Below are 144,179 nucleotides of genomic sequence, written 5' to 3'. Positions count from 1 at the left end.
TACCTCCAGCTGACTTGTACAACAAAATTATTTGACCGCATTACCAAAACTGACCATATGTGCACTTTAATTTGTAAATCTATATACACCATGACATACCCGCATAGACGCGTTTTTGGCGTATTGAATTTTAAACCTGATGCTTTTTGTTATCTATTGATCATGCTTTTCTTTGTCTAATATGTTCTGCTTTTTATTTGTATTGTAGTCCTGTAATTTTTTGTTTTCATTTTAATGTTATATTTAACTGTGCCATTAAAGTGCGAGGTTTGGCATGCCTTAAAACCAGGTTTAACCCACCACTTTTATTTCCCTTTAAAAGTGTCCTGTACCAAGTCAGGAAGATGGCCATTGTTATAATATTGTTCGTTTCTGTGTGTGTGTTGCATTTTAACGTTGAGTCGTTTCTGTTTTCTCTTATTTTTGAGATAAGACGTGGCACGGTACTTGTCTATCCCATATTCATGTATTTGGTTTTGATGTTATATTTGTTATTCTCGTGGTGTATTGTCTGTTGCTTGGTCCGTTTCTGTGTGCTGTTGCGTTTCGGTGTTGTGTCGTTGTTCTCCTCTTATATTTAATGCGTTTCCCTCGGTTTTGGTTTGTTGCCCCGATTTTGTTTTTTGTCCATGGATATATGAGTTTTGAACAGCGGTATACTACTGTTGCCTTTATTGATACGTAACAAAATTTCAGTAGTTTTAATACCTCCAGCTGACTTGTACAACAAAATTATTTGACCGCATTACCAAAACTGACCATATGTGAACTTTAAATTGTAAATCTATATACCAGCATAGTAAATCAGCCTTATTTTTAATGTCAGGATTAAATGTATAATACAATCATGACAATGGACAGCAATTTTGCAATATATTATTACAACAAATTTTTGTTCGCCTAAATTAAGGTTGCCAGCATGTCTTCTTTTTACTTAAAATACTGATATGTAACAAAATTTCAGTAGTTTTGAAGCCTCCAGTTGACTTGTACAACAAAATTATTTGACCGCATCCACCAAAACTGACCATATATGCACTTTAATTTGTAAATCTATATACCCGAATAGTAAATTAGCTATATTTTTTATGCCAGAATCAATGTATAATACAATTATGACAATGGACAGCAAAATTGCAATATAATAACAACAAATTTTTGTTCACATAAATTTAGGATACCAGCATGTCCTCATTTTATTCAAAATATTGATATGTAACAACATTTCAGTAGTTTTGATACCTCCAGCTGACTTGTACAACAAAATTATTTGACCGCATTCACCAAAACTGACCATATGTGAACTTTAAATTGTAAATCTATATACCAGCATAGTAAATCAGCCATATTTTTTATGCCAGAATCAATGTATAATACAATCATGACAATGGACAGCAATATTGCAATATAATAACAAATAATTTTGGTTCGCATTAATTAAGGATACCAGCATGTCCTCATTTTATTCAAAATATTGATACGTAACAAAATTTCAGTAGTTTTGATACCTCCAACTGACTTGTACAACAAAATTATTTGACCGCATCCACCAAAACTGACCATATGTGCACTTTAATTTGAAAATCTATATACCCGGACAGTAAATCAGTCATTTTTTTTTATGTCAGGATTTAATGTATAATACAATCATGACAATGGACAGCAATATTGCAATATAATAACAAATAATTTTGGTTCACATAAATTAAGGATACCAGCATGTCCTCATTTTATTCAAAATATTGATACGTAACAAAATTTCAGTAGTTTTGATACCTCCAACTGACTTGTACAACAAAATTATTTGACCGCATCCACCAAAACTGACCATATGTGCACTTTAATTTGAAAATCTATATACCCGTACAGTAAATCAGTCATTTTTTTATGTCAGGATTTAATGTATAATACAATCATGACAATGGACAGCAATATTGCAATATAATAACAACAAATTTTTGTTCGCATAAATTTAGGATACCAGCGTGTCCTCCTTTTATTCAAAATAATGATACGTAACAAAATTTCAGTAGTTTTGATGCCTCCAGTTGACTTGTACAACAAAATTATTTGACTGCATCCACCATAACTGACCATATATGCACTTTAATTTGTAAATCTATATACCCGAATAGTAAATTAGCTATATTTTTTATGCCAGAATCAATGTATAATACAATTATGACAATGGACAGCAAAATTGCAATATAATAACAACAAATTTTTGTTCACATAAATTTAGGATACCAGCATGTCCTCATTTTATTCAAAATATTGATATGTAACAAAATTTCAGTAGTTTTGATACCTCCAGCTGACTTGTACAACAAAATTATTTGACCGCATTACCAAAACTGACCATATGTGAACTTTAAATTGTAAATCTATATACCAGCATAGTAAATCAGCCATATTTTTTATGCCAGAATCAATGTATAATACAATCATGACAATGGACAGCAATATTGCAATATAATAACAAATAATTTTGGTTCGCATAAATTAAGGATACCAGCATGTCCTCATTTTATTCAAAATATTGATACGTAACAAAATTTCAGTAGTTTTGATACCTCCAACTGACTTGTACAACAAAATTATTTGACCGCATCCACCAAAACTGACCATATGTGCACTTTAATTTGAAAATCTATATACCCGGACAGTAAATCAGTCATTTTTTTATGTCAGGATTTAATGTATAATACAATCATAACAATGGACAGCAATATTGCAATATAATAACAACAAATTTTTGTTCGCATAAATTTAGGATACCAGCATGTCCTCATTTTATTCAAAATATTGATACGTAACAAAATTTCAGTAGTTTTGATACCTCCAGCTGACTTGTACAACAAAATTATTTGACCGCATTACCAAAACTGACCATATGTGCACTTTAATTTGTAAATCTATATACACCATGACATACCCGCATAGTATTAATCAGCCATATTTTTATGTCAGGAATCACTGTATAATATAATCATGACAATGGACAGCAATATTGCAATTAAATAACAACAAATTGATGTTCGCATAAATTTAGGATACCAGCGTGTCCTCCTTTTATTCAAAATAATGATACGTAACAAAATTTCAGTAGTTTTGATGCCTCCAGTTGACTTGTACAACAAAATTATTTGACCGCATCCACCAAAACTGACCATATATGCACTTTAATTTGTAAATCTATATACCAGCATAGTAAATCAGCCATATTTTTTATGTCAGGATTCAATGTATAATACAATCATGACAATGGACAGCAATATTGCAATATAATAACAACAAATTTTTGTTCCCATAAATTTAGGATACCAGCATGTCCTCATTTTATTCAAAATATTGATACGTAACAAAATTTCAGTAGTTTTTAATTTGATACCTCCAGCTGACTTGTACAACAAAATTATTTGACCGCATTACCAAAACTGACCATATGTGCACTTTAATTTGTAAATCTATATACACCATGACATACCCGCATAGTAGTAATCAGCCATATTTTTATGTCAGGAATCACTGTATAATATAATCATGACAATGGACAGCAATATTGCAATTAAATAACAACAAATTTTTGTTCGCATAAATTTAGGATACCAGCGTGTCCTCCTTTTATTCAAAATAATGATACGTAACAAAATTTCAGTAGTTTTGATGCCTCCAGTCATGCCAGTTGACTTGTACAACAAAATTATTTGACCGCATCCACCAAAACTGACCATATACATTGTATGCACTTTAATTTGTAAATCTATATACCAGCATAGTAAATCAGCCATATTTTTTATGTCAGGATTCAATGTATAATACAATCATGACAATGGACAGCAATATTGCAATATAATAACAACAAATTTTTGTTCGCATAAATTTAGGATACCAGCATGTCCTCATTTTATTCAAAATATTGATACGTAACAAAATTTCAGTAGTTTTGATACCTCCAGCTGACTTGTACAACAAAATTATTTGACCGCATTACCAAAACTGAACATATGTGCACTTTAATTTGTAAATCTATATACCCGCATACCGTTGTACCGAGCGCCTTAATGTTTTCCCCTGGCGCTCAGCTCCTGTTCACATTTTAGTAGGACCGAAAATGTACACGTAATCAATAATAATTGAAAACTATTAATGCAAAAAATATTCTGAATAAATTGAGAATGTCAGAATTTCATCTCTTTATTCATAGTAACAGTCACATCATATATGGGAGTTCATGATGGTGTACGTGTAAAACAAAACTATTATGCCACATCATCAAAGTACCAACACTGACATGTCTGAATTCATTTGTACTATTTAAAAAATAAAATGATTTAATAAAAAAAAGTATACGAGGTTCTCTTCTGGGAATCTATTATGTCGGTTGATTGATGTTGTTTATAGTTAAACGTCAAGTGGCAACTATTTCATTAAAGTGCGCATTGAGTATAATTTTAGGACGTCCCGGACCCATATGAATATCGGCAATGACAAATCTCTCGATAAATCTGACGAATTTGACGAGATTGTTGATAGTTTTACCACACCGCATGCTTACGGACACTGTACAATTCCTGTTAGAATATTCTGCGGGAAATAGAATAGTAAATCCAATGCAAACAAGTTGAATATCAATGAAATATCCATGCAAGTATAAATTTATGCATAAAGTAAAATTTAGGAAGGGACAGGTAAACAACGGGGAACGAAGTAACGTAGACAATGTTGCCGATATCCCGTGATATAAGAATATTGTTCCGATGCATTGGATAACCTTTCTATCCGCCTTCTAATAAAAAAACTGTGTTTGATCGTATAGCCATTTTTTTATTTATATAAGAATACATGTATATCAAATAAAAGAGAGCATTTGTATAATATCTAGTAGAGTCTAGCGAGTAAATAATAAATGATATCTGTGGAAAAACAATGCGAATGTTGTTTACATATTTTTATTGAAAGGTCAAGTCTGATATGAAAACTCTTATAACGATAATCTGTCATAAGCAGACCTGTCCTCAGGTCTGGTCAATAGCAGACTTGTCCACAGGTCTGGTCAAAAGCAGACCTGTCCTCAGGTCTGGTCAGGAGCAGACCTGTCCACAGGTCTGGTCTGAGGCAGACCTGTCCTCAGGACTGGTCAAAAGCAGACTTGTCCACAGGTCTGGTCTGGAGCAGACTTGTCGATAGGTCTGCAACAGTCCTAAAAAAGCAGACCGTAGGTCTGGTCCAACAACGACGAAGTTAACTTGCTTGACTGCTTAAAAATTCTCAAGTTAACTTAGAAAGCAGTCAACAAGTTAACTCTAAGTTAACTTTTGTCAAGGTTAGGACCGCACCCATCTGTACTTTGTAATGTTTTTCACTGAAAACGTAGCATTGAGGTGTATTTTCCGGAATTTGCCGAGTATCACCGGAATGCCATGTGATAACGTTACGGAAAGGCATGTGATAACAATCGAAGCATGTGATAAACCTTTCATATCAGCCCGCTAAGCACCTATTCGAAAATATGGAAAATACTTTAATTTAATGCTATTATCGTACGGTAAAAATCATATGTTATTTAGTCTAAGTACATTGTATATGCTAATAGATACTATACAACGTAATTGTTCTTTTTATTTTGAGTATGTTACATTTGAAACAGTTCATACGCATAAGTATCTCGGTATCATATTTTGTAATGATTTTAAATGGGGTAATCATGATGATAAACTGAGGAAAAAAACAAATTCAAAGTAGCTTAATATTTTACAAAAAAAAAAATTTCACTAGACATTGTAAGAAGGTAGGTTTTGGAGAATAATTACATCCCTTGTATTTGTCCAATTCTGGTGTATTCATCACAAGTTAGGGATAACAATTAGCAAGTAAATTCTGATCGATTGGAGAGTATCCATATCGAGGCTGTTCGAATAGTTACGGGATCAACAAATAACGATAGTGGGAACAGTATCTCTAATGAGGCGTGATTGGAAAAAAAAATAACGGAAGATGGGAGGTTAAAACACTAGCTTTTTTATAAGATTAAATAACCAAGCTCCAGATTATTTGGTTCCGAATTTTGTATCAAATAGTAATTATAATAATTTGAGTAACAATCGGAATACCACAATTCCCGTAAACCATCATCAACTACTCCAGTCTTTTTCATAATCCATTACATTGTGGAATTCTTTGGACAGAAGTGTTAGACATATTGCTTAATTGTTTTGTTTAAACGAAAGTTGAATAAATTATATTATAGAAACAAACAAATCTCCGAGATTTTTTTTTCGTGGAAGAACATTTGCGTTTTTTACAACAGATGAAGCGTTCTGCATTCTGACTTAATCAAATCAAATTTGAAACAAAATATTAATTGTTCTTGTGATTTAATCAATGAAAATATCGACCACTTTTTAATTTATTGCATTATTTTTTCATCATCTAGAAATCTATTGTCAAATACCATTACAAGTGATTTTAATGCCGATATTACAATCGATTTACTATTTTGTCGGGGTGATGCGTTGAGTACTGAAGAAAATTATGTTAAGTGTCTGTCTTTTCAAAAGTATATAAAAATACCGAACGTTTATTTGTGCGTTAACAACGGAAATTCCCTGTAAAAAATACATGCGATTAAAATATTTCTATATAAGGGCTATAACCGAATGATATTGAATAAAATTACTGTAATATTATGTTACCAATAACAATTCATTGAATGTAAATGGAAGAATGCGAATTAACTAATAATTACCGCTGTTTCGTGTATATTCTTTCCAAAAAAAACGTGTATATTACATGAAGAATTATGAGTTTAAACAAGCTATATTTCCACAAGATTAGATTGAGCATCGAAAAATTACACACTGGATAGTCGGCGGGCTTATTTTTATTTATATTGTAAATAAAATGCACTTGATAAAAATCCATTGATTAGTTTGAACAGTCTCATGCAAGGTTCATGTCGTTATGTTTTGTTATTTTCTTCGTGTAGAATATGTAATGCGTTCATTTATAAAGGTGTATTTTTCTTATTGCTTCGGAAAAGACGTTACTTAGTTGTAAAAACGGCTGATCACTTTGTCAATTTGAACCACACCTATATGTTTCATCAATGAAATATTATTATAGATTATATTATAAAGACAATATTCGCTATTTAGTCTTTTTTTTGTTGGTTTTTCCTTCAATTTGAGAAAAAAGAAATATAATCCATTAATAAGGTTTCTTGATAATATTTACAGTCTGTACATGGAAAACGATCATGTCCGTTTTGTAATGTTAAATGCTGACTAACAGGATGACAAAGTAGAAAAGTGTTTTCTTTTCTCGACAACGACATCGTGTCATACAGTGCAAAACTAAAAAGCGCAAAGGGAGTCTGCATACTGTCATTATGTCATTCAAACGTATCATGTTACACAGGTAATACTGGTCGTTATTGAAGTAAAACAATGTAGACCTCAGCTACCCAGCTCTATTTGCACCTAGTGCGGAGAAAAGTATTGCCGTAGAATATATGTTTATTAACTTTTCTGAAAGGGTGAGATAGGGTGTCCCACCTCAACTTTGGACCTACCTTAAAAAAACATTTTTATTAACTTTTTTGAAAGTTTTGGGTACGGTCTCCAACCCAATTTTAGACCTACAAATGTATTAAAAAAAAACTGTGTAGAACAACACCCTGGATCTTTTCTCAAGGAGACCTCAGCTACCCAGCTTCCCTTTGCACCTACTGCGGACAATAGTATTGCCGTAGAACATTTTTTTATTAACTTTTCTGTAGGGGTGGAGATGGGTGTCCGACCCCAACTTTGAGCCTACTTTGAATAACACTTTTTTTATGAACTTTTCTGAAAAGGTAGGGTAGGGTGTGCGACCCCAACTTTGGACCTACTTTACATAAAAATAAGCCAAACAAAACCCTTGATTTTTCTCAAGTTTCCCACAGCTGTCCAGCTTCCCTTTCCTACTTCTGCTGACCCCCTGGATTTTTTTTGTAAGTTAGACCTCAGTTACCCAGCATCCCTTTGCACCTATTGCGGACAAAAGTATAACGGTAGAACATTTTTTATTAACTTTTCTGTAAGGGTTGGGTAAGGTGTCCGACCCTAACTTTGGACCTACTTAAAAAACAAAAAAATAAGCTGAAGAACACCCTGGATTTTTTGTCAAGTAGACATCAGCTATCCAGCTTTCCGTTGCACCTAGTACGGACAAAAATAATGCCGTAGAACATTTTTGTAAAAACTTTTCTGTAAGGTGGGATAGAATGTCCAACCCCAACTTTGGACCTTCTTTAAACAAACTAAAGCCGCACAACACCCTGGATGTTTTTCTCAAGTAGACCTCAGCTACCCAGCTTCCCTATGCATCTTCTGCGGACAACAGTATTACTGTAGAACATTTTTTTATTAACTTTTCGGTAGGGTCGGAGTTGGATGTCCGACCCCAACTTTTAGCCTACTTTGAATAACACTCAGCCGAACAACACCTGGATTTTTTTCAAATAGACATCAGCTACCCAGCTTACCTTTGCACCTAGTGCGGACAAAAGAATTGCCGCAGAACATTTTTTATTAACTTTTCTTTAAGGGTTGGGTAAGGTGTCCGACTCCAACTTTGGATCTACTTTAATAACAAAAAAAATAAGCCGAAGAACACCCTGGATACGATCTCCAACCCCAATTTTAGACCTACAAATGTATTAAAAAAACTGTGTAGAACAACACCCTGGATCTTTTCTCAAGGAGATTTCTTTTGCACCTAGTGCAGACAAAAGTGTTGGCGGAGAACATTTTTTTTATTAAATTTTCTCTAAGGTTGGAATGGGGTGTCCGACCGCAACTGTGGACCTACTTAAAAACAAAACTAAGCTGAAAAGCACCATGGATTTTTTTTCAAGTAAACCTCAGCTACCCAGCTTCCCCTTGCACCTAGTGTAGATACTAGTTTTTCCGTACAACAATATTAATAAATTTTTAGTAAGGGTTGGGTAGGGTGTCCGACCCCAACTCTAGACCTAGTTAAAAAAAATTAAGCCAAACAACACCCTGGAATTTTTATCAAGTAGACATCAGCAACCCGGACCAACATTTTTTATTAAATTTTCTGTAATTCTGCGGTAGGGTTTCCGACCCCAACTTTGGACCTACTATAAACAAAGAAAAAACTAAGCAAAAAAGAAACTGGATCTTTTCTCAAGTAGACCTCATATACCTAGATTCGCTTCGCACTTAGTGCGGACAAAAGTATTGACGTATAACATTTTTTTATTTACTTTTCTGTAAGTAGAGTTTCCGACCCCGACTTTGGACATACTTTAAATAAAACTAAGCCGAACAACTCCATGGATTTTGTATTCAAGTAGAAATCAGCTACCCAGCTTGCCTTTGCAACTAGTGCGGACAAAAGTATTGCCGTAGAACATTTTTTATTAACTTTTCTGTAAGGGTGGGGTGGGGTATTCGACCCCAACTTTGAACCTACTTTAAAAGAAAAACTTATCCAAAGAACACCCTGGATTTTTTCTCAAGTAGATCCCAGCTACCAAGCTTCCCTTTGCAACTAGTGCTAACAAAAGTATTGCAGTAGACCATTTTCATTCATTAACTTTTCTGTAAGGCTGGGGTAGGGTGTCCGACCCCAGCGATGGACCCACTTAAAAACAAAAAATTCCCTGGATTTTTTATCAAGTATATCTCAGCTACCCAGCTTGTCCTTGCACCTATTGCAGACACTGGTTTTTCCGTTCAATATTATTAATAAACTTTTAAGGAAGGGTTGGGTAGGGTGTCCGACCCCAACTCTCGACCTAGTTAAAAAATATTAAGCCGAACAACACCCTTGATTTTTTATCAAGTAGACACCAGCAACCTGGCTTCCCTTTGCACCTAGTGCGAAAAAAAGTTTTCTTGTAGAACATTTTTTATTAACTTTAATGTAAGTCTGCGGTAGGCTTTCCGACCCCAACTTTGGACCAACTATAAAAGAAGAAAACAAACTAAGCCAAACAAAACCCTGGATCTACTCTAAAGTAGACTTCTCGTACCCAGCTTCTTTTTGCACTTAGTGCGGACAAAAGTATTGCCCTCTAACATTTTTCTATATACTTTTCTGTAAATAGGGTGTCCGACCCCGACTTTGGACCGTCTTTGAATAAAACTAAGCCGAACAACACCATGAATTTTTTTATCAAGTAGACATAAACTTCCAAGCTCCATGTCCACCTAGTGCGGACCAAAGTTTTGTCGGACATCATATTTCTATTAATTTTCTTAAAGAGTGGGGTAGAGTGTACGACCCCATCTTTGGACCTACCTTAAAGAATAAACTAAGCCCGAAAAACGCACTGGATTTTTACTCAAGTAGATCTTAGCTACCAAGCTTCCCTTTGCACCTAGTGCAGACAAAAGTATTGCAGTAGAACGTTTTCGTCTATTAACTTTTCTGTAAGGTTGGGGTAGGGTGTTCGAACCCAGCGGTGGACCTAGTTAAAAACAAAACTAAGCAGAAGAACACCCTGGATTTTTTCTCAAGTAGACCTCAGCTAAGAAGCTTTTCTTTGCACCTAGTGCGGACAAATGTATTGCCGTAGAACTTTTTGTTATGTTAACTTTTCTGTAAGTTTTAAGTGGGGAGTACGACCGCAACTAAAGACCTACTTAAAAACAAAACTAATCTGAAAAAACACCCTGGATGTTTTATTAAGTATATCTATACTACCCGGTTTCCCTTTACACCTAGTGCAGACACAAGTTTTTCCGTACAACATTATTAATAAACTTTTAGTAAGGGTTGGGTAGGGTGTCCGACCCCTGCTGTGGAACTACTTAAAAACAAAACTAGGCCAAAAAACACCCTGGATTTTTTATCAAGTAAACATCAGCAACCCGGCTTCCCGTTGAACCTAGTGCGGACACAAGTTTTGCCGTAAAACATTTTTTATTTACTTTTATGTAAGAGTGGGGTGGGGTGTCCGACCCCAACTTTTGAACTACTTTAAAAGAATAAAACTAAGCCGAACAACACCCTATATTTTTTCTCATGTTGATCTCATCTACCCAGCTCCATTTCCAACTAGTGCGGACAATCGTTTTGTCGTACAACATATTTTTATTAACTTTTCTTAAAGGGTCAGGTAGGGTGTCCGACCCCATCTTTGGACCTACTTAAAATCAAAACTAAGCTGAAAAACACCTTGGATGTTTTATCAAGTAGACCTCAGCTACCCAGGTTCCCTTTGCACCTAGTGCAGACACACGTTTTTCCGTACAACATTATAAATAAACCTTTTATTAAGGGTCGGGTAGGTTGTCCGACCCCATCTTTGGACCTACTTAAAAAGAACAAAGCCAAACAATACCCTGGATTTTTTGTCAGGTAAACATCAGCAACCCAGCTTCCCTTTGTACCTAGTGCGGACAAAAGAATATATTGCTGTAGAACATTTTATATGAACTTTTCTGAAAGGGCGGGGTAGGGTCTACAATCCTAATTTCATACCTACTTAAAAAAAAATAAGCCAAAGAACACTCTGGATTTTTTCTCAAGTAGATCTCAGCTACCCAGCTTCCATTGGCACTAAGTGCGGACAAACGTATTGCCGTAAAACGTTATTTTATTAACTTTTCTGAAAGGTTGGGGTACTTTGGACCTACTTTCAATAAAACTAAACCAAACAACACTCTGGATTTTTAAACAAGTAAACCTCAGCTACCCTGCTTCCCTTTGGACCTAGTGCGTACACCAGTATTGTCGTAGAACATTTTCTTTTGACTGTTCACTAAGGGTGGGGTAGGATGTCTGACCCCAACTTTGGCTCTACTTTAACAAAAAACTGAGTAGAAAAACACCCTAGATTTTTTCTCAAGTAGACATAAGCTACACATCTTCCCTTAGCAACTAGTGCGGACAAGGATATTGCCGTAGAACATTTTGTATTGACTTTTCTGTAAGGGTAGTGAAAGGGTGTATAACCTCAAACTTGGACATAGTTAAAAAAAAAGCAAAGCCAAACAACACCCTGAATTTTTTATCAATTAGACATTAGCTTCCCTTTGCGCATATTGCGGACAAAAGTAAGCCGTGCGATCAATAGAGAGTACTAAATAATAATGCCAATACCACATTTCAACGTTAACTTCAGGCCTAATCTGAACATTCCATGCAATATATTGATAAACTAGATTTAACAAAGGACGCTTCACATTTTGTTTCAGTAAAGGAAAGTATGTGATTCTTACAGTACAAAAACAAGTCTGCTAGTAAAGGGGCGCAATTATAGCCCATAAGGATACCTACAGCCTGTCGATAAACTTTGTTGCCGAAACGTATATAATTATTATCAAGGAGAAAATTAACAGCCTCAATCATCTCACCACACTTCCAGTAAATATATCCAGCATATTTACCTTTCTTTTTTTTTCTATATATTTGCATTCAGATTCACCAAACGACCATTTTTTTTTAAATCGGAAAATTTGTGTTTGAAAAGGTAGAGTGAAAGTGTAGAAGAAAGAGTCGTAAAACCAAAACTGTACACCGTATTAAATTAAAAGGACCAGCACGTTATTTATCTAAAACATCAGAAGAATTTTTTACACTCCAAAAAATTATCATTGCAATTTGTTCATATATTTTATTACAACATATTATGACAAGCTCCTTGATAGTAGTTTAGGAACTTGTTAAAAACAGTGAAAGATTTGTTGTAGATTTTCTAGAGGCCGAGATGAAATGATATTTAAATGCTTTTGTGTAGTTAATGTATTAGGTAACCAATACATAGTAGGGACTTTCAAATGATCAGAAGAAACCTTAAGTTTTGATGTGGTTACGGTATGTTTGTTTTCTCTATGACTCTCTGTGGAGCGCAGGGACCTGAATGTAGATGAATTTTAAATTGTATTCTCAAAGAAGGTCCATGTAGTATTTACAGCATACCACCACGACATTGTTGACTGCTTTATCGGCCGGTACAAACACAAACCGCCTGGGGAGTTCTTGAAGTTTATTTTTTATTCTGAAAATAGGCGTATTGTGTACTCTATTATTTACTCCTTAATTATTTTCAAAATGTGATATTCCATTGTCTACAACATTCAAACATTTATTTAAGGAGGTTCGCTACTCAGTTTCAAAATAACAAGCTTTTTATAAAACCAATATGTATTTAAGGAATTATTAAAGGAACCAAAAGAGCAAAACACATATATAGGTCAACGTGCTTGTTTTCGAGATAGAAGCCATTGCAATTTTGGCGGGAAAATGTTCTCTCTTGATTTTTCATAGCATTATTATTATCATGTTTAAGTGCTAAAAAAATATTTAAAAAATAACAAGGATTTAATAAGACTTTTACAAATGGTTTATATTTATATATTTAAAAGATTTATTAAACGAAAAATGGAGGTCAATGGGCAAATTATTTGTGACATTCAATTAGATAAAACCAGAGGATTCCGAAAATCTGACAAATATTCCAAAACATGACAAGCGAACCTCCTTAAACAAGAATCAAGAGATTTGGTATCAGATTTTTCCAGTTCACATCATTTTCTACAAAACGATAAAAGAGCATCTTTCGTGACTTGACGACACTCTTTGCCATATTTAGATGGAGGACGATAGTTTGGTCCTTTTTTCAAAAAGTTTGTTTACTCCTGATAATATTGCTAGAGGGAACATATCTAAACTTCGACGATGTTTAGTTTCAAGTTAAGGTAGTATTTTTTTCTATATTCACGTCGGATGTTACCGATGTATAATTAAAAATTGGATGTTTTTTGTAAATGTATGAAATAAAAGGTGGTACTATGTTTTTAACATAGGGAGGTATAACGTTTTGAACGTCAGAGTCATCAAATATAGAAGAGCAATTGATAAAATCAGTACCTCTGCTGATATATTTAATTTTCAGAAAATTACGTTTATTATCTTCAGGTTTGTCGATACGCGGGAACAGCGTATGGTGGTAACAAGCTGTAATTATACGAAAATATTCATACAGCGGGATGAAGAAGGAGACCGTGTGACACTCCTTAAAAATACCGTGTGATTAGTAATGGGTAAATGACCCAGTCTACATACTAATTAATGCCAACCATTGTTTTTAAATATAGATTTAGACAATGGGGATAGGCTGTTTAATCCAAGACAGTTCGATAATTTTATGGGAATTTTCAAATTGTTTATGCGATGATTTAAACAGAACATCAATAGTCTGTATGTAAAAAGTAAAATCATAAAAATACCGAACTTCGAGAAAAGTGCAAAATGAAAAACCCTTATCAAATGACAAAATCAAAAGCACAAACATATCAAACGAATGAATTACAACTGTCATATTCATGACTCGGTATAGCATTTTCTCATCTAGACCTGTAAATGATTATAAGGCTGATGATGCATTAAAAGAAAGACATATAGAATTAAAAAGTCAATTGTTCATGAACAATTGAAAGGTCTTTCCATTTTTCTTTTATTGACAGCCTTCTTAGTTCAAAAATATATGGTTGCTAAGGACTTTTATGTTCATAACAAATGGCTGTTATGGACAACAATCATTCCTAAGGATAAAAATATTACTCCCAGTATAAAAAAAATGTCATATGTACTGTTCATAGTTTTTCAAGTTAAGAAATAAGTGGTTGCTTAGGACTTATATGTCGTTGTTAGGGACAAAAGTGTCATTTTCAGTATGAAAAAATTCATATTTATATTATTCATAGCCTTCTTAGTTCAAAAATATATGGTTGCTAAGGTGTTTTATGTCGTTGCTAGGGACCTTGACCTCTGACCTTGGCCTGATTCTATAGATCTTTTTGAAATTCAAAGTTTTTTTCTATCTCTAACCTCATTTTCAATTATAAGCAAAAAATCATCATTTCGGACCAGAAAAACAGTTTTCGTGCCCGAGGTCCATAATAGTTAGTCCAATAAGTTTGAACTCAACCTAACAAATGTAGATCTGGACAAGACACACATTTTCTCCGTTATATTCTAACGGTAATTGAGTAAATCCGATAAATAAGCTAAGGTCTAAATCTTGGTCATGACCTTGACCTTTGACCTTAGATCAGTGTTCTCTGTCACGTAAATTGATGATCATTGGTGAAGATTCTAGGTGGCTACAGCTTACGGTTTCTGAGATTTAGTGGCCAACCGACATCGGTAAATTTTCGAAGGGGCATAACCCTACCAACGAGTCGTTGAATCTGTTCAATCCATATGTAACGAAGAACCAGAGTTTGTTCCTGAACAAATTCCACACTTTGCTTTTTTTCTACCTATTATGGTTACGGAGTTAGAATGATAACAAGGTTTTCTATGTTAGGGGAGATAACCGCTATAAAGGAAATATAACGGGGTCGTGCCCTCATCACAAGATAGCTTTCGGTCAACCGGTACTAGATTTTCGGAAATGTCGTTAAAGTTTGGCAGAAAGAATGATAATAATAATCAGAAGAAATACAGCAAGGCCTTTCCTTATAGAAAAAAAGAAAGACCTTAATGACAGAAACAAAACGTATTTGCGAAGTATAATCTGTGACACAGGTAATTCAGGTCTTTATCAAAGTCAAAAATACATTTTCGGAGAAGGTAAATATTGTCATACTGAATTTTAACATTAGCGTTTAGGTAAGTCTTGTTTATCATCATTATACACGTTTAATTAATCTGAAAAACATCAGATCATTTACAATCTAGAATTTCTTTGATAAAAACTTTGATACATTTGAATTATATGTGTGAGTTTACCTTTTTGTATAAATCTGTATAAATGTTGTTTGGTCGTGTATAAATTATTACGTTTTTAAGATTGAATACGTTGTATTAACTTTGCCCCTTTTGAAGTGTTTCTATATACCCGAAATGTATATAATTGGAAGATGGAACATTTTCGTTTTTCTGTGTTGATTTGAAAAGACAATAATCAGATCTTTTCTCTTATTTTTGTCAAATATTTAGAATAATTTGACATAAGGTCATGCTTACTATTTATTTTTTGTAAAACAATTATGTCTTTTACATATTATTTTAAAAAAAAGATGACTTTTCTTGGACGTTGCATGGATAACTTTTTCCATTGGTTACAGCTGCAATTAGTGTGTATTAGGTGCAATTTGTTAACTGTAACGTTGCTTACTGGGGAGTAATTTATATGTCAAGACATTACAATTTATTACAACTTATTCTTTTGTTTGGTGCTACACGAGAATACCAGTTATATATTAACAATTACATATATGATTATACATTCACAGACAAGACACACAATAAATTAATTATTTATATCATGCAATAGAAATGAAATATACCATATTTAGTTATTTTGATTCTTCATTGTATAAATGTCTTAGAAACAATTTACAATACGATAGCATTGTTTGTACATACTGAATTTCATTTTGTAAACAGCATTCGAATTCAGAAATTGATACCACATTTATTTATAACCGAAATGGATTTGCGTTATTTTTAAATCATTATTTAGTTAACAAAATACTCAGTTTTATGTAAAGACAACTCGATTTTTTACAAAGTAGTGCATTTGACAATATGAATAAAGATCTCGAATCAGTTAATCATGTTAATCAAGAATTCGTACAAATGATTAAAAAAAATATTTGTAAAACACAATCTAGATGATAATACATGGATACCTTGGTCAAACAGTCGGCTTTGTTACCATGAATTGTTTCAAGAGTTTAGTAGTGACCGTGTAAAATTCTAAACGATTCAAAAGATATGTCAGTTCAAACTTATCATCAAGTGTATATGAAGACTGATCATCAAATTAAATTAACTTAAATGAAGTCATCTTCACTGTGTATGAACTTTTTAGCGATTCTTTTACAGTCTAAGGTATTCAGAATAGTCGTCTGGACTGTAACTTCCAATTCCCGATTATTGATCACTTGATTGATTGTTTGTGTTTACACGTGTCCTTCAAACCTATTACCTGCAACTCAGTGGTAGTTTTTATTTTTGGAGGATGCTTGAGTGCTCAAAGATACCATAGTCCTTTTGTAAACAAATGTTTTGAACTAAACATCGTGTAATGTATATTATATAAAATGGAAACAAAAATGTAACTCGTTCTACAATTATCGATTTATAATGAACACACGATTTTTGTAACCAGTAATAATCCATCATAATTACATATACCCCATTGACTTACAAATACAGAAGTAAATATACCTTCGAATAATAATAAAACGAAATATTTTGAAGATACCACCGTTGTCAACTATATTTTAACCGTCAATGACGGTTAAAATATAGTTGACACTCAACCCTTTGAGCCTAAAATACATTTTCTTCTTTCTTTTTTTTTAAATTGCATAATAATACCATTTGAACTGATCAACCTTGCCTCACTACTACTGATATCAATGGTAAATTTGATACTTATTTGTATATAAGACTTTGTTATTACAAGTTTGTCAGTTTAAACCATCTGTTATGAAAACAATGCAATCACCTTATCTGCCCTCTGTTTATTTTCATAAAAGGTTTAAAAATTACTCTTTGAAGACAATTCATTGTCACCAATAACACACGCATAATGATAGGATTATCCTGTCCCAAAGTGAACTATCATTTAACAAATCATATAAATTGTCCGCAACTTGTAATTTAAGATATTTTTACAGTACATTTGCGCTTCGTTACACCCTTTTTATAATTCGAAATGGAGAACCTCCTTCGTGATCTAACAGCCTGATTAACCAAATTGATAAATGTACCAAATAACTTTAAATAAATATTTACATCTTAGTTTTTCAGTTTTAAAAGGGTTGTTTTCGAGACAATTACACAGTAGTAAGACTCATTTGAACTATAATTCTATTTCTTACTTCTATTTCCACTCAAATACTTAACATATTTAAGTCAACATTGTAAACAGTAATTTGAAATACAAGAATATATCTTATTTTTAGTTAAATATATCCATTAGCGAGGCACAATCGAGCTTACTTCATGTCTTTTCGTGTTAAACAAATTAACATATTTTTCGGTAATTTGAGCATTTTTTCTTTGATGTTAACTCTCTGATAATGTTAGTATCAGTGGACTGGTTGCGATATAAACAATTTTGTGTCAGTAAGCAATTGACATGATCAAGTGCACCGCATAAGGATCTACTCTCCCTTTTCAGTTACTAAATGTCGCGAGATATTTTTCCCCGAAACGCACGTTTTTTTTAAGGGAAAATGATACACCTGTCATTATTTGAACGTTTCAGTACAGTGGAATAAGCAAAGCCTTTATGACCGTTTGGTGTAAAAAGTTGAACAGAAAATAAATGAAAACTCGAAAAAGCTTTTAAAAAATTTGCGTTATCTGCACTATTATTGATAGTTGTCATTGTAATGCACAAGGACTTATAACTTACATATCGTCCATGCTTTTCCAATCTGAGTTTTCATTCATACATAGCCTGGTGCCAAGTAGTTTATTTTTTTCTGTTTCTTGAGTAGTATTTCTTTTTCTGTTTCTTGAGAAGTATTTCTTTTTTTGTTTCTTGAAAAGTATTTCTTTGATCTGTTCAGTCACTATAAAGTGTTACAATTCCTATTTTGACGCAACACATAGATAGTGATAAAAATAGTACACCAATCAAGTGAGCGAATCTAGAAAAAATCAGATGTACCAATTTTCGACATTTCTGGGACCATCATGTACAATTCTGATAAAAAGATGTGGTTTCGTTGTCAATCTACATGTCTAGACAAATGCTCTTAGAATAACGAACAAATAAGAAATCAAATTAAAATGCAGATCTAGGATAATTTTTGAAAGAAAATCAAGACAACGTTTGATGTGGAACAGGTAAACAGTCCTCATTAACCACAAATGTAGCCTAAATAAGAGATGTCCCGGTTTGTCCTCCCTTAAATCCGCCTTTGAAATTAAAGATAACTACAGGGCCTTTTAAAGATTAATATTTCTGGTCCAGATTGAGAAATAGATAAACATGACTTTGAAAAAAGCAAGAATTTTTAAGCTGAAAGTAACAAATTGTTTGATGTCATAATGAATTCGAAATGCAACGAACAAGTTCAGAAAATTAACAGTTAGTTGTAATTTTTAGATAATCATACCTATGCTGATTCACATTGTCTCATGCTGATACGTAGTGAAAAATTACGAAATTTGACTTCCCGGTATGCTCCCATTATGTTCGGCATTGTTAAAGTCATGGCCAAAGCAGAATAAGTAAAACACATGCAATAATCTATTTCAATACTTTGTGCAAGAGAACGTCATGATTGCACTGTGACAAAATTTCAAATGCCGTTTAGCAGTCTGTGATGTCAAGTGTGATTCACCGTAATTCGATTCCATATATGAAACCCCAGAATGACCACTTTTCTAATATATTAAATTAATAATTAATATGCATATTTTGGGCTCACTAGTTCGCGTTAGATCTCGGTCTAAAGTTTCTCCATGTTGTGATTTGCGCTCTTTTTTTTTTCTATTTTAGCTATGGTGTTGTCATTTTATAAAGTCATATACTAGTTACTAGTTTGCTCAAATTTGCAATTGCCAGTCGTTTTTCATTGTTTGATGTGTTTTAACTGTCGGTTTTTACCAACTGAAATTGTGATTGAAGACAATCATGATGAGGAGTTGTCCTTCAAACATTGAAAGAATATTCTTTATATTTCTGCTGATTGTGTATTTTGCAGCAATCAGTCTGGCATATCAGTTTTCCACATTTTTTCTTCATTCTTTAACATGTTGATTCGACATATGGCGTGTAGTTTTATTATGACAAGTTAAAGATAAAGTTATTTTTTTTCCGGTCTGATGATTGCATGCAGGGTTATGGTCCATTCACTTAGAAAAATCCCGAAAACAATTTGTTTTTCCGCATTTTGTTTTGTCATTCTTGACGATCTTAATTGGATAATTGGTATAGAGTTTTATCATGACAAGATACAGTTCAAGTTTTAATTCTGTTAATGTCTGATGATGAGGTCTGTGTTTCTCTGTCCTGAATGTTCTTGTACTTTTTTTTGTACTATAGTCCTGCCAAGTAATGTTTTTATTTAACATTGTCATAAAAATGCGAGGTTTGGCAAGCCACACCAGGTTAGAACCATCATTTGCTTTTAATTTTTTTTGTACCAAATCAAGAAAATGGCAGGTGTTATCTTTTAATTCGTTTCAGTGTGTGTTATATTGTCGTTTTGTTATTGCACTTCAGTGTTTCTGTTGTTTCTTTGTTTTCCTCTAATAGTTGATGTGTTTCTTTCGGTTTTAGTTTTTAACCAGGATTTGTTTCCTCTCCACCGATTTATGACTTTTGAACAGCATTATACTACTGTTTATTCCTATGCTTATGTATGATCTAGACATAAGTATCCAATATGTCCTTATTTTGTAAAGGTATTCTTATTCACTCTAAAGTTACACCAGTTTAGTTGAATCCAACTAAAATCATAAAAAAGAAGTGTGCATCGACCTCAAAACGCTTATGCATTTAAATCGATTTAAATTCGAAAGTTGCATTATCTATGTTCTTTTTAAAAAATATTACAAATAATAAAATATATTCCCCATAAGAAAAAGCCTGTACCAAGTCAGGAATATGACAGTTGTTATTCATTCGGTTGATGTGTTTGAGCTTTTGATTTTGCCATTTTATTAGGGACTATGTTCAGTATTTTTGTGATTTTGCTTTTATTTATAACAAATTATAAATACTAGTATATGATTCAAAAGTCAATTGGGTACGAAAAAGGAGATGAAATTGTCTAATAAGTTACGAACTAGTAGATGTATTTGGTCTAGTGGGTATGAAATGAAGAGGTACGAAATTATTCAGTTCCGAAATGTGTTCTACCCTGTTATGTTATATACTAGAGTGATTCATGTGGTAGACTTGGTTGAACACGCCTAATCTCTTTTAAAAAACATCCCTATTTTGTAAAATATATACCACAATTATATATATCCAAAACTGATTTCTTTTATTTCTCCTATTTCTTAAATCACTATTTAGTTAACAAAAAATGTAATAACAACTGGATTTCTTATTAAAATCAAAGTTATCAGTTTGACAATATGAATACAGATCTCGTAATTGATATGTCGTACAAAGAAAAAGTACAAACACAAAACTACTAATCTCCGAGGAAAATTCAAAAAGGAAAATCAAAAATCAAAAGGCAAAATCAAAAGTCCAAACACATCAAACGAATGGATAACAACTGTCATATTCCTGACTTGGTACAGGCATTTTCTAATGTAGAAAATGGTGGATTGAACCTGGTTTTATACCTAGCTTAACCTCTCACTTTTATGACAGTCGCACCAAATTCCATTACATTGTCAACGATGAATGAACAAAACAAACAAACTCAAAAATTTAATGTTTTGATTCGTAAATATGTTGTATATCTAAAGTTGAGAATGGAAATGGGGAATATATAAAAGAGACAACACCCGACCAAAATGCAGATCACAGCTGAAGGCCACTAATGGGTCTTCAGCTGACTTCTGTGTATTTTGTCAGTGAAAACAGACGTCATACTTAACTCTCAAACATACAAATGAACTACAAATTTATAAAAAAAAAGATTAAATATGGCCAGATGCTCATGACCGTGGACAGGCGCAAAATGCAGCGGGTTTAAAATGTTTTGTGAGATTTCAATCCTCCCCTTTACCTCTAGTCTATGTAGAATAAAGAAACACTCATCCGTACGCGCAGTGTATGGGTTCAAATGCTCAACCACAGGATTGCCAGGGATTAGATTTTGTAGACAACTCTGGCGTATTCACTTATAATCCTGGTACCTTTGATAAGTATTTACACCACTGGGTCGATGCCACTGCTGGTGCACGTTTCGATGTTCCAGACCATATGAGGGTCATATCACTATTTGGACCGTACGCGTAAGTTCCTGATCGTATGCGTATAATCGTGCAGTCTAGGACGAACTTGCACCATGTATGTATTTTGACCATAAGGGTAAATTTTTGACAAACATTTAATTGGAATTTACAAATGAATATTTTTACAATTAGATTATAAAGTGAAATATATCATCTGACCTACACAATAATCTGGAAAGATCATATCAAGAACTGGTATTATCAGAGTAACAAACCTACTTTATTCATTTTTTGCATTAGATTTCGACACGTTTTTATCATATCTTCTTATTGTATTTTCGACAGATTTTTAAACCAAAATATTGTTTAGATTTTTTGACTCTTTTAAATTATGTCTTCTTATGATAACTTCAATTTCAGTGAGCATAATTACTGACATTCTAAATACAGAAGCGTAACAGATTTAATAATCGTGCCTTTTTTAAACAGTTAACATATTAAGTTTTTTATATCATTTACAATTAAGATTAATTAGACCATATGCGTACAGTCCGACCGTATACGTATTTTGAAAAAAGTACGCATAGGTCCAAATACTAATATGGTCTGGAACATAAATACTATTATTATTACCAACTTCGCAGGTAATAAATTTATATATAAAAAAATATTTCAGAGGTAAGCACACTACGATTTGATTCTTATTCGGGAACAACGGAAAAGAAGCATGGGGGGATCATATTGAACAACAAAATGTTCTTGTCTGTGGTGGCCTCCAATTTTATAAAGTTGTCTACTTTAAGCCCAATTTGCAACGGTATTGTCCGTGCGTGTTCCATTTTGTTTGAAAACAAGCAGACGATAGATGAAATGTGTTTTTCAGAGGGAGGGGTTTTGAATAGCCAACAAGCACGTTGCTGTATGCAGGTCAAATATGTCAATTTCGAATTGTAACACATTGTTGTCATTGTAAAAGTATTACAAACAAAATGTGCATCGTTTAAGAGTTTGAAAGTGTTTTAAATTGAAATACATTAAATGCATGCCAATTTCATAAAATTCATTTTTTCTGCAGTAGTAAATATACGCATGTGCGAACTAATTTTATAGGATTTAGAGCATGGGTTTGTTTACGAAGCTAAAGAAGCACGTCATATTAAAATAACTGATAACAAACAAGGGAGAGCGAAATCATTTAACCCTGTGATTATTTACCTAACTCAATTGTAATAAAGATCTTCAAAAAAGTAGGATCAAGAATGTGTCCATAGTACAAAGATGCCCCTCTCGCACTATCATGTCATGATTTGACTTCAACTTGATAAAAAAAATACCCTGCCCATAACTTTGACCAAAACCTTCAACCTGAAACTCGCACTATTTCATTTTCTTTGTTTAGTGGACCTTGAAATTGAGGTCAACAATCTAATTTGGCATTTCAGTTATAAAGCACATATCATATGGAACATATGTAATAATTGTCAAGTTAATTGGAGTTAAACTTCATCAATTACTACATTGACCAAACACTTTAACCTGAAGCGTGACAGACGGACGAACGAACACACCGACAAGAAAACACAAGACCCCTATACTATTGCAGGATGGGCATGAAATGAAAAAAATATCAAAATTGATCTGGATATTGATACTGTATGAATACCAAGTATTTTTCTGTTAACGTCATGCATAATTATCAGTTCAAATTGAGCTTTGAATTTAAAAATGTAAGTCGCATAATAATAAGATATGATTCTACCCACTACACATTGACCGAGAATTATGAGTAAAACGAAACAAGACTTCTGCTCAAGTTAAGATTATAGACAACACAATCACACTCACTCACATGTAGAAATAAAAACATGTAAAAGTAGCTCTTTTCTGACAAAACATACGTTATGTATACTATGTGTCTGTATCGCGGACGTTCGGATGGTAGTTATCGTGTATATGTATTTGTATTTATACTAATTTTAATACATTATAAAGATATTTTGCTACGACTTGTCCTATAAAACATGTTTAATGTTATAAATAACCTGCTTGTAAGAACTCGGTGCATAACTTTTTTTTAGCAAAATATATGCACCGAGTAGCCATTGTTCCTTTCCTTTTAGGGTGATTTTTATAGTGCTTCTACCAGTTTTAAGTCATGAATTGATGCTCCATATCCTTGTTTCCATTCTGTTATGGCTTTTTATTTGATGGAAGGTTAAATTTGTCAATTTCAGAATACTAATTACGTCATAGGAACCTAACAACTAATATGCCTTAGTTGAAAAGTTCTGATTATACCATCTTTTTCTTTTTTAGGTATTAATTTGTTCTTGAGGGGCAATGATACAAGATAAATGAGTCCTCAAATTAAAATTAAACGTGCATATGTTATATAGATATCTGTAGAATAGTGATGAGCATTTCATGTTTCTTTCTCTTTCTTTTGAAATGTCCCAGGACATAGATCAACCTTAAATCTGTATTTTATGTATTCTTCCTTTTTTCTATACCTCCATTCATTTTAAACCTTCGTTTTAATTCTTAGTACTGATTGTGTGTCACTGCGAGCAGAGTACCAATGACAGGGCTTCATCTGACAGTATGTGTCTATTTTCGTCTGTAATTTCATCCTCGGCATGTTAAAACTATTACTGGTAGTACATTAATATTTCTCTCCTTTTTTTCAAAGTTTTTAAATTGCTGTTCTTAAAAAAATGGAATTTTTAACCCACTCATAAATATATATTGAAAAGCAAAAATAATCATTGAAGAAAGATGAAATCAGACAAACACAGGTCAGCGATTCGTGCTCTTCAGAGCCTCTTGCCATTGTATAGTCTTATTAGTGTACCACTGGTAGGGCTTTATTTGACAGTTTGTGTCTATTTACGTCTGCTATCTCACCCTCAAAATGTTTAAATAATTTCTGTATTTCAAACACGTCTGGCTGAAAATTTATATTTCTCTCCTTTTTTTATGTTTTTAAATTGCACTCCTTGAAATAATGTTGATCGATAAAATGTAAATTAAAAGTTTAAATACAATGTTATATGAGAACCCGTGCATAATAATTTTTATTTAATGATTTTAACTTGATAATAACAAGCAAAACTATATTAAATGGATATTTTTCAGGTATATTTGTCTTCTTCAAACTTCCTTTAAATTCAGTGTACGTATTTGAAAGGAAGTTCATTTACATAATCTGCAGTATACCTTTCTGGTTATTTAAACTACCTTCAGATGATAGTGAGTTGATGAATGTGTCGTTTAATTATCATACCGTCTATAAAATAGAAATGTCTAAAGTCAAGTTCAAAGATTTCACTCAAATTCTCATATTTAATTCATAATATTCTAATACGTATTTCTTAATAACAAAAGTATAAGAAAATAAGTTTTCTTTCTTGTAAAAAACGAAAGAAATAAAAATAACAAATAACACTCTTTCAAACTGATACATTTTAGGCAAAATGTTTTTCATTCAAACCAAAATGTTTAAATATTTAAAAGGTGCACATTAAATATAAAAAATCTTTCAATTCACCAGCCCTTTATAAAATTATAATTACATTAGATGTCAGTTTCATTATAATACGTTATTCTGATTGGCTAACATGTTATTCCGTAAACAATTGCATCAGACAATAACATCTATCATGCATGATGACACGAGGTCCCACAAAAAAGTGCACAGGTGAATTAAATAAAACTGGATAAAAATCGTGTTTTCATGATTTTAGCTAAAAAAAATGTAATTATAACTATTGAATACTTCTTTTTGAAACTTTATAGGGTTGTAAAAGCGTTGACCGTGCGCACATTTTTAGAATGAAGCGCTTCCGCGCTTCATACAAAATGTACTTCGGTCAACGCTTTTACCACCCAATAAATTTAAAAAAAGAAGCATTCAATTTTTAAAAAGCATTCGTGGTAGTCAAAGATTCAATTTTCTTCCCAACATATATATGTTTCAAACCAGTTGAATTCTGATCCGTTTCTTTTTTTTTGACAACATCATCTTGGCTATGTTTTCATACATATAAATCCTATAATCAGATTGTTGAATACTTTTGTAATTCCTGATGTGGACTGATGTGATCAGTGCAAATATGAAATTTCAAAATCTTGAAATTTTCTTGCCTTTTTATATTTTCCTGTATGACATTTGCAACTGATTTCAAGGTCATGGAATCTGATAAAATATGTTTAAATAATTGATATACCGGTTTTATAATTTGGTACGCTTAACCCGGGGTGTGTCCTCATAAGACTCATCAGTGACACTCAAAGCAAACAAGATTGGAAGTTAAATCCAATCAAAGACCACTTTGACAAACAATTTATGCATGGATATAATAAGTTGCTTGATTTATACAGAACATCAATAGTCTGTATGTTAAAACTAAAATCACAAAAATACCGAACTTCGAGAAAAATTCAAATAAAAAAGCCCTTATCAAATGACAAAATCAAAAGCGCAAACACATCAATCGAATGAATAACAACTGTCATAATAAGGACTTAGTACTTGTCTTTTCTCACGTAGAAAAATGGGGGATTACACGTTTATATAACTGATGATGCATTTAAAGAAAGAGATATAGAATGACAGAAACAAAACGTATTTGCGAAGTAATATCTGTGACACAGGTAAATCAGGTTTTACCAAAATTAAAAATAGATTTTCAAATAAATTCAATATTTTGTCATACTGGATACTAACATTAGCGATAAGGTAAGTCATTTTTATCATCAATATAAACATTTAGTTTATCTGGCAAACATTTGATCATTTACAATCTAGAATTTCTTTGATAATCACTTTGACACAGTTGAATTATTTTTGTTAGTTTATCGTTTTGTATTTCAATGAATGTTGTTTGCTCATGTATTATTGTTGTATTTGGCGTCCGTCGTCTGTCGTCGTCCGTCGTCTGTCGTCGTCCGTCGTTTGTCGTCGTCTGTCGTTGTCCGTCGTTTGTCGTCGTCTGTCGTCGTCTGTCGTTTGTCGTCGTCTGTCGTCGTATACTATTTAAAAAATCTTCTCCTCTGAAACTACTCCGCCAAATACATTTAACCTTTAACTACATGTTCCTTAGGGTATCTAGTTTTTAAATTGTCACCGAAGTGGTGATCAATTGACAAACATGAACGCCATGAATAAACATAGAACATAGGAGTCAAATGCAGTTTTGGGCTTATATCTCAGAAACTAAAGCATTTAGAGCAAATCTAACATGGGGTAAACATGTTCGCAATCTATCAGTCATGAAATTTTCAGACAGACCGAAAAACCCATTGTTATGTTGTTGCCACTAATTTGGTTATTCCTATGACACTGTACAGTTTTTGGATATTACCTTTAATATTATTGAAGAAATAGATACACTGTAAACAGCATATGTGTTCAGCAAAGTAAGATCTGCAATAAAGTTTATATGACGTAAAGTGTCATTAGAGCCCTTAAGGAGTTAATGCCCTTTTAAACAAGTTTTTTTATGATTTTTAACTTTAAAAATCTTCTCAAATAAATATAGTATAAATACTTGTAAAAAATTAAGGGGGAACATTTAAAATAGTATCTAAATCCATGAAGGTGTAATACTAAAATGCGGTTTGTTGTTATAACTGTGTGTATTGTTTCTGTAAAATAACCACGAACATATGATCTGATCTGAATAATATTCAAAGTAGAAGGGAATGCAATCGTATATCTGATATTAGCACGTAGATAAATTAGTGACATATATAGTGTCTGCTTATGTAGGGAAACATTTTTATTGTTGATGTCTTGGGAAAGGAAACAAACCGTATAACTATTACATATTAACTGTGAATTCGTGTTAAAAGAAAATCGTCCATTGAAGAATATCACCAATTTTTCGTAGACTTTTATTTATAGCATCGATCAGTCAAAAATACTGTATAGGTTCTGAATCAGATTTTGTAGCTATAAACCCTAACTTATATTTAATCTGTTCTATCTAATGTAGACTTACTGGTGTTGTCTGATTTTAAGAAAAATAAATAAAAACGGGGTCATATTCAGATTACGTCTGTAAATATAGACAATGTAATTTTCCCATAGGAACTCAGTTTACTGATAAAACTGCCACTTTTACTATGAAGTTTTTTCAATTTAAGCGTTTCTGACGCAATAAATAGTTGACACTTTTATTACAAAATTCTATCCTGAACATAGTGTAAGTGTTTTCTATAATTTCTTTTGCAGGTAGACAGTGGTATTTGACACCATATCTGTTTATTTATAAATTAGTGATTAAAGAAACCGTGATGCACATTAGTCCTTCAATCATTTAATGAATAGATCAAATGTTGAATTAAGTCCTTTTGGTCAGTTTGCAGATTGAAACTAGACTGTTTAAGTATATTCCTTATATTCTGCTGAATGTGTTATTTTGTGATCTTTGTGGAATTGAGATATAAAAGAAGAAAACAACTGAAAATCACAATATATCTGTAAAAAGTGTCATTTCTACAAGCGTGTGTGATAATAAAATAGAATGATTAACAGTAAAAGATTTATACAAAAATCATTACTAAAATTGGAAAGTCAATTTACTTGCTTATTTTTCGAGTAAACTCAACCAAAAACTAAAAACATTGACCACATTCCCCATTTCAATTCTCAAATTTAGTTAAATTAATTTGTATTGAGACATTTGTGTGTATACTATAAGAAAAATAATAATTATATACAGAATACGAAGTATTTAGGAAAATTATTTGACATCTAATTTCAAATAAAAATCCTAATATGTGCCTGTAAAAATCTTGTCTATTGTTATTATCAATTTAACTGTTAACATATTACCTAGTTTTGTTTTAAATACTGTAGATTCAATTTCCTATTTTAGAAGCGTGTTCTACTAGATGTGAACTAGTAAATTAATATCATATTAAATTTTAAGGTAAATAGCAATTTTTTAATTGATCCAATTTGTTTAAAATAGAGATGTTTGTATCAATAAACATCATTCATGTTTTTTTTTCATGTGCTAAAGAAATTTTATGAATAAGTTTATAATCAATGGGCTAATACAATGCGATACATAATAACTTCAAAACATAATAATAATAAAACACCATGTTAATAGGTAACACCCTATTACGAGGAGTACTGTACCAAAAATTGCATCCATGCTTGAATTCATATCCTTGAAAATCGATTACTGATATTTTCTCTTATTTTTTTCCAATATTTAGAACAATTTGACATAAGGTCATGCTTACTATTAATTTTTTAGAAACATTGATGAATTTAATCTATTCAATGTGCTCATTTTTAAAAGATGAACATTTGTAGACGTCGCATGGATACGTTCGGTATGTTTTTTTCAGTGATTACAGCTGATATTTGTGTATCAGGTGCAATTTGGGTACTATAACGTTAAATACTAGCGACTGATTTATATGATAGCATTGTTTGAACACGCTTTATTTCATTTTGTATTCAGCATCCCTATTCAGAAAATTGATACCACAATTACGTATTTGCGCTATTTAGTTTAAAAATAAATCTTAGTTTTATGTAATAAAATTTCCATTTCGTATAAAAATCGAAGTTATCAGTTTAACAATATGAATAAAGATCTCGAATCAGTTAATGAAGAACTCGTACAAATGATTAATTTTTTTGATTCGTTAAAAATAGCAGTTTTATCTAAAAAGTAAAATCACAAAAATACTGAACTTAGAGGAAGATCAATTGGGAAAGTCCATAATCACATGGCAAAATCAAATAACAAAACGCATCAAAAACGAATGGACAAGAACTGTCATATTCCTGACTTGGTACAGGCATTTTAGACCATAATACATAAAAATCTTGGTCAAACAGTCGGCTTTGTTACCATGGTTTGTTTCAATAGTTTATTAGTGACTAAAATTCTGAATGATTCAATAGATATGTCAGTTCAAACTTGTAGTCAAGTATATATTAAGACTGATCCTCAAATTTAATAAACCTAAATGAAGTCATCGTCACTCTGAAAGAACTTTCTAGCGATTATTTTACAGTTTAAGGTATTCAGAATAGTCGTATGGACTGTTGTTTCCAATTCCCGATTATTGATTGATTGATTAATTATTTGTGTGTTATTGGTAGTTAAAAATTATCTTCAGAAGTGTTATATAAAGTCATTTACAAACCTTTTATGAAAATAATCAGAGTGCAGATAAGTGATTATGTTGTTTTTATAAATGATGGTATGATTTTTAAAACTTGTTATAACAAAGTCTAAAGTCTAATGTGTTTTTACGCGTCCTTCATACCTCGTACCTATATCGCAGCGCTAGCTAAGCTTGAATGCCCAAAACTACCACCGTCCTTTGGTAAATTTTGAACAAAACATCATCTAATGTGTATTATATAAAATAGAAACAAAAATGTAACTCGTTTTTATACGACCGCAAAACTTTTAATTTTTCGTCGTATATTGCTATCACGTTGGCGTCGTCGTCGTCGTCCGAATACTTTTAGTTTTCGCACTCTAACTTTAGTAAAAGTGAATAGAAATCAATGAAATTTTAACACAAGGTTTTTGACCACAAAAGGAAGTTGGGATTGATTTTGGGAGTTTTGGTCCCAACATTTTAGGAATTAGGAGCCAAAAAGGGCCCAAATAAGCATTTCCTTGGTTTTCGCACTATAACTTTAGTTTAAGTGAATAGAAATCTATGAAATTTTGACACAAGGTTTATAACCACAAAAGGAAGGTTGGGATAGATTTTGGGAGTTATGGTTCCTACAGTTTAGGAATAAGGGGCCAAAAAAGGGCCTAAATAAGCATTATTCTTGGTTTTCGCACAATAACTTTAGTATAAGTAAATAGAAATCTATGAAATTTAAACACAAGGTTTATGACCATAAAAGGAAGGTTGGGTTTGATTTTGATAGTTTTGGTCCCAACAGTGTAGGAATAAGGGGCCTAAAGGGTCCAAAATTGAACTTTGTTTGCTTTCATCAAAAATTAAATAATTGGGGTTCTTTGATATGCCGAATCTAACTGTGTATGTAGATTCTTAATTTTTGGTCCCGTTTTCAAATTGGTCTACATTAAGGTCCAAAGGGTCCAAAATCAAACTTAATTTGATTTCAACAAAAATTGAATCCTTGGGGTTCTTTGATATCCTGAATCTAAAAATGTACTCAGATTTTTTATTATTGGCCCAGTTTTCAAGTTGGTTCAAATCGGGGTCCAAAATTAAACTTTGTTTGATTTCATTAAAAAAATGAATAATTGGGGTTCTTTGATATGCCAAATCTAACTGTGTAAGTAGATTCTTAATTTTTGGTCCCGTTATCAAAGTGGTCTACATTAAAGTCCAAAGGGTCCAAAATTAAACTTAGTTTGATTTTAACAAAAATTGAATTCTTGGGCTTTTTTGATATGCTGAATCTTAACATGTACTTAGATTTTTGATTATGGGCCCAGTTTTCAAGTTGGTTCAAATCAGGATCCAAAATTATTATATTACGTGTTGTGCAATAGCAAGAAATTTTCAATTGCACAGTATTCAGCAATAGAAAGAAATCTGCAATTGTACATTATTGTGCAATAGCAAGACATATCTAATTGCAATTTCAATTGGATTTATCTTTCTTTGTCCAGAATAGCAGTTGAATCAACTTAAATCGTTGTTTTATACAATATATATAATTAATATTCCAATTGGAGTTATCTTTCTTTGTCCAGAATAGTAGTTGAATCAACTTAAATCATTGTTTTATACAATATACAATGTATATTCACTTTTTCTACCAACTGATAAATTAAAACAATCTTTACCATTCAGTGATAACAAGCACTTTATTTTACATTTTAATATTTTATGATGTATTTAAATGAGTAGTTATTGTTGCAAACTCCATTAGAAATTTGAATTGAGATCAGTTTTGGAAAAAGGGAACAGGGGATGTGAAAACAAATGGGGGTGGGGGGTTACATTTTTCTCATTTCAGATTTCATAAATAAAAAGAAAATTTCTTCAAACATTTTTTTGAGAGGATTAATATTCAACAGCATAGTGAATTGCTCAAAGGCAAAAAAAAATATTTTAAGTTCATTAGACCACATTCATTCTGTGTCAGAAACCTATGCTGTGTCAACTATTTAATCACAATCCAAATCTAGAGCTGAATCCAGCTTGAATGTTGTGTCCATACTTGCCCCAACCGTTCAGGGTTCAACCTCTGCGGTCGTATAAAGCTGCGCCCTGTGGAGCATCTGGTTTAATTTACAATTTATAATAAACATATAAAAAAGGAGATATTGATTATGATTGCCAATGAGACAACACACGGTTTTTGTAACCTTAATAGTAAAAAAAAACATTTTGGAGATACCACCGTTGTCAACTCTATTTTTACCGCTAATTCTTGGAGCCTAAAATCTATTTTTTTTATTATAAATTGCATAAAAATACATTTTGAACTGATCGACCTCAAATCACTATTAATGATATCAATGTTTATTTTGATAGCGATGTCTATATTAGACTTTGTTATAGCAAGTTTTAAAAATCATACCATCATTTATAAAAACAACACAATCACTTTTCTGCACTCTGATTATTTTCATAAAAGGTTTGTAAATGACTTTTTATAACACTTTTGAAGATAATTTATAACTACCAATAACACACAAACAATGATAGGATTATGATGTTCAAAGGTGAACTATCATTTAAAAAATCATATAAAGTGTCCGCAACTTGTAATTTAGGATATTTCTACAGTACATTTGCGTTCCGTTACATTTTTATCACTTGAAAAGAATTCCCGCCTTCGTGATCCAATAGCCTAATTCGTCAAGGTGATGAATGTACCGAATAACTTTAAATAAATGTTTGCATCTGACTTTACCGGGATGAAAGGGTTGTTTTCGAGTCAAATATACAGTATTTAAACCAATTTGAACTATTATTCTATTAAACACAAAACGTTTTTCCGTCTTAAATTTCCACTTAATTACCAGATAGTAATTTGAAAGAAAATATATTTTATTTTTAGCCACTTTTATTGATAGGTATCGTTGCTATGCACAATTACGTATAACTAACATATCATACATGCTATGCTATAATTTGGAGTTTAGTATGACGTCCATTATCACTGATATAGTATAGATATTTTTTTAGGGGCAAGTTAAACGACGCCTCTGGGTGCGGGGGTTTCTCGCTGCATTGAAGACCTATTGGTGACCTTCTGCTGTTGTCTGTTCTATGATCGGGTTGTTGTCTCTTTGACTCATTCCTCATTCTCAATTTTATTCCGATCTAAGTTTTTATTCCTTCATAGCCTGGTGCCAAGACGTGTTTTTGTTTGTTTCTTGAGAAGTGTCTTTTACCTGTTTAGTCACTATAAAGTGTTATAATTCATATTTAGATTCAACACAATTAAAAGTGACCAAACAGGTACTAAAATCGCATGCGAGAAGCTAGAAAAAATGAAATGTACACTTTTTCGACATATTACTTGGACCATCATATACAATTCTTATTAGAAGATGTGGTTTCATTGTCAATGTACATGTATAGACAGATATTCTTAGAACAAAGAACAAATAAGCAAACAGATCAGAATATATACCAACTCCGAAAAAATTTCACTAGACAGAAATATCTTTTTGCCATATTAATTCTGTATACGAATGTGTGACTTTTGTAATCAATCTGTTCTCAAAGTCACCGACGGAGTGAGATCTCAAACCTTCCCGTTACCTCTAGCACATGTAGAATAAAGAAACACATATCAATACGAACAGTGTATGGGTTTGAACTCTCAACCACAGGATTGCCAACCACTCAGATACACTCAGGAACAAAACGTCCATCAGTAACGACATCGATCCAGTGGATAAAAACAGACCACAATGATACCAAACTTACAATTTGGTACATAACACCGAAATTAAAAAAAAATATATTTTAAAAGAAGTTGTATAGTACGTTTTTCCTATGTGTATTAAGTTGTTTTTTAGGCTAACGCCGACAAATAAAATATCTATTGGATATCTTTTAATTATGTTTATTTAGTATATGCTATAAGTAGCGTAAAACAATATCCATCATATGTTTATAGGTTTATATAAATGTCCCAGACCATATGACTATTTGGACCGTATGCGTACGTTCCTGATCGTATACATATAAACGTGCATTCTAGGACGAACTGGAACCATATATGTATTTGGACCGTATGGGTAAATTCTAGACAAACATGTATTGGAATTTACAAATTAATATTATTACAATTAGAGAAATGAAGAGAAATTTATCATCAGCCCTACACAATAATCTGGAAATATCATATCAACAACTGGTATTATAAGGGTAAAAAATCTGCTTTATTCATTCTTTGCATTAGCGTTGGACACGTTTTTATTATATTTTCTCATCGTAGTATCGACGGTTTTAAAAAAAACACCTTATTGTTTAGATTCTTTGACGGTACATAGTGCGCTAGTGACCTAATACGATATATGGGGTCAACAAATTACATATGGGGTGAAAGCGAAGCTCGAATCCCAATATGGAATTTACTGACCCATATATATCGTATTAGGTCACTAGCACACTATGTAACGAATTTATCTTACCGAGTATCTTAACATGTGATATTTAGATTAGTGGTATATAAAAGTGATCAAGTCTTCAATACTGTTAATATTATGAACAAACTTCCAAAGGTCTATTAAAAAACAAATGCCAACAAGAACAACTTGTTAGCTTCATATATGTTGTATGGAATTAATTCCACTACTAACCTAATATGAAATATACACTGTCTCCACGTGATTGCTCTTAATTATATTCTTAGAAATGTATAGGAGGTAAGATAAAATTAAATTTCATGTATTACTAACATGCTGAATACAGAAGCGTAACATATCAATTTACGTGACTTTTTTAAACAGTTAAAGTATTAAGTTTTTATTTCATTTACATTTAAAATTAGTTAGACCTTATGCGTACAGTCCGACCGTATACATATTTGAAAAAAGTACGCATAGGTCCAAATACTCATATGGTCTGGAACATAAATACTATTAAAATATCTTAATACGTACTGTTTTGACCCGTCAGTAGGCATTATTTAATTTGTGTACTTTCTGGGATTGTTGTTTTTATGGTTTACTTTTATCTTTTTATAATTCCATTTTGCAACTCAGAAATAGAATGAAGATTATCGGCCGTTTCGTTTCCTAATCATAATTAATATAATGGTATTTTGTTTTAAGTGTATATATGCTACAGTTCCTAGCTATTTACTAAGTAATCGATTTAAAGTAGCTTCTGTTTGGCTTAGTAAATTCTTACATTCATTTACATACAGCCAGTCATGGTTGCCACAAAGAAAGCACGAACCTTGTAGATGTCTGAAATTTCATATGATTGTATAATTTAACATCTATTACATTTTACATTCAATAGAAAAAATATTTCCCAACTGTCAAGGAGAACACATTTCTCTGGTTGAAATCAATCTCTCGCAAGAGAGACACCATTAAAATTAAAATTAAAACAGAGATTAAAATTATTAATATTTAAATGCATGTTTAATGCAATTATTACCTTGAGTCTTATGTTTTGTTGAGACCAGCTACCAGAGATGAGATTGTTCAATTCAATTACAGACATGGATCATGCATATGATGAATAAACCACTCAAGTGTTTTGACAACTATGATCAATTGCTTTAAAATTGAAATTCTTACCGCAATTATTAATGTTAAATTATAGATTGAATCTCTTCTACTTCAAATAAATAAACCATCAATTCAAATTCTTAAATCGGCAATCCAACCCATATTATTCTTATTAATTTCAATGTTTCTGCATTAATATACAAAAGTATGATGTAATTTGCATAATTTTGTTGTATGATGTTCTGGTCACCTTAGGCTATAATGAAAATAAGGTTTCAATTCAGAAGTCCGGAAAAGCTCTCCCGACGCATGTCATTAATACATGCATAAAAAAACCTTCAAATTGAAAACAGTATGTCTGATCTATTTGTTATTTTTGGACACCAAAGTATGTTTAAATAACAGTAGAGTAAAAGAGTCGTTTAAGGGATCCTTTATTTTGACATGTTTCAATAATAGTCCTAGAACTTCAATAGCATTTCAACCCAATGTTAGCCTATTTAGGACCAGCTCCCTACATGCAACGACACTTATTAAATTAGATTCTTTGTGAGATATAGGATGTCGGGACGTACGAAATGTTATTTTATAGTACCACCAATTGGAAGGAGATAACTCTACAAAATATTCTACATATATATGGCATGGTAGTCAGAAGAAAAAACACCCCTAAAAATTAAAATAAAGTACTCCTTCACCTCGCCCCACCCGGACACTTTTAAAATTACAATGTTGAATTGATTAACATAAGAAAATACCAAAGCAATTAAATGCTGATGCTTGTTTTTAACTTGTAAATCAACGCCTTTTCCTATGTAATATTCATTATCACCCTGTGATGTGTCCATACACCAGAGTAAGGCTCATAATGGAACGGTTATTTTAGCGTATAATTGCGTTTTGGCCCTAAACATTCCAGAAACATTAGCCACTGGGTGTTGAGTGACCAACGAGCATTTAACTTCAGGGGGGGGGGGGGGGGTTGACTTTTCATAAACAAATATTCTGATTCCCAATTTGACAAAAAAGAATTGTTGGCAAGCAGATTAATGCTGTTTTACCGGATCAACCAAAGACTCTTTATTGTTATTGTTTAAATGTAATACATGCTTTCTTTACGTTCGTTCGTACCTTTTGGCAAAATGTAAAAAAGCTCTATGAAAAATGTGTATTGATATTTGGTCTCAAGATTAAATTGAATTGAGTGTTTAATTCTAAAATACTGGGATGCATTTCGATTTTGTGTTTACTGCAAATAAATACGTATATAAGATTAAAACAAATGATAACAATCCAATAGGCAGTTACTTACTAACTACATGGCTCTCTGTCAATTGTGTAATATCTGGACAGATCAACAATTGAAACCTTAAAAATTGTGGTTTCTCATATACACAATATCATAAAAGAGGGACGAACGATACCAGAGAGACATAAGTTTCCATTTAAAGTTCAGTATAATTTCAAAAATGGACGATGAAATACCAAATAATTGTACAAAATTTAATGTTGACATTTTAGATTTGTGGCCGTTTCTCCCTACATTTATCAAAATGTGTGACTCTTTACCTTCCAAATCAATGACGTTTTTCCCTCAACCTTTTTTTTCCGTGAACCTATTTCAACTAGATAAGGTATGTCATAACTGTGAAATAGTTTCGATATTTGAACGAACGAAAATTCGTTTAAGTGCATCATAGAAAAGAGAAATTCATTATCCTGTTCTTTAATTTACGTTTTTAATGAACTCGAGCTTTTTCTTACCAAATATAAATAAAATTATATATATATACTAAATATGGATAGGGGTGAAGTTGAGAGTGATTTTAAAAGGTAATTCAAATAGATTATTCCGAACATGATATATCTTTTATTCCGTATATAATAAGGGAACAAAATTTAAAGTTTTCTTACAACATTTCAAAAGATCGTGTCAGAATTCATGATTTTTTGAAATTTGTATTTCTGTCACAAAACCCAAATCTCGCATATTTTTTGCAACTCTTCAAAATTAGAACGAATGCTGAAGATCCAAACCACAATTTACATATTCGCCCTTTCTGTGTCAAAATTATACAATAAATATACAACTTTCTATGTCTTCAATTAGTAAGTATTGTTTAAATTATGTTCTAAATTGTTCATTTTATTAAATCCGTTGAAATGTCACACTCGCCGTTTTCTGACGTTTTGGCGTATTTGTTAAGTGTCTTATGAAAGGTAATAGGCAGTTGCAGTCTTTTCTACGATATGAGATTTTATTCAAACGTGAAAACTATTTTGTTAAGTGTATGAACAAAATGTTTGTCGAAGTTTTAAGATAAAATATTGAAAAAAAAAATAAACGCGATCTTTTTGTTTTTGCTTAGTCAAAATGTCACAAAGCGCCGTTTTTTTACATTTTTGTTACAAGTATGATAAGTCATATTATACAGTTTTGGAGGGGGGAATTTGAAATTATAATAGCACAAAAAATACTATATAACATTGAAATCTACTGTTCAGGGATTTGTTTGAACCTATTTTCGATCACATGTCGGAAGAATTACCGACACAGTCAGCGACTATTTTTGTCTAGTCATAATGTCACACCATGCTTTTTTACTTGTTTTGACGTTACGTTCTGTAAAACTTGACATGTAGTGTCTAACGTCGCAAATTACGGAAGCCTTTACGTACCATGCTAATTAACTTTTTCCAATTTGATATAACGAATCATGAATTTGAATTAACAAATTATGAATTTGATATAACAAAATATAAATTTAATATAACAAATTATCAATTTGATATAACAGCTAATCAATTTGGTATAACAAATTATCAATTTGATATAACAGATTATATTTGATATAACAAATTATTAATTAGAAATAACAAATTGTGAATTTCTCTACCAATAGTATGATTTAATTACATGTGTAAAAATGAGATTGATTGAATCATTGCGTAACCCAAATTGGCGCATTTTTTTGTGTATTGACTCATTGTTTATCTGACGTCCAGCGACAAATATGTCATTGAATGCTTAATCAAAACTTTCTTAACAGGTTTAATGTTTCTCAAACTCTCGCCTTCCCCTTTTATCTATTATTTGAGGCAGTTTGGGGGACTAGTTTGAACGTTGTCTATTCAGTACATGGGACCTGCAGGGCCCGTATGCATAACGCTACTTAAGTTAAGATTTTCCTTAGTAAACACTTAGGTTAAGGAAACTCCGTCCTTTTTATCTAAGTGGTATGCATAAAAAATATTAAACTAAGTATTTCCTAAGTAAAATCTTAGTTGTTTTAAGTCACGCCCACAAAACTTAAGTGGTATGCATAAAACTCCTTATACTTAGGAAACGACTAAGATAACACTCAAGTTTAAGGTACCCATAGAGCTTCCTTAAATTTCCAAACATAGTTTAAAATCAATCGAAAGTATGCGTTTTTGCAGAACATTGATAGGTTACCTACAGTTAAATTGATTAATAACTATATTAGTAATAAAATACTAATTGTTCGTTTATTTATTGCTAAATATTAAACAATCATCGTAATTTTCTTCAAATCACGTATAATCAACAAATAAAGAGATAACAGTGGGTAGTTATATACTATTTCCCATATCTCGTGTGTATACCGAAAAGTACTCAGTTTTTATACTCATGTTATTCATGGTTCTATTTTTCTTTTGTTTACTCTGTACGTGCACGTTTTTTAGATTTTAAAAATACACCGCGCGTGTATCATTCGTAACTGTAAGTTCAAACAGAATTAAGGAATGAAGAGAGGGCACGCAAAAAAAAACATCTTTTATATCATGTGTGTGTGGGTGTTTTTTTTTTTGGGGGGGGGGGGGGGAGCATTTGATTTTTCAATTTAGTTTTATTTTAAAGAAGTAGGGCATACCCTAAACATTTTTCACTTACAGGGACAAAATCGAAAAGTTTTAAGACCTTCCAAGAAGTGGATTTCTTTCATACAAAGGGGAGAGGTGGACATGGACCTCCATTTTGTTGAAACAATAAGTTGATTGTTTATGGAATCACTGTTACGGAAGTCAAAAGTCCCCACTGCTACACCTCATGGAATTCGAAGTTTATATAAGATCATATAAGATATTTATGATAACTTTCTCGTATCATTTTTTTTTATATTCATTATATATTCAATGAGATATATTGCGGTTTCGAAAATATTGCTAAGTACGTTAAGATGTTGAGAATATACTTACTGTCATAATTTGTGTCAGTAAAGAGTGTAGGACTTTTGAAAAATGGCATTGTTTGTATATGGATTCCTGGAAAAAATGTCTTCCCCCTTTTTTTTTGTTGTAAAAGGGAAGTGATAAAAATGTGAATTTCTCATAGATTTTTTTCAAACCATAAGCAAATGTAAACAAGGGGTCTGGAAAGGGAGATGTCAGCGCATAACAAGCTGAACTATAATTAGTGAACATTTAATAAAAAAAAAATGTTTTGTAAAATGATTTGCTTACAATGTTACCTTTAGTCTTGTGCTACGCCACTAAAACCTTGATCATGTTTTGTTAGAGTTTAAAACATATTGTTGTATCCAAAAAATATAACACCCATTAAAAGATGATTAAAGATTATTCGTTTGGGTTACTGAAATATTTTTCTTTCAATGCTCATCCGTAAAAACATCAACCTTAAAAAGCGTTGTCTTATATGCGCCTATTGTTCATCATTTATACTATGTTTATACGTTCTTTTGAATTGTTTGACATACCAATATCAATTTAACCCCAGCTCTTTAAAATAAAAGCATGCATTGATCAATAAATTTAAATAATCAGAACAAACTTTTACACGGATGAGTACATGTGATGAGCTAGTATCATACGGTAATTAGAGAAAGGTTCCGATTTAAGTATTCCTTAGTTAAGTGAAGACTTAGATAAGTTTATGCATACCGCTTACGAATTTTACTTAACTAAGGAAATTCTTAGTGAAATCTAAGTTTAAGGACTACTTAAGTTAAGATGTTTTATGCATACGGCCCCTGGTGTCTTAGAACGAACGATTATAATAGAAAAAGGATCAATTTATATTGCACATTTTCAAATCAGAAAGAATGGATATTGTGTTTCTATGGATATAAAATGCTTCCCCTTCCTCAAAATCCTGGCATGCTTCTTTATCAATTTCGATAGGCACATACACGGATAAATGAAACATCCTTAAATTTATCCTTGCATTTTTCTTTATGTTTCAATATATTTATATATATATATGTACAACTTGATATTAAGCCAGTATAAATTAATGCTCGTGGTTTAAGTATTATTCAACTAGGAAAGTTTTCGCTAAAATGGGCTATCGAAAATACAGCTGAACGGATTAATCCTGCGCTAAATCGGGTTCTAATGTCTGCGCTAAAATGTCCCCTAGTAGTTTTTCGCTTAAATTATCTGCGCCCATCTGTTTTCTTGTTCATAGGTGAGATTAAATTTCCTTTTGTTTATGAAATTGGCAAATTTGATTAAATTAACTTTATTGTAGTTAATTTTGAATTTGCTTTCAACTGTTGATTCTTTTAATATTTAAAAAAGGCGATGAAACAAACGATTCAACTAATATTTTTTTTATTCGGAAATTATCAAAAGCGGATTAAAGAATAAGCCATCATTTGCGAGTATGATGGTCTTGTAAAACAATGATAGTCTTCCGGAAGGGGGCGATAAGAGAGAGTAGTATCTCTTGCACGTAAAAGTCACCCTTTTAAATTTCGAAAAGAGCAGGCTAAGGTTACAAAGAAGCACTCGCACCCTCAAAGTGGAAACGGATTAATATAAGTTGTAATAACTTTTTTCCCAATCCACTATAATAAATAAATATGTTTAAACTAAAAGAAAAAGCAGCAGAAAAGACAGGGGTTTAAACTTTTTTTTTTAAATATCCTGTTTCAATCCAAAAAAGAGAAAATGTCTTTGCTCCAAGGGGATACTAATTTAAATGAATATTATTTTTCTGTTTTAAATTACCTGTACTTAAAAATAATATGTGCCACTTTTGCATTTCGGTTCTATACGTAGCAAGTCGAGCAAACTGCTCATATAAATTATGCTGTATGATTGAGCTGCACGAAATGAAAAAAGTACGACGTTATTTATACAATGCATGAAAAATAACGTCAAACTAACGTTACCAAAACTAACACCAACACCGTACGTGACGACTATAAATTTGACAGTTTGTGATCGGTGATATCTATACTATTAAACGAGAAGACCTCATTTGGGGTGTCGCTTCTCTTCTTTCCACAATAAATTAATCAACACGGCTCTGTGACCTATAGGTACAGTGCATAGTCGCATTTGTCATCCATCGATATGATTATTCAGATTGAGTTATTTTGGGAGAAAAACGAGAAAAAAGGCATCTGGATATTGTCCCGTCAGTGGACGAAATTTTAAGTCAGATTAGACTTCCGGTTTGCGTTTTTCTGTATACTTTGAACATACATATACTACCACTATACAAATCCTTGATACTACGAATCTATACTATAAATCGAGAAGACTGCTATCATTTTCAAGTTAACTATCCACGGCGGTCACAGAGTTTATTAAATGGAGAGGGTCTGTATACTACATCAATTGACCACCATGGATCGATTAGTTAACTTGGAATTGAAAGTAAATACACTTTATTTATATAGTAATGAATGTTCATAATATACAGATAAGCGCTAAAATTATTCATGTAAACTTTTGGTACCTTTTCTGAAATTCTCCAGGCATTAAATATTTTACAAAATTCATTCAATACAACAACAAAAAAAGAAGTGGTATCATTGCCATGTTGAGACAACTCTCCACAAGAGACCAAAATGACACAGAAATTAACAACTATAGGTCACCGTACGGCCTTCAACAACGAGCAAAGCCCATACCGCATACTTAGCTTTAAAAGGCCCCGAAATGACGATTTAAAACAATTCAAACGAGAAAACTAGCGGCCATAATTTATGTACAAAAAATGAACGAAAAACAAATATGTAACACATAAACAAACGACAACCACTGAATTACAGGTTCCTTACTTAAATGTTCATAACATACTAGATGTATGTTCATATTGAAATTGATATAAAACCAAAAATTGGGAATTTTGGAAATGAAGGAGAAGGGGTTAAAAAAACACATTTTACTGTCCCCAATAACCTATGACTTATGATACATTTGCTGAAATTCTCCAGTCATTCAATATTTTACAAAATTCTTCCAACAACACTTTACATACTTTAAACTACGTTCTGAATGCCCGCGATTTCGCGGGTGTGTTCTAGTAATTTATAAAGCTAACGTGAATGATAATTTTGCTTTAATCATTATGTTTGGCTTACTAAACGTTTAGGTAAAGAAAATCTTTATTGTGTAGCGAAATTTAAATTACCTTTCATTACACTTTTGACGATAATTTGTAGTTAACGAATAATGGTAAGTTTGTTTCATTTATTCTGTTTGGCTAAATAGACGTTCTAATAAAGAAAATCTTTAATTTGTAACGAATTTCAAATAACTTTTTATCACACAATTGAAGATAATTCATGGTTTACGATAATAATAGTAATCTGTCGAAAAGTCAACTGTCATTTAACAAATCATACAGATGTCCGCAACTAGTAATTTAAGACATTTCTAAAGTACATTTGCGTTCCGTTACACTCTTTTTTGGAATCGAAATTGACGCATGCCTTCGTGAGCTTATACCATGACTCGCATGACTCGCCAAGACGATCAATTTTCAAAACAATTTTGATTAAATGTTTTTATTTCACTTGCACTGGGATGAAAGGGTTATTTTCGAGACAATTACACAGTTGTTAGACTTATTTGAACTATTATTCATTTGAACATGAACTATATATTCCATTTAAAGTTAAGCCATATTGTCGTCAACATTGAAGATAGTAATTTTAAATATTTCATTTTAAGTCAAATATGTCAAATAGCGAGAGATTTGTAATAAAGCAAAATCGTACTCACTTCATGTAAAAAGTAAAATCATAAAAAAAATGAACTTAGAGGAAAATCAATTCGGAAAGTCCATAATCACATGGCAAAATCAAATAACAAAACGCATCAAAAACGAATGGACAAGAACTGTCATATTCCGTACTAACTTCGTACTAAACAATTAAACCTACATGGCGTTGTCAGTTTATTTTCGACTTATGAGTTTGAATGTCCCTTGGGTATCATTTGCTTCCTTTTCAAGACGTAAAGGTGATTCTTTGACTTCTTCATAGTTTATTGTTTATCATATACTATGGAAAACCAACGGGGTCAACATTCTTAATTCGTAACTTGTCAATTCGTAACTTGTAACTGTGTAATTTCTAAATTCTTTATGCGTAAATTGTCAGCTTGTAACTTGTATATTTGTAATTTCAAAATTGTTAATTCATAAATTGTCAATTTGTAACTTGTTACTGTGTGATTTCAAAATTCTTTATCGTTAAATTATCAATTTTAAAATTGATGTTTTGTAACTTGTTACTTGTCGATTCGTGAAATGTCGATGTGTGAAATGTCAAAGTGTTAAATGTTGTCAATGTATTATGCTAACGATAATTATGACGACAGATGGGGCTCGGTTTCTTCTTTGAGTGTAAGTCATCTATAAGTAGGAGCACCTTCATATGGAGTATATACCTGGTAATTTAAATCAATTATGTTTAGCAATTGCCGCTAAAAGAAATAAAAAAAAAATGCATTATTACAGGATCCCAATTTTATTTTGTTTACTAAAGACGACAGGCTGCGTTTCGTTCAAGCGGAAACTATGTAAAAACAGGGGCGGATCCAGCCATTTGAAAAAAAAGGGGGGGGGGGGGGGCCTAACCCAGGACAAAGGGTGGGGGGTTCCAACTATATGTCCCCATTAAAATGCATTGATCGTCCAAAAAAAAGTGGGGTTCCAACCCCCGGAACCCCCCTTCTGGATCCGCGCCTGAAAAATACATCCCGAATAGTTCAGTCCCTCTACGTTATAGATCTCTCCTAATATTGCGAGGCTAATGTAACGGCGAAATAAAACGACTGAATGATTCAGGTAAATACAATAAGGAGATGTGTTAATAAACCGTATGATTGCCAATTAGACAATTATCCACCAAAGTTCAAATAAGTCGATGTAAGCAAGTATAGTCAACTTATATGCTACATCATTACTTGAAAACCCATGCAGGTACTAGTAATAAACGATATCTATTACTATCGGACCATTTTATTCTGACAGGAGGCGATAGGGCTGACAGAATATATATTAATATTCATATGATGAAGACATAATCAATTTCAATCAGTTTAATTGAGGTCTGGAGCTGGCATGTCAGTAACTGCTAGTAGTCTGTTGTTATTTATGTATTATTGTCATTTTATTTATTTTCTTTTGTGTCATATTCTGACATCGGACTCGGACTTCTCTTAAACTGAGTTTTACTGTGCGTATTGTTGTGTGTTTGTTTTTCTACATTCGCTAGAGGTATACGGGGAGGGTTGATGTATCAAAAAACATGTTTAACCCTGTCGCAAGTTTGCGCCTGTCTCAAGTCAGGAGCCTCTGGCCTTTCTTATTCTTTTATGATTTTTAATTTAAGTTTTCTTGTGTATAATTCGGAGTTTAGTATGACGTCCATTATCACTGAATTAGTATACATATTTGTTTTGGGGCCAGCTGAAGGACGCCTCCGGTTGCAGGAGTTTCTCGCTACATTGATGACCAATTGGTGGTCTTCGGTTTTGTCTGCTCTATGGTTGGATTGTTCTCGCTTTGACACATTCTCCATTTCCATTCTCAATTTTATAATATACATGCCAACTGAACTATAATTCTTGTCACGTAGCTTAAGAAATGCCGCTACCTGTTTTTTTTTGTTTTATAAAATTTTACAACCAAAAAGACCAAAATGTTCCCCTATCCCTCTCAATTACTGCTTTACGCCCAGTACTCTCGGTGAGAACCTCAACCGCTGTCATCCATTCTTATAGACCGGCAACCGGACCAAATCTAATATTTCGTCGATTGGATCGTTAATTAACCGAGTTGATTCACGATGTTAATCAATAAAGCTAATTTTTTTTAAATGAGCATTTCATATGAAAATAAAAATAATTTCCAAGGTGGTTCCACTTGATTACTAGTACTTATTTTATGAAAAATGAGGAACAAAATGTAGAATATTGTGGTATTTTGCTCTTTGAGATCTCAAAACACTTTGTGTAGTTCTTGACCTGTTTTTTTAACAACATTTCTTGACTGATAATTGTTAACTCCCTTGGCAGCAATAGTTCTTTTTGGACGAACTTTTTTTTTTAAACTGTCTGGTTATATAGCAGAAACCACCCCCTCAACCACATTGTACAGAAATATTAGCTTCTGTCTTAAGCGTCTTGTCTGTATGTCGGGTATTTTCAGTTTGGTGAGACGCAACAATCTTCTCTGGATTTGTAGTCCCCGGTTATAAGTTTTGCAGGTTGTCGCTGTTCAAGCTTGTTGATGTTCGTAGATGTGTAAGGTCCCATACTATTGACCATAACCCATTATTAACCTGACCAGTGAATTATATGCGGTTTCTTGCATTAAGTGGGCAATATCTCAAATTTCTAATCAGGAATCCTAGTGTTGAGTAGGCCTTCTTGGCTTCGTTGGAAATATGAAAGACCATTTTAGGTCCTCGTTTAGATTTCTGGTTCCTTAAGACTTTATTACAAAATATTTTATATTCAATATCTAGTATACATTAACTAAGTGACTTATTTTAAATAATAAATAAATGCTTTTTCGAGGGGTGCCAATCTGCTCTATCACCCTCTCAGCTATGTGATATTCAATTTCCTATCATTATTGTCTTTTACAGATGAATTGTATTTAAAAGTATTACTATGACATTACGGATATTAGAAAAATCATCAGAAGTGAAACAAGATGTTTTATTTTTTTCTATTTTGACAGTCAAATAATAAAATCTACGGAGCCCCGCTAGGGAAATGCAAAGAAAAAATAATATAGTGTGCGCACACAATAATATATTGTGCGCACAAAATAATATAGTGTGCGCACAATTTAAATATATTGTGCGCTCAACTTAAATATATTGTGCGCACAATTAAATATATTGTGCTCACAACATAATATAGTGTGCGTTACATTCTTTGACCTTACACATGGTACGGAGCTTCAATGTCTCCTTTTTAAAGTGACAGAATGGAGAAATGCATAAGGTTTTCTTTTGAAATGGGCTAGATTACATGAAAATACTCTAGCAAAAAATCATCAGTGCATTTGTATCGACTCCTGACATGAATACTGAATAAATTACGTTTATTTTGTCTGAAACCTAGTTTACCAACAGATGCGTCGGAAGCCTCCACAGAGTTTATTGGAACGGCTTAAAACAGACTTGGCAATAGAGCGAGGACACTATCGAACCTATGTAGACTTTCGTGTAACAAATATACAACTACTATTTGCACTTATGCATTATACTTTGTTTTTGAAAATCTCAAGATTTTGTTTTGATTGACACTAGACTGACATGTTCCTCAATTCACGACTTTGATTTTGTTATGCTCCGTCGACGAAGGAGATGGCCATTATGTTTAAAAGTCTTTACGTCCGTTCATCAGTCCGTCTCTGTTTATGGTTAATGATTTGGTTATAATTTATGATGAAGTTTTAGTGTCATCAACATTAATGAATAATGTGGTTTCCCTCAACATATCATTGTAAAAGTGTAGAGTAAGTCAAATCCACTGAAAACTGAATACACGTACACTAGTATTTTTTATCATTAAAGATGACTGTTTGTTCATGATTAAGTACGGTTGCAAGCTATATAAGGGTCCCCAAAATTACTAGTGTAAAACCATTCCAACCGGAAAACCAACGGCCTAATCTATATAAAAAAAAAAAAGAGAAACGAGAAACACTTAAGAAGTTTAGTATGACGTCCATAATCGCTGAACTAGTACATATGTTTGTTTATGGGCCAGCTGAAGCGCGCCTTTGGGTGCGGGATTTTCTTTCTTGCTGTATTGAAGAACCAAATGTATCTGAGAAACAAACCTTATAAAACATGCGCGCCTTATAATTATTTTGTACATTCAATACAGTCAAACTATACCTTTATTATCGTATCTAAAAAATAGACCAATTCTGAGATATTTAAAATTGACCAATAAACCATGAAAATAAAGTCAAGGTCAGACAAATAAATATATATACATTACACTCATTCCATAAAACAAATAAAGTTCACTTATTCCTTATAGTATCTGAAAAACAGACCAAACAAGACTCAAATAACACGAACCATGAATATAAAATCAAGGTCAGATTAATATTACTGCAAGATAGACAATAACACCATACAAACATTCCGTACACCAAATATATCTACCTACTGCTTATTGTATCCGAGAAATACACCAAAAACACCAAAAAAAAACTTTGGTGACATTTAGACATTAAAATCGTTTCATACAACCAAATATAGAAGAACTATTGCACACCATATCATATTGTGCGCACAATATGTTTAAGTTGTGCGCACAATATATTTAAATTGTGCGCACACTATATTTAAATTGTGCGCACAATATATTATTTTGTGTGCACAATATATTATTTTGTGCGCACAATATAATTAAGTTGTGCGCACAATATATTATTTTGTGCGCACACTATATTTTTTTTTCTTTGCATGTCCCTAGCGGGGCTCCGTAGCTGTTGGTTGAAAATTAATTTAAAAGAATTAAAATATTTAGTATGTAGTACATGTATTTCTTTATTATTTATTTTTCTTCACGCTATGTAAAATCGTACAAAAATGTGTAATTTTTTCTCCCTTTCTTTTTCATTACATTTGGAAAAAAATCAGATGTATCATGCATTTATTTGCTTTCTTTATCATGTTTATATTTTATCAAAGTTTACTCAACTATTTTTTTCAACCACAGCCTGTTCATTTATTTCAACAATCTAAACTATTGTACATGTTTTGTTATGTTTTTGACTGGAGTGACGAAATATGGTTTAGATAAAATTGACAAAGGAAATGGGGAATGTGTCAAAGCGACAACAACCCGACCAAAGAGCAGACAACAGCCGAAGGCCACCAATGGGTCTTCAATGTAGCGAGAATTCCCGCACCCGTAAGTGTCCTTCAGCTGGCCCCTAAAAAATATGTATACTAGAACAGTGATAATGGACGTCATACTAAACCCCGAATTATACACAAGAAACTAAAATTAAAAATCAAACAAGACTAACAAAGGCCAGAGGCTCCTGACTGGGGACAGGCGCAAAATTGCGGCGGGGTTAAACATGTTTATGAGACCTCAACCCTCTCCCTATACCTGTTGTTATTGTATTGTTAGACTATCGGATCCTTGTTTAAGTATGTTTGTATTTGACAATTGATATTCAAGCTTATCGCTCGTCGATAGGTCAATTCTACTGTCAACTTAATTCAGTATTCTGTAGGAAAATTATGTATTTAAGAAAAAGACACACTTATTTATTTGAACTGTTCTTGCTTATTATGAAATGCGAATGTTTGACGTCGGTATGCTATTCTCTATATCTTGATTTGTTTATATTAAAACCAATGTTAACATTTGTGACATTATTATTGATTATGCTTAGTAATGAGGGGGGGGGGGGGGCAAGGGGGGGGGGGCAATAACAGCAAAACAGCAAATTGATTTGGCTCATAACAGATAACAAGGAATTAAAATGGACAAAAACAGATAACAGTAAATGAAATATTAAAATAATTCGGTCTTTGACAAATCAGTATTTCTTATTACGGATACAATCCTTTGTAATGCATTCAATTTTTTTATGACTATGTTTTTAGTATTAATTTATGTATCTAGAATGTGTTTAAATAACTACTCAATATATTATAATATTTTGTATACGCTCGTTTACGGAACGTATTATGGTATACTGTTGTCCGTCTGTTGTCAACATGTCGGACATTAACTCAAAAACTATTTAACCATTTGCATTAAACTTTGGGAAATTGTTTATATCTATTGACGTGAGCTCCCTTTTTGGTGGGTTTTTTTTATTATAAATTTTAGATTTTAAGTTTCTGGGTAATGGGTTTTTATTCAATAAAATTGGTAGTTTTTTTCAGTTTTCTGATAATATCTCAAAAATGCTTTCACAAAGCAAGGAATTGTGGTGAATTGTTTATATCTATTAGCATGAGGTAACTTTCAATGTTTATAAATTTTAGATTTAACGTTTCCGAGTTAACGGGTTTTATTAATTATAAAGGGGTGATTTTCCAGTTTTCAGACATTAACACAAAAATGTTTTCAGCAGTTCTCATGAAACGTTGGTGTATTGTTTATATATATTGACTGAAGCTCCCTTTGTTGCTAATAAAAAAGTGACCTAAAAGAGCTTGAATATTCTGACTTTTTCTAAATGACCATTTGATGAGGTGTGTGAATTTTTTTTTATAAAACTATGAGGCAAAGTGGTATATAGGGTAGAAAAATCAAAAGCACCAATTATAAGCATGCAATTTATCAAGTACTTCGATCGAATTTTGACACTCTAAAAGCAATTTATTCCACTATTTTCAAAGGCCTTAATTGAAAAATGTTTTACCAAGTACCAAGTGTACTAGTAAGTAGAATACATAGTTTAGTAGGGAAACAATGGCTTGAAACGAAATAAATCTTTGTTTGTAATGAGTTATGTGCAGCTTCAGACCCAAGTTCATGGTTGGAACTTTCAATGTACAATGCATTTGGTTCTGCTTTGAAAAGAATCACAGAGCTGAGTCTATGTACCATATTATATAAAAGGTTAAGTGGTTGTTAGCACCTAGTCCTTAATTGAGATCCTTGTCAGATATTCCTGGCCATATGTTTTACTTTTTGTCATGTTAAGAATTGTTTTAATTTAATATGTGTGTACGGAAAACAAGGAACATTATTCTCATACAAAAAATTAAGATAATTCAAAATACACATTCATAAAAAAAATGGAATTTATAACAAAGGATATTCATAAGATATACTTGAATTGTCCTAGACCTCACTTCTGTGATGGGTATATGTTAATGGAATCCTTCTCTGAATACGGATCAAACAAATTAGTATAGTGGTAGACCCGAATGGCCAATGATCTTCAATTTATACCGAATATTGACTGTCAAAAAAAAATGCTAAAATTCCAATTTTCAATAACAGTTAACAGCAAATACATTATCACAATAACAGATAACAAAAAAAAACCTAAAAGCCCAAAAACAGCTAACAAAGAATCAGACAATAACAGCTAACAGCAAATATATTTTCAAAATAACAGATAACAAAGAATTAAATTGCCCCATAACAGCATAACAGTTAAACCCCTTGCCCCCCCTTCCCTCAGTAATGATGTAGAAGTTAATCCTGGTCCTTTAGGTGTTTTTTTTTTCTTAATTTTCACCTTAATATTAGAAGTATGCGTAATAAAGTAGACTATGAAAACATTAGTAATGAAGCTGATGTGATTTGTTTAACCGAAACGCATCTTGACGAAAATGTAAACTAGAGGCTCGTAAGAGCCTGTGTCGCTCACCTTGGTGAATATTAAACAATGGACACAGATGGATTCATGACAAAATTGTGTTTTGGTGATGGTGATTTGTTTATAGATCTTACTTTACTAAACATTCTTGCTGCTTACAATTATCTCTAGTTATAATAGTACTTTCTGTGGAAAATGTTATTGAAAATCTTCAAATTTTAAGAAAATTGTTAAAAATTGACTATGAAGGGCAATAACTCCTTAGGGGGTCAATTGACTATTTTGGTCAGACTGACTTATTTTTAGTTCTTACTTTGTTGTACATTATTGCTGTTTACAGTTTATCTCTATCTATAATAATATTCAAGATAAGAACGAAAAAACAGCAAAATTTTCTCAAAATTACCAATTCAGGGGCAGCAACCTTACAACCGATTATCCGATTCATCTGAAAAGTTCAGGGCAGATAGATCGTGACCTGATCAAAAATTTTACTTCCTGTCAGATTTGGTCTTTGCTTTAGTTTTTGAGTTGTAAGCCAAAAACTGCATTTTACACCCATGTTATATTTTTAGCCATGGCGGCCATCTTGGTTTGTTGGCCAAGTTACCGGAAACATTTTTTTAACTAGATACCCAAATGATGATTATGGCTAAGTTTGGTTAATTTTGGCCCAGTAGTTTCAGAGGAGAAGATTTTTCTAAAAGATTACTAAGATTTACGAAAAATGGTTAAAAATTGACTATAAAGGGCAATAACTCCTAAAGTGGTCAACTGACCATGTTGGTAATGTTGACTTATTTGTAGATCTTACTTTGCTGAACATTATTGCTGTTTACAGTTTATCTCTATCTATAATATTATTCAAGATAATAACCAAAAACAGCAAAATTTCCTTAAAATTACCCTTTCATGGGCAGCAACCCAACAACAGAATGTCCGATTCATCTAAACATTTCAGGGCAGATAGATCTTGACCTAATCAACAATTTTACACCTTGGCAAATTTGCTCTAAGTACTTTGGTTTTTAAGTTATAAGCCAAAAACTGCATTTTACCCCTATGTTCTATTTTTAGCCATGGTGGCCATCTTGGTTGGTTGGCCGGGTCAGCGGACACATTTTTTAAACTAGATACCCCAATAATGATTATGGCCAAGTTTAGTTAAATTTGGCCCAGTAGTTTCAGAGGAGAAGATTTTTCTAAAAGATTACTAAGATTTACAAAAAATGATTAAAAATTGACTATAAAGGGCAATAACTTCTAAAGTGGTCAACTGACCATTTTGGTCATGTTGACTTATTTGTAGATCTTACGTTGCTGAACATTATTGCTGTTTACAGTTTATCTCTATCTATAATAATATTTAAGATAATAACCAAAAATAGCAAAATTTCCTTAAAATAACCCTTTCAGGGGCAGCAACCCAACAACAGAATGTCTGATTCATCTGAAAATTTCAGGGCAGATAGATCTTGACCTAATCAACAATTTTACCCCGTCAGAATTGCTCTAAAGGCTTTGTTTTTTGAGTTATGAGCCAAAAACTGCATTTTACCCCTATATTCTATTTTTAGCAATTGCGGCCATCTTGGTTGGTTGGCCGGGTCACCGGACACATTTGTTAAACTAAATACACCAATGATGATTATGGCCAAGTTTGGTTAAATTTGGCCCAGTAGTTTCAGAGAAGAAGATTTTTGTAAAAGTTAACGCAGGACGACGACGGACGCCGGACGCCAAGTGATGAGAAAAGCTCACTTGGCCTTTCGGCCAGGTGAGCTAAAAATGAAATTATTCTTATTATTGGTTATAATAGAGATCATTATAGAAATTCACAAGACCGCAAAAGCTCAGGAGGAGGAATTATAATTTAAACAAGTAAACACCCGTGATATCGCGGGTCCGTGACTGAATTAAAGTATATAAATATGCCTAAACCTTATTTTAGTAATTGGTATTGTCATCTGATAAAGTCATATCGATTATAAGATACACAGTTTTCTCTGCTTTCAAATCTTTCTGTTTGAACCCGTCGACCTGGAACTTATCAATTATTGGTAATGTTAATTATTTGGAAAACAAAAGGTCTTGGCTATCCAGGAATGGAGTATTTTTTTAATCCACATCATTGTCCTATATAAGTTATCTTAGAAAATCATGCTGATTGCTGAATAAAACTACAATAGGGAACAATTTAACAATGATTGAATTTTATAGTAGTGTCAGCCCTTTGATTATGACCCGTGTATATAACAAAATCCTAAATACACCGTTTGGTGGTGCGCCTGTCAAATGCGGAACGTACAGATAAGGTAATAGCTAACAGGTGAATATACTATTGGTATCGGTATCGAATTCGACCCGGTATTTGTTAATTATTGGCAATATCAATTATGTGGAAAACAATTTTTTTAATTTTTAATCTACACCATTGTCCTATAGTAGTTCTATATAGAGTTGAATTCTTTGATTTGTCGTTTTTACCCGATGACGGCTGACAAATTGGACCTCGTAATTTTAGTATTATAGATTAGTAAATTTATTCAAGCCAAACATAGAGCTGATTTTGATTTTGAAAATGAAGCGTTATGGCTTTAAATTACCTTCCCTGCAAACAAATTACTCCTTTGTGTTGTATATCGACAACCTTCAAACAACAATACTTTTTGGGATAAATTTCATGAATCTATCGAAAATGCAATGAGCTATACTCCAAATGTTGTAATAACGGGTGACGTAAATGTAGATTTTCTTACTGACCATTCACATAAAATATTTGACCATATGAGACTAAATGGCATTAAAAATGTTATAAACGAACCAACAAGAGTTTGTGCCGCACACCAGTCCTTGTTAGATCCTATTTTGGTATCAGACTCATGTGATGTCTACGATTCCCATGTAATACAAATAGATCGTAGTACTAGGTAAAGTGATCATGGTGGAACTATTATATTCTTGAAAAATCTCACTAGGTCACAAAATACTACTACTTATAAAAGAATGATTTGGGACTATCGAAAGGCCGACTTCGACAAATGTAACGAGCTCATTGATACTTTTGATTTGGAATTAATTAATTCTGAAAATAGTATGGATCAAAATTGTAAAAAAAATACGAATAAATTTCTTGAATATGTTAATGACTGTATTCCATAAAAAGAAGTAACTATACGACCAAATGACCATTCACGACTACTAAATGACTCCATCACGACTCCACCCCGACAACAAAATGAATACTTATTCGATAATTCCGATCAATTCTCGATATTTACACAATCTTTACTCGACTAGCTAGACCAAATCAAGTATTCGCGATCTCAGCCTGATCTCGACCAGACCAAATCGACCTGGGACCTTATTCACAAAGCATCCGTAAAGCTACCGCACCCGTAAACGTTGCGGAATGGCTGCGGAATTTGAATTTTCGTATTCACAAAAGTTGCGGTGATTTCGCATCCGTAAACGTTGCGGAATATGTCCGGAAATACCTGAGAATATTTACGGGACGTCCTGACTATCCGTAAACGTTGCGGAATCGGGCACTTGTGTTTATTTTAAATCATTTTATATTAATTTAAAAAAAAAATCATTACAATTTTAAACAAGTTTTACTTTACTCCTGTATATTTCTTTGCAATCATTTGTATGGAAGTGGATACTTTGTGAGATTCTCTAGTATGACCGTAAATGAATATGACGAATAAAAATTGTACAATGAAAAAATAAATAGAATTATACTTTAGTACGTTTGCTGATTGTTTATGGGTCGTAGGGATACTCGGGAATTGGTCAGGTTTGCACATTTTTAGTATAAAAACGTCCGAATTTTTTATTCCCTCCGCTTCGGAGTGGGCATTTATTGTTACCCTTGTCCGTCCGTACGCACGTACATCCCAACATGACCCTTTATAATGTTATACATGTATATGCTAGCTGGGGCATTATCAGTGTCCCATGGATACATTCTCTGTTTATTTGGTTATATTCAGTAGAAGGTCCGTGTAAAATCATACATTTAAAATATCTACATTGAAATAAAGCAATTGGATTTGTGGGCAAGGTGCATCTTCGCTAGCCAAGGGTTACGATCAAGGGTTCCGATCCAATTCCTAGGAGGGAAGTGGATCGTAACCCGTGGCTAGCGAAGATGGGGCAATGTGGTAAGATCTCAGAGATACAGGTTAATAGCTGTGACGGAGCTTGTAGAGTGACGAACAAGATGGTGCAGACAGCAACGGGCGCCGAACAATCTAGGTGAGGCAGTGCCTGACACGACGGCCACTGCGTGGGCAGTATGAGAGACTTAGACTAACTCAACAAAGAGGAACCCAATGCTTATAAAAATTCCTCATAGTGGACACTGATATGTCATTGTATTGCTCTTTTTTTGGAAATGACACCACAAAATGAGATTTGTCACTGGATTAGTATTTATTTTAGATAGCAATATACATAACTTTATCATCCCCATTTCAAATAAAATTCTTACAAATAAAGCGTTCTGTTTGTCAAATATATGTGCATTAGTATGTAATCAGTATCTTTTTTTATAGATATCCAGTAGTTGAATGGTTAAATATATTCATTTTCTTTTTTCTGTATGACAACAACCTGTATGTATTTGCCAACAAATATTGCAAAAAGAGGGCAAAGATGTCACATATTTCCCCAAAATTTTACCAAAGTTGAATATCAATCCCCTGGAGTGATACCTTTTCTGAAACAGTTTATGTGTGCATGTCTTTCTAACCAAAGTTTGGTAAACGTTGTGTGCCGTTTTTTATAGTTTGTTAAACGTTACAAAAGTAGAAACAAATGCATCGTTTGGTTAGAGGAGATTGAAATTTTGAGTAATTTTAGACAATGTTTTGATTTATGACAAGCAAGAACACGTTTAGATATTGATTTAATGTTAAAGTTACAAAGAAATGCATCGTTTAAACTAACAAACGAAGAACGACAAGCTGTAGACGCATTGTCAGCGAGTTTATAGTTTGTCAAAGTTTATGCAAACTTGCAAAAGTATGTTAGAAACAAATGATCAAAACGAGTGCTCGCTGAACAGTTCGTTACTGTATGAAAGAAATTCGCACCAAATTAAAAAAAATATTTGTCTTTCGTCTCATTTTTGTGTGAAATAACGTCAAAAAGTTCGAATGAAAAAAAAAATGACTGTAAGGTGACCTTTAGTTGTTATTAATAATTTCTGTGTCATTTGGTGTTCTGTGAAGAGCTGTCTCATTGACAATTGTACCACATCTTTTTTTTATGCCACAAACATTTCTGGACAAACGGAAAATACGGACAGACAAAACAGAAAATAGCCCATAAAACAGGTAACATATAATCTTGATGTTCTTATACACCAACTTTGAAAGATAACTTAGTCAGCAGCAGTCTAACAATGACTATTATTGCACAATTACGTTTAATTAATATTTGAAAAATCTACCGGTGCCGAAATTGCAGGATTTTCTTCCCTTCGGAAACATCTGAGATCATACCAGGTTTTGTTGGGTTACGTGTTGCAAAGTTTTTAGTTTTCTATGTTATGTGGACTGCTGTTTGTCTTCTCGTCGGTTACCGGTTTTCGCTATAGCTGTGTCGGTTTGTTTTCGACCTTTGAGTTTGATTGTTCCTTTGGTGTCTTTTGCCTCTCTTTTAGAATATTACCTCTCCTTGCAAAAGTAAAGACACGTACTGTACATGGAGAAATTTTTGTACAGTTAAAAATAATGTTGCCAATATATTTTTGCCGAAGCAGAGTTATGAGAGTAAATCGGATCTATACACACTTTTAGAGAATCGTGTAGCAGTCATGTGTTATCGTATATGGCCAAGTAGAGATCGAAGAGTGGTCAAATGTGGTCGCGAAGGAATCGGGTATTGGTCGAGTTGGTCTTGGATAAAATAAATAAACATGTCGCAGTGATTTGGAAGCGATCATTGGTCGAGTTAATCTGGAAATGATCTGACATTTGTCGAACAAAGGTCGAAATGATCGAGTACTGATTGGTAAAATTTTTGTAAAAGCAAATCACTGGGTTTGTACTTTCACGAATAACACGACGGGTGCCTAACATCGAGCAGAAGCTCTTAAATTTTTGGAGCACCTGAGATCACCCTGAGATGTATTTATATTACCCAGTCATAGCGGTCTATTGAGTCCGGCCAATTGAAACTGTTTTTTATGCCCCCGCAACTGAGAGTGTGGGGGGATATTGTTTCAACCCCATCCGCCCGTCCGTCGCATTATGGGAATATACAGTTTAAATCTTAGGAAGATTTCTCTTACTGTCTGTTTGAACATATATTGATGGTGTGCATGTGGTCAGGGTTTTTAGTTCTATTAATTTTTGCTCTTTTGGGAGGTAATTGAACTCATAGTCTTGGGTATAAGCAGTTGAATGTTATAGTTATTTTTAAATTACACTTTGCATCTGCAGGGGCAGCAATTGTGTCTCCCAGACACAATAATATCCCAGAGAAAGTCCTACATATATATACGTTGACTTTGTTATAATACAGTTGCTTTAGAGTGAACTGCGGGGAGTATCACTTTGTCTATTTTACATTTTGTTCTCATGTTGTGCTGTTACACTACTACAACAGTCCGATGTTAGTTAATATTTAGCGCTCACATACTAGTTAAACTCCGCCACGTGCACTTTCTTTATAAACTTGCCCCAAGTCAGGAGCATGAAGTTCAACTGTTGTCGTTGAATCATGTGTGTCATATTTTTTTTGTAGATTGACTATACGATGTGTTGAAGGCTGTACGGTTGCCTATACATGATTTCGTACATCCACTGCATTTAAACTCTGGTGGCAATTGGCAATCACACCACATCTAACTTTATTTCAACTTCTATGTTGCGTTTTGTATACTGTAACATTGTTTATCTCAGTTTGTATGCATTCCTCGGAGCCCTCTTTCCGGAAGCCCTAGCAAAAGCTCTTGGTCCGCGATAGAAAATTAAATACGAACTCATATAAGATAGCTCGAATTTCAACTCGAAATCTTAATTAATCTAAATGAGACTTAAATTCGAATCTTACTCAGACTCTACCTCAAAAAGTGACTCAGATTCAAAGTTGTAACTAGAACGCTACCTTTAGATGTGACTCAAACTAAAGTTCAACTCGAAACGCAATGCTTACTAGAACTTTAATTTTATAATGATGGCTTGAATTCGAAATCGAAGACTGACTCATAGTTTTCCTTAACAGTAACCCGAACTTTAATTTGAATTCTAATTCGGTTGATAGCTACACTCATAGTCCGTTTCTGTGTGTGTTTGTGTTACATTTTAATGTTGTGTCGTTGTTCTCCTCTTATATTAAATGCGTTTCCCTCAGTTCTAGTTTGTTACCCCGATTTTGTTTTTTGTCCATGGATTTATGAGTTTTGAACAGCGGTATACTACTGTTGCCTTTATTCATAGTATACAACATTATAATCTATCTAAAAATAAAACAGGGTTTTTCCGAATTGGTCACGTGGTTTTACCTCATCAAGTAATGGCATAACCACATCAAAGAATGACAGGACCACATCAAATAATGAAACAAACACATCATGTAGTGTAAAATCGTCAAATTGTGAAACATCATTACGTAATGTTAAAACCATATAAAGAATAGGCAGATCATCATTACGAAATAACAAAACCACATCGTGTAATGAAACAACTACATAACGTTAAGTCATATTCGCATTAAGTAATGTTTAAACCACATTGAATAATGACGCAACCACATTTAATAATGGTGAAACCACATTGAATAATGACAAAACCGTATTGAGCAATACCAAAACTATATAAAGTCAATACGAAACAATGTCGTGTAAAATCAAAATATCATTAAGTAATGACTATTCCATATTGAGTTATATAAAGCTTCATAGTTTTAATAAATGTCCAAGTAAAAGCCAATAGAGATCATAAAAGTATTTTTATCAAATGATCATGTCACTATTAAAACAGTAAGGAAGGAATTGACTCGTGAGAATGAATCGAGAAGAAAAACAGCAGTGTTTCAAAATAAACTTATGTACCGATCTGATAGTATCCACAGCTGCTGAAAATTTTCTTAAAAACAACTACAACTAATAAAAAGAGAATAATTATCTAGTTTTTAATATTGATTAATTATGTTGTACTGTTACACCACTGTCCTAGTATGGATGTGCCTGTCTCAAGTCAGGAGCCTGTAAATTAGTGCTGATCGTTTTTTGTTGGGTTTTCGTTCATTTGTATGGCCCCGCAACGAAGCTGTTGGTGCCATATAGTTTTAACCTTGTCCAAAATTCCGAAATTCCGTCTTTCCGTAATTCTGTCATTCCGTCATTCAGCAACAAACCATTATACGGAGTTTTTTTCTAAACGCCTTCAGATATTGGGCTGATTTTTGGTATGTGAGTTAACCATGATGAGTTACTGATCAAGTTAAAGTTTCCTTCCGCTCCACTAATTTTTGCCGAAATTACGGGCTTTGGACTTTGAGAAATTGTTGAAAATCACAGGTATACGGACTTTTTTTCTATACGCCTTCAGATATTGGGCTGATTTTTGGTACGTGAGTTAACCATGATGAGTTACAGATAAGTTTATGTTTCGTTCCGCTCCACAAATTTTTGCCGAAATTACGGGCTTTGGACTTTGAGAAATTGTTGAAAAATCGCAGTTATACAGATTTTTTTTCTAAACGCCTTCAGATATTGAGCTGAGACTACCATCATGTTAGTGTCCACATGCGTTTACACTGAAATTGCAGATTTTTCAACTTTTTGGGACGGGGCCATTCGTGCGGCTTTGACACATCTAGTTAAATATTATTTTGGCCGTTAGCATTCTCGGTTTAGTTGTTTTACATTTGCCATTTTGTGGCTACATATAGCTAACTATGCTGTATCGGCTTTGCTCATTATTGAAAGGCGCACAGTGGCTTATAGTTGTTAAAATGTCTGTGTCATTTGGTCTTTTGTGAAGAGTTGCCTCATTGGCTATCATACTAAACCTCTTTTTTGTACATATCACAAATTAAGTATATAAAATCCACAGACAGTCTAAAAAAGCAAGACCTTTTGTAATGTCAAAATTACAGTGTCTGTAGGACCGTACCATTAGTGGTCATAACTGTATAGCAGATTATATGCAGTTTCTAACTTTCTATCAAATGTAATGATACTTTATCTGCAAAAGATACGGACGCCTCCGGGTGCGGGAATTTCTCGCTGCATTGAAGACCTGTTGGTGACCGTCTGCTGCTGTTTTTTATTTGGTCGGGTTGTTGTCTCTTTGACACATTCCCCATTTCCATTCTCAATTTTATGATGATTCGTTTTTTGGAACATACATAAATAAATGTATATATTTGTATTAAAAGAAACAGCAGAAACAAGAATATGTGTCCATTAGATTACACATCAGTATCACATTTCTGTGTTAAGGTAGCTACTAAATCAAGGGTGAAATGCGATTCAGTATGTAGTCTTAAACTTTTATTTCTCATGCAAGATGTCTAGTTCAGACATTGTTACTGTTAAGAAGTATTTATCAAAGTCAAACGACAATCATATAAGTTTTTGTTCGTGCAATACAATTTGTGATTATTGCCGGATCCAAGATATTTGAAAGAGGGTGTAGTTCCCGATAATTGAATTTATACTGATGAGCGGAGCGATGCGAAAATAATTTGGACGACTATAATATAAATATTTGTATAGATAATGTGAAAAGATGAGATTTTCAAAATTATTTAGCAATCGAAAACGGGGGAGTACTCCCTCACCCCTGTATCCACGAATGCACATTTAGGTATACAGTGACAAAAACTTCGTCCCATACATCAGTATAGGTAAAGACGAAAAAGTACTTTTTGATAAATATATCAATGATATGAATGTCTGCCCAAATCAAATTATCTTCAATTAAAATATAGAAAAATATGTTTTCTTAAAATAGTCGAGTGCACCTTTTACATTCGGGTGTGTTGGAATCTACTTTGAACGCGAAAACTCTAAAAACAAAACAAAAAGACAACTTTTTCGCTTCGGAAATCATTATTTTAATATACTCATGCTAAATTTTGTATGGGTAGTTCTTCAAATCATAATTTGAGAAGAACTAAAATATAGGTCAAGTAAAATGACAAGAAATGATGGGTGTATTTGATTACAAGTTGCTAACTTACTTGTTCCATTATAATATGTGTGTCAATAAAATCCTTCAAAATTTAATGACAAATACTCAAAGATCAAAAAATGTAGTTGTGGTTGATTTTAACAGAAAGTTTATTCAAGCAAAAAATGCTTGTTCAAAGAGCAAAACATGCATGCAGTGTATTCTCCCCTCCGTCATGCTTCAATGCAATAGGACGAAATACGTTGAGTTAGGTCGGTTATGTCGAGTAAGGTCATTTTATTGGAAATCTCTAATAGGACAACATAACGTAATATTAGAGTTCTACATAAGACAGTTGTGGCGTTCCATATAATGTAGTTGTTTCATTACCTAATGTGGTTTTGTTATTTCGTAATGATGATTTGTCTATTCTTTATATGGTTGTAACATTACGTAATAAGTTCCAGATAAGACAGCCCAGCACTTCTATGTTGACATGAGTTATCATTGATATGGTCATACTTATAAATTAAAAGTGTAAACAACTTTGAAATATGAAATACTAAGACTTTTACACCTCAGGAATATAGTACATTAGCTGTATTTTACAAAACTTTTAGGAGGTTTGGTCATAAGTGCTCTTCAACTTCGTACTTTATTGGACTCTTTTAACATTTTTGTATTCGAGTGTCGCTGATAAGTCTTTTGTAGACGAAAGGCTCGTCTTGTGCAAATACGAGATATCAATCCTGGTAACTATGATGAGTTTATTTACAACCACTTGGTCGATTCCACTGCTGGAAGAGTTTGTATTGCCCTAGGGTATCACGAGCCCAGTATTCACCAATTATGTGTTGACATAAATTATCATAATTATACATTAATAGTTAGCACAACTTTGAATGTTTGAAATACTTAGGCTTTTCTTCATCAGGTAACGATTACTTGTTTTGTATTTTGCAAAATGTTAGGAATTTTTGGTCCTTAGTGCTCTTCAACTTCGTACATGTTTTTTTGTTTTTTTTAAGCAGTATTGAAAGTCTTAGATGAGTCTTTTGTAGACAAAACATCCTGTAAAAATCCTGTACCTAGGAATATGGCAGTTGTTATCTATTATAATTCGTTTATATGTATGTTGGCATTTGTTTTTGTTGCACGTCAGTGTGTCTGTTGTTTTGTTGTTTTCCTCTTAGATAGTTGATGTGTGTCCCTCGGTTTAAGTCTGTTATCCGGATTTGTGTTCTCTCAATCGATTGATGACTTTTGAACAGAGTATACTTATGTTGACTTTATATAATGTAACAGATAGTAAAATAAGGGTATGAACAAACATATCCGCTATGTCATACCTAATAAGGATAACCTTAACCGTTATCAAAAAAGACATATAAGTCATAGGGTTTTAGTAAACAACGTTTAAGTAAGATTGCAAAATGCAAAGATCATATCTGCTTGTTCATTTAAATTGCATGCTGACAAAATATATCTCGATGAAATATTATTTAATCATCATATCATCATATTATTCCAGTTGATAATGTGCAAAATATACCTTCGTTTTTTTTTTGTGAAAGCATATCGAGGCCCATACTTTTTAATTACGTTCGTTGTACAAATAACCATACAATATTTATAAGTCAATGAGGTGGCATCCATGCACAATAGATAATCAGACATCTGATTCTAGTTCCATAAAAAACGATATTGTGTAAGTTCGTTTTAAGGTCATGATAATGTGGGAAATATAAACCGTGTGTAGCATGGAATGAGTAGTAGTATTATTGGGATATGATTCCCTGTATTTGTTCCAGTAATTTTTTTTGCTGTAGACTATTCATTTACACAGGTTGATAGTACGGATAATTTATTTAGGGCTAGCTGTTTTTTCTCACTTTTTGAACACAACCTTTTTTGCAAATTACTGTAGGACAAAATTTACATTTTCATCATGTCCTTGCTAAGGATATTTTCACAGTAAGTACTAGTCCAGCCCATGCATTTCCCAAATCACCTTACGTGAGACAGATGAATAGAAATATCGTCATTTAGATTTTTATCCGATTGCCCGTGGTTCCCTTGCCAAAGTAGGGTGTCCGTTTTGCTTTGCGGGATGAGCAGGTACTTAGCCACGACCATCTTCGTTTCGGACAGTCTCTAAAACAGGTTGAACATAGTGTATGCATTGTGGATTTGTTCTTGTCCTTAACATGCATGACATGATTGCAACTAGATATTTATCAATCCAAATCAATCAATTAATTATTTTACCAATTCCTGTTTTCGCTTATTATGCGCTGTTTTAGCAAACGTAATCAGGATATCTCTAGAACTGTAAAATGTGCGTAAATTTATCAAAAAAAGAGTGCTTCAAATACAATCATCCTGGTGTTTAAAGTTAGAGTAGAACGGAATACAACCTTTGAGTTATGATATTAATTTTGGTCAAATGTCAAACACGACCAAACAAGCGCCGTCAATTTTTATAACTACACTGTCGACATGGTTGGTTGAAAGTTTGTAAATGCATAGTATATCTTTTAAGTTACTTAATGTATTTGCATATATTACTAAGAAAATTGAGAGTACATTACAATGACATTTTTTTTCAGGTCTTACAAGTAACGGAACAATTCATATTGCAACATGGAACGACAACATTGGTGCTCAACTTGTCTTATTCCTTTTGAGAATAAGTACAGTTTAAGAGGTCATCGTTATATCCATGCAAAACAACCACGCGTTCCTTGTAGTATATGTCCGTTAACATTTGCGCATTATAGTCAATTAGGAAAACATCTCAGATATATGCATTCAGATTATATCATCAACACGTTTGTTGAACATGCTGAGAGTATTTATAGAAAAAATATAACAGGCATCACACCTTGGATAGAATCTGATTCTGAATGGGCAGACAGTTCCGAAGAAGAGACTATAACGAGCAGTGAGGAAGAAGATATTTCGGAGGATACAGATTCTGAAAATGTGGAAGAGACCGTTGAAAACATTTCGAATGAAACACAATACATCTTAGCAACACATGTGAATGATGTTTCTGACAATAAAAATCATGTAGGCGAATTCGATTCGAAAGGAGTCAATACTAAACATATGAATAATTTAGTTGGACATACTAGAAATGTAAAGAGTTGTGGTGTTTCATTTCTTGTCGAATTAGAAAGGAGAAAAGCAGATATACATCATTTGAATATCACAAGAAACATTTCTAATTCAAAAGATAATTCTAAACGACACATATTACAGCAGCATATGGAGTCGGAGTTCCTCAGTACAGATTACAGAGTGTCTTTTCAACGTCCTCGTGATGAAAACACAGACCCTGATTTAAGGTGTGTAGGACACTAAAACATTAAGATACACCTTGATTGTTATTTTTACAACACCACTTCATTGTTTCCCTTAACTATTACGTGAACTTGTACGGTGTATATCATATAAGATAAAATGATCATTGGAGTGCCGCATGAACGGATCTCTACTAAACACGTATATATTATGTTTGTTTTTTATTCTATATCTTTCGTGAAGGATATACGTTAAGCTGTTAACAATAACTCTAAATCATAATATTTTACAAAATCATTTTGACATATCATTTGTCAACATGTGATTGTCAAATAATTTAAGACACAATAATGACTCTCTATGACTTTTAAACTTTAATATATAAAAACTCCTGTTATAGCATATTTGATTTAGGTTATTCAAATATAATATCTAAGTAAATGCACAAAAATGTAGACGAAAATAACAAAAAGGGTTTAATTACAACTGATGAATACATTAGACTTACAGATCGATAGTATAATATTCGCATGGTAAATCAGTATTTAGTTATGTCAGGATGGATCGCATGATACAAAAGTCTGCAATATTGGATCACATGACTACAAGTTTCTGTCTGCATCAATTTTGATTGTCAACATGTCATCTTTTAATACTAAATAGTGGCTCGTAACAAACTTTTATTAGTTTTGATACCTTGGATTACTCGTATATCACAATTATTTGAAGCATCAATTAAAACTGACCATATTTTGAAAATATTCAATTTTTATTTCAAAAATTGGCTCAAAAACACAAATTCAGAAGTATCGATGCTTTAGGAAAGCTTGTATAAGAAAATCACGTGCTTTCATCGACCAACACTGCCCATGCTTCCACTTTATTCTGAAAGTTAACATGGCCCACAAATTAGAGTAATACATCAAAAAGTTGTTTTGTGTCAAGATTGATTGTATAATACAGGTGAGACAGGTTTTGGAACACAATGACTACCAAATAGTGTCTGCATCAATTTCGTGTGCTCTTTTTATTCGAAATATTTACTCCCCTAGTCAGAAGCCTGTAATTCAATAGTTGTTGTTTTTTTATGTGTTACATATTTGTTTTTCGTTCATGTTGTGTAAATGAACAAGGCCGTTAGTGAGTTTAGTGTAAACATATTAATTTAAAGTGGATTGGGAAACAAGTTTTGCAACTTATATTAATCCCTTTCCACTTTGCGGGTGCGAATGCTGCCTTGTAGCGACATTAGCCTGCTCTTTTTCGAAATCTACAAGGGTGTCTTTAACGTGCAAGAGATATGGCTCCCACTTAACACGGATCAGCCATTTATCGTCCCCTTCCGACGGACTATCATCGTTTCTTCGAGACCATATTGGCAACTGGTGTCAAGGGAGAGCCGAAAATGCAGTTCCTGACGGGAATCGAACCAGGAACCTTTGTGTTAGTAGTTCGATGCACTAACCACGGCTCTCTAAGTGGCCGGTAGTTTTCTCGGTTGAAATGTTTTACATTGTCATTTCTGGGCCTTTTATAGCTGACTATGCGGTATGGGCTTTGCTCATGTTGAAGGCCGTACGGTGACCTGTAGTTAATACTTTCTATGTTATATGATATATTGTGGAGAGTTGTCTAATTGGTTATCATACCGCATCTTCTTTTTGATATCATAACCATAGTCATAATAGTCTTAAGACCTCGGACTGGATTGTATAACGAAAAATATTTGCACTTTATTTTGAAAATTTACATGAATGTATCATAAATCAATAATTTTAATTCTTATTATGTCAGGATTGGTCGTTTGATAAAGGTAACTATAATATTGTAACACAATGACTACAAAATGTTGTCTTCATCAATTAAGTGTGCCAAGATGTTCACGTTTTATTAAAAATATTGGCTTGTCAAACAAATTCAGTAGTTTTGATACCTCAGACAAGTGTAAATAACAGAATCATTTAACTGCACCAACCTAAACTGGTCGTATTTGCACTTTAAATTCATATGGACGCATACTCATGATGATAGATTACAATTTATTTTTATGTAAGGATGGATTGTATAGTAAAAATGACAGCAATACTGGTAGAAATAAGTACAAAGTTTTGTCCGCATTAATTTAAAGTGCAAGCAGGATTTCTTTTATTCAAAATGTTGACGCATCACAAAAAAAATCAGCACTTTAAATATATCAGGCTAGCTGACAACATAGTTTGACGGCAACATCGATAAAAGATATGCATATCAAAATAATATGTGGTATTATTGCCAATGATACACAAGAGATCAAATGACACAACATTAACAACTATAGGTCAACATACGGCAGAGCCCATACCGCATAGTCAGCTTTAAAAGGTCCCTAAATAAAAAAATGAAAAACATTTTAAAAAAGAACACAAACAGGCGAATTTATGTACAAAAAAGAACGAAAAAATAAATAAATGCAACACATCAATGACTGAATATTTATGTACTTTACAATGAAAAGTGTGAGAAGGTATCATCTGGGAATAGTGAACTGACTGACTCTGAGTATACAATGACGCTTTATTGTTTTTATTGTTTGCTAAATGTCAAGTGGCAAATATAACAATTCAAACCAGGACGAGTATATCTTATTTTCGAACGTCCGAGATATCGTAACGCGTGATGATTGCACAAAGTTTTGTAATTTTAATTTTTACTACAATCAAGTCGATGTCAAGCTTCTCCATAGAAGACTTTTTACTGCTCTTGGATTATTCAGCGAGGGCATCATTAACTTGGTAGCTTACGGATGTGTTCTAAAGTAAAATTAAATAACTCAAGCATTCAAACTTGATTATTTAAACTGCTAGAATATTAGTTAAGGATCAAAATAAGCTAAAAATGTTGATAGGTCATGGAGCTCCTTTTCGGGAAAGGCTAAATCGGACTTTTACCTTATATTTGCATTGTTATTATTTGGATCTCAAATCAAAAGAAAGAAAATCAAGAATCTGCTTGAATTTTGTCAAATGACCTTTTATGAGTTATTAAGTCTTATGTTGAAAGATAAACAGGTGTTATTGGGCAAAATATTTCACCTTGTATCGTATGTAAAAACACCAAGGAGTCCGAACATTTGACACTTATTCCAAAACCTCACCTAAGTACATTCTTAAAGCATAATGAATATAAATAAATTAGTGATTACTACTAATTTTATTCTATATAAACTATGATCGTATTGTTTATTCGAGTACAATAAATAACTTTACTCGTTAGTGACTCTTTTTGCATTTTATACAGCTTTTATCTTTTTCGTTTTTTATTTTCTTAAAGTATACATATAATAATGGATATCAAATTTCAGCATTTAAGATCCAAATATAAACATTCAGCTATAACAAAATGAAGGACCCTTTTTAATTGAAAGGCGGATAAAAAGGGTATCAACCGCATTGGAAAACTATTTTTATTTGTCTTGATATCAACGTCATTGTTTACGTTGGGTCGTTCCACAATTTTTTGTATAGTCTCTTTCTAGATATGATTTTATGCATTACATGCATTTTTCTTCGTTTTTCAATGGATTCTGTTTCCGGCGAAATGTTCAAAAGATGTCCGTATAGTGTCCGGATATATAACGTGTTGTTTATGAACTATCTCGTCAATTTCAGAAGATTCATAGTTAACGATTAGAAATGATTTCTGAAACGTCCGAAAAAGTGAACTCTCCATTACCATGAATGAAATATCTGTCACTGGACATTAACCTACCAGCAAAACAATCAGTCAACGAACATAATATACTATCATTCATTCAGTATAATCTTTCCAGATGACACCTGCATAATTTTTTTATTATCAAGTACAGATAAAGTCAGTATATATTAGTTAGGAAACTACCTACTTCAGTGACGGTTAAAAATCATGAAAGATGAAATGCTGACTCTCTAAATTGATGTGGACAAACATGTGTAGTCATTATGGTCACCGTGTACAAGTATTGCTGGCATTTGTTTGATACATTCCATCAAGAACTAACAAAATATACTGACTGATATGCGGCTTTAACGTTGTCATAAGAAAGTGACAATGATAATGAATACGGTCAGTCAGTAAACGTTTCATTTTTGATATCAACTCATATAAGTTATACTTTTTATTATAAAGTACAAATATATTTAGTGTTTGTTGATGCGGTCAAATAGTTTTGTTACACGAGCCAGCATATTAAAATTAATTATTTTTTGTGGCGCGTCAATATTTTTAATAAAAAAAAAGGACAGACATAGATGCGGGAAGCATGTTATAGTCATTGCGTTTCAATATTGCTACTATTTGTATTATTATAATATATCATGACATAAAAAAACAAACTACATTCATTTTGCAGCTATATTATTGTCATGATATAGTTCAAGTTTGATCAATTTAGGTGATACTGTCAAATAGTTTTTTTTTACACATTTTACTAAATTCACAAATTTAACAAAACTACTCAGTTTCTTAACGAGTTAATATCTTGATTAAGAATAAGAAGACATGCTGGCACAATAAATTTATGCAGACAAAGTTTTGAAGTAATTGTGTTCCAAGATTGGTGTCATTTGTAATAAATAATCCACCGGCGTTAAATAATTACGGATTTATTATGCAGCTATATACATTGTCATAGCGCTATACTATAATGGTTTAATTTTTGAATTGTTGTTTGGATGGAGAGTTGTCTCATTGGCACTCACACCACTTCTTCCTATATCTATGGTTTATTTGGGTTGATGTGCTCAAATACTCTGGTTAAACAAGCTAGTTTGAAGTATAAAAACTACTGATTTGTTGTCAACCGCTGTTCAATAGTCATTTATCAATGCAACTGAAACCAAACCATAAACTGAGGAAAATACATCAACTATAAGTGTAAATACAACGGTACAAAATAAATCCTCCTTACATAAAACACATAACTGCTTTCATGTTTTGCAGAATGAATATACTCTATAAAGTGCAAATATGGTCAGTTTTGGTAAATGTTGACAAATGCTTTATTTATGCTATCCAGCCTGATATTTCAAAACTAGTAATTTTGTGAATAAATAATTTGAGTAAAAAAGAACATGCAAGCACGATATAATGACGTAGCAATTGTGTTTAATATATTTTTTATATTTAATAAATCGTGAGGTAAAAAATAATGATTTATTATGCGGCAAAATGTTTTTTTTTTATATAGTGCTGTTTTCTATTTTGGTTGATGCGGTCAAATTTTTAGCTCACCTGGCCCAAACGGGCCAAGTGAGCTTTTCTCATCACTAACGTCCGTCGTCCGTCGTCGTCCATCGTAGTCTTTGTCCATCGTCCGTCGTCGTTACCTTTTACAAAAATCTTCTCCTCTGAAACTACTGGGCCAAGTTTAACCAACGTTAGCCACACTCATCACTAGGAAATCTAGTTTATAGACATGTCCGGTGTCTCGACCAACCAACCAAGATGGCCTCAATGGCTAAAAAAGAACATAGGGGTAACATGTAGATTTTGACTCATATCTCTGAAACCAAAGCATTTAGAGAAAAACAAAGGGTAAAATTGTTTATCAGGTCAAGATCTATCGGCCCTCAAATTTTGAGACAAATCAGACAACACGTTGTTGGGTTGCAGCCCCCGAATTAGTAATTTTAATGAAATTTTGCAGTTTTTGGTTATTATCTTGAATACTATTATAGATAGAGATAAACTTTAAACATCAATAATGTACAGCAAAGTAGGATCTACAAATAAGTCAAACCTGGCCAAAATTGTAAAGTGACCCCTTCAGGAGTTATTGCTCTTTATTGTCATTTTTAACCATTTTTCTAAAATTTTAGTAATCTTTTTAAAAAATCTTCTTTTCTAAAACTACTGGGCAAAATTTAACTAAACTCTGCCAAAATCATTAATGGGGTATTTAGTTTTAAAAATGTGTCTGATGACCCCGCCCATGAACCACGACGGCCGACATGGCTACAAATAGTACAAAGGGTAAAATGCAGTTTTTGGTTCATATCTATGAAACCAAAGCATTTAGATCTATCTGCCCTGAAATTTTCAGACCAATCGGACATTTTTTGGTTGGGTTGCTGCCCCTGAATTGGTAATTTTAAGAAAAGTTTGCAGCTTTTGGTTATTATCTTGAATATTATTATATATATAGATAAACTGCAAACAGTAATAATGTACAGCAAAGTAAGAACTACAAATAAGTCCACATGAAAAAAATGGTTATGTTACTCCTTAAGGAGTAATTACCCTTTATAGTCTATTTTTCGGTTGTTTCCTGTTATGAGTTGTTACTTCAGTTTTATCATGTATATCTTTTATATAGTAATTTTATCAAATTTACCGTTTGCAAAAGTATAAATTATTCTTAATAACAGGGATGTTCTGGTACCTAACAGAAAACCCTGACCGTTTTTGGAACAACTTTTTTGAAATTTTGTTCCTCGATGCTGTTCAACTTTGTACTTGTTTCGGCTTTCAAACTTTTGAATCTGAGCGTCACTAGTAAGTCTTGTGTGGACAAAATACACTTCTGGCGTATTAAATCTTAAACCTGTTGCCTTTTGTTAGCTATTATTCGTGTGCTTCTTTGTCTTTTGTGTTCTCCTTTTTATTTGTATTGTAGTCCTGTAATGTTGTGTTGTCATTTTAATGTTATATTTCACATGGCCATAAAAGAGGGAGGTTCGGCATGCCACAAAACCATGTTCAACCCACCATTTTTTATTCTTTTTAAAAAAAATGTCCTGTACCATGTCAGAAATACGCTCATTGTTATATTATAATTCTTTTCTGTGTGTGTTACATTCAAAAGTTGTTCGTAGTAATCGTTTTATTTTTTAAAGTCAAATTGAAAAAATGATGTTTTTTTTTGGACTAAATGGGTAGCTTTTGTATTTCAACTTATTTACATATAATTTGTCCTAAAAAAAACACTACATTTTTTTATAAATTTAGAAGAAATTTACTTTAATTTAATAGTTTGCTTCCAGTAAACAATTCGCGAATATGTTTTCCGTATGCTGTGAACTCAGAGTCACCTTTCTCGTACAAACCCAGTGTTAACATTACGTATGAATCTGTCATCGTAAAAAACTATTATCTTATTGTACATGTTATATACGTGCTCAATATCCATGTTTTTTGTTATTTATTGATTTAAAGGTGACAATCGGTAAATTATGGCTTTAAACACGACAATTAACTATTTGCCATTTTTTCAAACCATATCAAACCGAGAGGAAACACATTACGATTATACCATTTGGATGCGTAAAAAATGATAAAAATCGTGCACAGAAGTTTTTGATATATATGTTGTGTAGAAATTGTAATGTTGTTCTCATTATGATTTGTACAGTTCGTTACCAGTGTTTTATGAACTGCCTAAAACAAATGGATGATGCATGTACGAAGTCTTTCTTTTTGCATTTTTTCTGTTATGTTTTCGTTTCTACAAATTATTACATAAAACATTAAAAGAACACAATTTTTTTTTAAAGATATAATTTGGTATCAGGAGAAAACGAAAATAGATTTTAAACCATTCAGGTGTCCTTGGGTGTAATGTGAGGACACGACGAATAGCACGATTTGTTAGGTTAAAGTATAATAATTTGAAATTTTGCACAAGTTGTAGATTTCCCATCATATAATAGATGGTGAATTGCTGGTGTGCAAAACCTCCGTCACATTGTTGACTATACACATTAATCTTATTGTGAAACATGCACATCCTTCGGTAGTAATATTTCAAAAAAAATGGGAGTATAAGCTGCATATTAATATTGCAAACTGAAAAAGGTTTTTTATGCACTTGAATTAAAAATAGAGGAATTACTCTTATAATATTGAATAGGATATGGCAAAGAAATTAGAAAAGCGTTTTTTCACTTAAAAAACTGTGCACCTCTATGGAAATTATTGATACAATATTCGTTACTCCTATATTTGGGTGGGCAAACATCGTGCAATGTATGAACGGTACATGTTATTACTTATATGAGAGAGAGAGAGAGAGAGAGAGAGAGAGAGAGAGAGAGAGAGAGAGAGAGAGAGAGAAGAGAGAGAGAGAAGAGAGAGAGAGATAGATAGAGAGAGAGAGAGAGTGAGAGAGAATGAGAGAGAGAGATCTTTACAGTTGTATTTGATTTTATAATTTACCAATTCAGTAAAATTGTGCTGAAAGGGGAAGGTACACAACTGACTATTGAAAAAAACAAATTAAAACAAACAGTAATATTAGTTTTATTTCGTTTTCAGAAAGACGGAACATGTAATTAATGACAACTGTTTACCAAAATCAATTAAACACCAAACACTTGTAACAATATTCAAACATTTAGCATTTTAGCATTTTTAATTTCATTTTAATATGTTTAAAAATGTTGTTTTATTCAAAATTCAATCCATATAGGGAACCTACTAGAATAGTACAACTTTATGGAATTAAAAAATACAAATGTCCTTAAGTGTTAAAAAATACACAAATAAATCTTGAAGAACGCAATCATTTATGTCATTAAAAAGTAATTTCGTTGTATTCCTTCGGAATCACTCTATACCCTAGCGTTGTTCTTATTTCTTTTCATTTTCCTCAATAGATATCAAATGCAGCAATGATTATCTTTAATGTTCAAACTTAAGCGTTTGAAATACAAAGGTAAACACATTGTTTATATATGTCAACAGCCAAAGAGAATATCAGTTTTACAAAAGACAACTGAACCTCATATTAACTTCACTGAAAGACATGTTTTGTAAGATATATTAACAATATTCAACGACAGACAAAAATGATGCAGCTATTTATCAAAACGAATTGCGCATCAAACATTTTAGCATAATTATACATTCAAATCATATGATGGATAGCGCAGTGAATATCACTTCTTTTTAATATTAATTAATGTTTATTATAGGATTAAACATTTCAATATTTGACATTATAGGGATGAAGATCCACCTGGAAAGACTGTACTACAAACGGAACAAAATACACAGGTATCATGTTAATTATTGTTTTTATTGAAAGGAGAACACTAGTCTACTTTGCAGTTTCTTAATTCTAAAACGCAAGAATGGTACAATGGTGTTACAAAACGGTTCAACGATTAAAAACATCTATTTTCATTATATCAATTTACACTTGAAACTGAAGTATTTGGATTATTTTAGATACAATACATAAACTCAATCTTATTAAAGCATTTGAACTCTTTAAAACATCCGTAGAAAAAAAAAGAAGAAGCACCAAGGTAGTCTAATGTTGAAACTGCAACATTTATGTGCTGTTGGATAATAATATATATGGAATAATGTGTTTTGTTAAATAATTTTTTGTATTTGGTCAATGTTTTAATTTAGGGAAGATAATTCAGAGCCATACACAAGACTTGCCGTTGTTCGACAACTATCCCATACTTTTGTAATGTTTTTCGCACATGCATTCTTTTATGGAATCAATACAAATCAACATACACAATGGTACTGTTACTTTCCTTATAACAAAACTGAAAAAAAATGTACGTTCATGCAGGGCCACTTTTGTTGGACTGACATTCCCTGTGATTTCTCTCCGCCAAAAAGTCAATTGCATGGTTTCAGTTTCCTATTGAATTAAATTAAATATTTGATTATAAATGCTTTTTCATAATTTGAGATAAGAATTCAAAATTTTAATGCTATACTTTTTTATTGTTCAGGCTAATTAGATTCGGACGTTTTTACTTTACTTGTGTTCCATAACGGTATTTCTGTGATTTTGTTCACATAACCTGATATAGCATGTGCTGTTCGCAAAGGATTTTATCATATACTTAAATAAAAATAAAAGTTCCAGAGTATAATACAACCATTACGAAACGGATGACACTTCACATAACATGATGGTAAGATATGTCGTAATTCTATTTTATTTGTATAAGTTTAATAGGCAAGATACCAGAAATTACAAGTATATTTTATTTAAAGGTTTCGATGAAGTTATTGAATTGTAGAAACTCGTAAAGGTTACTCCAGATTACTTTTATGTGAAATTAAATCATAAATAGCTGTATTCTATTTTTGTTCTAACATAAGATCGTAAAATGTAAAATTTGGAAAGTCTATGAGTGATAAAAAGTTTGAAATTCAACGTGCAGCTATAATCATTAGATGAACAATGTACTTTCTGTTCACAAGTTACACATAAGCAGTTTGATACAGATTTCCATGTGAGACACATTAAATTTATTCGTTAACACTCGTATATTTTGCATTTCACTTAGGATTGTTTTTAATATCCATGGTATTTGTAACTGATAACTCCAAGATTGTCACCATTTTCAAATGGGTGATGCATTTGTCTTTGATAATGTTTCAGGTCGTATAGAATTAGAAAAAAAGTAAATAAATGAAAATATTCTTTAGATTACGTCGCACTGTTACACCTTTTATATGTTTTTAAACATTTTATCCATATTGATGATTGTTGAATTATGTGTTTCTTTAATTTGTAAGCAAACCCCATGGGCTGACTTGGATATAGAAGAGACAGAGCAATTTGATTATAAGGAAATGATACCTATGATAGGCCAAGAAGGGGTTAGCGATGAAGAAGAATTAATAAACATAAATGAAGATCCGGAGGTAAATATAGTTCAGCACTAATTAAGTACTAATGAAATCCATTTAAAAAAAGATCGTTTACAACAAGTATGGTTAAAACAAATATACAAAAATAACTTATATGTGAACAAATTATTACTTGTTTATTTACTGTATTCTATTCTAATTTAACAAACATAGTTTGTTTTTTGTTTGTTTGTTGGTATCAATGAAAATTATTTTCATCAGTTTGCAAAACCGTTAGTTCGTGACTGTTACACAATATAGTGAGGTTGTATCTGCATTCAGTATTTTAGCTGCTTCTTTTTTATATTCATCGCAATTATAATTGTTGCATGCACACATTTTAAAGAAATGCATTTTTATCTTTTATATGATGTGCATTTACCTTTATATAATGTGAAATTGTCTCTTTATGATGTGAGTAAATATCCTTATATGATGTGTAAACATTCTAAATGATATGCAAATATACTTATATATCATGTGCAAATATACTTATATGATGTATATGAATTTTTTTATCATTTTCAAATATCCTTTTATGATGTGAAAATATACTTATATGATGTGTATGATCATTCAAAATCTGCGCGAACACGAAAAATAGTTAAATAAAATTGAATTATCCTCTCGATCTTAGTAGAGGTGTTGCAGAACTGAGTAACTTAAATACGAATACGTATCAAAGTATGCATAAACGTGCAATACAGTTACAAGGGGTATCTTTTTTTTATTACCGGTGACTCTCAATGTATTTATTAAATCAAAATGGGGAATTCTGTCATGTGTGCTTGTTTTTTTCTATGTGCCATAATAATGAAAAAAGCGCATTGAAAAAGTACCGAAGAATGATTTTCAAAGCCATTAATCAGAACAAAATATATCTTCGGGAATCGAGTGTGCAGTCAAGCACAACTGTTGAATTCAAAGCGTATTTAGTTTTTTTTTGTCCTTTAATTGTTAAATACAGAAACTAAAAAAATATCATCTCGCTTCAAATTCCATCATTATTATATTTTAAAACTAGATTTTTATAAATTGACATTCAAATTTTATATTAAATGAAAGCAAACAATATGGGTCAAGCGAAATCGCTTTGTAATGAGTCATCATAACAGGGTAGGCGTGTTTGATTATAGAAATATCATTTGGCTAATTTGTTGAACGTCTTACGTATATATACAAATATTGGCATGCCATTAAAGTAATTCATGTTATTTTAAAAGCTCCCCTTCTATATGTTCTACGTAGACTTCAAACATTTAATCATACATGTACGTGAAAGTATTTGGGAAGTATTCAATTTCACCTCACGTGCTGATAACAAACTTGATTTGATTGGTTAAGGTCAATAGTAAACCTTTTAGATACATCGGATACGTTGGAAGAACATTCCATTTGCGATGATGTATTTCATTGGCTGTTCGATACGCATTGGCAGGTTCCATTTTATCTGTCGTTTTAATCAAGCGGACTTTGATCTTTAACTGATTTATAAGTACAGAGGCGTGTCAGGGGTAACATCTTGTTGGTTATATATGGAATCACTGAAGCATGACTGGAGCGGGCCCATATTTGGCAGTCGGTGCACCCTTTCTGATTTCCACCACCAAATGTATGGCTGTTTACAGAAACCTCTCTGGAATACTCTATTTGAGGTATCCATTGAATGATATTCAATCATTCTTGTTTTATGCTTCTCGTGATAAATTTGTGAATTGTTTTATGTAACAAATCTAAAACAAGGGTCGAAATGTGGAATTCCTATTCAGAGCGGTTCATATAGATTTGTATTAAACTAAACAGCTGCTCACATTTAAGAGATTTGAATATATACGTCAAATACGTTCTAGGAATATTCCAATTTTACTACACTTGCAATGCACACAATTTGATTGGTTGAGGTAAACAGTTAACCTTATTTATACATTGGATACGTCGGAGGAGCATTCCATTTTTGAAGCTGTTATTTCATTGGCTGTTTGCAACGTAAGAAGCTTCACAGGAAGGTTCCATTTTATTAGTCGTGCTTATCAAGCGAACCTTGCTCGGATACGATGTACTCATTATCTATTTATTTAAAACAATTTGTAAAGTTTCTATAGTGGTTTACAGGAATTGTTCTGGAATACTCTATTCGAAGTATCTAACGTCAAATGCGAAATTAAAATGATGTTAAACACGATTATATATTGAATCTCAATAGACAAAATAAAACTCAAACATGCATTCATTTAAGAATTGATTACAGCTTATACATAGGGAACAAAATTGACCCTCTGCTTCAATTTACATTTGAGGTGTCTAGATCTATTATACTCTATTTAGATACCAAAGTGTACAAAGGTGAAAGATTCCATAAAAATAACTTCATTGATGTTGAATCTCATATTAAAAAAAATAAAATGTAACAATATATTCCAATCACATGTGCACATTCGAAAAACCCATTCACAAGTATGACAGTGTGTGAACATAAACGTTATATTAGAAATAAAAGTGAAATCACTGAATTAGAGAGACATTTTACTGACGTTATAGATAAGTTAGTTAAAAGGGGATACTGTAAAAATAAAACAGAGAATGTGATAAGAAACATTAAAATTACCACGAACAGAAAAATAACTATATTGAAGACCAATAGAACAAAGAATGTTCCACTCACTCTCATTACTAAATATAATCCAATGGTAAAAAACCATAGTACAGTTATTAGAAAACATTGAAGCAATCTGCAAAAAGACAAACAATGTGAAATCTTCACACATCTGTCTATCATAGCGTATAAAAGTACCAAAAATATCAAAGACTATCTCGTTAAATCAAGGAAAAGGGACCCATGCTTTAACAGCATAAGCAAAAAATCCCGAAACACTGTTAGTTATCATCTTAATTATAGGCAACAAACGTTCATATAAATGAAATTAAAACAACGGTGTAAAGTCTTGAGATTTATTACTTGATATGTTGGTTGAAGGAACCGCATTGAATTATAAATTGATATCGTATATGTTCCTTATGTCGTAACTACAATAACCTTCCCTTTTCACGAATTTGACTACCGAATTGAACTATTTACCGGATTTGTAGTCACATAAGCAACACGACGGGTGCCACATGTGAAGCAGGATCGGCTACACCTTCGGAGCACCTGAAATCACCCCAAGTTTTTGGTGGGGTTCGTGTTGATTTTTCTTTAGTGTTCTATTTTGTGTCTTCTGTACTATTATTTTTCCGTTTGTCTTTTTATTTTTAGCCATGCCAATGTCAGTATTTTTTTAATCTATGAGTTTAACTGTCACACTGGTGTATGTCGTCCCACTTAAAAAAAATTTAGGCATGGATTTTCGATGATTACATCGAAATATAAATATGATGTCATTATATGCGACTTTGCGACACAAGACTGGCTAGTAAGTTTTGTCGACTTCACGTTTGGGCTTGTTATGAACAGATAAGCACTTTTTTATGATAGAAGTCAGTGTCAACAGTTCATCAAAAACATCCTAATATAGAAGGAGTTTGCTTATATTTTGAGGTAAGTTGTTTAAAAGTATGTTAGCCTAAAGGTTCGTCGCTATTTAACTTATTAATAATTGAGTTTCGAGTGAGTATGCGTGTAGATAAAGCTGCATTGTTTACTTCTAAATGGTGTTAATGTATACACGTTTCGCTGTCAACATGACTTACAAATGTAGCACATCAATGAATCCACCATAATAACGATGAAAAAAGGATATTTGCTACAAAAGATGTGTCATTCATCTGATTCCGATTCCGAACCTTTGCTTCAAATGGGGAAAAGAGGACAGCATACCCTTCTTGGAAATTACGATGCCAAAGTCCAAGGATATATACTGTGGATTCATTTATTTTCGTGGGTATCTATTTTCGTGGATTACGGATAACTTGCATAATCGTGGATATCTAATTTCGTGGTTTTGCCAAAATCTACATATAAGCCTTTAGAAAACATTTTATTCGTTGGACATTTAATTTCGTGGTTCACATGTACCAACGAAAGCCACGAAAATTGGTGTCCAACGAATAATAATGAATTCACAGTATAAGGAACTAACAACTTGCTGGTGGGATAGTGGACCGTCCTTTTTTGTTTCCTGCTGCAAGACGGACAATAATGGCTGAAGATCGGTAGTTATTAAGTAAATTTGGAGGTTCCATTAAACTTTGTAATTCTTGTGCCCAATCCTTTCTACGCCGCATTGGATATGTTCAACGGAAATGAACTAAAGCAGCGCGTGAAATTCCAGAAGATTTCGAAAAACAGAAAGAGGAATTTCTGACTGCTATTCAAACTCAAGAAAAATTAGATACCAAGTGACTTCATAATTTTTTATCAGACACACGTGTACAGTGGAGATCACTTCTAACCTCTCATTAAATCAGTCAGTATCTGCCAGGAGAACTGTTCTAGAACAGTATGTAGAACTGTCAGCCTGACACCCTTTAGATAGTTCCAGCTAGAACAGTTCGAACCTAGAACTGATTTGTACAGTTCTACCTAAACAGATCCTGACAGTTCTACCCTGGAACAATTTTAGACAGTTCTACCTAGAACTGACCAAATATTTGGTCAAGAACAGTTCCACGACTTCAACAGTTATACGGTTAGAATTGATTTATAAATTATACGGCTAGAATTGATTTATAAATTCTACGGCTAGAATTGATTTATTATTCTACGGCTAGAATTGATTTATACATTCTACGGCCAGAATTGATTGTATAACTATGATTGACTTATAAATTTTACGGCTAGAATTGATTTAAGAACTATTTGTATTTGATATATTAAGGCTTCGGCAAAATAGCGATATATATAGAGTTTTGCTGTTTTGCCGGTCTTATTTATATATTTTTAAACAAGAGATGTGTGTGCCTGTTCCATGTCAGGAGCCTTTAATCCAGTGATTTTCTGTTATTGACGCGTTACATACATTATGTTTTTCGTTCATTTTTTGTACGTAGATAAGGCCGTTAGTTTTATCATTTGAATTAATTTATTTTTGTCATTCCGGGAGTCGAGATGACTCGTATAACAAATTATTTGACCTCATTAACCAAATGTAATAACTTGTTTCCCAATCCACTATTATATATAAATATGCTTTTGAATTTAACTTAAACTAACCATATTTGCTCTTCATCATGTAAATCTTTAATCATGTAGCTGCACACTGTAGTAATACAGTTATATTTTTAGGCAAGGATGGATTGTACAAATGACAGAAATTATACAAGTATTTGAAAAACAATGACTTCAAACTTTTGTTTGCATCAGTTTAATTTAGCAGCATGTCCTCTTTATATTCAAAATATTGAATCGTAAACAAATATTATATCTGTTTACCAGTAGTTTTCATACCTCTGACGGACCCGTTTAACAAACATCTTTTTACTGCATCAACCTAAACTGACACTATTTGCTCTTTTTTCTGCAAATCTATATAGCTGCACAGTTATTCAGTTATAATTTTTGGTCAAGACGGACTGTAATATAAAGATACAGCAATATTGGAAAACAATGACCACAAATGTTTTTTCGCATCAATTTATAGTGCCAGCATGTCCTCATTTTATTCAAATATTGAATCGTTTACAAATATCAGTAGTTTTCATACCTCAGACTGACTCGTGTAATAAAATCTTTTGACTGCATCAACCCAAACTGACCATATTTTTTTTATAGTGTAAATCTATAAAGCTGCACAGCAATTCAGTTATAATCTTAGGTCAAGAGATACTGTAGTATACAAATAACCGAAATATTGGAAATCAATGACCACATTTTTTTCTCTCGTATCAATTGAGATTGCCAGCATTTCCTTTTTTTTATTACAAATATTGAATCGTAAACAAATATCTGTAGTTTTCATACCTCAGACTGACTCGTGTAAATTAATCTTTTCACCACATCAACCCAAACTGACCATATTTACTTTTTTGTGTAAATCTATATAGCTGCACAGTAATTCAGTTATATTTTTAGGGACTGTAGTATACAAATAACCGTAATATTGGAAATCAATGACCATAATTTTTTTTCGCATCAATTGAGAGTGCCAGCATTTCCTCTTTTATTCAAAATATTGCATCAGAAACAAATATCAGCATACCTCAGACTGACTCATGTAACACAATTGATTGTCTGCATCAATCACAACCAAAACTAATCCTATTTGACTGCATCTCCCAAAACTGACCATACATGTATGTGCTCTTCTTTATGTAAATCTTATAGTCGCATAGTAAACCCGTAATATTTTTATGTAGGCAATGGTAGGAATGGATTGATTATTTCAAATGTTAGCAAACCAATGACTACAAAATTATGCTCGCATCAGTTTATAGTGCCAGCATGTCCTCTTTTTATTCAAAATTTTGAATCATAAACTAATTTCAGTTGTTTTGATATCACAGACTGACTCACATAAACAAATTATTTGTCCACTTTAACCAATACTGACCATATTTGACAGGATCAACCAAAACTGACCATATATGACAGCATCAACCAAAACTGACCATATTTGCACTTTATTATGTAAATTTTAATATATATATATACATATATATATTTGGCGATTTGGTGTCACGATATCACAGAAGCACAGAAATTATACAAGTATTTGAAAAACAATGACTTCAAACTTTTGTTTGCATCAGTTTAATTTAGCAGCATGTCCTCTTTATATTCAAAATATTGAATCGTAAACAAATATTATATCTGTTTACCAGTAGTTTTCATACCTCTGACGGACCCGTTTAACAAACATCTTTTTACTGCATCAACCTAAACTGACACTATTTGCTCTTTTTCTGCAAATCTATATAGCTGCACAGTTATTCAGTTATAATTTTTGGTCAAGACGGACTGTAATATAAAGATACAGCAATATTGGAAAACAATGACCACAAATGTTTTTTCGCATCAATTTATAGTGCCAGCATGTCCTCATTTTATTCAAATATTGAATCGTTTACAAATATCAGTAGTTTTCATACCTCAGACTGACTCGTGTAATAAAATCTTTTGACTGCATCAACCCAAACTGACCATATTTTTTTTATAGTGTAAATCTATAAAGCTGCACAGCAATTCAGTTATAATCTTAGGTCAAGAGATACTGTAGTATACAAATAACCGAAATATTGGAAATCAATGACCACATTTTTTTCTCTCGTATCAATTGAGATTGCCAGCATTTCCTTTTTTTTATTACAAATATTGAATCGTAAACAAATATCTGTAGTTTTCATACCTCAGACTGACTCGTGTAAATTAATCTTTTCACCACATCAACCCAAACTGACCATATTTACTTTTTTGTGTAAATCTATATAGCTGCACAGTAATTCAGTTATATTTTTAGGGACTGTAGTATACAAATAACCGTAATATTGGAAATCAATGACCATAATTTTTTTTCGCATCAATTGAGAGTGCCAGCATTTCCTCTTTTATTCAAAATATTGCATCATAAACAAATATCAGCATACCTCAGACTGACTCATGTAACACAATTGATTGTCTGCATCAATCACAACCAAAACTAATCCTATTTGACTGCATCTCCCAAAACTGACCATACATGTATGTGCTCTTCTTTATGTAAATCTTATAGTCGCATAGTAAACCCGTAATATTTTTATGTAGGCAATGGTAGGAATGGATTGATTATTTCAAATGTTAGCAAACCAATGACTACAAAATTATGCTCGCATCAGTTTATAGTGCCAGCATGTCCTCTTTTTATTCAAAATTTTGAATCATAAACTAATTTCAGTTGTTTTGATATCACAGACTGACTCACATAAACAAATTATTTGTCCACTTTAACCAATACTGACCATATTTGACAGGATCAACCAAAACTGACCATATATGACAGCATCAACCAAAACTGACCATATTTGCACTTTATTATGTAAATTTTAATATATATATATACATATATATATTTGGCGATTTGGTGTCACGATATCACAGAAGCACAGAAATTATACAAGTATTTGAAAAACAATGACTTCAAACTTTTGTTTGCATCAGTTTAATTTAGCAGCATGTCCTCTTTATATTCAAAATATTGAATCGTAAACAAATATTATATCTGTTTACCAGTAGTTTTCATACCTCTGACGGACCCGTTTAACAAACATCTTTTTACTGCATCAACCTAAACTGACACTATTTGCTCTTTTTCTGCAAATCTATATAGCTGCACAGTTATTCAGTTATAATTTTTGGTCAAGACGGACTGTAATATAAAGATACAGCAATATTGGAAAACAATGACCACAAATGTTTTTTCGCATCAATTTATAGTGCCAGCATGTCCTCATTTTATTCAAATATTGAATCGTTTACAAATATCAGTAGTTTTCATACCTCAGACTGACTCGTGTAATAAAATCTTTTGACTGCATCAACCCAAACTGACCATATTTTTTTTATAGTGTAAATCTATAAAGCTGCACAGCAATTCAGTTATAATCTTAGGTCAAGAGATACTGTAGTATACAAATAACCGAAATATTGGAAATCAATGACCACATTTTTTTCTCTCGTATCAATTGAGATTGCCAGCATTTCCTTTTTTTTATTACAAATATTGAATCGTAAACAAATATCTGTAGTTTTCATACCTCAGACTGACTCGTGTAAATTAATCTTTTCACCACATCAACCCAAACTGACCATATTTACTTTTTTGTGTAAATCTATATAGCTGCACAGTAATTCAGTTATATTTTTAGGGACTGTAGTATACAAATAACCGTAATATTGGAAATCAATGACCATAATTTTTTTTCGCATCAATTGAGAGTGCCAGCATTTCCTCTTTTATTCAAAATATTGCATCAGAAACAAATATCAGCATACCTCAGACTGACTCATGTAACACAATTGATTGTCTGCATCAATCACAACCAAAACTAATCCTATTTGACTGCATCTCCCAAAACTGACCATACATGTATGTGCTCTTCTTTATGTAAATCTTATAGTCGCATAGTAAACCCGTAATATTTTTATGTAGGCAATGGTAGGAATGGATTGATTATTTCAAATGTTAGCAAACCAATGACTACAAAATTATGCTCGCATCAGTTTATAGTGCCAGCATGTCCTCTTTTTATTCAAAATTTTGAATCATAAACTAATTTCAGTTGTTTTGATATCACAGACTGACTCACATAAACAAATTATTTGTCCACTTTAACCAATACTGACCATATTTGACAGGATCAACCAAAACTGACCATATATGACAGCATCAACCAAAACTGACCATATTTGCACTTTATTATGTAAATTTTAATATATATATATACATATATATATTTGGCGATTTGGTGTCACGATATCACAGAAGCATGGGTTCGAATCCCGGCGAGGGAAGAACCAAAAATTTGCGAAATCAAATTTACAGATCTAACATTGTTGGGTTGATGTTTAGACGAGTTGTATATACATTATGTACACAGCCATGTATCACCATCATTGATGGCGATCCGATGGATACATCTGTTGTAGGGTTGTCACTGACTAAGACGTACTTATGAATATAATTATTTTCTGTGACTGTATCTTACATTAATTTGTAGGATCCTTTACTATAGATAATTTAGCTGATCTGTAACAATAACATCTTCATGCCTTATATGTACTGTAGTACGCCGCTAGATTAAAACTGACGTGGAAAGGTAACACATGGCCAGCGAAAGCTCTTTTTTAGAGAGCCCAGGTGGTCGTGTGGTCTAGCAGGACGGCTGCAGTGCAGGCGATTTGGTGTCACGATATCACAGAAGCATGGGTTCGAATCCCGGCGAGGGAAGAACCAAAAATTTGAGAAAGCAAATTTACAGATCTAACATTGTTGGGTTGATGTTTAGACGAGTTGTATATACATATATATATATATATATATATATATATATATAACTCGTCTAAACATCAACCCAACAATGTTAGATCTGTAAATTTGCTTTCTCAAATTTTTGGTTCTTCCCTCGCCGGGATTCGAACACATGCTACTGTGATATCGTGACACCAAATCGCCTGCACTGCAGCCGTCCCGCTAGACCACACGACCACCTGGGCTCTCAAAAAAAGAGCTTTCGGTGGCCATATGTTACCTTTCCACGTCAGTTTTAATCTAGCGGCGTACTACAGTACATGATATATAAGGCATGAAGATGTTATTGTTACAGATCAGCTAAATTATCTATAGTAAAGGATCCTACAAATTAATGTAAGATACAGTCACAGAAAATAATTATATTCATAAGTACGTCTGAGTCAGTGACAACCCTACAATAGATGTATCCATCGGATCGCCATCAATGATGGTGATACATGGCTGTGTACATAATGTATATACAACTCGTCTAAACATCAACCCAACAATGTTAGATCTGTAAATTTGCTTTCGCAAATTTTTGGTTCATCCCTCGCCGGGATTCGAACCCATGCTACTGTGATATCGTGACACCAAATCGCCTGCACTGCAGCCGTCCCGCTAGACCACACGACCACCTGGGCTCTCAAAAAAAGAGCTTTCGGTGGCCATATGTTACCTTTCCACGTCAGTTTTAATCTAGCGGCGTACTACAGTACATGATATATAAGGCATGAAGATGTTATTGTTACAGATCAGCTAAATTATCTATAGTAAAGGATCCTACAAATTAATGTAAGATACAGTCACAGAAAATAATTATATTCATAAGTACGTCTGAGTCAGTGACAACCCTACAATAGATGTATCCATCGGATCGCCATCAATGATGGTGATACATGGCTGTGTACATAATGTATATACAACTCGTCTAAACATCAACCCAACAATGTTAGATCTGTAAATTTGCTTTCGCAAATTTTTGGTTCTTCCCTCACCGGGATTCGAACCCATGCTACTGTGATATCGTGACACCAAATCGCCTGCACTGCAGCCGTCCCGCTAGACCACACGACCACCTGGGCTCTCAAAAAAAGAGCTTTCGGTGGCCATATGTTACCTTTCCACGTCAGTTTTAATCTAGCGGCGTACTACAGTACATGATATATAAGGCATGAAGATGTTATTGTTACAGATCAGCTAAATTATCTATAGTAAAGGATCCTACAAATTAATGTAAGATACAGTCACAGAAAATAATTATATTCATAAGTACGTCTGAGTCAGTGACAACCCTACAATAGATGTATCCATCGGATCGCCATCAATGATGGTGATACATGGCTGTGTACATAATGTATATACAACTCGTCTAAACATCAACCCAACAATGTTAGATCTGTAAATTTGCTTTCGCAAATTTTTGGTTCTTCCCTCGCCGGGATTCGAACCCATGCTTCTGTGATATCGTGACACCAAATCGCCTGCACTGCAGCCGTCCCGCTAGACCACACGACCACCTGGGCTCTCAAAAAAGAGCTTTCGGTGGCCATATGTTACCTTTCCACGTCAGTTTTAATCTAGCGGCGTACTACAGTACATGATATATAAGGCATGAAGATGTTATTGTTACAGATCAGCTAAATTATCTATAGTAAAGGATCCTACAAATTAATGTAAGATACAGTCACAGAAAATAATTATATTCATAAGTACGTCTGAGTCAGTGACAACCCTACAATAGATGTATCCATCGGATCGCCATCAATGATGGTGATACATGGCTGTGTACATAATGTATATACAACTCGTCTAAACATCAACCCAACAATGTTAGATCTGTAAATTTGATTTCGCAAATTTTTGGTTCTTCCCTCGCCGGGATTCGAACCCATGCTTCTGTGATATCGTGACACCAAATCGCCTGCACTGCAGCCGTCCCGCTAGACCACACGACCACCTGGGCTCTCAAAAAAGAGCTTTCGGTGGCCATATGTTACCTTTCCACGTCAGTTTTAATCTAGCGGCGTACTACAGTATATATATAGCCGCATAGTAAATCACTTACATTGTAGAGTTACATATCGCGTTCGATTCTGTTATTCAAATGACAGCAATATTCATGATATTGGAAGACATTAACTACAAAAAAATTTCAACATCAATTTAGAGTACCAGCATGTCCTCTTTTTATTCAAAATAGTGAATCGTAAACAAATTTCAGTAGTTTCGATATATCAGACTGAGTCATTTTAACAAAATTATTTGACCGCATCAACCAAAACTGAACATATTTACAATTTATCATGTAAATATATATGGCCATATTGTAAACCAATAATATTTCTATATTTCTATATATATAGCTATGTCAGGACGGATTATATGATAAAAATGACACCAACTTTGGAACACAATTACGACCATGACTACAAAAGCTTTTCCACATCAATTAAGAGTGCCAATACATCCTCTCTGTATTCATAATATTATTAATAATTAACCGTCACTAAAGTCAGTGCCTTTCGACTTTTGTCTGACGGGTTGGTCTGTGCATAAATTAGTCGCGGTTGCTGGGGAGTATTGATTTATACTCCTTGGTTGTAGTGACGCACACTACAGAATCCTCTAGATGGTTCCAATCTACTGCAGTGCACACAAAGATGGAGGTTTTTGAACTGGTCGGTCTTACTATTAGGAACTACATGTATGACCGCAAGTTTGCTGTTATGAACTTGTTGGTCTATAATTTTCTCAGTTACACAATTGTTATATGTTGTACCTCTTATTTGTCGTTTGGGTTTTTTGAAGAAGGCAAAGAAGAATGATTGATTTTGTGTGTAGCCTAACGTCCAAGGGCAAATGTTTCATTCATGTTCAGATCGAGTATATTTTTTTGACGTCCCAGACTCCCAGATATCATTTATAATTGTTATTGGTAAGTCTGCCTATATTGACGAGATTGTGCAAATGTACATAGTTTTTTTACTTAAGTTACACAACACGTATTCCATGATTATCCCATGATTCATCCACTTTACATTTTTTTTTGGATCAGGTCATAACATAATCTTAAATTATGAATGTAAATCCAGGGCAAACAAGGTAAATTACGATTAAAATTCCATGAATTAAATGCAGTGTTATATTTTAGGAAGAGACTGTTAAAAACGGGGAACGAAGCAATACATATATTTCTCCGATGAGTTGGATAACCTTTATATCCGCCTCGATATTTGTACATGTATCGTTTGATCAGTAAAAATATAGAAAATCTGCTTTTATACTGTTCAGTAATTGGAACTGATTTTTTTCTAAATTTTAAGATGCCCTTACTGCAGTGACGTCATTTAGAACTGTTCAACAGTCCCGACTGATTTAGTCAGTTCTGCTGACAGTTGTACGGTTGTGGGGTTCGTATTGTTTATTCTTTAGTTTTCTATGTTGTGTCATGTGTACTATTGTTTTTCTGTTTGTCTTTTTCATTTATAGCCATGGCGTTGTCAGTTTGTTTTAGATTTATGAGTTTGACTGTCCCTTTGGTATCTTTCGTCCCTCTTTTATAACTGATTTGGACAGTTCTACCCTAGAACTGATCCTGGCAGTTTTAGACAGTTATATCCTAGAACTGTTCCTGACAGTTCTACCTAGAACTGATTCTGATATTTCTACCTAGAACAGTTCTATGGTAGTTCTAGGGTAGAACTGTTCTAGGTTGAACTGTTCTAGGAAAGTTTAGAACTGTTCTATGACAGATTATTCTGACAGTTCCAATGAGAGGTTAGAAGTGATCTCCACTGCATACAATTTTGTTTGTGTGAAAAAATAAACTATGACATTTGAAGGCTAATTACCAGCCAGTACTAAAAAAAAGTTTTGTATTTGTAAATATGTTTATTAAATATTTTAAGTTTCATTAATTTAGTATTAATTAGTTAATAACAAAATATAAAAAGGTCAGTCAGTGTAATTGCTTCGGAACTAAACACATTTATTAAAAAAAACAGTTGTTGGCACGACACGGGTTATGTTCTTCTCACATATGTTATGATGGTATGATACTAAACCCCTAACGGGAAGGATTGTACCTGATGTTCATATGATGAAATCATAATCTTTCAGTCAGTTTTATTGAAGTCTGGAGCTGGCATGTCAGTTAACTGCTAGTAGTCTGTTGTTATTTATGTATTATTGTCATTTTGTTTATTTTCTTTGGTTACATCTTCATCAGACTCGGACTTCTCTTGAGCTGAATTTCAATGTGCGTATTGTTATGCGTTTACTTTTCTACATTGGCTAGAGGTATAGGAGGAGGGTTGAGATCTCACACACATGTTTAACCCCGCCGCATTTTTGCGCCTGTCCCAAGTCAGGAGCCTCTGGCCTTTGTTAGTCTTGTATTATTTTAATTTTAGTTTCTTGTGTACAATTTGGAAAGTAGTATGGCGTTCATTATCACTGAACTAGTATATATTTGTTTAGGGGCCAGCTGAAGGACGCCTTCGGATGCGGGAATTTCTCGCTACATTAAAGACCTGTTGGTGACCTTCTGCTGTATTTTTTTTTCTACGGTCGGGTTGTTGTCTCTTTGACACATTCCCCATTTCAATTCCCAATTTCATTTGGTTATTGTTTGTTACCTTTTTTCCTTTATGGATTTTGTGTATGGATCACTGGTGTTGTTTTAACAGTTTCACCATTCAAATGAGGTCATGTTAAGGAAAACCAGGTAAACGTTGTAAATTCCCGAGAAGATTATTTACATTTATCTAAGCTGCATTTGTATTCGCGTGTATGTATTTTCGCGGAAATATACCTACCGCGAAATTCGTGAAAATAGGTTCACCACTGAAAAAGTATATGTACAATATTTAATAATCAATTGATACTCACAATGAACTTACGAAGTAAAGGCTTTGTTTAGCATACTTAGCCTTTTTATTAAATAAACACATCTTTTATTCATTTTTCTTTTCTAAAGCAATAGAAAATAAATATTTATTTATCTAGTATAATATTGTTAGCTGGTTTTGATCCTTGAACAATGGACTTTATTGATTTAATATATCTAATACTGAATGCTGAATTTTCAACAATGTATAGCTTAAAGGATATTTTTTTTGGTAGATAGATATGATAGTTTTTATCCATACTAAAATAAGTGAACTATTTACAAATGTTAAAAAGATATTTCCTAGATTTCTGGTCTGCGAAGATTAACATTTCTCATTTCTCTCACATAATTTGTATAATATTTTTAGAAAGATGTTAGTGCCGTTCGACATCTTAAAGTCGTAAAAACTTTATGAAAATTGAAGTTAAGTAAAGAAACAGGTTCATTATATTCACAGTTGTCGCATATGTGAGGTTAGAAATGAACATGATGTTACATAAGCTCTCAAAAAGTATTTGACGGCTAACGTTAAATTGTGCCTAATTTCCCCTCATATCATTCGTATTCACCGTGATTTTTGGAAGATTCATTTATCCATGCAAGTATAAACATGATAAACATTAATTGTTTTACATCTTTTATGTGTCCATTTCTGTCAAAAACGTCGTTTATTCTTTCCCGGTTCGTGAACCCCGTGAAGGGAAATTATCGAATCTGAATGATGTCAACACTGACATGTCGCCGCAAAAGTACTTGTGCATTTATCTGAACGTCACTGATGAGTCTTTTGTAGATGAAACGCGCGTCTGCTGTATTTAAAAAAAATAGTTCTGGTATCTATGATGAAATTATTTATTGATTTATAAAAATTGTATTGGAGTACCTCGTTAATATACATGATGTATATTGATCTCCTTAAAATTTTGGATATATATTCTTTAAAAGCTCATAAATACCGATATTAAACTAACATAATTATTAATTGTCGAAGGTGTATTGTACCATGGTGTATAGTGTAAAGGGGAATACTGTAACAGTGTGATGTGCGATCGGAAATGGTGTGAATGTACAGTGTGCGACCTTTAAAACTATTCAATATATTGATACGAACTGATTTTTGATTTTATACATTAAATTGTGATAAAAATTTGATTTTTAAAATATAGAAATGATTTTGTAGTCGCACGCTTTCTTTGTTTTTGTATGTTGTATGATGCAAAGGTGGTCGGAGGGCAGAAAGATAATGTTTTCCTAATAATTATAGAATAATAATCAACATTGTAATTGAATACGTGCATTACGTTCCACATGTTTGATCAGTCTTTACGTTTATGAAAATTATTTGTAACGTTTGAGCACCAATAAGCAGGAATGCGTACCCAAATAAAGCTAAATATCTAAATTTTAAACGTCGTGAATGAAAAGAATACTGCGTAATTCCAATTCAAAAGGGAATTTTAAGTATTTGCACCTCACAAAAAAAGCAATTAATGTTTTACAACATATATCATAACAATATTAATTACTATCGTAATGCCAATTATTCTATTCATAGCAATAATCTTTAAAAAGAATCTGAGATTCATTTGATAAATAAAATGTCCATCTGTAAATACTTGATATTTGTCTTTATTGATATCATATTCAAGTTTTTTTCGGAAAAAAAGTTCACAAGCAGGAATGTATGTTTATTATACAATTTCAATTCTTTTTTTTTCTTTCTTTTATTAGAAAGGACGCCTCCGGGTGCGGGAATTTCTCGCTACATTAAAGACCTGTTGGTGACCTTCTGCATATTTTTTTTTCTACGGTCGGGTTGTTGTCTCTTTGACACATTCCCCATTTCAATTCCCAATTTCATTTGGTTATTGTTTGTTACCTTTTGTGCTTTATGGATTTTTTGTATGGGTCACTGGTGTTGTTTTAACAGTTTCACAGTTCAAATGAGGTCATGTTAAGGAAAACCAGGTAAACGTTGTAAATTCCCGAGAAGATTATTTACATTTATCTAAGCTGCATTTGTATTCGCGTGTATGTATTTTCGCGGAAATATACCTACCGCGAAATTCGTGAAAATAGGTTCACCACTGAAAAAGTATATGTACAGTATTTAATAATCAATTGATACTCACAATGAACTTACGAAGTAAAGGCTTTGTTTAGCATACTTAGCCTTTTTATTAAATAAACACATCTTTTATTCATTTTTGTTTTCTAAAGCAATAAAAAATAAATCTTTATTTATCTAATATAATATTGTTAGCTGGTTTTGATCCTTAAACAATGGACTTTATTGATTTAATATATCTAATACTGAATACAGTTGTCGCATATGTGAGGTTAGAAATGAACATGATGTTACATAAGCTCTCAAAAAGTATATGACGGCTAACGTTAAATTGTGCCTAATTTTCCCTCATATCATTCGTATTCACCGTGATTTTTGATTCTTATAACAATTTAAAAAGTAAACCATTATAGTATATTTAATGACGTAAATTCATATAAGTGCACATGCTTTCTTTTTACCATTTTTGCGCTAAAATACTGTTTTCAGGCTTAAGTATTAGTTTCACCCACGAATGTGATTTTTCGCTTTTTTTTCTATCTAATGAAAAGGTAACTTAAATTCGTACTGCATTTGCCTTTTTTTAAAACTATTTGCATTGGAGCGTCACTGATGATTCTTTGTAGACTTGACTCGCGGCTTGCGTACAATATATTACAGGTGAATCTATGGAAAGGTTCATTTGGGTGCGCAATAATTTTGATATTTATCATATCTACATGGCTTATTTAAATAGATTCTTTCGATAGTATGTGTATGTATTCATAAAACTTCTGAAAACAAGATATTCTTCAAAACAAAGTTTCCCTGTAGAATATTTGGATTTATTTAAGAAATTCAGGAAATCCTTAAAATTGGAGATGTTTTATGTGAACAAAGTAAGTCTCTATATAAGAGGTCCAAATGAACATAGTGTGTTACTCTTGAGAAATATATACGAAAAAATCTTAAACATTGTATGCCACAGGGTTTCACTTCACATGGAAAATGTATCTATACAATATATATCGAGTGGTATTATGAAGGACACTCAATATAAAGATATGATGTATAAAATATATGCATCTAGATTATAAAACAAACTGAATGCCCGAAATTTATATTTTTATTGATTTGTAAAAACTATGATTTCCAATAGGTGTATGCAAAAAATTTATGTATAATCCCAAGAGACTAATGAAATAGTCGATCTTGAAAATGTATATTCAAATAGTAGCTGTACATATACACTTTTTTCTTTTCACAACTATCCACCATTACTCTCAACTGACTTGTGCAAGAATGTTCACATTATTACAAATTTTAATACAGCCAGGCGGTTTAACTTCATCATTTTCTCCGCCAATCACTCAATTCAAATGGAAACAAAAATTCAGTAACAATCTTTTGTTGACCAGTCAGCGATTTGAGGTTCACGTATTGCTATTACTTTTGTAAAAAAAGCAACTTGATTTAAGATGTCAAAAGTACTTCAGTATGGCAAATTTAGCGAGTCTGGCGTACACACTATACGCCTGGCATCTTTGAGAATATTTGTTTAACTAATTTAGTTGATTAACTAATTCTTGATTATAGTATATTTTAGCTTACTTTGCAACTATTTTTTTATACGATTTTCCAACTTTATTCTCAAATATATATATTCATTCGTATATTTAACGAGATTAACTTGTGAACACATTCAACATTTTCTCCACATTGTAAATAAATAAATAACAAGTCATAGGAAATATTTCTTTACCTCGTTGGTAGTCTTTACTTGCTTTGTATAGGTTGAAGTACTCCCAATATTTGGCAAACATATTGGCAAAGTCATATTGACACAGCATTCAATCAATTAGTCTTTATTTCCATGTTTTCGTCTTTTTTATGTCTGTTCCTCTACCCGCCTATTTATCACGGTTTTGTATTGTATTTGAAGAGAAAAAGTGTTGTAAATATCATGCATTTTATGGAAAAAATATTAAGACAAATGCATTAACGCTTACAAATCAATTACAATTGACTAAATATCTAACCACTATTTCACAGTGAGAACCTGACAAAAACCGATACTAACGAAATTGTGGAAAATGTCGAATATATTAAGTTTGTTTTGTTAAAAATCATATCAATGATCAATATTGTGCTAGCTATAATTATAACTATTTATTCACCATTTTGTTTTAGCTCGCAGTTGCAGACGTGGTATATAATCCGGGACAATCAGGTATAATGTTTGTCAGATGTAATGACATTGAATCAAATACATCGTTAATGTCTATTGTTTATTGAAACTACTTAAATAATTACTGAAATGATTTAATCAGTTAATGCTTAGAAACGCATCATGAATATTATGCTATGTCTTTTTCAACACTAACCGAAAAAAAATATCAAACACAAGGTTTCAGAGAAATTTACTAAGCTAGCGGCACGGAGGGGTAATAACAAATGAATGTTTTTATTATAAAGTAGAAAGGGTTGCTTACATGTATTTCTTTTTAATTTAAATGTCTATAGATCTGTTATCCCATGATTTTTTTCTTATTATAAAAATGTTGGTCAGATCACTTTCATAGAAAAGGGCCATTCAATTACGACAGGAAATTATCGTTAACAATATTGTTTTGTTGTATTAATTCAAAAAAGACACCAGTCAGTTCATGTTTTCTTATAAGGTCACTTTTTAAAATGAAATATGAGCTTTTGCCGTCCGTCCGGTGTAAACTATTTCAAACATCTACTCAACATATTCCAACTAAACCTTTGCTGAATGATCCTTATGTTATTTAAAATGCAATTTGTGTTTTATTTTGTATTTCGTAAAAACAACATGGGTATCAGGCTAAAAATAGAACATAGGGGTGAAATGCAACTGTTGGCCTTTATCTCAAAAACTAAAGCAGTTAAAAAAAAATCTGACATGTAGTATACATGTTCATCATGTCATGTTCTATCAGCCCTGATATGTTCAGATGAATATAACAATCCATGGTCGGGTTGCTGCCACACAATTGTGAAATCTCAGGACTGTTTGAAGCTTTTGTTTTATATCTTAAATATTATTATAAATAAAGATAACCTATACACAGTAAAAATGTTAAGCAAAGTAAGATCTGTAAATGATCGGGTTTAAGGACTAATATTGTCAACTGACCATTTAGGATATCAGTGACATGTTAAAGTTCTCAAAAAGTATTAAAAAATAAATAAGATTTTATAAGACTTTAACAAATGGCTTATAGTTATACATGCCAAAAAAAATGGGGTTCAATGGGCAAAATTTGATAAGGCATTCAAATGGATAAAAGCAGAGGATTGCGATAATCTGACAAAAAATTCCAAAACACGACAAGCGAACATCCTTGACAAGCGAACATCCTTAAGGAATTAATGACAGTTATAAACATTTTGTTTACCAGGTTTTTCTCCTTCAAAAAATCGTCTGCTCTAAAACTGCTTAACCAATCTAAACCAAGTTGAAGCTGAATGGTTCTTATGTTATCTAGGATAAAGCGTTTGTTTTATTTTCTATTTTCTCTGAAAACATGGCCGCCATGGCTAAAATAGAACATATAGTAGAATACAGGTGTATACTTAAATCATAAAAACTAAATCATTTAGAGCAAATCAAACAAGAAAATAAAGTATTCATTAGGTCAAGGTCTACCTGCTCTGAAATAACAAGCCACATCGCGAAGGTGGCTTTTTTGCTCATGAATTGATGGTTTAAAGGAAATGTTGCAGTTTTCAATTTTCATCCTGAATATTATTATAAATAAAGATACACTGTTAACAGCGAACATGTCCATAAGTGCTACAAATAGGTCTATATGATCAACATTCTCAATTGGCCCCTTAAGGAGTTATTGCCCTTATAAGACCATTTCTCATGATTTGAAAATTTAGTTCGCTTACTGTAAAATAAATATTCTTCTTTGAAACTGGCGAATCAAGTTTAGCTTAACTTTGAATGAATGAGTTTCAGTGTAATAGGAATACATTTTGTATTTCTTATTTCCTTGTACTTCAAAAAGCAGGAGAAAATGACAATTTTAAGCCATTCATTAATATGCATTGAACATAAAAAATAATCATTGATAAAAGATTTCAGCCAACATAAACAGATGATCGATAAAGGTTCTATACGGCCTCTTGTTAATATTACACATCAATAATCTATGTATCATATTTCTGGAAAAATAATACCAAAAAAGGGAAAATACAACATATACTTTTGGTGAACAAACACTGCGTCTTGATTATATTAAGAAAATAACACAATATAAACTAAAGGAGTAGGTCCAGTAAGACCCCTTTTTTGCCCCAAAATATAGCAGTTTTACAAAATTGTTAAAATGTAAACATTTAGATATTTATTGTACAGTAGAATGGTCCTGCTACATAAATAAAGGCTGTTTTTGACAATGCAATACACATTATAAAAGGTACTAGCACCATTAAGTCAGGCTAAATTACAGAAACCTTCACAATTCTAGCATTTTTGTTAAATTTTAGGCGGTTTTCGTGTGAAACGAAAGTGGCCGCATTAGTGTTCATCCTTAATATTAAAATGTAAGTTGTATTTTATAAGTATACATAACATATATAAAGATTGAGGATGAACACGGATGCGGCCACTTTCATTTTTGACGAAAATCATCTGAAAAATGACATTGTTCGGCATATTTTGTAGATTTTACATATTTGAGCTTGAATCGGGTCGTTTTTAATGACAAAATTAGTTAAACTCTTTCACATTAACTAATTGATTCAAATGAAATAGACACTTAAGTGTTTAAAAAGTGGTAAAAATCCTTCGTAAGATGAACCTGAAATTTGAGGCCAAAATCGGTCCTTACCGAACCTACTCCTTTAAAAAAATGAATAAAAAAGATATGCCATTCACTGTGTAGATGTTTCAATGAACAACGTTCTTAAATTGCAGTATGGACAGAGGCTATCGACATACTAAAGGCCACTTTTATGAAAAAAAAGAAAATAGCTAGGGTAAGAGGAATGTTTGCTTCAACAAATACAGTTACGTTCACAAAGTGGTTACCTGCTAATTTTCCTGTGGAAGGTGTTATGTGTGGTTGTGGAAGACACCTTAAAACACCTCAATCGCTTTTAGTTCATTTACGAAGGAAAAGCTATGCCGACCGCAAAAATGTTAAGTTGTTCAAAAAGGGAATATAATCAAAATAGTATTCATGGTTTTGGAGACGTTACATAGCGCCATGCATATCTTATTCTTAATACATTAATGACGGCTGAACATAAACAGAATATCAAAGTGCATTACATTAACAATTCTTTAACGAGATTAATACCACAGAAAATATGTTTCATGTTTGACAATATTCATAGACGCTTGTTCAATTCAAATGTCATCACACAGTTTTAACATAATAAAATGAAGGAACAAAAGTTATATCTTGTACTTTTATTCTCCAATACATTTGATGAAATCAGTTCATTTGCAACTTATTATCGATTATAATATTTTAACTGCAAACACAGCAGATTGATAGAAAAGAAAAAAGACTGTCTTTCATTCCGTTTTTGGTATTTCGAAGTACCAAAAGAGAAATACAACGATATCTTGTCAGATCATTGTAATATAAGCAAATCTAAGACATAGGATGTTATATAATCCCGATCAGAGACTGGGTTAGGTAATTAATGGGTTAAATGATGTTTTACCTGAGAATGTATTTTTTGTTTCTTTTTGTTGTTCATGGTCTTGAAAAATTTGTTTTTTTATTCCATTTTCCAAATCACGTCATCATTAGGATCAGATAATGTACATGCTGTATACACCAAAGAATCTTTAAATAATCATAAGAAACAGTAAGCAATATTTTAGTATGTGATATGGAATAATTGACAATGAGAAACACTATCTACAAAAGTCAGAACGAAGTGGAAGCAAGCAACAATGGGTTCTTGTCAAACCATGAACAAAGGGCAACACCCAAACAGCACAATAAAAGAAACTCCAGATAATTTGAAATCATGACAATGCCGTCGTAGAAAAAACATGATAGCAAGACATTAAACAGTAAACAACAAATAATATACATGATATAGAAAACGTAAAGCTGCTAAACAATTATCCCGTCATGAAACGGACAGCTTTCATGTGCTCCATTAGGATGAGATAATCCTGATGTATATGCGACACCCGGGGTGTTATATCTGTTTTGTCATTTATGTAAGTACACACCGGGGGATCATTCTTTTTCAGTAAATCATGATCCCAGAAATGACGATAGGATTGTGTTTTCATCAATTGTAACAAATCCATCGTCCTGTCTGAAACAAAACAAAAACAGTCAACGGAGTTATGCTGGAGTCATTTAACATTTTGAAGTTTCAATGTCAAATTTACCTCTTTGAAATCTTTGTATTGGCTCACTGTAAGCAGAAACATTTGAAGGTAATCATGATAGGAAATGCAACCTAAAATAATGTTTTAAATACGAGACAGAATCTCTATATGCAGGTTACATGTAAAAAAAAAAGTCCCGACGAGAACAACATTGATGAAAACAATTGTGAAAAAATGAAAACAACATAAAGGAAATAGTTGATAGACAAAGATATAAGGTCGTTGTTACATTGACCTAAACTCGGTGTGGTGTTAGTGTCTCACACGTAAACTTAACAACATTACGTTCCAGTTGATAAATCTCAATGTTTACATGTAGTTTACATCATGTTTTGCCTACATGCAAACAATAGTCAATGTAGACCTTGTGTAGGTTAAGTGTACACTAAACTAGGCATTTAGAACATCAATTTTGCCATATGTTTTTAAAGAAGAAACGATTTTTGAATAAAAATTGATATTTATAACAAATATTTATAAAGTTCTTTACAGAAACATTTGTATTTACTTTTGTTTTGGTGTTAATAAAACACATCACGCAGCTTTATTAACCCCTTATCAAGACTCAAAGCATCATCATTTCAGAACAAATAATTCATTTGAAAAGTTCTTGCCGAATTGACTGGACATACACAGAAATATTTGCCATTGGTCTTACTCAAACAACGATTCACCCATAAATGCATAACTAAAAAAAGTGTGAGATAAATTGTTTTGTTTGTCTAGTTTCTCAGATCCGTCAAAATACACTTAGAAATATATAAAAAAACCTTATCCCCTCCTTTTGCCAAAGACTCATAGGAGAACATATACCAACAAAAAAAAACAAAACATAAAAGATAGAAATGTAGTGATCATCTCAATCCTTTTTTCTTCGTCTGTAAGATGACAATGACGCAGCCTACGTTTTCTAATGCGTAACCGATACATCTTTAGTACATTCAAACTACTGCAAATCATCAAAATGGCGTTCATAAAGGAGCATCGACTTAATTTCAAAAAGGAGGGTGGGAGGGTCTGAGTGGGATTTTTTTTTCGCGCGAACATTTTTATTCATTTTTATCGATGCTAGCATTCCAATATTTTTTTCAATATTTGACACTATAATGTATGGGGAAGCTCTGGATTCAGATTTATTTTGTTTATCAAATTGGGGATCAGAATATTTTTCTAGGAAAGATCCATTCCCCTCACCCTTTTTTGAAGTCAAATGGTTGTTCCCTAACTGCTAGAAAAGTTGTCCAAACATTTGCATTCGGTTCTACGTAATGAACATTTAAATGACATATAGTTTACAAGTGTGAACAAATCTAATGTACAGGTAATTAAACCAGGTGTATAGATGTGAACAAATTTAATGTGAAACCAATGTACATTACATTAAACTAATTGTAAACATGTTTACTATACATGACGTTTGTTGTCATTTTAGCGGTATTTCCAGCATTGCAATATGAGCAGGAGGTTTTAAAATCCATATCACACTTTTCTTAAAGTGTCCCGTACGAAGTCAGGAATATGGTAGTTGATATTATTAGTACGCTTCTTTGCAGTTTTACGTTTGCGCAGGGACGTTAAGGGCTTTTCAAGAAAATTCCAATCTTTATACACAGCAAAATTCATATTGAACTCAAAGTTGATTTTCTCTGTATAAAGGCCAAAATGTACGTCAAAGGCGAAAACAGGAGTAAAAGGGTCTATCATGGATTTCCTTCCAAACTTGTATTCATAAAAAAACATAGATAAACAGTGTCACATTTCCCATTCATATCAAAGGAGCTAGTGCACTATGACATCGGATCGTCCTGGTTTTTGGCTTCCTGAAATCACAATAACCTATTTAACTTGAAAATTGATGTGAAGATTCCTTTATTCAAACGCTATAAAACTAGGCAAGGCAAATAAAAAAAAAAGAACTGTGGCCGTTCCACCTGTACACAAATGAAGTGGTTTAGTATAGCTCTTACACCTGCCCTTTTTAATCAAATTGGATCGGCTGCCGGAAAAACTAAATGATTTTTTTTGTATTCACCGCGATGCGTTTCATATTATATAACGACATGCTGGAGAAAATGCACTAATATTCTTTTTAAGCTTGTCATGCATGCTCAAGTTCATGAAGGATCAAATTGAGAACTGCATTTCTTCAGATAATTTGAAATGTAACAAGCTGGATTTTGAAACTACTTGATAATAATCCTCAAGTAATTTATATTTCACCTGTGGTGTATTATCGCAAATGACAGAAGCGGATTCATGTGTGTTCGGCCGAACTTTTGGAGCAACCATTATATGGTTAATGCATACGCTCTTTACATGTCGTACTCCAAACGTCGCTTAAGTGTTATAGGCAACATCCCCCCTTTTTTTTTTGGATTCCGGACCAGTTACCTACTGTAGTTCTCATTTTGCATTTGCAAGTGAAAGTTTATTATACAAAATATTAGCATACTAGGTCTGTCCTAATGAATGTATATTGTGAACCTTTATCTTTTTTTTTTATATTTCACTTATATTCTTTGTTTGTTCTTCGTCAATGATAATGTTACAAATATAAATACAAACTTCCTACCCGCATATACATATTCAGATTTAACTTGTTATTAGTCCAAAGTGAGAACTGATATCGATTTGAAAATCATGATTGGGAGGTATTTTTGACGGCTGATTTTTTTAATTCTGAATATTCATTTTCACCAGCCAGTCTTATGACTGGCTTGCTAACGTTTTTATTTTGTTCCGAATGATATCCTGCATTGGAAGGACTGAAAATTCCTTTTCCTCCCGTCTGGAGTAATTTCTTTCTCTTTATAACTTTTATTTGGTAAAATGTTTTACCTACTTTTCTAAATTATTTGAAATATTCAAAATGACAAACCAGCATTACCAATGGGGGATACCATACATTCCCCTCTCTAGAATGAGCGACTAATAATATTTGCACTTGCGATCCACTTGTGGTAAGGTTAAGCAGCTGCGACATGAAGTACCCAATCCTCAAACATTGTACCTTTAACGCTCTATCATGAAGCAAAAATAAATTTCCATTTGACTTTTAGGGGGAAGGGGCTAGGTTGAAAAAGTATGTGTTGCATTTTTCTTTTTGTAATCTCAGTTCTACATTTTAATTGTTTACTCTATTCGGTCCTGCCTATTTTATAAGTTATCCTGACTTTTTTTACATGAATTGTTATTCAGCCTTTTTGTTTGGCAAAGTTGCTCATACTGACTTTTTTACCCAAAACTCGTCCTGTCTTTTTCTGAAATATCATCCTCGCTCACCCCTTCCCCATCCCTTCCTTAACCTTATAGTTTGTAGCCTCTCAATACATAGTTCCTTTATACCCGCGTCCAGCAATAAAAATGAATAGCCTAGATTGAGCAAAAGTGCTAAAGTGGTATTCAACACAATTTTGCATTTGCAAGTGAAAGTTTATTATACAAAATATTAGCATACTAGGTCTGTCCTAATGAATGTATATTGTGAACCTTTATCTTTTTTTTTATATTTCACTTATATTCTTTGTTTGTTCTTCGTCATTGATAATGTTACAAATATAAATACAAACTTCCTACCCGCATATACATATTCAGATTTAACTTGTTATTAGTCCAAAGTGAGAACTGATATCGATTTGAAAATCATGATTGGGAGGTATTTTTGACGGCTGATTTTTTTAATTCTGAATATTCATTTTCACCAGCCAGTCTTATGACTGGCTTGCTAACGTTTTTATTTTGTTCCGAATGATATCCTGCATTGGAAGGACTGAAAATTCCTTTTCCTCCCGTCTGGAGTAATTTCTTTCTCTTTATAACTTTTATTTGGTAAAATGTTTTACCTACTTTTCTAAATTATTTGAAATATTCAAAATGACAAACCAGCATTACCAATGGGGGATACCATACATTCCCCTCTCTAGAATGAGCGACTAATAATATTTGCACTTGCGATCCACTTGTGGTAAGGTTAAGCAGCTGCGACATGAAGTACCCAATCCTCAAACATTGTACCTTTAACGCTCTATCATGAAGCAAAAATAAATTTCCATTTGACTTTTAGGGGGAAGGGGCTAGGTTGAAAAAGTATGTGTTGCATTTTTCTTTTTGTAATCTCAGTTCTACATTTTAATTGTTTACTCTATTCGGTCCTGCATTTTTTATAAGTTATCCTGACTTTTTTTACATGAATTGTTATTCAGCCTTTTTGTTTGGCAAAGTTGCTCATACTGACTTTTTTACCCAAAACTCGTCCTGTCTTTTTCTGAAATATCATCCTCGCTCACCCCTTCCCCATCCCTTCCTTAACCTTATAGTTTGTAGCCTCTCAATACATAGTTCCTTTATACCCGCGTCCACCAATAAAAATGAATAGCCTAGATTGAGCAAAAGTGCTAAAGTGGTATTCAACACAATCAATCAATTGTTTTTACATTATAAAGTGCATATATAATTTGGAGGTTTATCGCTAAGCATAAATGCTAATGATTGATCTAAAATTGCGATTCGGCCTTATGCAATTTATAAATTGTCTTTGTATTTGTTTGTTTTTTTCACTATTGCAGGTATTTTGTTGTCAATTTCTATCCTAGAATGACCCATGTCAAGAACTGTTTTATCAGTGGTGTAAAATGTAATCATTGCCGACACAACGCAGGAGAATGAAGCAAGGTTATTTTGGATAGAGGAGGAGGAGGAGGACGGCTACGGCGAAGATGATGATGATGATGATGATGATGGATGATGATGATGATGATGATGATGATGATGATGATGATGATGATGATGATGATGATGATGATGATGATGATGATGATGATGATGATGATGATGATGATGATGATGATGATGATGATGATGATGATGATGATGATGATGATGATGATGATGATGATGATGATGATGATGATGATGATGATGATGATGATGATGATGATGATGATGATGATGATGATGATGATGATGATGATGATGATGATGATGATGATGATGATGATGATGATGATGATGATGATGATGATGATGATGATGATGATGATGATGATGATGATGATGATGATGATGATGATGATGATGATGATGATGATGATGATGATGATGATGATGATGATGATGATGATGATGATGATGATGATGATGATGATGATGATGATGATGATGATGATGATGATGATGATGATGATGATGGAGATGGATGATGATGGGGAATAAAACTTAAATGAATAAAACCGAAACTAGTGATAAGGTTTGCCAAACACTAGATAAGCACTTTATAAGAAGATTCTTTCAATGATCATATCAATCATGATTAGATTTTTCAGACAAGAAGTCGTAAACGCATTCGAACACATATATCTGCATTCGAGGTTGCTGACTTTTTTTGTAAAAAACTATAGATGAACTTCAACAAATTTAGTATTTCAATCGTTCATTACTAACTTCCTTCATTAATATTCAATTATTGACTCTTTTTATTATTAATTTTAGGAGAATTTTCAAACTTGTAGAATAATCTCACAACATCAGAAGCAAAACTTTTGGCGAGTTTTTAAACAGGTATATTCGAATGACTGTCAGAAAAAAGAAAATCGTCGAAATCAAGATAATCAATTGTAGATTTATTCTTCCTAACATAACGGCACTATTGCATGTCGTCTACTTTTGCTGAAAAATTTACCTAAAAAATAAGGCTCGTAAAACAGTCTTATCCAAAAGCAAATGCTAATAAAGTGATGTTTTTTTCCTTTTCAAGGAGAGGTTTTAAACAGTCGAAACTAGTAACAAGGTATACACCAAAATAAATAAGCACTTTCATGAAAAGATGCTTTCAATAAACATAACAATGGAAACTTCATATTTCAGACAATTGGTCGTAAACACATGCGAACGTATATATCTGCATTCGAGGTTACTGATAATTTTTTGGTAAAAAAATATAAATGAACTTATACAAAGTTAGTGTATACTGTTTTCCATTGTATTATGATTACTATCTGCATTGATATTCAATTATTGACTTTTTTTCTATTATTAATTTCAGTAGAATTTCCAAACTTATGGAATACCCTTACAACATAAGAATCAAAACTTTTGGCGACTTTTATTGTTTGTTTTATAGAGATTAACATAATAACACAATGTTCACTGCTGTGCCTGTATTTTTAACATTTTTACTTATTATGTCTGTTTGTTTTGTTAATTTTTTTATAAGACAATCATACAAGTGAGAGGTTTAACTAGCTTTAAAACCAGGTTTAATCCACCAGTTTTTATAAAAGAAAATGCATGTACTAAGTCATGATTATGACAGTTGATGTTGATTGGTTTGATATGGTCATTATTTTCTATTGTACTTTGATTACTATCTTCATTAATATGCAATCATTGACTATTTCCTATTATTAATTTCAGGAGCATTTCCAAACTTATGGAATGATCTAACAACATCAGGGTCAAAACATTTGGAGACATTTTCAAAAGGTTTATTCGAATGACTGTTAGAATAAACTATACATCAATATCAAGATAATCAACTGTACATTTATATCTTTTATATAAGCTTTTTCAAATAGTTTGGCCACGATCATCACTGAAGAGACATGTATTGTCGAAATGCGCATCTGGTGCAAGAAAATTGGTACCGTTAATTTTATTACTACCACTGGGTCGATGCCTCTGCTGGTGGACTATAAGTCCCCGAGGGTATCACCAACCCAGTAGCCAGTACTTCGGTACTGGCATGAAATACGGATTTTTTTGTGTTATTAAAATTTGCTGTTACAAAATATTAGAAATTATTATAAATTTAGGAATGTATCTCCCTCATGCAAAGCTCTGATTCCTTTCACGGATTTGGCTATACTTTTTGGACCTTTTGGAATATAGCTCTTCATCTTTTATATAAGCTTTGGATTTCAAATATTTTGGCCACGAGCATCACTGAAGAGACATGTATTGTCGAAATGCGCATCTGGTGCAAGAAAATTGGTACCGTTAATTTTATTACTACCACTGGGTCGATGCCTCTGCTGGTGGACTATTGGTCTCCGAGGGTATCACCAACCCAGTAGCCAGTACTTCGGTACTGGTATGAAATACGGATTTGTTTGTGTTATTAAAATTTGCTGTTACAAAATATTAGAAATTATTATAAATTTAGAAATGTATCTCCCTCGTGCAAAGCTCTGATTCCTTTCACGGATTTCGCTATACTTTTTGGACCTTTTGGAATATAGCTCTTCATCTTTTATATAAGCTTTGGATTTCAAATATTTTGGCCACGAGCATCACTGAAGAGACATGTATTGTCGAAATGCGCATCTGGTGCAAGAAAATTGGTACCGTTAATTTTATTAGTCTACCTAATATAACGGCACTATTGAATGTAGTTCACTATTGCAAAAAAAAATATGAAAAAAGTAGGCACGTAAAATAGTCTTTCCTATAAACAATTCTGAATAAAATGACGTTTTCTTTTGCAAGGAGAGTCTATAAAAAGTCTATGAAACTAGAGGAAAAGTATGCACAAAAATATATAAGCACGGTTATAACAAAATTATTTCAATGAACATAACAATGGTAGGGTCATTTTTCAGACAATTAGTCTTAAACGCATTCGAAAACATATATGTCTATATAACTTTTTGTCCATATGTCTGTTTGTCTATATGCCTTTTTGTGTTTCTTTCTTATATATAATGTGGCTTTGTACTTATACATCCCATCATTGTATTATTGTGCAATGGTAAATGTTTGTTAATATATTTGTTTGTTTTATAGGGATTAAGAAAATTTTTCTCTATTTTTGACATTTTTTACCTGTTATGCCTGTTTGTTTTGTTCACAAATCGTTGTCAATATAATGAATTTTAATACGACAGTCATACAAAGGAGAGGTTTAACAAGCTTTAAAATCAATTTAATCAACCATTTTTTATAGAAAGAAAATGCCTGTACCAAGTCAGGAATATGACAGTTGGTGTTCATTGGTTTGGTATGGTCACTATTTTCTATTGTACATACATTACTAACTTCATTAATGTTCAATTATTGATTCTTTTTATTATTAATTTCAGGAGAATTTCCAAACTTGTGGAATAATCGCACAACATCAGAAGAAAAAGTTTGGCGACTTTTATAAACAGGTAAATTTGATTGACTGTTAGAAAAAAGCAATATATCAAGATCAAGATTACCAACTGTACATGCATTCTATCTAATATATAATGGCACTATTAAATGTGGTTTAATTTTGCTGAAAACCAAATAAAAAAGGTATGCACGCAAAACGGTCTTATCCAAAAGCAATTACAAATGAAATGATTTTTTTTTCTTCTACTGCAAGGAGAGTCTTTAAAAAGTCGAAACAAGTGACAAAGTATAATAAAAAAGGAATAAGTAAAGACTTTTATCAAATGACGCTTTCAACAAACATAATAAAATTGAGAATGGAAATGGGGAATGTGTCAAAGAGACAACAACCCGACTAAACAAAAAACAACAGCAGAGGGTCACCAACAGGTCTTCAATGTAGCGAGAAATTCCCGCACCCGGAGGCGTCCTTCAGCTGGCCCCTAAACAAATATATACTAGCCCAGTGATAATGAACGCCATACTAATTTCCAAATTGTACACAAGAAACTAAAATTAAAATAATACAAGACTAACAAAGGCCAGAGGCTCCTGACTTGGGACAGGCGCAAAAATGCGGCGGGGTTGAACATATTTGTGAGATCTCAACCCTCCCCCTATACCTCTAACCAATGTAGAAAAGTAAAATGGTAAGTTCATAGTTCAGACAATTAGTCGTAAACGCATTCAATCAAATATATCTGAGTTCAAGATTACTGATTCTTTTTGTAAAATAATCTAAATGAACTTAAACAAACTAAGTGTACACTTATAAAGTGTTCTTTATTCTTCTGTGTGCATTGACGTCAAACATTTGCTATTTTGAAATAAAAAAATACATTTTGCAAATTACTCTGCAATTTTTTAAGTTCATTGTTTGGAAATATGTAACAAACATCTTTTGACATCAACTCATAAAAATCTTTTCTTGAATGCGATTTGAAATTTGTAATATTCATGAGATTACACATTTTGATTTCATGAGGATATTTAAAAAAAGTTTGTGTTAAAATGATTTAATTTTTCAACAGTTTAAATTAATAAAACATTTGTATATACTTGTTTAAGAAAAAAATATATTTTAATTTCATTGTAAAAAGTATATATTAAAATTGCTGACCTTAAGCATTTTTTGATTTGACTTTACATATTGAAAATGAAAAATGCTCCAAAGTGGAGCATTTTTCAATTTGACATCAAATATTGAAAAATGAAAAATGCTCCAATATGGATCATTTTATATTTTATATTTTGACATTATAAATTGAAAAAAGAAAACTTATTCCGAACATGAGTAGTATTAATATATTATATATATGATAACATTGAGAATAGAAATGGGTAATGCGCAAAAAAGACAGCAATTCGACCAAAGTGCAGACAACAGCCAAAGGCCACCAATGAATCTTTAATATACCTCTAGTCAACAAACACACATCAATGCGCACAGTAATGTTCATTTCAAAAGAAGTCCGAGTTCGATGTCAGAACAAGTAATGTAGTATATGTATTTGATTTTAACGACATCAATCTCTGTATTACTAAAATATATTACACCATGGTTTTCTGTATCGCAAACTAGTCATTACATTCACTAAATTGTATCAACGGTACAATGACACCATTCGCCAAAAAAATGCACATCAACACACAGACATGTTATATGTTCAAATGTACACATCAAATCTTATTCTGTAACGGTAATATTCTATACAAAACACAAATATGTCGGCATTCACCTCAAAACCTAACCAAACAGGCTTATTCAAAAGGGATACAGTTACGATACTGTCCATAAGAATGGCATATTTTAGTATGAATATTTATTTACTCAATGACATATGGTTTTTGCATTGTAAATACACAAATTTATTATAAAACAAGTTGTTGGCATAAAACGGTTTATGTTCTTTTCACATATTTTATGATGATATCATACAAAAACCCCGAATGAGAGAGATTATGCTAGAAATTCAGTTGATGAAGACATCATCTTTCAATCAGATTAATTTATGTCTGGAACGGGCATTTCAGTAATTGATAGAAGTCTGTTGTTAATGTATGTATGTATCATTGTCATTTAGCTTAGTTTTGAAATCTATTAGGCCCGAGACCACAATTAATTCCTCTATCATTTCTTTATAACGTTTTGTCGCATTAAAAACAAATCTATTTTTTTTGTTTTGTGTGTGTGTGTGTAATGCACAGTACGTCAATACAAAAATATCAAGTATACATCATACACATTTGGTAAATACACATCCATACCCCTTAGGCAATTCAAGAGATGTTCCGAAAAGTGTAATTATACCCTTTTTGTACCTTGCCTAATCACTATTTCCATATAAACATCAGTTAAAATGAAAAATCCAAAAGTTTTATTTAAGCTCTCTTCTATCATTTCCACCCCAGAAAAACTAAGAAATCTGAGGAAGGGAAAGAAAAAAATAAAGACAAAATACACTATTATTAAAGGGAACTATATTCGTAGACAACGAAAAGCGGGATCATTAATTGTGGTTTTCGGCCAATAAGATATCTGACTCTGAGTTTTACTGTGCGTGATTTCGTGTCTATGTTTATTCTACATTGTTTAGAGGTGTTAGATGGTCTAACAATACATATGTATGTCCAAGTCAGGAGCCTCCGTCTTTTGTTAGTCTTGTTTATGTGTTGTCAATTGAATTAATTGTTTTCTAAATATTGGACTTGTGTGTAACTTCTATCTTCAATGCATACGTACACATGTTAAGGAGTCAGCTGCATGAAGTCCGCCTTCGGTCGCAGAAATTTCCCGCTGTGTTGAAGACCGATTGGTGATCTTGAGCTCTTTTTTGCCTTTTGATCGGGTTGTTGCCTTTGTTACACGTTCCACATTTCCATTCTTAATATACACATTTAAGGATAATTGTCATGTTCCAGACACGTGTAGGTATTCTGTCGTGTGTTTTGCGAGTAAACTAATTAATAAAAATTCACATCTTTTTGGTCATAATTGTACCTTTTAGTATATTTCTCATGTTCAAAATTAGGTGATACACACATAGTGCACACGTATACATAATTAACAAGTTCTTCAAGATGTTTTAAAATACTGTCGACAATTTGAATATTTAAAACACATATATTGAAACAAATTTCATTTCATTCTAGATCTACTCATTAAAAATTAAAAAAAATTATGCAGTTTTGATCATCCTTTTAAATTTTTATATTGCGAAATAATTTGAATTCAAAATGAAACATGCATTTTTTCATTTTTCAACCTTTTAAGTCAAATTACAAAATACTTAATGTCAGCAATTCCAATTTTACTTCTGAAATGAACTTATATTATTTTTCCTTTCTAAAACAAGCATCTGCAAATCATTTGATGTATTAAAACTGTTGAAATTTTATCTTTTTTTAATATCCTCGTGAAATAAAAAAAAAAAAATCCATATAGATAACAAATTTCAAATATCATTAAGAAAATGATTTTTCAAAAGTCACTTCAAAAGAGTTTTGCCTTATGTTTAAAGTGTGAAGAGCAATTTGCTATATTCATTTTTTTCTGTTAAAAATGCCATTTTTTGGCGTAAATATACACGGTCTTCTGTTGTACATTGATTACCTAGTACTTCATATATTTAGGATTCAATTATTGACTATTTTTTTATTATTAATTTCAGGAGAATTTCTCAACTTGTGGAAGAATCTTTAAACAGAAGAACAAAAACTTTCGGCGACTTTTACAAGGTTTGGACCTACTTAAAAAAAAAACTTCAAGCCGAACAAAACCCTGGATTTTTTTTCAAGTAGATAGCTACGAAGCTTCCCTTTTCATCTAGTACGAACAACAGTCTTGCCGTAGAACTTTTTTTATTAACTTTTCTGTAAGGTGGGGGTAGGGTGTTCGACCCTAACTCTGGATCTAGTTTAATAATAAAAAAATAAATCAAACTATACCCTGGATTTGTTTTCTCAGGTACACCTCATCTACCTTACTTCCCTTTTGCGCATCGTGCAGACAGATGCATTGCCGAAGAACGTTTGTTTATTAATTTTTCTGTAAGGGTTGGAGAGGGTGTCAGACCCCTACGTTAGACATACTTGGAAAAAAACTAAGCCGAAGAACATCCTGAACTTTTTCTCAGACAGACCTCAGCAACCTAGCTTCTCTCTGCACCTAGTGAGACAAAAGAGGTGCCGTAGAACATTTTTTTGTAACATGTGGGAACGATATCCGGTCCCAACTTTGGACCTACTTTAAAAACAAAATAAACCGTAAAACACCCTTGATTTTATTCAAGTAGACTTTAGCTACCTAGATTTATTTTCAACCTAGTACGGACAAAAAAATTGCCAAAGAATATTTTTAGTAACTTTTCTGTAAGAGTTTGGAGCGATGTCCTGTCCCAACTTTGGACCTACTTTACAAAAAAAAATAAAAAAATAAACCGTTAAACACCATTGCATTTTTTCAAGTATATCTCAGTTAACCAGCTTCCCTTTACATCTGTTGCGGACAAAAGCATTGCCGAAGAATATTTCTTTAATAACTTTTCTGTAATTTGCACCTTGTGCTGTGAAAAGTATGGCAGTTTAACATTGTGTTTAACACTTTTCTGTAAGAATTGGAAAGGGTGTCAACCCCAACTTTGGACCTACTTAAAACAGAACACAAAACAACACCCCGGATTTTTATTCTCAGGTAGACCGCAGCTACCCAGCCTCTCTTTGCATTTAATCGGACAAAATGATTACCGTAGTACTGAAAAAAAGAATCCGAAAACCACCCTGGATGTTTTCCATTTAGACCACAGTAACCCTGTTTTCCTTTATACCTAGTGCAGACATTGCCGAAGAACATTATTTTATTAACTTTTGTGTAAAGGTGGGGTAGGGTGTTCAACCCTAACTAAGCCGAACAACAGCCTAGATTTTTTCTCAAGTACATCTCTTCTACTCAGCTTCCCTTTGGGTCTCATGCAGACAAAAGTATTGACAAAGATTTTTTTTTTCTATAAGAGTTGGGAACGATCCCTACTTTGGACTACTTAATCAAAATGTAAGTCGAAAAACACCTTAGATTTGTTTTCTCAAGAATACCTCAGTTACCCAGCTTCCCTTTACCACTTGTGAAGACAAAAGTATTGCCGAAGAACGTTTTTCTATTAACCTTTCTGTAAGGGTAGGGTAGAGTGTCTGCCCCCAACTTTGGACTTCCTTATAAAAAAAGATCAGACGACAAACACCATGAATCTTAACTCAAGTTGACCTCAGTTACCCAGCTCCCCTTTACAGCATTGCGGACAAAAGTTTTGCTGTATAACATTTTATATTTACTTTTCTGTGAGAGTTTGGTAGGGTGTCCGACCCCCAACTTTGGACTTTTAAAAAAGCTTCTCTTTTCCCTTAGTGCGGACAACAGTATTGCCGTAGAACATTTCTATTTACTTGTCTATTTTTTTGTTATTTTTTTTTCTGTAAAGTAGTGGGGTAGGATGTCCGGCCCCAACTTTGCACTTTCTTTTAAAAAGACTAAAGTAAGCCGTAGAACACCCTGTGTTTTTTCTCAAGTAAGCCACAGCAATCCGGCCTTTCTTTGCACCTAGTGCGGACAGAAGTATTGCCGTACAATATTTTTTATTAACTTTTCTGTAAGTTAGCGGGGTTTGGTGTCTGACCGTAAATTTAGACCTACGTTAAAAACAAACTGTGCCGAAGAACACCTTGGGTTTCTTCTCCAGTACACCTCAGCTACCAAGCTTCCTTTTGCACCTAGTGCAGACACAAGTATTGCCGTAGAACATTTTGATTAACTTTTCTGTAAGGTAGACTGTACGGTAATAAGACTGTCCGACTCAATCTTTGAACCTACTTGAAAAACAATAAACTAAGCCGTAGAACACACTGTGTTTTTTCTCAAGTTAACCCCAGCTACACAGCTTCCTTGCACTTTCTTTAAAACAAAAACTAAGCAGAAGAATACCCTGTGTTTTTGCTCAAGTATACCACAGCTACCCGACCTTTCTTTGCACCTAGTGCGGACAACAGTATTGCCGTACAACATTTTTTATTAACTTTTCTGTAAGGTAGTAAGGTTGGGTGTCTGTTCCTAAATTTGGACCTACGTTCCAAACAAACTGTTTGGAAGAACACCTTGGTGGTCTTCTCCAGTATACCCCAGCTACCCAGCTTCCCTTTGCACATTTTTTATTAGCTTTTCTGCATGGAAGACTTTAAGGTGAGAAGACTGTCCGACTCAATCCTTGAACCTACATGACACACAATAAACTAAGCCGAAGAACGCACTGTGTTTTTTCTAAAGTAGACCACAGCTACACAGCTTCCCTTTGTGCCTATTGCGGACAAGTAATTGACGTCAATATTTTTTTTATTAATTTTTCTTTAAGATGATGGGGTAGGGTGTCCGACACCAACTTTGCACTTTCTTTAAAAAAAAATAAACTAAGCCGAAGAACACCATGTGTTTTTTTTATAGGAAACCACAGCTACCCTACCTTCCTTTGCACCTAGTGCGGACAAAAGTATTGCCGTACAACATTTTTTATTAACTTCTCTGTAAGGTAGTGAGGTTGGGTGTCTGCACCTAAATTTGGACCTACGTTAAAAACAAACTGTGCCGAAGAACACCTTGGGTTTCTTCTCCAGTACACCTCAGTAATTATATACCTATATGGAGTTATTTTCTTTCAGAACGTCAGGTCATTCTTTTTCAGAATCAACCCGGACGATACCAAGTTTCAATGGTATATGCTCCAAGGCATAACCTGTGTAAGGTCATTATTTCCATTGATAAACATGCAATCTATGATTACTTTAAAATGTTATTCGTGTAATAGTTTTTTGTTGCCGATTTGAAAATTTATTTTCTAAAGTTAAACTGATGATAGATGTAAAAGAAACCGTCATTGTAGTCCCGCAATTTAATTTTAGAAACAAATAACGTGAAGTTTTGTTGATTTATCGCTATGATAAAGAAACATTATCATATATGTCAGATGCATTTTAATGTAGACTTTCATAAAATAGATCCAGATTTAACATATTCTTGTGTAAGATTTTGAAAATCTTATTGAGTCAAACTGAATAGGTTGATTGAGTTTTGGTTGCTTGCTTAACGTCCAGTGGCAAATATTTCATGCATGTTCAGAACGATAAACATTGAATATAAAATCATACTGTGACCTACATGTATTTATATTCGTCTTCGTGTCAGTTCTTATCTTTTGAAAATTTATGTATACCTTTTACTCTATATCAAATGATCAACTAATAAAATAATCTTATATTCTATTGAATAACATTAACGTAACTCACGAAAGGGTCGGGTGCGGATGGTATATAATTTTATCCTGATTATCTTTTAATAAAATGTATTGCTATTCGAAAGACAATCTCTCTGAATTTTTCATTCGATTCAAGTAAAATGGTTAAATAAATAACAACTTTTCCGCGATAGAAAAAAAAAACATACCCTCTCCCCCTTTTCCATAAGCTAAGTGGTTAAATAAATAACTTACAATTTGTCTTGTATTTGGCATACACCGTTATCGGATGGTAACAATACATTTGTGTCTTACTTCATGCAGTTACAGTAATATTTGTATTGTGTATGGATAACAATTTTTAATAGGTGTATATCTAAATTATTTAGTGAGTGTTATTTCACATTTTAAATGAGCCGCAGGGCGTATTAAAACCTTAACGCATTAGAAAGGAATATCCCACTTTAGTGTTGTCGGTAAAAAAGGATACTAAATTTTACAAATCTTTATAAAATTAATATTTTTTGACGGTATATAAGTCAGATAATGCATATTTTAAGGTTTTTCTTGTCGTAGAACACACCTTGGGGTGTCAGGATTGTTCAAAGAAATACCTCCCTCCGGTCGGTCTTTCATTTGATCAATCCTGACACCCCTCGGTGTGTTCTACGACAAGAAAAACCTTAAAATATGCATTATCTATAACGGATTTACTTATTCCAGGCATAGATTACCTTAGCCGTATTTGGCACAACTTTTTGGAATTTTGGATCCTCAACGCTCTTCAACTTTGTACTTGTTTGGCTTTATAAATATTTTGATATGAGCGTCACTGATGAGTCTTATGTAGACGAAACGCGCGTCTGGCGTACTAAATTATAATCCTGGTAACTTTGATAACTATTTACCCAGTTTCCCTTAGCACCTAGTGCAGACACAAGTATTGCCGTAGAACATTTTTATTAACTTTTCTGTAAGGTAGACTGTAAGGTAATAAAATTGTCCGACTCAATCGTTGAACATACTTAAAAAACGATAAACTAAGCCGTAGAACAAACTGTGTTTATTCTAAAGTAGACCACAGCTACACAGCTTCCCTTTGTGCCTATTGCGGACAATTATTTGACGTCAATATTTTTTTTATTAATTTTTCTTTAAGGTGATGGGGTAAGGTGTCCGACATCAATTTTGCACTTTCTTTCAAAAAAAAAAAACTAAGCCGAAGAACACCCTGTGTTTTTTCTCCAGTATACCCCAGCTACCCAGCTTCCCTTTGCACCTAGTGCAGACAAAAGTTTGCCGTAGAACATTTTTTATTAACTTTTCTGCATGGAAGAATTTAAGGTGAGAAGACTGTCCGACTCAATCCTTGAACCTACATGAAAATCAATATACTAAGCAGAAGAACACACTATGTTTTTTCTCAAGTAGACCACAGCTACACAGTTCCCCTTTGCGCCTTTTGTGGACAATGATTTGATATAGAACATTTTTTATTAATTTTTTTCTGTAAAGTAGTGGTGTAGGGTGTCCGGCCCCAACTATGCACTTTCTTTTAAAAAGAATAAACTAAGCTGAAGAACACCCTATATTTTTTTTCTCAAGCAACCCGACCTTTCTTTGCACCTAGTGCAGACAGAAGTATTGCTGTACAATATTTTTTATATTAACTTTTATGTCATTTTTATAAATTTTCTGTTTACAAAACTTTGAAATTTTCGAAAAACTAAGGATTTTCTTACCCCAGGAGTAGATTACCTTAGCCGTTTTTGGCACAACATTTTGGAATTTTGGGTCCTCAATGCTCCTCAACTTTGTGCTTGTTTTGCCTTTTTAACTATTTTGATCTGAGCGTCACTGATGAGTCTTGTGTAGACAAAACGCGCGTCTGGCGTATAAAATTATAATCCTGGTACTTTTGATAATTATTTACACCACTGGGTCGATGCCACTGCTGGTGGACGTTTCGTCCCCGAGGGTATCACCAACCCAGTAGTCAGCACTTCGGTGTTGACATGAATATCAATTATATGGTCATTTTTATAAATTTTCTGTTTACAAAACTTTGAATTTTTCGAAAAACTAAGGATTTTCTTACCCCAGGAGTAGATTACCTTAGCCGTATTTGGCACAACATTTTGGAATTTTGGGTCCTCAATGCTCTTAACTTTGTATTTGTTTTGGCTTTTTAACTATTTTGATCTGAGCGTCACTGATGAGTCTTGTGTAGACGAAACGCGCGTCTGGCGTATAAAATTATAATCCTGGTACTTTTGATAACTATTATGTAAGGTAGCGGGGTTAGGTGTCTGTTCCTAAACTTGGACCTACGTTCCAAAAAAACTGTGCGGAAGAACACCTTGGGTTTCTTCTCCAGTACACCTTAGCTACCACGATTCTCTTTGCACATAGTGCAGACACAAGTATTGCCGTAGAACATTTTTTATTAACTTTTCTGTAAGTGTAAGGTAGACTATAAGGTAATAAGGCTGACGGACTCAATCTTTGAACCTGCTTAAAAGACAATAAACTAATATGTAGAACACACTGTATTTTTTCTGAAGTAGACCACAGCTACACAGCTTCCCTTTGTGCCTATTGCGGACAATTATTTGACGTCAATATTTTTTTAATTAATTTTTCTGTAAGGTGATGGGGTAGGGTGTCCGACATCAATTTTGCACTTTCTTTCAAAAAAATAAACTAAGCCGAAGAACACCCTGTGTTTAATCTCAAGTAAACCACAGCTACCCGGCCTTCCTTTGCACCTAGTGCGGACAAAAGTATTGCCGTACAATATTTGTTATTAACTTTTCTGTAAGGTAGCGGGGTTGGGTGTCTGTTCCTTAATTTGGACCTACGTTCCAAAAAAACTGTGCGGAAGAACACCTAGGGTTTCTGCTCCAGTATACCCCAGCTACCCAGCTTCCCTTTGCACCTAGTGCAGACACAAGTTTTGCCGTAGAACATTTTTTATTTACTTTTTTGCATGGAAGACTTTAAGGTGAGAAGACTGTCCGACTCAATCCTTGAACCTACATGAAAAACAATAAATTAAGCCGAAGAACACACTGTGTTTTTCTCTCAAGTAGACAACATCTACCCAGCTCCCCTTTGCGCCTATTGTGGACAATGATTTGACATAGAACATGTTTTTTTTTTTTTTCTGTAAAGTAGTGGGGTAGGGTGTCCGGTCCCAACTTTGTACTTTCTTTTAAAAAGAATAAACTAAGCCGAAGAACACCCTATATTATTTCTCAACCTTTCTTTGCACCTAGTGCAGACAAAAGTATTGCCGTACAATATTTTTTATATTTACTTTCTGTAAGGTAGCGGGGTTGGGTGTCTGCCCTAAATTTGGACCTACTTTAAAAAAACTGTGCCGAACAACACCTTGCGTTTCTTCTCCAGTACACCTTAGCTACCCACTTCCCTTTGCACCTAGTTCAGACACAAGTATTGCCGTAGAACATTTTTTATTAACTTTTCTGTAAGTGTAAGGTAGACTATAAGGTAATAAGGCTGACGGACTCAATCTTTGAACCTGCTAAAAAGACAATAAACTAAGCCTTGGAACACACTGTATATTTCTGAAGTAGACCACAGCTACACAGCTTCCATTTGTGCCTATTGCGGACAATTATTTGACGTCAATATTTTTTTTATTATTTTTTCTGTAAGGTGATGGGGTAGGGTGTCCGACACCAATTTTGCACTTTCTTTCAAAAAAATAAACTCAGCCGAAGAACACCCTGTGTTTTTTTTCAAGTAAACCACAGCTACCCGACCTTCCTTTGCACCTAGTGGGGACAAAAGTATTGCCGTACAATATTTTTTATTAACTTTTGTGTAAGGTAGCGGGGTTGGCTGTCTGTTCCTAAATTTGGACCTACGTTCCAAAAAAACTGTGCGGAAGAACACCTTGGGTTTCTTCTCCAGTATACCAAAGCTACCCAGCTTCCCTTTGCACCTAGTGCAGACACAAGTATTGCCGTAGAACATTTTTTATTAACTTTTCTGTAAGTGTAAGGTAGACTGTAAGGTAATAAGACTGACGGACTAAATCTTTGAACCTACATAAAAAACAATAAAGTAAGCTGTAAAACACACTTTGTTTTTTTTCTGAAGTAGACCACAGCTACACAGCTTCCATTTGTGCCTATTGCGGACAATTATTTGACGTCAATATTTTTTTTATTAATTTTTGTGTTAGGTGTTGGGGTAGGGTGTCCGACATCAATTTTGCACTTTCTTTCAAAAAAATAAACTCAGCCGAAGAACACCCTGTGTTTTTTCTCAAGTAAACCACAGCTACCCGACCTTCCTTTGCACCTAGTGCGGACAAAAGTATTGCCGTACAATATTTTTTATTAACTTTTCTGTAAGGTAGCGGGTTGGGTGTCTGTTCCTAAATTTGGACCTACGTTCCAAAAAAACAGTGCAGAAGAACACCTTTGGTTTCTGCTCCAGTACACCTCAGCTACCCAGCTTCCCTTTGCACATAGTGCAGACACAAGTATTGCCGTAGAACATTTTTTATTAACTTTTCTGTAAGTGTAAGGTAGCCTGTAAGGTAATAAGACTGACGGACTACATCTTTGAACCTACTTAAAAAACAATAAACTAAGCCGTAGAACACACTGTATTTTTTTTCTGAAGTAGACCACAGCTACACAGCTTCCCTTTGTGCCTATTGCGGACAATTATTTGACGTCAATATTTTGTTTATTAATTTTTCTGTTAAGTGATGGGGTAGGGTGTCCGACATCAATTTTGCACTTTCTTTCAAAAAAATAAACTCAGCCGAAGAACACCCTGTGTTTTTTCTCAAGTAAACCACAGCTACCCGACCTTCCTTTGCACCTAGTGCGGACAAAAGTATTGCCGTACAATATTTTTTATTAACTTTTCTGTAAGGTAGCGGGTTGGGTGTCTGTTCCTAAATTTGGACCTACGTTCCAAAAAAACAGTGCAGAAGAACACCTTGTGTTTCTTCTCCAGTACACCTCAGCTACCCAGCTTCCCTTTGCATCTAATGCAGACACAAGTATTGCCGTAGAACATTTTTTATTAACTTTTCTGTAAGTGTAAGGTAGACTGTAAGGTAATAAGACTGACGGACTAAATCTTTGAACCTACATAAAAAACATTAAACTTAGCCGTAAAACACACTGTGTTTTTTTCTGAAGTAGACCACAGCTACACAGCTTCCCTTTGTGTCTATTGCGGACAATTATTTGACGTCAATATTTTTTAATAAATTTTTCTGTTAGGTGATGGGGTAGGGTGTCCGACATCAATTTAGCACTTTCTTTCAAAAAAATAAACTAAGCCGAAGAACACCCTTTCTTTATTCTCAGGTAAACCACAGTTACCCGACCTTCCTTTGCACCAAGTGCGGACAAAAGTATTGCCGTACAATATTTTTTATTAACTTTTCTGTAAGGTAGCGGGGTTGGGTATCTGTTCCTAAATTTGGACCTACGTTCCAAAAAAAAACTGTGCCGAAGAACACATTGGGTTTCTTCTCCAGTACACCTCAGCTACCCAGCTTCCCTTTGCACCTAGAGCAGACACAAGTATTGCCTTAGAACATTTTTTATTAACTTTTCTGTAAGTGTAAGGTAAACTGTAAGGTAATAAGACTGACGAACTAAATCTTTGAACCTACATAAAAAACAATAAACTAAGCCGTAAAACACACTGTGTTTTTTTCTGAAGTAGACCACAGCTACACAGCTTCCCTTTGTGTCTATTGCAGACAATTATTTGACGTCAATATTTTTTTTAATATTTTTTCTGTTAGGTGATGGGGTAGGGTGTCCGACATCAATTTTGCACTTTCTTTCAAAACAATAAACTAAGCCGAAGAACACCCTGTGTTTATTCTCAAGTAAACCACAGTTACCCGACCTTCCTTTGCACCTAGTGCGGACAAAAGTATTGCCGTACAATATTTTGTATTAACTTTTCTGTAAGGTAGCGGGGTTGGGTATCTGTTCCTAAATTTGGACCTAAGTTCCAAAAAAAAATTGTGCCGAAGAACACCTTGGGTTTCTTCTCCAGTACACCTCAGCTACCCAGCTTCCCTTTGCACCTAGAGCAGACACTAGTATTGCCGTAGAACATTTTTTATTAACTTTTCTGTAAGTGTAAGGTAGACTGTAAGGTAATAAGACTGACGGACTAAATCTTTGAACCTACATAAAAAACAATAAACTAAGCCGTAAAACACACTGTGTTTTTTTTCTGAAGTAGACCACAGCTACACAGCTTCCCTTTGTGTCTATTTCGGACAATTATTTGACGTCAATATTTTTTTTTAATAATTTTTCTGTTAGGTGATGGGGTAGGGTGTCCGACATCAATTTTGCACTTTCTTTCAAAAAAATAAACTAAGCCGAAGAACACCCTGTGTTTATTCTCAAGTAAACCACAGTTACCCGACGTTCCTTTGCACCTAGTGCGGACAAAATTATTGCCGTACAATGTTTTTTATTAACTTTTCTGTAAGGTAGCGGGGTAGGGTGTCTGTTCCTAAATTTGGACCTACCTTTCAAAAAAACTGTGCGGAAGAAAACCTTGGGTTTCTTCTCCAGTATACCGCAGCTACCCAGCTTCCCTTTGCACCTAGTGCAGACACAAGTATTGCCGGAGAACATTTTTTATTAACTTTTCTGTAAGTGTAAGGTAGACTGTAAGGTAATAAGACTGACGGACTAAATTTTTGAACCTACATAAAAAACAATAAACTAAGCCGTAAAACACACTGTGTTTTTTTCTGAAGCAGACCACAGCTACACAGCTTCCCTTTGTGCCTATTGCGGACAATTATTTGACGTCAATATTTTTTTAATATTTTTTTCTGTTAGGTGATGGGGTAGGGTGTCCGACATCAATTTTGCACTTTCTTTCAAAAAAATAAACTAAGCCGAAGAACACCCTGTGTTTATTTTCAAGTAAACCACAGTTACCCGACCTTCTTTTGAACCAAGTGCGGACAAAAGTATTGCCGTACAATATTTGTTATTAACTTTTCTGTAAGGTAGCGGGGTTGGGTGTCTGTTCCTAAATTTGGACCTACGTTCCAAAAAAAAAAACTGTGCCGAAGAACACCTTGTGTTTCTTCTCCAGTACACCTCAGCTACCCAGCTTCCCTTTGCACCTAATGCAGACACAAGTATTGCCGTAGAACATTTTTTACTAACTTTTCTGTAAGTGTAAGGTAGACTGTAAGGTAATAAGACTGACGGACTAAATCTTTGAACCTACATAAAAAAACAATAAACTAAGCCGTAAAACACACTGTGTTTTTTTTCTGAAGTAGACCACAGCTACACAGCTTCCCTTTGTGCCTATTGCGGTTAATTATTTGACGTCAATATTTTTTTTACTAATTTTTCTGTTAAGTGATGGGGTAGGGTGTCCGACATCAATTTTGCACTTTCTTTTAAAAAAAATAAACTAAGCCGAAGACTACCCTGTGTTTATTCTCAAGTAAACCACAGTTACCCGACCTTCCTTTGCACCTAGTGCAGACAAAAGTATTGCCGTACAATATTTTTTATTAATTTTTCTGTAAGGTAGCAGGGTTGGGTGTCTGTTCCTAAATTTGGACCTACGTTCCAAAAAAAAAACTGTGCCGAAGAACACCTTGGGTTTCTTCTCCAGAACACCTCAGCTACCCAGCTTCCCTTTGCACCTAGTGCAGACACAAGTATTGTCGTAGAACATTTTTTATTAACTTTTCTGTAAGTGTAAGGTAGACTGTAAGGTAATAAGACTGACGGACTAAATCTTTGAACCTACATAAAAAACAATAAACTAAGCCGTAAAACACACTGTGTTTTTTCTGAAGTAGACCACAGCTACACAGCTTCCCTTTGTGCCTATTGCGGACAATTATTTGACGTCAATATTTTTTTTATTAATTTTTCTGTTAGGTGATGGGGTAGGGTGTCCGACATCAATTTTGCACTTTCTTTCAAAAAAATAAACTAAGCCGAAGAACACCCTGTGTTTATTATCAAGTAAACCACAGTAACCCGACCTTCCTTTGCACCAAGTGCGGACAAAAGTATTGCCGTACAATATTTTTTATTAACTTTTCTGTAAGGTAGCGGGGTTGGGTATCTGTTCCTTAATTTGGACCTACGTTCCAAAAAAAAAAACTGTGCCGAAGAACACCTTGGGTTTCTTCTCCAGTACACCTCAGCTACCCAGCTTCCCTTTGCACCTAGAGCAGACACAAGTATTGCCGTAGAACAGTTTTTATTTACTTTTCTGTAAGTGTAAGGTAGACTGTAAGGTAATAAGACTGACGGACTAAATCTTTGAACCTACATAAAAAACAATAAACTAAGCCGTAAAACACACTGTGTTTTTTTTCTGAAGTAGACCACAGCTACACAGCGTACCTTTGTGCCTATTGCGGTTAATTATTTGACGTCAATATTTGTTTTACTAATTTTTCTGTTAGGTGATGGGGTAGAGTGTCCGACATCAATTTAGCACTTTCTTTCAAAAAAAGAAAACTAAGCCGAAGAACACCCTGTGTTTATTCTCAAGTAAACCACAGTTACCCGACCTTCCTTTGCATCAAGTGCGGACAAAAGTATTGCCGTACAATATTTTTTATTAACTTTTCTGTAAGGTAGCGGGGTTGGGTGTCTGTTCCTAAATTTGGACCTACGTTCCAAAAAAAAAAGACTGTGCCGAAGAACACCTTGTGTTTCTTCTCCAGTACACCTCAGCTACCCAGCTTCCCTTTGCACCTAATGCAGACACAAGTATTGCCGTAGAACATTTTTTTTTAACTTTTCTGTAAGTGTAAGGTAGACTGTAAGGTAATAAGACTGACGGACTAAATCTTTGAACCTACATAAAAAAACAATAAACTAAGCCGTAAAACACACTGTGCTTTTTTCTGAAGTAGACCACAGCTACACAGCTTCCCTTTGTGTCTATTGTGGACAATTATTTGACGTCAATATTTTTTTTTACTAATTTTTCTGTTAGGTGATGGGGTAGTGTGTCCGACATCAATTTTGCACTTTCTTTCAAAAAAATAAACTAAGCCGAAGAACACCCTGTGTTTATTTTCAAGTAAACCACAGTTACCCGACCTTCTTTTGAACCTAGTGCGGACAAAAGTATTGCCGTACAATATTTTTTATTAACTTTTCTGTAAGGTAGCGGGGTTGGGTGTCTGTTCCTAAATTTGGACCTACGTTCCAAAAAAAAAACTGTGCCGAAGAACACCTTGTGTTTCTTCTCCAGTACACCTCAGCTACCCAGCTTCCCTTTGCACCTAATGCAGACACAAGTATTGCCGTAGAACATTTTTTACTAACTTTTCTGTAAGTGTAAGGTAGACTGTAAGGTAATAAGACTGACAGACTAAATCTTTGAACCTACATAAAAAACAATAAACTAAGCCGTAAAACACACTGTGTTTTTTTTCTGAAGTAGACCACAGCTACACAGCGTACCTTTGTGCCTATTGCGGTTAATTATTTGACGTCAATATTTTTTTTACTAATTTTTCTGTTAGGTGATGGGGTAGGGTGTCCGACATCAATTTAGCACTTTCTTTCAAAAAAAGAAAACTAAGCCGAAGAACACCCTGTGTTTATTCTCAAGTAAACCACAGTTACCCAACCTTCCTTTGCATCAAGTGCGGACAAAAGTATTGCCGTACAATATTTTTTATTAACTTTTCTGTAAGGCAGCGGGGTTGGGTGTCTGTTCCTAAATTTGGACCTACGTTCCAAAAAAAAAACTGTGCCGAAGAACACCTTGTGTTTCTTCTCCAGTACACCTCAGCTACCCAGCTTCCCTTTGCACCTAATGCAGACACAAGTATTGCCGTAGAACATTTTTTATTAACTTTTCTGTAAGTGTAAGGTAGACTGTAAGGTAATAAGACTGACGGACTAAATCTTTGAACCTACATAAAAAACAATAAACTAAGCCGTAAAACACACTGTGCTTTTTTCTGAAGTAGACCACAGCTACACAGCTTCCCTTTGTGTCAATTGTGGACAATTATTTGACGTCAATATTTTTTTTTACTAATTTTTCTGTTAGGTGATGGGGTAGGGTGTCCGACATCAATTTTGCACTTTCTTTCAAAAAAATAAACTAAGCCGAAGAACACCCTGTGTTTATTTTCAAGTAAACCACAGTTACCCGACCTTCTTTTGAACCTAGTGCGGACAAAAGTATTGCCGTACAATATTTTTTATTAACTTTTCTGTAAGGTAGCGGGGTTGGGTGTCTGTTCCTAAATTTGGACCTACGTTCCAAAAAAAAAACTGTGCCGAAGAACACCTTGTGTTTCTTCTCCAGTACACCTCAGCTACCCAGCTTCCCTTTGCACCTAATGCAGACACAAGTATTGCCGTAGAACATTTTTTACTAACTTTTCTGTAAGTGTAAGGTAGACTGTAAGGTAATAAGACTGACGGACTAAATCTTTGAACCTACATAAAAAAACAATAAACTAAGCCGTAAAACACACTGTGTTTTTTTTCTGAAGTAGACCACAGCTACACAGCTTCCCTTTGTGCCTATTGCGGTTAATTATTTGACGTCAATATTTTTTTTACTAATTTTTCTGTTAGGTGATGGGGTAGGGTGTCCGAAATCAATTTTGCACTTTCTTTCAAAAAAATAAACTAAGCCGAAGAACACCCTGTGTTTATTCTCAAGTAAACCACAGTTACCCGACCTTCCTTTGCACCAAGTGCGGACAAAAGTATTGCCGTACAATATTTTGTATTAACTTTTCTGTAAGGTAGCGGTGTTGGGTGTCTGCTCCTAAATTTGGACCTACGTTCCAAACAAAAAAACTGTGCCGAAGAACACCTTGTGTTTCTTCTCCAGTAAACCTCAGCTACCCAGCTTCCCTTTGCACCTAATGCAGACACAAGTATTGCCGTAGAACATTTTTTATTAACTTTTCTGTAAGTGTAAGGTAGACTGTAAGGTAATAAGACTGACGGACTAAATCTTTGAACCTACATAAAAAACAATAACCTAAGCCGTAAAACACACTGTGTTTTTTTTCTGAAGTAGACCACAGCTACACAGCTTCCCTTTGTGTCTATTGCGGTTAATTATTTGACGTCAATATTTTTTTTACTAATTTTTCTGTTAGGTGATGGGGTAGGGTGTCCGACATCAATTTAGCACTTTCTTTCAAAAAAATTAACTAAGCCGAAGAACACCCTGTGTTTATATTCAAGTAAACCGCAGTTACCCGACCTTCCTTTGCACCTAGTGCGGACAAAAGTATTGCCGTACAATATTTTTTATTAACTTTTCTGTAAGGTAGCGGGGTTGGGTGTCTGTTCCTAAATTTGGACCTACGTTCCAAAACAAAATTTGTGCCGAAGAACACCTTGTGTTTCTTCTCCAGTACACCTCAGCTACCCAGCTTCCCTTTGCATCTAATGCAGACACAAGTATTGCCGTAGAACATTTTTTATTAACTTTTCTGTAAGTGTAAGGTAGACTGTAAGGTAATAAGACTGACGGACTAAATCTTTGAACCTACATAAAAACAATAAACTTAGCCGTACAACACACTGTGTTTTTTTCTGAAGTAGACCACAGCTACACAGCTTCCCTTTGTGTCTATTGCGGACAATTATTTGACGTCAATATTTTTTTTAATGATTTTTCTGTTAGGTGATGGGGTAGGGTGTCCGACATCAATTTTGCACTTTCTTTCAAAAAAATAAACTAAGCCGAAGAACACACTGTGTTTATTCTCAAGTAAACCACAGTTACCCGATCTTCCTTTGCACCAAGTGCGGACAAAAGTATTGCCGTACAATATTTTTTTATTAACTTTTCTGTAAGGTAGCGGGGTTGGGTATCTGTTCCAAAAATTTGGACCTACGTTCCAAAAAAAAATTGTGCCGAAGAACACCTTGGGTTTCTTCTCCAGTACACCTCAGCTACCCAGCTTCCCTTTGCACCTAGTGCAGACACAAGTATTGCCGTAGAACATTTTTTATTAACTTTTCTGTAAGTGTAAGGTAGACTGTAAGGTAATAAGACTGACGGACTAAATCTTTGAACCTACATAAAAAACAATAAACTAAGCCGTAAAACACACTGTGTTTTTTCTGAAGTAGACCACAGCTACACAGCTTCCCTTTGTGCCTATTGCGGTTAATTATTTGACGTCAATATTTTTTTTAATAATTTTTCTGTTAGGTGATGGGGTAGGGTGTCCGACATCAATTTTGCACTTTCTTTCAAAAAAATAAACTAAGCCGAAGAACACCCTGTGTTTATTCTCAAGTAAACCACAGTTACCCGACCTTCCTTTGCACCTAGTGCGGACAAAAGAATTGCCGTACAATATTTTTTATTAACTTTTCTGTAAGGTAGCGGGGTTGGGTGTCTGTTCCTAAATTTGGACCTACGTTCCAAAAAAAAACTGTGCCGAAGAACACCTTGTGTTTCTTCTCCAGTACACCTCAGCTACCCAGCTCCCCTTTGCACCTAATGCAGACACAAGTATTGCCGTAGAACATTTTTTATTAACTTTTCTGTAAGTGTAAGGTAGACTGTAAGGTAATAAGACTGACGGACTAAATCTTTGAACCTACATAAAAAACAATAAACTAAGCCGTAAAACACACTGTATTTTTTCTGAAGTAGACCACAGCTACACAGCTTCCCTTTGTGCCTATTGCGGACAATTATTTGATGTCAACATTTTTTTTATTAATTTTTCTGTTAGGTGATGGGGTAGGGTGTCCGACATCAATTTTGCACTTTCTTTCAAAAAAATAAACTAAGCCGAAGAACACCCTGTGTTTATTCTCAAGTAAACCACAGTTACCCGACCTTCCTTTGCACCAAGTGCGGACAAAAGTATTGCCGTACAATATTTTGTATTAACTTTTCTGTAAGGTAGCGGTGTTGGGTGTCTGCTCCTAAATTTGGACCTACAATCCAAACAAAAAAACTGTGCCGAAGAACACCTTGTGTTTCTTCTCCAGTACACCTCAGCTACCCAGCTTCCCTTTGCACCTAATGCAGACGCAAGTATTGCCGTAGAATATTTTTTATTAACTTTTCTGTAAGTGTAAGGTAGACTGTAAGGTAATAAGACTGACGGACTAAATATTTGAACCTACATAAAAAACATTAAACTTAGCCGTAAAACACACTGTGTTTTTTTCTGAAGTAGACCACAGCTACACAGCTTCCCTTTGTGTATATTGCGGACAATTATTTGACGTCAATATTTTTTAATTAATTTTTCTGTTAGGTGATGGGGTAGGGTGTCCGACATCAATTTAGCACTTTCTTTCAAAAAAATAAACTAAGCCGAAGAACACCCTGTGTTTATTCTCAGGTAAACCACAGTTACCCGACCTTCCTTTGTACCAAGTGCGGACAAAAGTATTGCAGTACAATATTTTTTATTAACTTTTCTGTAAGGTAGCGGGGTTGGGTATCTGTTCCTAAATTTGGACCTACGTTCCAAAAAAAAAAATGTGCAGAAGAACACCTTGGGTTTCTTCTCCAGTACACCTCAGCTACCCAGCTTCCCTTTGCACCTAGAGCAGACACAAGTATTGCCGTAGAACATTTTTTATTAACTTTTCTGTAAGTGTAAGGTAGACTGTAAGGTAATAAGACTGACGGACTAAATCTTTGAACCTACATAAAAAACAATAAACTAAGCCGTAAAACACACTGTGTTTTTTTCTGAAGTAGACCACAGCTACACAGCTTCCCTTTGTGTCTATTGCAGACAATTATTTGACGTCAATATTTTTTTTTAATAATTTTTCTGTTAGGTGATGGGGTAGGGTGTCCGACATCAATTTTGCACTTTCTTTCAAAAAAATAAACTAAGCCGAAGAACACCCTGTGTTTATTCTCAAGTAAACCACAGTTACCCCACCTTCCTTTGCACCTAGTGCGGACAAAAGTATTGCCGTACAATATTTTGTATTAACTTTTTCTGTAAGGTAGCGGTGTTGGGTGTCTGCTCCTAAATTTGGACCTACGTTCCAAAAAAAAAAACTGTGCCGAAGAACACCTTGAGTTTCTTCTCCAGTACACCTCAGCTACCCAGCTTCCCTTTGCACCTATTGCAGACACAAGAATTGCCGTAGAACATTTTTTATTAACTTTTCTGTAAGTGTAAGGTAGACTGTAAGGTAATAAGACTGACGGACTAAATCTTTGAACCTACATAAAAAACAATAAACTAAGCCGTAAAACACACTGTGTTTTTTTCTGAAGTAGACCACAGCTACACAGCTTCCCTTTGTGCCTATTGCGGTTAATCATTTGACGTCAATATTTTTTTTACTAATTTTTCTGTTAGGTGATGGGGTAGGGTGTCCGACATCAATTTTGCACTTTCTTTCAAAAAAATAAACTAAGCCGAAGAACACCCTGTGTTTATTCTCAAGTAAACCACAGTTACCCGACCTTCCTTTGCACCTAGTGCGGACAAAAGTATTGCCGTACAATATTTTTTATTAACTTTTCTGTAAGGTAGCGGGGTTGGGTGTCTGTTCCTAAATTTGGACCTACGTTCCAAAAAAAAACTTTGCCGAAGAACACCTTGTGTTTCTTCTCCAGGACACCTCAGCTACCCAGCTTCCCTTTGCACCTAATGCAGACACAAGTATTGCCGTAGAACATTTTCTATTAACTTTTCTGTAAGTGTAAGGTAGACTGTAAGGTAATAAGACTGACGGACTAAATCTTTGAACCTACATAAAAAATAATAAACTAAGCCGTAAAACACACTGTGTTTTTTTCTGAAGTAGACCACAGCTACACAGCTTCCCTTTGTGTCTATTGCGGACAATTATTTGACGTCAATATTTTTTTTAATAATTTTTCTGTTAGGTGATGGGGTAGGGTGTCCGACATCAATTGTGCACTTTCTTTCAAAAAAATAAACCAAGCCGAAGAACACCCTGTGTTTATTCTCAAGTAAACCACAGTTACCCGACCTTCCTTTGCACCTAGTGCGGACAAAAGTATTGCCGTACAATATTTTTTATTAACTTTTCTGTAAGGTAGCGGGGTTGGGTGTCTGTTCCTAAATTTAGACCTACATTCCAAAAAAAAAACTGTGCCGAAGAACATCTTGTGTTTCTTCTCCAGTACACCTCAGCTACCCAGCTTCCCTTTGCACCTAATGCAGACACAAGTATTGCCGTAGAACATTTTTTATTAACTTTTCTGTAAGTGTAAGGTAGACTGTAAAGTAATAAGACTGACGGACTAAATCTTTGAACCTACATAAAAAACAATAAACTAAGCCGTAAAACACACTGTGTTTTTTCTGAAGTAGACCACAGCTACACAGCTTCCCTTTGTGTCTATTGCGGTTAATTATTTGACGTCAATATTTTTTTTTACTAATTTTTCTGTTAGGTGATGGGGTAGGGTGTCCGACATCAATTTTGCACTTTCTTTCAAAAAAATAAACTAAGCCGAAGAACACCCTGTGTTTATTCTCAAGTAAACCACGGTTACCCGACCTTTCTTTGCACCTAGTGCGGACAAAAGTATTGCCGTACAATATTTTTTATTAACTTTTCTGTAAGGTAGCGGGGTTGGGTGTCTGTTCCTAAATTTGGACCTACGTTCCAAAAAAAAAACTGTGCCGAAGAACACCTTGTGTTTCTTCTCCAGTACACCTCAGCTACCAAGCTTCCCTTAGCATCTAATGCAGACACAAGTATTGCCGTAGAACATTTTTTATTAACTTTTCTGTAAGTGTAAGGTAGACTGTAAGGTAATAAGACTGACGAACTAAATCTTTGATCCTACATAAAAAACAATAAACTAAGCCGTAAAACACACTGTGTTTTTTTCTGAAGTAGACCACAGCTACACAGCTTCCCTTTGTGCCTATTGCGGTTAATTATTTGACATCAATATTTTTTTTACTAATTTTTCTGTTAGGTGGTGGGGTAGGGTGTCCGACATCAATTTTGCACTTTCTTTCAAAAAAATAAACTAAGCCGAAGAACACCCTGTGTTTATTCTCAAGTAAACCACAGTTACCCGACCCTCCTTTGCACCTAGTGCGGACAAAAGTATTGCCGTACAATATTTTTTATTAACTTTTCTGTAAGGTAGCGGGGTTGGGTGTCTGTTCCTAAATTTGGACCTACGTTCCAAAAAAAAACTATGCCGAAGAACACCTTGGGTTTCTTCTCCAGTACACCTCAGCTACCCAGCTTCCCTTTGCACCTAGAGCAGACACAAGTATTGCCGTAAAACATTTTTTATTAACTTTTTTGTAAGTGTAAGGTAGACTGTAAGGTAATAAGACTGACGGACTAAATCTTTGAACCTACATAAAAAACAATAAACTTAGCCGTAAAACACACTGTGTTTTTATCTGAAGAAGACCACAGCTACACAGCTTCCCTTTGTGTCTATTGCGGACAATTATTTGACGTCAATATTTTTTTAATTAATTTTTCTGTTAGGTGATGGGGTAGGGTGTCCGACATCAATTTAGCACTTTCTTTCCAAAAAATAAACTAAGCCGAAGAACACCCTGTGTTTATTCTCAAGTAAACCACAGTTACCCGACCTTCCTTTGCACCAAGTGCGGACAAAAGTATTGCCGTACAATATTTTTTATTAACTTTTCTGTAAGGTAGCGGGGTTGGGTATCTGTTCCTAAATTTGGACCTACGTTCCAAAAAAAAATTGTGCCGAAGAACACCTTGGGTTTCTTCTCCAGTACACCTCAGCTACCCAGCTTCCCTTTGCACCTAGAGCAGACACTAGTATTCCCGTAGAACATTTTTTATTAACTTTTCTGTAAGTGTAAGGTAGACTGTAAGGTAATAAGACTGACGGACTAAATCTTTGAACCTACATAAAAAACAATAAACTAAGCCGTAAAACACACTGTGTTTTTTCTGAAGTAGACCACAGCTACACAGCTTCCCTTTGTGCCTATTGCGGTTAATTATTTGACGTTAATATTTTTTTTACTAATTTTTCTGTTAGGTGATGGGGTAGGGTGTCCGACATCAATTTTGCACTTTCTTTCAAAAAAATAAACCAAGCCGAAGAACACCCTGTGTTTATTCTCAAGTAAACCACAGTTACCCGACCTTCCTTTGCACCTAGTGCGGACAAAAGTATTGCCGTACAATATTTTTTATTAACTTTTCTGTAAGGTAGCGGGGTTGGGTGTCTGTTCCTAAATTTGGACTTACGTTCCAAAAAAAAAAACTGTGCCGAAGAACACCTTGTGTTTCTTCTCCAGTACACCTCAGCTACCCAGCTTCCCTTTGCACCTAATGCAGACACAAGTATTGCCGTAGAACATTTTTTATTAACTTTTCTGTAAGTGTAAGGTAGACTGTAAGGTAATAAGACTGACGGACTAAATCTTTGAACCTACATAAAAAACAATAAACTAAGCCGTAAAACACACTGTGTTTTTTCTGAAGTAGACCACAGCTACACAGCTTCCCTTTGTGTCTATTGCGGTTAATTATTTGACGTCAATATTTTTTTTACTAATTTTTCTGTTAGGTGATGGGGTAGGGTGTCCGACATCAATTTTGCACTTTCTTTCAAAAAAATAAACTAAGCCGAAGAACACCCTGTGTTTATTCTCAAGTAAACCACAGTTACCCGACCTTCCTTTGCACCTAGTGCGGACAAAAGTATTGCCGTACAATATTTTTTATTAACTTTTCTGTAAGGTAGCGGGGTTGGGTGTCTGTTCCTAAATTTGGACCTACGTTCCAAAAAAAAAACTGTGCCGAAGAACACCTTGTGTTTCTTCTCCAGTACACCTCAGCTACCCAGCTTCCCTTTGCATCTAATGCAGACACAAGTATTGCCGTAGAACATTTTTTATTAACTTTTCTGTAAGTGTAAGGTTGACTGTAAGGTAATAAGACTGACGGACTAAATCTTTGATCCTACATAAAAAACAATAAACTAAGCCGTAAAACACACTTTGTTTTTTTCTGAAGTAGACCACAGCTACACAGCTTCCCTTTGTGTCTATTGCGGACAATTATTTGACGTCAATATTTTTTTAATTAATTTTTCTGTTAGGTGATGGGGTAGGGTGTCCGACATCAATTTAGCACTTTCTTTCCAAAAAATAAACTAAGCCGAAGAACACCCTGTGTTTATTCTCAAGTAAACCACAGTTACCCGACCTTCCTTTGCACCTAGTGCGGACAAAAGTATTGCCGTACAATATTTTTTATTAACTTTTCTGTAAGGTAGCGGGGTTGGGTGTCTGTTCCTAAATTTGGACCTACGTTCCAAAAAAAAAAACTGTGCCGAAGAACACCTTGTGTTTCTTCTCCAGTACACCTCAGCTACCCAGCTTCCCTTTGCACCTAATGCAGACACAAGTATTGCCGTAGAACATTTTTTATTAACTTTTCTGTAAGTGTAAGGTAGACTGTAAGGTAATAAGACTGACGGACTAAATCTTTGAACCTACATAAAAAACAATAAACTAAGCCGTAAAACACACTGTGTTTTTTTCTGAAGTAGACCACAGCTACACAGCTTCCCTTTGTGCCTATTGCGGTTAATTATTTGACGTCAATATTTTTTTTACTAATTTTTCTGTTAGGTGATGGGGTAGGGTGTCCGACATCAATTTTGCACTTCCTTTAAAAAAAATAAACTAAGCCAAAGAACACCCTGTGTTTATTCTCAAGTAAACCACAGTTACCCGACCTTCCTTTGCACCTAGTGCGGACAAAAGTATTGCCGTACAATATTTTTTATTAACTTTTCTGTAAGGTAGCGGGGTTGGGTGTCTGTTCCTAAATTTGGACCTACGTTCCAAAAAAAAACTGTGCCGAAGAACACCTTGTGTTTCTTCTCCAGTACACCTCAGCTACCCAGCTTCCCTTTGCACCTAATGCAGACACAAGTATTGCCGTAGAACATTTTTTATTAACTTTTCTGTAAGTGTAAGGTAGACTGTAAGGTAATAAGACTGACGGACTAAATCTTTGAACCTACATAAAAAACAATAAACTTAGCCGTAAAACACACTGTGTTTTTTTCTGAAGTAGACCACAGCTACACAGCTTCCCTTTGTGTCTATTGCGGACAATTATTTGACGTCAATATTTTTTTAATTATTTTTTCTGTTAGGTGATGGGGTAGGGTGTCCGACATCAATTTAGCACTTTCTTTCCAAAAAATAAACTAAGCCGAAGAACACCCTGTGTTTATTCTCAAGTAAACCACAGTTACCCGACCTTCCTTTGCACCTAGTGCGGACAAAAGTATTGCCGTACAATATTTTTTATTAACTTTTCTGTAAGGTAGCGGGGTTGGGTGTCTGTTCCTAAATTTGGACCTACGTTCCAAAAAAAAACTATGCCGAAGAACACCTTGGGTTTCTTCTCTAGTACACCTCAGCTACCCAGCTTCCCTTTGCACCTAGAGCAGACACAAGTATTGCCGTAGAACATTTTTTATTAACTTTTCTGTAAGTGTAAGGTAGACTGTAAGGTAATAAGACTGACGGACTAAATCTTTGAACCTACATAAAAAACAATAAACTTAGCCGTAAAACACACTGTGTTTTTTTCTGAAGTAGACCACAGCTACACAGCTTCCCTTTGTGTCTATTGCGGACAATTATTTGACGTCAATATTTTTTTAATTAATTTTTCTGTTAGGTGATGGGGTAGGGTGTCCGACATCAATTTAGCACTTTCTTTCAAAAAAATAAACTAAGCCGAAGAACACCCTGTGTTTATTCTCAAGTAAACCACAGTTACCCGACCTTCCTTTGCACCAAGTGCGGACAAAAGTATTGCCGTACAATATTTTTTATTAACTTTTCTGTAAGGTAGCGGGGTTGGGTATCTGTTCCTAAATTTGGACCTACGTTCCAAAAAAAAAAACTGTGCCGAAGAACACCTTGTGTTTCTTCTCCAGTACACCTCAGCTACCCAGCTTCCCTTTGCATCAAATGCAGACACAAGTATTGCCGTAGAACATTTTTTATTAACTTTTCTGTAAGTGTAAGGTAGACTGTAAGGTTATAAGACTGACGGACTAAATCTTTGATCCTACATAAAAAAACAATAAACTAAGCCGTAAAACACACTGTGTTTTTTTCTGAAGTAGACCACAGCTACACAGCTTCCCTTTGTGCCTATTGCGGTTAATTTTTGCCGTCAATATTTTTTTTACTAATTTTTCTGTTAGGTGATGGGGTAGGGTGTCCGACATCAATTTTGCACTTTCTTTCAAAAAAATAAACTAAGCCGAAGAACACCCTGTGTTTATTCTCAAGTAAACCACAGTTACCCGCCCTTCCTTTGCACCTAGTGCGGACAAAAGTATTGCCGTACAATATTTTTTATTAACTTTTCTGTAAGGTAGCGGGGTTGGGTGTCTGTTCCTAAATTTGGACCTACGTTCCAAAAAAAAACTATGCCGAAGAACACCTTGGGTTTCTTCTCTAGTACACCTCAGCTACCCAGCTTCCCTTTGCACCTAGAGCAGACACAAGTATTGCCGTAGAACATTTTTTATTAACTTTTCTGTAAGTGTAAGGTAGACTGTAAGGTAATAAGACTGACGGACTAAATCTTTGAACCTACATAAAAAACAATAAACTTAGCCGTAAAACACACTGTGTTTTTTTCTGAAGTAGACCACAGCTACACAGCTTCCCTTTGTGTCTATTGCGGACAATTATTTGACGTCAATATTTTTTTAATTAATTTTTCTGTTAGGTGATGGGGTAGGGTGTCCGACATCAATTTAGCACTTTCTTTCCAAAAAATAAACTAAGCCGAAGAACACCCTGTGTTTATTCTCAAGTAAACCACAGTTACCCGACCTTCCTTTGCACCTAGTGCGGACAAAAGTATTGCCGTACAATATTTTTTATTAACTTTTCTGTAAGGTAGCGGGGTTGGGTATCTGTTCCTAAATTTGGACCTACGTTCCAAAAAAAAATTGTGCCGAAGAACACCTTGGGTTTCTTCTCCAGTACACCTCAGCTACCCAGCTTCCCTTTGCACCTAGAGCAGACACTAGTATTGCCGTAGAACATTTTTTATTACCTTTCTGTAAGTGTAAGGTAGACTGTAAGGTAATAAGACTGACGGACTAAATCTTTGAACCTACATAAAAAACAATAAACTAAGCCGTAAAACACACTGTGTTTTTTTCTGAAGTAGACCACAGCTACACAGCTTCCCTTTGTGTCTATTGCGGACAATTATTTGACGTCAATATTTTTTTAATTAATTTTTCTGTTAGGTGATGGGGTAGGGTGTCCGACATCAATTTAGCACTTTCTTTCCAAAAAATAAACTAAGCCGAAGAACACCCTGTGTTTATTCTCAAGTAAACCACAGTTACCAGACCTTCCTTTGCACCAAGTGCGGACAAAAGTATTGCCGTACAATATTTTTTATTAACTTTTCTGTAAGGTAGCGGGGTTGGGTATCTGTTCCTAAATTTGGACCTACGTTCCAAAAAAAAATTGTGCCGAAGAACACCTTGGGTTTCTTCTCCAGTACACCTCAGCTACCCAGCTTCCCTTTGCACCTAGAGCAGACATTAGTATTGCCGTAGAACATTTTTTATTACCTTTCTGTAAGTGTAAGGTAGACTGTAAGGTAATAAGACTGACGGACTAAATCTTTGAACCTACATAAAAAACAATAAACTAAGCCGTAAAACACACTGTGTTTTTTTCTGAAGTAGACCACAGCTACACAGCTTCCCTTTGTGCCTATTGCGGTTAATTATTTGACGTCAATATTTTTTTTACTAATTTTTCTGTTAGGTGATGGGGTAGGGTGTCCGACATCAATTTTGCACTTTCTTTCAAAAAAATAAACCAAGCCGAAGAACACCCTGTGTTTATTCTCAAGTAAACCACAGTTACCCGACCTTCCTTTGCACCTAGTGCGGACAAAGGTATTGCCGTACACTATTTGTTATTAACTTTTCTGTAAGGTAGCGGGGTTGGGTGTCTGTTCCTAAATTTGGACCTACGTTCCAAAAAAAAAACTGTGCCGAAGAACACCTTGTGTTTCTTCTCCAGTACACCTCAGCTACCCAGCTTCCCTTTGCACCTAATGCAGACACAAGTATTGCCGTAGAACATTTTTTATTAACTTTTCTGTAAGTGTAAGGTAGACTGTAAGGTAATAAGACTGACGGACTAAATCTTTGAACCTACATAAAAAACAATAAACTAAGCCGTAAAACACACTGTGTTTTTTTCTGAAGTAGACCACAGCTACACAGCTTCCCTTTGTGCCTATTGCGGTTAATTATTTGACGTCAATATTTTTTTTACTAATTTTTCTGTTAGGTGATGGGGTAGGGTGTCCGACATCAATTTTGCACTTTCTTTCAAAAAAATAAACCAAGCCGAAGAACACCCTGTGTTTATTCTCAAGTAAACCACAGTTACCCGACCTTCCTTTGCACCTAGTGCGGACAAAAGTATTGCCGTACAATATTTTTTATTAACTTTTCTGTAAGGTAGCGGGGTTGGGTGTCTGTTCCTAAATTTGGACCTACGTTCCAAAAAAAAAACTGTGCCGAAGAACACCTTGTGTTTCTTCTCCAGTACACCTCAGCTACCCAGCTTCCCTTTGCACCTAATGCAGACACAAGTATTGCCGTAGAACATTTTTTTATTAACTTTTCTGTAATTGTAAGGTAGACTGTAAGGTAATAAGACTGACGGACTAAATCTTTGAACCTACATAAAAAACAATAAACTAAGCCGTAAAACACACTGTGTTTTTTTTCTGAAGTAGACCACAGCTACACAGCTTCCCTTTGTGCCTATTGCAGTTAATTATTTGACGTCAATATTTTTTTTACTAATTTTTCTGTTAGGTGATGGGGTAGGGTGTCCGACATCAATTTTGCACTTTCTTTCAAAAAAATAAACCAAGCCGAAGAACACCCTGTGTTTATTCTCAAGTAAACCACAGTTACCCGACCTTCCTTTGCACCTAGTGCGGACAAAAGTATTGCCGTACAATATTTTTTATTAAATTTTCTGTAAGGTAGCGGGGTTGGGTGTCTGTTCCTAAATTTGGACCTACGTTCCAAAAAAAAAACTATGCCGAAGAACACCTTGGGTTTCTTCTCCAGTACACCTCAGCTACCCAGCTTCCCTTTGCACCTAGAGCAGACACAAGTATTGCCGTAGAACATTTTTTATTAACTTTTCTGTAAGTGTAAGGTAGACTGTAAGGTAATAAGACTGACGGACTAAATCTTTGAACCTACATAAAAAACAATAAACTTAGCCGTAAAACACACTGTGTTTTTTTCTGAAGTAGACCACAGCTACACAGCTTCCCTTTGTGTCTATTGCGGACAATTATTTGACGTCAATATTTTTTTAATTAATTTTTCTGTTAGGTGATGGGGTAGGGTGTCCGACATCAATTTAGCACTTTCTTTCAAAAAAATAAACTAAGCCGAAGAACACCCTGTGTTTATTCTCGAGTAAACCACAGTTACCCGACCTTCCTTTGCACCAAGTGCGGACAAAAGTATTGCCGTACAATATTTTTTATTAACTTTTCTGTAAGGTAGCGGGGTTGGGTATCTGATCCTAAATTTGGACCTACGTTCCAAAAAAAAAACTGTGCCGAAGAACACCTTGTGTTTCTTCTCCAGTACACCTCAGCTACCCAGCTTCCCTTTGCATCTAATGCAGACACAAGTATTGCCGTAGAACATTTTTATTAACTTTTCTGTAAGTGTAAGGTAGACTGTAAGGTAATAAGACTGACGGACTAAATCTTTGATCCTACATAAAAAACAATAAACTAAGCCGTAAAACACACTGTGTTTTTTTCTGAAGTAGACCACAGCTACACAGCTTCCCTTTGTGCCTATTGCGGTTAATTATTTGACGTCAATATTTTTTTTACTAATTTTTCTGTTAGGTGATGGAGTAGGGTGTCCGACATCAATTTTGCACTTTCTTTCAAAAAAAATAAACTAAGCCGAAGAACACCCTGTGTTTATTCTCAAGTAAACCACAGTTACCCGACCTTCCTTTGCACCTAGTGCGGACAAAAGTATTGCCGTACAATATTTTTTATTAACTTTTCTGTAAGGTAGCGGGGTTGGGTATCTGTTCCTAAATTTGGACCTACGTTCCAAAAAAAAATTGTGCCGAAGAACACCTTGGGTTTCTTCTCCAGTACACCTCAGCTACCCAGCTTCCCTTTGCACCTAGAGCAGACACTAGTATTCCCGTAGAACATTTTTTATTAACTTTTCTGTAAGTGTAAGGTAGACTGTAAGGTAATAAGACTGACGGACTAAATCTTTGAACCTACATAAAAAACAATAAACTAAGCCGTAAAACACACTGTGTTTTTTCTGAAGTAGACCACAGCTACACAGCTTCCCTTTGTGCCTATTGCGGTTAATTATTTGACGTTAATATTTTTTTTACTAATTTTTCTGTTAGGTGATGGGGTAGGGTGTCCGACATCAATTTTGCACTTTCTTTCAAAAAAATAAACCAAGCCGAAGAACACCCTGTGTTTATTCTCAAGTAAACCACAGTTACCCGACCTTCCTTTGCACCTAGTGCGGACAAAAGTATTGCCGTACAATATTTTTTATTAACTTTTCTGTAAGGTAGCGGGGTTGGGTGTCTGTTCCTAAATTTGGACTTACGTTCCAAAAAAAAAAACTGTGCCGAAGAACACCTTGTGTTTCTTCTCCAGTACACCTCAGCTACCCAGCTTCCCTTTGCACCTAATGCAGACACAAGTATTGCCGTAGAACATTTTTTATTAACTTTTCTGTAAGTGTAAGGTAGACTGTAAGGTAATAAGACTGACGGACTAAATCTTTGAACCTACATAAAAAACAATAAACTAAGCCGTAAAACACACTGTGTTTTTTCTGAAGTAGACCACAGCTACACAGCTTCCCTTTGTGTCTATTGCGGACAATTATTTGACGTCAATATTTTTTTAATTAATTTTTCTGTTAGGTGATGGGGTAGGGTGTCCGACATCAATTTAGCACTTTCTTTCCAAAAAATAAACTAAGCCGAAGAACACCCTGTGTTTATTCTCAAGTAAACCACAGTTACCCGACCTTCCTTTGCACCTAGTGCGGACAAAAGTATTGCCGTACAATATTTTTTATTAACTTTTCTGTAAGGTAGCGGGGTTGGGTGTCTGTTCCTAAATTTGGACCTACGTTCCAAAAAAAAAAACTGTGCCGAAGAACACCTTGTGTTTCTTCTCCAGTACACCTCAGCTACCCAGCTTCCCTTTGCACCTAATGCAGACACAAGTATTGCCGTAGAACATTTTTTATTAACTTTTCTGTAAGTGTAAGGTAGACTGTAAGGTAATAAGACTGACGGACTAAATCTTTGAACCTACATAAAAAACAATAAACTAAGCCGTAAAACACACTGTGTTTTTTTCTGAAGTAGACCACAGCTACACAGCTTCCCTTTGTGCCTATTGCGGTTAATTATTTGACGTCAATATTTTTTTTACTAATTTTTCTGTTAGGTGATGGGGTAGGGTGTCCGACATCAATTTTGCACTTCCTTTAAAAAAAATAAACTAAGCCAAAGAACACCCTGTGTTTATTCTCAAGTAAACCACAGTTACCCGACCTTCCTTTGCACCTAGTGCGGACAAAAGTATTGCCGTACAATATTTTTTATTAACTTTTCTGTAAGGTAGCGGGGTTGGGTGTCTGTTCCTAAATTTGGACCTACGTTCCAAAAAAAAACTGTGCCGAAGAACACCTTGTGTTTCTTCTCCAGTACACCTCAGCTACCCAGCTTCCCTTTGCACCTAATGCAGACACAAGTATTGCCGTAGAACATTTTTTATTAACTTTTCTGTAAGTGTAAGGTAGACTGTAAGGTAATAAGACTGACGGACTAAATCTTTGAACCTACATAAAAAACAATAAACTTAGCCGTAAAACACACTGTGTTTTTTTCTGAAGTAGACCACAGCTACACAGCTTCCCTTTGTGTCTATTGCGGACAATTATTTGACGTCAATATTTTTTTAATTATTTTTTCTGTTAGGTGATGGGGTAGGGTGTCCGACATCAATTTAGCACTTTCTTTCCAAAAAATAAACTAAGCCGAAGAACACCCTGTGTTTATTCTCAAGTAAACCACAGTTACCCGACCTTCCTTTGCACCTAGTGCGGACAAAAGTATTGCCGTACAATATTTTTTATTAACTTTTCTGTAAGGTAGCGGGGTTGGGTGTCTGTTCCTAAATTTGGACCTACGTTCCAAAAAAAAACTATGCCGAAGAACACCTTGGGTTTCTTCTCTAGTACACCTCAGCTACCCAGCTTCCCTTTGCACCTAGAGCAGACACAAGTATTGCCGTAGAACATTTTTTATTAACTTTTCTGTAAGTGTAAGGTAGACTGTAAGGTAATAAGACTGACGGACTAAATCTTTGAACCTACATAAAAAACAATAAACTTAGCCGTAAAACACACTGTGTTTTTTTCTGAAGTAGACCACAGCTACACAGCTTCCCTTTGTGTCTATTGCGGACAATTATTTGACGTCAATATTTTTTTAATTAATTTTTCTGTTAGGTGATGGGGTAGGGTGTCCGACATCAATTTAGCACTTTCTTTCAAAAAAATAAACTAAGCCGAAGAACACCCTGTGTTTATTCTCAAGTAAACCACAGTTACCCGACCTTCCTTTGCACCAAGTGCGGACAAAAGTATTGCCGTACAATATTTTTAATTAACTTTTCTGTAAGGTAGCGGGGTTGGGTATCTGTTCCTAAATTTGGACCTACGTTCCAAAAAAAAAAACTGTGCCGAAGAACACCTTGTGTTTCTTCTCCAGTACACCTCAGCTACCCAGCTTCCCTTTGCATCAAATGCAGACACAAGTATTGCCGTAGAACATTTTTTATTAACTTTTCTGTAAGTGTAAGGTAGACTGTAAGGTTATAAGACTTAAGGACTAAATCTTTGATCCTACATAAAAAAACAATAAACTAAGCCGTAAAACACACTGTGTTTTTTTCTGCAGTAGACCACAGCTACACAGCTTCCCTTTGTGCCTATTGCGGTTAATTTTTGCCGTCAATATTTTTTTTACTAATTTTTCTGTTAGGTGATGGGGTAGGGTGTCCGACATCAATTTTGCACTTTCTTTCAAAAAAATAAACTAAGCCGAAGAACACCCTGTGTTTATTCTCAAGTAAACCACAGTTACCCGACCTTCCTTTGCACCTAGTGCGGACAAAAGTATTGCCGTACAATATTTTTTATTAACTTTTCTGTAAGGTAGCGGGGTTGGGTGTCTGTTCCTAAATTTGGACCTACGTTCCAAAAAAAAAACTATGCCGAAGAACACCTTGGGTTTCTTCTCCAGTACACCTCAGCTACCCAGCTTCCCTTTGCACCTAGAGCAGACACAAGTATTGCCGTAGAACATTTTTTATTAACTTTTCTGTAAGTGTAAGGTAGACTGTAAGGTAATAAGACTGACGGACTAAATCTTTGAACCTACATAAAAAACAATAAACTTAGCCGTAAAACACACTGTGTTTTTTTCTGAAGTAGACCACAGCTACACAGCTTCCCTTTGTGTCTATTGCGGACAATTATTTAACGTCAATATTTTTTTAATTAATTTTTCTGTTAGGTGATGGGGTAGGGTGTCCGACATCAATTTAGCACTTTCTTTCCAAAAAATAAACTAAGCCGAAGAACACCCTGTGTTTATTCTCAAGTAAACCACAGTTACCCGACCTTCCTTTGCACCTAGTGCGGACAAAAGTATTGCCGTACAATATTTTTTATTAACTTTTCTGTAAGGTAGCGGGGTTGGGTATCTGTTCCTAAATTTGGACCTACGTTCCAAAAAAAAATTGTGCCGAAGAACACCTTGGGTTTCTTCTCCAGTACACCTCAGCTACCCAGCTTCCCTTTGCACCTAGAGCAGACACTAGTATTGCCGTAGAACATTTTTTATTACCTTTCTGTAAGTGTAAGGTAGACTGTAAGGTAATAAGACTGACGGACTAAATCTTTGAACCTACATAAAAAACAATAAACTAAGCCGTAAAACACACTGTGTTTTTTTCTGAAGTAGACCACAGCTACACAGCTTCCCTTTGTGTCTATTGCGGACAATTATTTGACGTCAATATTTTTTTAATTAATTTTTCTGTTAGGTGATGGGGTAGGGTGTCCGACATCAATTTAGCACTTTCTTTCCAAAAAATAAACTAAGCCGAAGAACACCCTGTGTTTATTCTCAAGTAAACCACAGTTACCAGACCTTCCTTTGCACCAAGTGCGGACAAAAGTATTGCCGTACAATATTTTTTATTAACTTTTCTGTAAGGTAGCGGGGTTGGGTATCTGTTCCTAAATTTGGACCTACGTTCCAAAAAAAAATTGTGCCGAAGAACACCTTGGGTTTCTTCTCCAGTACACCTCAGCTACCCAGCTTCCCTTTGCACCTAGAGCAGACATTAGTATTGCCGTAGAACATTTTTTATTACCTTTCTGTAAGTGTAAGGTAGACTGTAAGGTAATAAGACTGACGGACTAAATCTTTGAACCTACATAAAAAACAATAAACTAAGCCGTAAAACACACTGTGTTTTTTTCTGAAGTAGACCACAGCTACACAGCTTCCCTTTGTGCCTATTGCGGTTAATTATTTGACGTCAATATTTTTTTTACTAATTTTTCTGTTAGGTGATGGGGTAGGGTGTCCGACATCAATTTTGCACTTTCTTTCAAAAAAATAAACCAAGCCGAAGAACACCCTGTGTTTATTCTCAAGTAAACCACAGTTACCCGACCTTCCTTTGCACCTAGTGCGGACAAAGGTATTGCCGTACACTATTTGTTATTAACTTTTCTGTAAGGTAGCGGGGTTGGGTGTCTGTTCCTAAATTTGGACCTACGTTCCAAAAAAAAAACTGTGCCGAAGAACACCTTGTGTTTCTTCTCCAGTACACCTCAGCTACCCAGCTTCCCTTTGCACCTAATGCAGACACAAGTATTGCCGTAGAACATTTTTTATTAACTTTTCTGTAAGTGTAAGGTAGACTGTAAGGTAATAAGACTGACGGACTAAATCTTTGAACCTACATAAAAAACAATAAACTAAGCCGTAAAACACACTGTGTTTTTTTCTGAAGTAGACCACAGCTACACAGCTTCCCTTTGTGCCTATTGCGGTTAATTATTTGACGTCAATATTTTTTTTACTAATTTTTCTGTTAGGTGATGGGGTAGGGTGTCCGACATCAATTTTGCACTTTCTTTCAAAAAAATAAACCAAGCCGAAGAACACCCTGTGTTTATTCTCAAGTAAACCACAGTTACCCGACCTTCCTTTGCACCTAGTGCGGACAAAAGTATTGCCGTACAATATTTTTTATTAACTTTTCTGTAAGGTAGCGGGGTTGGGTGTCTGTTCCTAAATTTGGACCTACGTTCCAAAAAAAAAACTGTGCCGAAGAACACCTTGTGTTTCTTCTCCAGTACACCTCAGCTACCCAGCTTCCCTTTGCACCTAATGCAGACACAAGTATTGCCGTAGAACATTTTTTTATTAACTTTTCTGTAATTGTAAGGTAGACTGTAAGGTAATAAGACTGACGGACTAAATCTTTGAACCTACATAAAAAACAATAAACTAAGCCGTAAAACACACTGTGTTTTTTTTCTGAAGTAGACCACAGCTACACAGCTTCCCTTTGTGCCTATTGCAGTTAATTATTTGACGTCAATATTTTTTTTAATAATTTTTCTGTTAGGTGATGGGGTAGGGTGTCCGACATCAATTTTGCACTTTCTTTCAAAAAAATAAACCAAGCCGAAGAACACCCTGTGTTTATTCTCAAGTAAACCACAGTTACCCGACCTTCCTTTGCACCTAGTGCGGACAAAAGTATTGCCGTACAATATTTTTTATTAACTTTTCTGTAAGGTAGCGGGGTTGGGTGTCTGTTCCTAAATTTGGACCTACGTTCCAAAAAAAAAACTATGCCGAAGAACACCTTGGGTTTCTTCTCCAGTACACCTCAGCTACCCAGCTTCCCTTTGCACCTAGAGCAGACACAAGTATTGCCGTAGAACATTTTTTATTAACTTTTCTGTAAGTGTAAGGTAGACTGTAAGGTAATAAGACTGACGGACTAAATCTTTGAACCTACATAAAAAACAATAAACTTAGCCGTAAAACACACTGTGTTTTTTTCTGAAGTAGACCACAGCTACACAGCTTCCCTTTGTGTCTATTGCGGACAATTATTTGACGTCAATATTTTTTTAATTAATTTTTC

The 144,179-nt window shown here is 33.7% G+C and overlaps 1 protein-coding gene across 2 annotated transcripts; it reads left to right on the top strand.

Moving 5' to 3' along the window:
• The first annotated feature begins 26,496 nt into the window (after positions 1-26,496).
• LOC134700057 (uncharacterized) lies at positions 26,497-103,133 on the top strand. Of its 2 annotated transcripts, none has more exons than XR_010103760.1 (5): positions 26,497-26,593; positions 63,833-64,573; positions 73,487-73,538; positions 74,240-74,425; positions 75,036-75,154. XR_010103760.1 is itself a non-coding variant. In XM_063561434.1 (5 exons), exons 2-5 carry the CDS (start codon positions 63,867-63,869, stop codon positions 102,997-102,999), a joined length of 915 nt encoding a protein of 304 aa, XP_063417504.1. In that variant the 5' UTR covers positions 26,497-26,593; positions 63,833-63,866; the 3' UTR covers positions 103,000-103,133. The 2 variants fall into 2 exon arrangements, 1 of the variants encoding a protein (XP_063417504.1); XM_063561434.1 differs by lacking the exon at positions 74,240-74,425 and adding an exon at positions 102,973-103,133 and having other exon boundaries at positions 75,036-75,164.
• Positions 103,134-144,179: the final 41,046 nt, after the last annotated feature.

This window comes from Mytilus trossulus, unplaced genomic scaffold (assembly GCF_036588685.1).
Source record: "Mytilus trossulus isolate FHL-02 unplaced genomic scaffold, PNRI_Mtr1.1.1.hap1 h1tg000110l__unscaffolded, whole genome shotgun sequence".
Classification (NCBI taxonomy): Eukaryota; Metazoa; Mollusca; class Bivalvia; order Mytilida; family Mytilidae; genus Mytilus; species Mytilus trossulus.
This window is presented reverse-complemented; position numbering and strand designations above follow the sequence as displayed.

What these genes read in the sequence shown, in the direction of transcription:
- LOC134700057 (XM_063561434.1), top strand. Translation starts at nt 63,867, where the DNA reads ATGGAACGACAACATTGGTGCTCAACTTGTCTTATTCCTTTTGAGAAT. An exon ending in AACACAGACCCTGATTTAAG is followed by an intron (nt 64,574 to 73,486) that starts GTGTGTAGGACA and finishes TTGACATTATAG; the next exon opens with GGATGAAGATCCACCTGGAA. An exon ending in ACATAAATGAAGATCCGGAG is followed by an intron (nt 75,165 to 102,972) that starts GTAAATATAGTT and finishes TCACTATTGCAG; the next exon opens with GTATTTTGTTGTCAATTTCT.